The sequence below is a fragment of the Pteronotus mesoamericanus genome, unplaced genomic scaffold (assembly GCF_021234165.1).
Source record: "Pteronotus mesoamericanus isolate MK-2021 breed Mesoamerican mustached bat unplaced genomic scaffold, CSHL_Meso_final contig_657, whole genome shotgun sequence".
Lineage (NCBI taxonomy): Eukaryota > Metazoa > Chordata > Mammalia > Chiroptera > Mormoopidae > Pteronotus > Pteronotus mesoamericanus.
Genome location: NW_026555229.1, coordinates 16,509,085 through 16,653,263, shown reverse-complemented (window position 1 = coordinate 16,653,263; position 144,179 = coordinate 16,509,085). Strand labels below are relative to the sequence as shown.

The following is a 144,179-nucleotide window of genomic DNA, read 5'->3' as shown; positions in this document are numbered from 1 at the left end:
CCTGGTCTGCAAGCTGTCGGCGGGCAGCTTTTCTCTCAGCGACCTAAGCCAGCCGGTGCTGTTGCCGCCTTGTGATCAGCAGATCCTTGTGCCCTGGGTGCAGCCCGATGGGCCTAGAAAATACCTTCTTTGCCCCCTTCCCCCTTTTTTGACTTAGTTTGCCCCTAAAGGGAATAAGGTTTCACAGTTTTTAAATACTGAGCCTTCATTCGTATGTGTTGGTTTATTTATTTATCATTTAAGCCAATAGCTTCAAGTCAGTTCAACACACATTTCCTCAGCACCAGTTATTTGCAGGCTACTGAGTTGCATGTAGGGGACACAAGTGTGAATATGCGGAGTACTGTGCACTCTAGTGGTTACACGTACAGGCTTTGGTATCACTTCTAAGTTTTATCTTTGATCTGTTTCTTATGAGCTTAGAGAAGACATCTGCTCTAAGACTTTTTCTTCTTTGCAAAGAAGGGTTTGAGAATATCAGTGTCATAGGATTGTTCAGGATCAAACAAGATAACGTGTGGAAAGTAGTGATTGCTCAGTCAGTGGTAGTCATTGATAAGACACAGCCTCTTTCTTAGCTGGAGGAGACACGCACCAAAAAGAGAGGACATCCACAGAGTGTGCTAAGTGTGCTAGGCTCCTTCTAGCAGGACAGAAAGAAGGAGGCTTAGGGAGGGCTTCCTGAGAGGGTGGCCTTTGAATTGAGTCTTGATGGGCAAGGCAGAGTCGTCCAGGGAAAGGAGGGCAAGGGACCGTGCTTTCCCAGGGGAAGGGACAGCATGAGCACCCGCACAGTGAGGAAAACATAGGATAGGCCAGAAACTGCCAGAAAGTCAGTGTATTAGCAACGCCAAGTCCTTGGGGTGGACTTGCCTGTAGGAGAGGCTGCTTGGAAGCGGCCTGGCCCTGTTTAACCCTCCCTTTGTCTCACTCCCTCGGGCTAACTTAGCGGGTTCCACCTCCTTTAGGAAGTGATGTGCTCTCAAGAATTCCAGCTCTTAATTCGTTTAACTTCTGTTCTGAAAGAAAAGGCTACTTATGGGGAAAGGTCATGTCTCTCATTTAAGGAAAAGTCAAACATGGATTTCCAGAGCTTCCCTTACCAACCGTGTGACCCTGTACTGTTATGTAACCCGTGTCTCAGATCCTTCATCTATAAAATTAAAAATGTGGATAATAATAGTATTTACCTCATCTGGGATATTTCAGGGTTGAGTGATACAATACATGCAAAGTGCTTGAAACAGTCTCTGGCTCAAAGAAAAAAAAACCTCAACAAGTGTTAATATTGATGTGTGACCCACTCTCAGAGCATTTCCATTCAGAAGAAGGCAGTGTTTAACTGAGAGAAGAGGTAGAATTTTTTCGGCATGATGCCATTTGCTATTTGGAAGCAGAGGTCAGGGCAAGAGTTAGAAAAAGGTGATCCTGTTCGGTGATGCTCATCGTCTAGAGAAAAATTGAGTCCTTCTGCACATGCTGTTTGAGAACAAAATACAGGTCCTAAATAGTGATGTCGAGCCACTGTGTGCTGCCCTAGCTCAGAGTGGTGAAAATCACCAATCATCAGGGAAATGCAAATCAAGACGACAGTGAGATATCACCGCACGCTTGTTAGAATAAAAAAGACAAGAAATAACAAGTGTTGGAGAGGATGTGGAGAAAAGGGAACCCTCATACATTGTTGGTTGGAATGTGAATTGGCGCAGTTGCTATTGAAAATAGTATGGAGATTCCTTTAAAAAAATTAAAAATAGAACTACCATATGGTCCAACTGTTCCACTTCTGGGTATGTATCCAAAGAATAGGAAAACACTAATTTGGAAACATACGTGCATCCCTATGTTCCTTGTAGCATTGTTTACAATAGCCAAGATACACAAGCAACCTAAATATCTATTGATGGTCAAATGAATAAAGAAGATGTGGTACAGACGCCACACACACACACATTTGTATACAGCAAGAAGAAATATTGCTATTCATGACAAAACAGATGGACCTTGAGGGTATTATGAAATAAGACAAAGACAAATACCATGTAATTTCACTTATATGTGAAATCTCAAAAAAAAAAAAAAACCCCACGCAAAATGAACAAACAAACAAAAACCTCATAAGCGCAAAGAACAGACTGGTAGTTCTCAGGGGAGAAGGGGGTTAGATGAAATGGGTGAAGGGATCAAACTATATGGTGATGGATGGTAACTAGACTTGTGGTACTTATTTGCAGAATATACAAATATCAAATTATAATGTTGTACACCTGAAATTTATGTTATGTCCTGAGAACAAACTCATCCCACTGAGCAGAACCTTTTCCTCCTTCACCCTCCACCTCCCGTGGCTCTACTGGCTTCTCTTTCTTGATGACTTTCTCTCTTTCTCCCTCTCTCTCTTATTCTCCTCCTCCCCTTCACCCTTCCTTCTTTACAAATTAGGTCACTTTGCTTGCACAACAGTGTGAGCTGGATTTCAAAGCTACGGCTAGGTGTCCTTGTGCAAGTCAACTTGTACAACCATATCCCCTTCTGAATTCTTAATTCAGTGGGGATTGTTTTGTTTTGTTTTATTATTAACTGTGGTAAAATACACAGAACAAAATTTATAATCTTCACCATTTGGAGCGTACAATTCAGTAATGTTAAGTATGCTTATATTATCGTGCATCCAATTTCCAGAACATTTTCATCTTGCAAAAGTGAAACTATGCCCATTAAACAAGAACACCACATTCCCTCCTGTCAGCCACTGACAACTATTTTCTGTTTCAATTAATTTGACTACCCTGGGTCCTGCATATGAGTGGAATCATACAATATTTGGTTTTTTTGTGACTGATTTATTTTACTTAGCGTAATGCCCTCAAAGCTCATCCATATTGCAGTATGTGACAAAATGTCCTTCTTTTTTAAGACTGAATAATACTCCATTGTGTGTGTATACCACATCTTGTTTATCCATTCATTCTTTGATAAACATTTGGGTTGCTTCCACACTTTGGCTATTATGAATAATGCTACCATGAACACGGATGTACAAATACCTCTTCAAGCCCCTGCTTTCAAGACCTTTGGGTATATATCCAGAATTGGAATTTCTGGCTCACATAGTAATTTTATTCTTAATTTTTGAGGAACTGCTATACTGTTCCCATGGTAGCTGTGCCTTTTACATTCCCTTTTACGGTGCACGAGGATTCCAATTTCTCCAAATTCTTGCCAATACTCATTGTTTTCTTTTTTTTTTCCTTGCAACCATACTAATGGGTATAAGGTGGTATCTCACTGTTTTGATTTGCATTTCCTTAATGATTAGTGATGCTGAGCATCTTTTCATGTGATTATTGGCCACTGTATATCTTCTTTGGAGAAATGTCTGTTCAAGTCCTTTGGTCATTTTTGAATTGGGTTGTTTGTTTCTTTGTTGTTGTTGAGTTTTAGATGTTCTCTATGTATTCTGGATATTAATCCTTTATCAGATATATGATTTGTACATATCTTCTCCCATTGTTTGCATTGCCTATTTATGCTATCTTTTGAGGCACAAAATTTAAAATTTCCATGAAGTCCAGTTTGTCTAATTTTTCTTTTGTTACCTGTGTCTTTGGTGTCATATGCAAGAAGTCATTGCCAAATCCAATAAAATGAACTTTTGTCATATGTTTTTTTCTAGGAGTTTTATAGTTTCAGGTATTACGTTTATGTCTTTTGATCCCTTTTGCATTAATTTTTGTAGATGGTGTTAGGTAGGAGTCCAATTTCATTCTTTTGTATGTGGATATCCAATTTTCCCAGCACCATTTGTCGAAAAGACTGTCCTTTCCCCATTGAATGGTCTTGGCACCATTGTCAAACATCATTTGGTCGTATATGCAAGAGTTTATTTCTTGCTTTCTATTCTGTTCCATTGGTTTATATTTCTGACTTTATATCAGTACCATACTGTTTTGATTACTGTAGATTTGTAGTGAATTTTGAAGTTAGGAAGTGTGACTCCTCCAAGTTTTATTCTTGTTTTTCAAGGTTCTTTTCACTCTTTGAGGTACTTTGGTATTCATATGAAATTTATGATGAGTTTTTCTGTTTCTGCAAAAAAAACAAGTCATTGAGATTTTGATAGTATCGCATTGACTCTGTAGATCACTTTGGGTAATACTGATATTTTAACAATATTAAGTTGTCCAATCCATGAAAATGGGATGTGTTTCCATTTATATGTCTTATTTAACTTCTTTCAGCACTGTTTGTAGTTGTCATTGTGATCCCTTTGGTTAACTTATCTCCTAAGTCTTTTATTCTTTTGATACTATTAAAAATAAAATTGTTTTTATAATTTCCTTTTCAGGTTGTTTATACAGTATTGTAATACAACTGATTTTTGTGTTGACTTTGAATTTTGCTACTTTGCTGAATTCATTAGCTTTTAACTTAAATCTTTAGGGTTTTCAAAACATAAAATTATACCATCTGAGAGCAGTCATAATCTTACTTCTTTCTGATTTGGATGCCTTTTATTTCTTTTCATTTCATAATTGTTCTGGCTGGAATTTCTTGTATGGTAAAAGTGGTCATTCTTGCTTTGTTCCTGCTCCTACATGAAAAGTTTCAGTCTTTCACAATTGACTATAACGTTCATTGTGGGTTTTTCATATATAGTTTGCCTTATGCTGAGGTAATTTCCTTTTTTTCCTAGTTATTAAATGTTTGTATCATGACAGTGTGTTGAATTTTGTCAGATGCTTTTTTTATAGCAATTGAGATGATCCTGTGTTTTTTGCCCTTCATTCTGATAGGGTGGTATATTACATTGATCGATTTTTGTATGTTGAACCATCCCTGCATTGCAAGAATAAGTCTCTGTGCCAAGAGTTGGGCTGTGTGCACACGGCTGCTTTACATGTGGCTAGGGCCGGGAGATGGGTCTCTGTTACTGTGCCAAAAGATGAAATTGACTGAAATGAACTTGAATTTACCCTAGAGTCTCTCTGCTGGAAGTTCCATGCTGTCAATAAACGTTGGAGTTCCTAAACAGTTATATCAGATGGATTTGGCCACTGCGATTATTGTCTGGGTGGAGAGCAGATCCTCCGTGTTTCCTAATCCTCTATCCTTCCAGAATCATCCTCGTTTTCTCAATAGTGTCATTTGAAGAGGAACCTGTAAAATTTTTGATAAAGGCCAATTTATCAATTTTTTTCTTTTATGGCTTGTGCTTTTTGTATTCTATCTAACCTTTTTGCCCATCCTAAGATCACATAAATTTTGTTTCATTTTCTTTTAGAAGTTTTATAAGTTTAGCTCTTAAATTTATATCTGTTATCCACTTGGAGTTATTTTGTTATATGGTATGAAGGATTGAGAGGTTCTTTTATTTTATTTGTTTATTTCTTTTTCATACGACTATCCAATGTTCCTGCAACATTTCTTGAAAATATTATATCCATTTAATTATCTTTGTACTGTTGTTGAAAATCTATTGACATGTATATGGTCTTTTTCTGCACACTCATCTGTTTCATTAGTCTATGTATGTCTGTTCTTAAGCCAGTACTGCACTGATTTGATTGCTGTAGCTTTTTATGAAGTCTTGAAATCAGGTAACATAAGTCTTCTCATTTTGTTTTCATTTCAAAATTGTATTGGCTATTCTAGATCCTTTGCATTTCCATGTAGATTTGAAGAGTCTGAACTTTTTGGATACAGGAAGCATATCCAATCTTTAGTGTCACCCAACAGTGCCCACTAAAGTATTTTTCCATATTTGTTGATTGATTAATTAATGGGAACTGATGGAATAAGTACGATTCAATTCATTGAATCATAGGGTCTTAGAGCTGAAAGAAGACTTACACGGGCACTAAGAAGAAGATTAAGCCCAACCACCTCATTGAAAAGATGGTTAAACTGAGGCCCAGAGAGATTGCATGACTTGCTTAAGGTCACACATTGAGTCAGAGCCAGTAAAGACCAGAACGCAGGTCTTTGACCTGCCTAATCCTAATTCAGGCACGGGGCTTACCTGGGTTGGTGGGCCTGTGATACTCTATTTTGTGCCAGAGATAGGACTTCATTTTGCTTTTACCACCAGGGCTTACCAATAATATGCTAGGCCACAGGGATACAGAGAGGAGAGAGACATGGTGCTTGCATGTGAAACATTCATGGTCTTTTGGGAGCTACTTTTCTTTGTCTCACTGAAGGTGCCCCCAGACTAGGTCCTTGATGTGTGTGTGGTCTAGGAAATGTGCCTAAAAGTATACCTTAGGCATCTGTGTTTTAGTAGCAGAACTAAGGCATGTCACAACCTGACAGAATTTGATCAAAGACTCCTTCCAGAGGCCCAAGCAGCAATGCCAAGGACAAAATTCTTGTAAACAGCCTACATATTATAGGTGCTGCCATCTGCACACCTGTATTGGAGGACTTGCTGAGTGCAGACATTTTGACTTCTTAATGGATGACTGTGAAATTGACAAATTAGTGGGGAGGAAATTGCATCTCTGGAAGCTTCTGGTTCATCATTCTACTGGGAATGACTCAGCTCCTTCCTCCTTTCAAGCTATAATTTCAGTTTCTTTTTTTAATGTGCACATTGATATTTTTGTGCTTATTTCTAACATTGTGGCCTACTGAAAATTTCCTTAAAGGGACATAGAAAAGTTAGAAGGTGTAATTTGGAAAGTAGCTTTTATGTGAAGCAACTCCATCAATATTAAGATTTAGTCAATGCCAAATAAATGAACATTTCTAAACTTCAATCAGCTATGAATAAGTGCTATCATTTTGCTATGATAAAGGAAAATTCGTATTCTTAAGTGCTTTTATCCATAGTTGTTAAACAAAAAACAATGTTAATTATTTTGGGAACTATTAAAACATGCTGTGTTTCCTATTTCAAATAAAATGTTTTTCTAAAGTTTTGTATTTAGACCTTGAGTAAATAAAATTAGATTAATAATATAATGAATATCTATAAAATTAGCTCAAGAGCTAGAAATTACTAGTAACATATTTATCACTGCCTATGTATTATTCCTTATCCCATTTTTCTGTCCGTTATTTATAGGTAAGCACTATCCTAAATTTTGTTTTTATCATTACCTCACTTTTAAGTTGCATCACACACACATACAAAGGTCTGTCTGGAAAAATTACAACCATTGTCTATATAACAAGAATGGTTTGTGCGACATCCATGTAATGTGGCAGCCAGGGAGAGTGGACTGGAATGCACATGCATGAACAATGATGACTTCGCTGTACTAGTCAGTGGGGGCAGTAGATGCCATTGAGTGAGCACATGTACTGTGTGGCCATCACATTCAAAATGACTGAGTGAGTAGAGCAACGAATCTGCATCATATTTTGCAGTAAGCTTGAACATTTCTCACGGAAACCATATGGATGATTCAGAAGGCTGTAGGTATGGACAACTGGTGATTGCCAGCTTCATCACGACAATGCGCCTGTCATGCATCACGTCTCCTGCAGAGTTTTTCAATGAAACATCAAATCACCCAAGTGACTCAGCCCCTTTATAGGCCGCTTTGGCCCCCTGAGACCTCTGGCTTTTCCCAAAAGTAAAATTACCTTTGAAAGGGAAGAGATTTCAGGCTGTCAGTGAGATTCAGGAAAATACATTGGAACAGCTGGTGGCAACTTGGAGAACTGCATGAGGTCCCAAGGTGTCTACTTTGAAGGGGACTGTGGCATCACTGTCCTGTGCACAGTGTTTCTTGTATCTTGTATTTTGTTCAGTTAATGCCTCTATTTTTCATATTACATGCCTGGATACTTTCTGAATAGACCATATATATATATGTGTGTGTGTGTGTGTGACCTTTATCTCTTATCCTGTCTGTGGTCATTTGTGTTGTTTCCATATTTTTGTTATTACAATTTGCACTATGAATATTCTTGAACATGTTTACTGATATACAGGCTTAGTACTTTGTTTCAGCTGTACATGCAGGAATAGAATTGTTGAATTATAAGGTATGTCAATGTTCAGCTTTGCAAGCTACTGTAACATTATTTTCCAAAGTGGTTATGCCAATTTAGAATTATGTTACCCACATATAATGATTCCATTATCCATCTATTGCCAATTCTCCTATAACATAAAGATTGTGCCCTGAAAATCACCATGCTATACAAAATCACCCAATAAAAACCACAGGGCTTATGAGGAAAATGGGGTGAAGGGGAAAACGCTCAAAAACTTTTTTAGTGGCACATAAAAACAATAGCACAGTTTTACATATTAAATAGTTTAGAAATATATACTGTAGTTGTACATCTGGGTACTCTGGACATGGATATGTTAATCTCTGGGAATGGTTCTAATGTAGTTACTAAAACAGGTAAAAGTGCTTCCCTCTCTGACGGGTGTCCAGGATACTCTTCCGAGTGCCCCGTCCCATAGGGGAATAATCAACAACCATGGTATTATTTGGATAGCTTATGTCAATCATACCTCTCCCTTGTTCTGCCTCTAAACAGACTCAACTCACATATATTTACTGTGGAGGAATCCCTATTTCTCCCTTCACCCACCACTTGGGTGAGAACATTTGCTTTGGGTTTCCAAAGTTTCTTCGTAATCCTGAACTCAGACCATAGGATCCTTGTATTTTCTCTTTCCAAAAGTCATTATCTACCTTGCTATCTGCTCCCATTTTGTCAAGGAAGAACCTCAACTTTGCCTCAACTCTACAGGTGCCAAAAATACATCTATTTACAAGATTTAATGGATCCCAGAAAGGCAGTTTGTTATTCACAGCAGAACAAACAGCAAGGTAGCACTTGTTTCCCTTGCCCCTCTGGGACAACTCAGTGAATCCATGTGGTGGCTATACGTGCAGTGGGTTGTGCTGCAGTCAAAGAACTGAAGGCCAGAGGCTCCACATCTTTTGTATTAAACAGTAAACAAACCAATCCCAGGAAGCAATCAGTTGCATCGTAGTCATGCTGTGGTCATGTGACCTATTTAATTGCCTATGTGGCTCACTACAGAAATAGGACCAGAAGATGTTTAGACCTTGCAGGTTGGTACGCAGCAAAGATGTGCAGAGATGTCCAGGACCCATGGCAGACTGCTTTTACCAACATTTTGTTTGTCTGACAATATCTTTATTTCAACTTTGTTTTTGAAGAGTGATTTTACTGGGTATAGAATTGTAGGATGGCAGTTATTTTATTTCGGCACTTTAAACATATTATTCCATAATCTTCTGGCTTCCACTGCTTTGGTTGAGGACTCATCAGTTATTCAGCCGTTGCTCTCTGCTCAGGCAAAGCCTCTTGTGCTGTGGATTCACAGCTCCTTTCCATGCACCCAGATACCTCCTGGGGGGAAAGAAGATGCAGAACATCAGATGACTTCTACGCAGTTCTCTCCTCTCTGGAATCCTACTGCTTTGGTCCTTGTTTCTAACCTTTGCCTTTTCAGATCTAGGGATTGTAATGACTTCCCCCTGTTGCTAGTCCCAGGATGATTCTTTGTACCATATTGGCTGCCTGAACTCTGCCTAAACTTTGTAAATAGTCCTTCATTAAATTATCTTTAGTCAGTCATTTTGGGTGTGACATTTATTTCCTGATGGAATGCATATCAACAGGTTTATTTAATGTGAGACTTCTGATGTCTTAAAAAATACTAATGTGCGTTGTGAGTTTTTCAGAAGGATCTTAGAATATGCTTCTCTCTGAGCTTTTCAGGACTGTGTTTTCAGAGCCTTATCTTTAGAAATAGTGTTACATGAATGTGGACCTACCGTTAAAGGGGTGGGAGACTTCTTGGAGTCTATAAACAGAAGTCAACAAAAGGTTTCCATCCTTGCTAATGAGGGAACTGAGCCTAGGTCTTTTTATCCCTCTTGTCAGTTTTTCCTCAGAGACATTGCTTTAGTTAGGGTTTCAAAGTATAAACTAGTGGTTAAGAACATGGACCTTGGGTGCAGATGGACCAAAGTCTACATCTTTGCTCTGCCTGTTACTAACTATATCACTTTGGTAAATTACATAATCTTTCTGTGCTTGTTTCCTCACCCATAAAATACATATACTCACATACTTACCTATCTCATAGGTCTTTCAGAGAAATTAAAGGAAATAATGCATTTTTAATTCAGAGGACATAGTGGATACTCAATAAGTATTAGCTTTTCTCTGTCTTCCTACTTTGTTCCTTCCTAAGGATAATCAACTTAATCTATTTCAGGAAGATGTAGTTATAAATTCTTCTGCCTTCTTAAGTAGAACTTTAAATAAATGTACAGTTGACTGTAAAATTACTGACTCATATCTTTTAAAACTCAATTTTGTGTTTAAATATTCGTTCTTAAAATCCTGGTTTGGGGTTTATATTATGAACTATACTTCTTCCATGTATAATTTAATACATTAGCTTTTATTTAGTTTAAGATTAATTTCTAATCCTGGCTGGTGTGGCTCAGTGGGTTGAGCCCTGAACTATGAATAGAAAGGTCACTGGTTTGATTCCTAGTCAGGCACATGCCTGGGTCGTGGCCCAGGTCCCTAGCTGGGGATGTGCAAAAGGCAACTGATCACTTTCTTTCTCCCTCTGTTTCTCCCTCTATAAATAAATAAATAAATAAATAAATCTTTAAAAAATTAATCTCTACAGCACCAATGTTATTTTGATATAATATTTTTTAAAAGAGTTTTCAGTTTAGGTAGAAAATAATTTGAAACTTTATTCTTTTGCAATTTATTCTTTCTTCTTTTGGTCATGTGGAGGTAATGATCAAAATAAATACAGCTGGTAATTCCTCCAAAGTGGAGCTTTGTCCACTTAAATCATAATTTCAAAGATTTCCATGATTGCTCCACAGTGTCTGATTGCGCCTTTCTCCTAGTCCTCCTTTCTCCTGAGGGCACACTTTCTAGTGAAAAACCAGTTGTCCTTTTGTGTCCGGATAGAGTTCTTCTCCACACATGTACCTTTGACAAGGGCAGAAATTATATGCCATTCCAAATATTTTCATTTTAGTGCCTTTGTCTTCTATCAGAATACAAACTCTCCAGAATCCACATCCTTTACTACCTCTTTCTGACCAGCTATTTATTGGAAAGCTAATACACTGCCACACTTCCTGTTTGGGGAAAATCCTTATGAAACTCATGTATCTCTTTGCCAATTAAGGAAACCTGTTCTGAGAGACAAGACATTTTTGTCTTTGTAACCATACATTCCTTCTTAAATTGTAAGGGCTTTTGCATTGGAAGAGCCTTCAAATCTGTTATGAAAAAAAGTAAAATGAGAGGTTCCAAGGTGTGAGTGCACTAATGAGAGGCCTTGGAATGTTTCTTCCACTAAAATAAAGCAATAAAGTCAGCACACTAAACACAACACCAATGAAATTTTATACATCTGAAATGAGTAATAATAGATACTGTGCATTTGCTATTCTTTTCTCTAGAAACTTATAAATCAGTTTTCCTTTCATGCAGATACATGCAAACTCAAGTTTCTGTATGACCTTGGACAAATAAGCAAGAGACATTTTTTCCCTAGCCTTTTTCCAAAAGGTAAATGTTTTCAGATTTTTGTGACTCAGACTTAATGCTGACTTTTTCCTAGAAGCTCCAACTTTTGAGTCAGAGATTCAGAACAATTTCAGATGCTTGAAATGATGAAATCTCTTGGTGACTCTCATCTGTCCCATCCAATGCCACCGAGTAAGCTTATTAGTTTGTCACTTATTATGGAATTACGATATGATGTATTTGTTCTGCACATTTTTGGGGGGGAAGCTTGAGAATTTGTTTCAGTTAATTCATTTAGCTTGTGTTCATATTCTCAGTTTGTGGGTCTGGAAATGAAAGAGAGAGATAAGCACATAATGAAGGAGAGGTAGAGGTTTTTCCAATAAACTTCTAGGAAAGAGAGAAAGTTAAAGGAAAGAAAACCTGGACCATAGATCAGCACTCTGGTGGGTGGCTATGAGGATGTAACTGTATCACAGATTAAGTGCCTTCTTTCCATCCCTGCTGTTACCTTCCCAAATTTGCATCATTTCCCCTTGTAACTGGTTTCTCTTCCTTCGGTCTAGGCCGTCCACCACCAGGCTGAGTTTAGGTTCCTTTCAGTGTGCCTCCTGTAGAACGCCCCCATTACACCGTCTATCACAAGGTGGGGTGATTGCCTCTAATTATTAGCTTGCGTCCCCCCCTAGGCTGGACATTCCATGAGAGCTCAGGCCGCGCTTGTCTTGGTTACCGTTTGTATCCTCAAGGCCTAGCAGAATGCCTGTCATGGAGAAGGTGCCCAGATTTATCTGCTAAATGATTGAATGAAGGAAGGAGCTGTGATTTGTGTTACAGACTGACCCAGAGCCTTCACCATCTCAAATGCATGGGTTATTCTGTGGTTTGCCCTGGGATCATAGTAGGACCCAGGAGATGGAAGCCAGGACAGGAACGGACAGCTCTGGCCCGTTGGATCTGAAACCTAGGGAACTTCCACGTGCTCTGAGAAGTAGTGACTCAGGGTGCAGGGTAGGTACAGGGAGGCAAAGCAGAGTTTTAAATACTGTGTGGAAACTGTGTGGGAAGGAGATCCTGGAACATTTCTACCAACCAGAAAAAAGGTTAAGTGGAAAAAAATGGAGCAGTTCCCATGTCTACTAACTTAAAGTGTGTAAAATTCAGTTAATTTTATATCTGCATTGTTTTATTTTAGAAAATACAAAAGAGCTTTTTTTTCTTGTTAAGATCTCATTTTTTTTTTCAACCCGAATCTCCTGGAGGTGTTAAGGAACTGAACCCATGGAGGACATCTGTATATTTTTTAATTGTATTCACTTTATTGAAGTAACATTGGTTAATAGGGTAAGATAGGTTTCAGGTGTACATTTCTATGCTACATTGATTTGTATATTGCATTGTGTGTGCCCAGCTTCTGTGTTTCGTGATTCCTCCCTTGAGAGCCTTAGCTTTGGCCAGGATGACACCAGGCTGCGGTCAGGCCGTCTGCCCACCCTCCCTGCAGACTCCGCAGGGCCTGCAAAAGCAGGCGTATTTTCCCTGGACTGCTTTATCTCTCTCAAGGTGTCATCGAAACTTCTGTTCCTGTCCTGCCAGCTGCTGCGTTTCCTGTTCCTAGTCTCAGTTCCCTGTTCTTCTCATTATCCCCAAAAGAAATAGCACAAATTACTAAAACTGAAAAAACTTACAGTTCTCCAAAACAATACGGAGATAAATTTACATATCAACATTGTAACAAGAGACTAAGATTTGTGGTGGTATCACTGAAATACAGTAATTCTTAACTTTTTGAGAATCTGATGAAAGTTATGTATCCTTTCCCAGAAAGGTGCAAATGCACGTTCACAGTTTTTTGCCTACAGTTTCAGAGCATTCATGAACTAAACGTTAAAGGACCTCTGCTGGAATATATTTACTGAAGAACTCTCCTACGTTCTAAGACTTGGGTACTGGGGGATGAGAAGTTAGAGGTGCTTATACCTATGAATTTGTTGTTAAAAATGAAACACATTTCCAAAATGTGCATCCAGTCACAGAGTTTGTATATGCTTTAACATGTACTTTCTTAATTTATGGCTATTACAGGGTGCAAAACAGGATCATTAATTGGGTCCTGTCTTGGTTCTTAGGTCGTGTCTTGGTTGTTAGATAAAATCATCTGCGTATTTGAACTAAAGCTTTCTTCATTTATTGCCTGAAGGTAGGAAATACTGGCTTGATATTCACAGTAAGTATAAATTGTAAACTCCCTATCAGGAAAAAGGTCTCAGATGTTCATTTCACAGAACGACAGTTCTTAGAAAGGCTCTGCATCTTATTTCAACTAACAAATGATTGTCTTTCACAAGAAAACGCCAAGGGATTTGAATTTATGTATGATTCTATCAGATGCTCTCCGTCAGCTCAGATATGTTTGCAGCAGGACTTAGAACAGGATTATATGTCTCAGGGCAACTCCAATAGTTTTCTGCAGCACGGAGGGCCCTTCTCATGAACAAAGTGGGCAGCTGCTTATATATGTTATATTATTTGAGGCCCCAAAAGCCTACGTCCCATGGCTGGCCAGGAGCCCAATACCGCATGATTTAAATCACTTCAGGTCATCAACAAATGTGGAAGGATGATGGACTTTAGAGATGGACAAAGCAGGGATCAGCCCCACCCCTATCATTTATTAGCCATGTGATCTGGGGCCAATTTTTAATTTCCCTTTGCTCCAGGCTCCTCAACTCTATGAAGAGATAACAGCAACCGCGGAGGGGTGTTACTGCTAGAGGACCTAGCACGGCTCCGGGTGTGCAGTAAACGTCATTGCGTTCGCTAATCATCGCTGTGTAGTTCTACAGGAAGGAGAACTATATAAGCTAACATATCTGAATAATAAAGTATTTCACCAATGCGAAGTGTCAAGCATGAACAAACTTCATAACTGACAGCAGCAGAACATAGCAAATGACTTTTAAAAGATAACTCCAGCACTCATTTTGTGTATGTCTTTGTGAAATGCCATTTTATTACATTGCATTTTTAGTCATGTAAGATAATTGCTATTTTATTATTAAAGAAGGGTTTTTATAGAAATAAAATATTTAAAAAATAAATCAAAATTATATTTTAATTCGGATTCCTCCTACCTTTTCTTCTGGAGGAAAAAATATCTCCAGGTCTATTGTGAATCTTTAGTAAACCAACATCTACGAAAACGCTTCCCGGCCCTTTGCCCACGGGCCGGCGAAGACCACACATGCTTCTCTCCTGGGCTCAATGCCCACTGAGTGGCGTTCTCCCTCTGCTTCGTCCTCACGAGAGCCTGCTCTTACGGAAACGAAAAGACAAGACCTGACACTCAATCAGTAAACCTGGGATAGTGAGCTGAGAGCCGGGGGGCCGCTCTGCTTCCAGTCTGACCTCAGCATCCGCTCGGGGCACTGCCGCTGGATGGGATTCCAAGGATCCGAGCCGCCTGCTCCCAACCCAAGGAGAATCTGTCTCTCTTCTGCTTGCTGGAAGATGGAGACTCCCTTTGTACTATTAGAGGTAGCTTTGAAAATACAAATGCCTGTATTTTTGAGCTTGTGTTGGTTGGTTTGCACTTTTGTTGCTTTAAGTTTTATATCTTACATATGAGTGAAATCATGGTTCTTGACTTTTTCTGTTTGACTGACTTTGCTTTGCATGATATTCTCAGGGTCCCTCCATGTTGTTGTGAATGATAGTATTTCATCTTTTCTTATGGCTGCCTAGTATTCAGTTGTATATATGTACCAGATCTCTATCCAGTCATCTATCAAGGGACACTTTGGTTGTTTCCATGTCTTGGACATTGTGAATAATGCTGCCATGAACAGAGGGGTGCATATAACTTTGCTAATACACGTTTTCAAATTTTTAGGGGTTGATACCCAGAAGAGGGATTGCTGGTGATATGGTAACTCTATTTTTAATTTTTTGAGGAACCTGCATGCTGTTTTCCAGGTGGCTGTACCAGTTTACATTCCCACCAGCAGTGAAGGAGGCTTCCTTTTTCTCTATTATTTGTCTTGCTGATAATGGCCATTCTAACAGGTGTGAAATAGTACCTCCTTGTGTGTGGTTTTGATTTGCATTTCCCTAATAGCTAGCGAAGTTAAGCATATTTCATGTATTTGTTGGCCATTTGAATGTTTTCTTGGAGGAAGTGTCTGTTAGGTCCTCTGTTCATTTTTTAATCAGATTGTTTGTTTCCAGAGGGAAAGAAGAGTGAAGGAATAGTAAGCGGTAAAGGGGGTCAAGTATATGGGGACAGAAAATTTGACTTTGGGTGGTAAACAAATGCCATATGCAGATGATGTATCATAGAATTGTGCACTTGAAATCTATATGATTTTATTAAACCATGTCAGTTCAATAAATTTAATTAAAAAAGAAAATATAAATGCCTCTTGGAAAAGCAACTAAAACTCTTGAGAAAAAGTTAAATGACTGAAATGAGTTAAATTCTTGGCAGTGACATGCTGGGGGATACAGAAGATGAGCAAAAAGTATAGAAAACGAAGAGAAAGGTGTACGGAGGAGGAGAAACGCGTAACGCAGTCACAGGGAGCTCATAGGGGATTCTCCAACGGCTGTGGTTTTAAACCAGAATCTGAAGTTTAGAAATTCTTTAGATCAGACAATAGGCTTTGATTTAAACAAGAAATACAACACACACCCCAGAATAGATACAGAAAACATCCACTTAGTTATACTTGCAGCCATTTCGCTAGAATGCTTGATAGTGACCTCAGGCTCTGTTATGGGTGTTAACACAGCAGCCTAGGGTTTTTAGTGGGGTTTTTTTTTTTTTGACAGATTTTCAAGATTTTCCCATGATTTTTAGTACTATCTTTTTGGACTCATCTTCATTAAGGATTTTAAAAGCAGAGGTCTTCGTTTACATAGAAAGTGCTACTTTTTCTCATGTCATGGTTCCATGCTAATGGGTTTCTGAATACCATTTTCATTACTTAATTTTTGTAGGACTCTACTTCCTTTATTATTACATTTGCCTTTGTAATATGTACAATTTGTTGGCTACATATTGCTATGTTTTGAGTACTTTTTTTGTTTACCATTAATAAAAAGGTTGCAGATTCATTTGCTTTGCAGAACAAATCACTAATCTCGTCCGGAGATTATCCTCGCTTTAATCTCCGGATTATCCTCGCTAGCTATTTTGCTCTGTCTGATCTCTTTTCCTCTGCACTCGTGAAGTTATAATGCTCTTTCACTGTGCAGAGGAAACAAGCATAATGGTAAGGCTGCTTGGACTTTATACATTTAATAGTAATTATTTACCTATTATTATTAAATAGTAACACGTATAACACTTCACAGTTTTACTGAAGACCTTCCCTTGTATTATCGTCTTTGAATCCTGAAAGCCTGCCCAGTCCTGATTATTATCCCATTTTTGGATTGTGACCTACACGGGTTCGTGACTAGTAAGCCACTAAGGCCGCTCCTTCTTTTTTTTTTCCCAAGTTTAAAAAAATTTTTAAATATGTATTTATTTTTACAGAGAGGGAAGGAGAAAAGGAGGGAGGGAAACATTGATGTGTGAGAGAAACATCAATCGGTTGCCTCTTGCACTCCCCTAACCAGGGACCTGGCCCACAACCTAGGCATGTGCCCTGACCGGGAATTGAACCGGGGATTGAACAGACAACCTTTCCATCTGCAGTAAGATCCCCAACCCACTGAGGCATACCAGTCAGAGCACCCCTTCTTTCCTTTAATTGGGTCCTATCCTAAGATGGCAAATCTTTTTCTCAGTACACATTCTCTTTTAACTACAACTGTCTTCTCTTCCCCTTCAAGTCTGAGGCACATTTTCTGCCTCCTTGGGTCCCATTCATTCTTCAGTTCCCTGAAATCCAAGGTTGCTGCCCACCACTGTAGTGGTCTGATTAGTAAAGGTCATTGCAGCCTTCTGGTTACTAAGTGCAATGAACCCTTTCCAGCCCTCCTTTGACCTGAGTCCTTGGCTTCTGGGTCATCCTCCTCTCCGGGTTTTCTCCTCCCTCCCCAGCAGACTTCAGGCCTCCTCAGCAACCTCTTTTCCTGTGCTTTTTTCTTAAACAACGAGATTCCCCAGAATGCTGCCTCCGCTCACTTCATGCTCCATTTTCTTCCCTTTTATTCTCATCTCAGGGCAATTTTATCCATTTCTCACTCTTCCCTCTATAGGTTGATGACTGTTTTTTAAAAACTATTAGAGATGTTTTTAAACATAAGCAAACTAGAGGTAATAGTTTGATTAATGCCCATGGCTCCATCACTGAGCTGCAACAATTACTGACATTTTGCACATCTTGTCATTTCACTCGTAAATACTTCAATATACATTTCACAAGGGCTTTTGAAAATCATAACCAACATGCCATTTTTATACCTAAGCAGAATTAACCATAATTACTTAATGTCATCTAATACTTCCTAAATTTCTGTGACTGTCTCAGAGATATCTTTTTATAGTTCCTTTGTTTGAATCCAGATTCAAACGAATTATGACTTTTAAATGGGTCCCCATTTCTAGTCCTGCCAGGCAAGACCTTTCTTTTGGGCTCCAAACCCAAATATCCAGCTGACCTTTGGTAGCTTCATTTGAAAGCCTTAGAGATATTCCAGACTCTCTATGTCTCCAACTAAACTTCCTTTGTCCCTAAAAGCTGGTCCTCATGTCCAGCTTCCTCTCTCAGCAAACCTCACTGCTCAGCCACCCAGCTGCTTATGCCAGAACCTGGGGTTCACTTTTGATCTCTCCATCTCATTCACTTCCCCTGGACAGTGTATTATGGGATACTGTCAATTCTGTCTCCTAAATACCTGTTCAGTTCATTTTGTCATCCTCCCTGTCATTAGCTTACTTCACACCATCATTTTCTCCTGGATTCCTGCAGCAGCCTCCTAAGTGGTCCCCTGTTTCTATTCTGCCACCCCCAAGTGTTCTTTGCATTACAAACCACGGATCTTTCTAAAGTGCAAATCTTGACATATCACTCCCCTCCTGAAAGCAGCTCAATAGTTCTCTATTGTTTTCGGGATAAATTTTAACATCTTATAAGGCCTTCAAAACCAATGCATGCCCACCTCTCCAGCCGCATTCCCCCCTCCATGCTGTCTGCTCTGGCCACACCTTCCTCTACGGCTCTGTGTCCTTTCTAAACTTGGGCCTATAAATATTATGTTTCTTCCACCTAGAAAGCTCTTTCATTTCTCCTCCCAACTCTCCCATCCCGGGATGTCTGCCTTGTCGTTGCATGTTTGCTCAGCGCCTTGGCAAGCCTGCCCTCAGCCCCAGGCCTGGGTGAGGCGCGTGTTCTCTGGACGCATGGGGTTTTTGGAGGTACTCAGTTCTGACTCTTTTTGTTACATTTGACAGAGTTCTAGTTGGGTATTTGATGTCTTCTGCCTTATTTATGGTTGTAGTCTAAGTGTCAAGAACAGCCTCTGTTATGAGGCACGTGATCAGTAAATGTACTTCTAGTACATCGCTGTTCCTTAGTGTTGTAGGTGTTGTGTGTGATAGGCATCGCTCTGGCATCTAGCCCTTAGAAAATTCCATTGCATTTTCAGAAAATAATTGCAATATGGAAACGTAGTATAGAGACAAGTTTGTAAGCTTGTTCCTGTCTTGGGCCTTTGTACTAACTACATATTCTCCTTGGAATATTTTCCCCATTTTAACCTAGATGGTTCCTTTTCAGTGTAAATGTCACCCCCCCCCCCAGAAGGGCACTTCCTGTCACACAGTCTCACATAATGACATGGTTGTCATCACTTACCCAGTTTTAACTCTCTGCATGGCACTGGTTGCTGTTTCTTTGTTATATTTTTGTCCCTGCCTCTCTCCCCAAGGGGGACAAGGGATCTTGTCCATCCTGTCCCTTGCTGGGTAGTAGGTACTCTATACAAACTTGTTGAATTAATGAAAAAATGAATGAATGAATGATACAGAAGTTAAGGTGATAACATGCATAGGACTGATAAGGGAAGACAGGCTTTTTTGCAAAGGAGGATGTTTTTCAAAAGTAGCAAAACCTCTGTATGTCCTTCGATTAATTAGACATGTGATCTCATGTGTACCCTTTTTCTTTTTTCTTGTACCTTTTTTTCTTTCTAATTTTTCTTTCCTTAAGGGTGTGTGGAGAGCTGTTTGATGGGCACCCCCCACCCCCGCATTGGACCACCTTGCTTAAGTGAAGTGGTAAGCATGTGCTAGCATTAGCAGAATCAAAAGAGCAGCAAGCTCTGGGACAGGTGTAAACGAATAAGGAAAGCAATTAAGGTACTTTTGAAAGAAACCCTTGAACAAAAGAGAGGGACAACAGTTCATATATTTCTGCTTCAAAAAACCTGATTCAGAGGCTCACTATAAGGCTAACTGATTTAGCCTGAAGGGCAACCAGTAAGGTTCAGTTTAGATCCCTGGCTTTCTTAATACTGGGCCGTGGTGTGGGACTTTGGGCAATAATGAGGGGAGGGGGAGGGGGACGAGGGAGGTTTGGTGGGGAAGACAGAGATACCTGAAAGTACACTTTATTGCTAGCGAAGGGGCAGACGCTGTACCCCCAGGGCAAGATAGACCTGTAGCTCTTAGAGTGGGTGTGAAGAGTTGGATTCAATTCCTTGTATGGGTTCTGTATTTGAGAATAAAGTCCAAAGATGATCTCGCTATCACCATGCCCACTTGGTAGCCACAAGAAGCTCATGATTGGAGCACCTACTTGTGAGGCCAGCCTTGAATCAGAACATTTGTCTTCTGTAGTTCCCTGAAAATTGAATAAGTATATATGGCTCACCACTTCCTAGTTTCATGATTCCTTGATGCCAGTGCTCAATGAAGGAGGGCTGGGAGCGGGCCAGTGAGTGTAGCTTGGGACGTTTGAGGTTGAGGTATCAGTGAGACGGATAAAGAGCTCAGGGATCTGGGGTGGATATAAGAGATTTCTCAGGGTAGATCTCGGGATACCAGATCAGAGGGATCAGAGGAGGATATGGAACTCTTTGAGAAAGGCCTGATGTTCTTCAAGGAACTCGTCATCTTCTGAGGATCTCATACCATTGGTCATTCCTTTCTGAATTCTTGTAGCACTTCCTATTGTGCCATATCTAAATTCCTAAGCCTAGCCCTGGCTGGTGTGGCTCAGTGCATTGAGCACCGGACTGCAAGGCAAAGGGACACCGGTTCGATTCCCACTCAGGGCACATACCTCAGTTGCAGGCCAGGTCCCCGGTGGGGAGCGTGCGAGAGGCAACCACACATTGATGTTTCTGTCCCTCTCTTTCTCTCTCCCTTCCTCTCTCTCTGAAAATAAATAAATAAGATCTTAAAACAAAATTCCTAAACCTTTTTAGCGAAGCGCTGAACAATAGAAACACAGTGGAAGCCACAAACGTGGGCCACACGTAGAATTTAAAACTTTCTACTAGCAACATTTAAAAAGGGAGAATAGTCTATATCAACTGCACTTAATAAAAAAAATAGAACAAAATCCCAAGTGAACATAATTTCAAAAATATTTTTACTTAATCCGATCAATGAAAAGTAATCATTTCAGCATGCAATCAATATAAAAATTATTAGTGAGCTACTTTACAATCCTTTTTTGTGCCAAGTCTTCAAAATCAGTTTTGCGTGTCGCACTTAAAGCGCATCTAAATCCAGCCTGCCTCCATTCAGGGCCTCCACGGCTGCATGTGGCTCGTGGCCACTGCACCGAGTAATGAAGCCCTAGCACTTGTGTTATGATGTATTTGGCAGAGCCGCCCTGTTCTGTGTCCCCAGCGGACTTGTAAAGGCCACTTCCTTACACAGGGCTCTGAACCAAGCCCAGCTCCAGTGAGAACTATTTCAGGGAGACCTCCCTGGTTCTTCTCTTGCCGGCAACCACTTCTTCTGTTGAGCTCCTGTAACACTTGCCATGTGTCCCTTGGTGCCATTTATCAGTTTTTTACCTTGTTTTATAGTTGTTGATATAAAGGTCTTGAATTCCTCATTCTAGAAGTGAGCTCCTTATAGGCAGAATGGGTATCTTTTTCATCTTTGGAATCAGCAGGAGAGCTACTGTATTTTGCTATGTATAATGTGCACTTTTTGCCCAAATTTTTGAGGGAAAAATAAGGGTGTGCATTACACATGGGTAGTACTAATTCCGTATCTATATCAGTGTCTTTAATTCTTTTATTTATGCTTAATGTGTTAAAAGTGTAACTCTAGAAGGCAATAACCACATGTAAAATAATACCCTGGCATACAATAACCATATTTGTTTCTAAACGTAAATAAATAATTGAATTAAAATTTAAAACAAAAGATTTTTTTCCCTGAAAACGTGGACCAAAAATGTGGGTGAGCATTATATGTGGCAAAATACAGTAATAAATGTCTGTTGAATAAATGGGTGCACATTCTAATAATTTATTTCAGTTATTGAGCATTTTGGTAAATGATTGTTAAATCTGGGCATTGAAGGGAAAGTAGCAGGTCAGACACAGTACGATGGACTAATATATCTCTAAACCCTTGTGACTATTTCCTCTGTTAGTCACAAGAGACCCAACAATAAAAAGGAAACAAAATAAAAGGTGGGATGTTGGTCCTCACTCCTGGGGAGGACAAACCATTCTTATTTTTCGCTGCTCTACTTAATTGGCTCTGCTTGCTAATTTACACTGTTTTATCACTGTCTCTCTCTCTCTTTTTTTTTATCACTATCTACTTTTACCTGCAATAAAGGCCATTTCATATTTCTTTTTTTTTTTGTATATCTCATCTTGAGGATATCAAGAAAAAAGAAAGTAAATATCAGCCTGGATAAGTGGCATTTCTACAACACAGACATTCAAAGTGTGGTCCATAGACCAGGGCTATCTGTGAATAGGTAAGTTCAGAAACTGAGATTAATCATGTTGGAACTTTTATAACAATTTGACAGAGTAATTTTATGTCACTTGAATCCAATAATAAGATAATTAAGTTTTGTATTTATTTTTACTTTTATTTGATTTTCCTAGTACTTAATTAAAAAAACAATTTATTGAGGTTTAATTGACTTACAATAAACTGCATATAGGACAAGTATACAATTTGGTAAGTTTAGACATATGTATGCGCCCGTGAAACCATTTCCACCCTTAAGAGAGTGAACAGTCACCCCTCCCCACAATTTACTCACGTGTCTCTGTAATCCTTCCCTCTGCCCTCCCCTCTTCCCCAAGTAACTGCCAATGTGCTTTCTCTCGCTATGGATTAGTTTGCCTTTTCCACAGTTTTATATCATAGAATCATACAGTTTTATATAATAGAACCATACGGTGTGTACACTTTTTTGTCTGCTTCTATCACGCAATATAATTATTGTGAGATTCATCCGAGTAGTTGTGTGTATATGACCTTTTTTTTTTTATTTCTGTATGGTGTTCCATTATAAGGATATATGAATTTGTTTACCCTTCATCTGCTGAAGGTCATTTGGGCAGCTTTTATAGTTTTTAGCTATTACAAGCAAAACTGCTCAGAACGTCTGTGTGTAAGCCTTGGTGTGACTGTGCATTTCCGTGTGTACGGATCTATGAGGGGAATGGCTGGGTCAAATGATCAAACTGGATTTAGTCAGCTCTGACTGCTATAAAAAGCTGCCATAAACTCAGTGGGTGAAACTACAGGCACTTACTTTCTGACAGCTCTGGAGGCTGGGAAGTCCAAGATCAAGGTGCTGGAAGACTTGGTTCTTGCTGAGGGCTCTCTTCCTGGTTTGTAGGCGGCTGCCTTACCCCCGTGTGTTTATATGGCCTTTCTTGGCATGTGCATGTGAACTTTTAGATCAGTTTAGGGAGAACTGATATCTTAACAATATTTAGTCTTCTGATCCATGAGCAAGGTATACCTCTCTATTTATTTAGTTCTTTAATTTCTTCAGCAATATTTAGTAGTTTTCAGTTTACAGGTCTTCTTCATTGTCAGATTTATCCCTAAGTATTCCTGATTTCTGATGTTATTGCAAATGATATATATAAAATTTCAATCTTTGATGATTTATCGCTAGCAAACAGAAGTACAATTGATTTTTGTAGATTGATCTTGTAACTTGCACCCTTGCTAAATGCACTGATTATTTCTAATAGCTGTTTTATAGTGTCTATCAGATTTTCCATGCTGGGGTTTAAAATATATAATTAATCAGGAACAACTTTGTTGCCCTCAGTGAAAGTTGACCAGAAGCATGTTTTGCATCCTTAAATTTGTTCCTCTAAGTGAAATGAAGCAGTTGCAGCAATAATAATTAGATTCCTGGTGTTCTGACTTGACCTTAGGAGGAAATAAGACAATAGAAACGAAACCTCTGCTTTTGAACTAATGACCCTGGAGGAGAGCAGCCTGGGGAAGAACTCCGTTGTCAGGGCCCTCGCTGGTGCGAAAGGCCCAGTCTTGGGATTCACCCCAGCGTTGCTGTGGTGGCCTCTGCAGGCATCCTGGCCCAGCAGTTCCTCAGGGCCGGTGCCCGCCTTTCTGGCTCTTTGCAAAATGGGCTTCAGGAGGTACCCAGAAGCTAGCCTGTGGTCAATGGAGGACCACAGTCACTAACCGTGCACCATGCACAGCCAGCTGCGCGCAGTCCTAGGTTCATGTGAGGTTTTCACCTGGGGCCTGAGGCAGGGGAACAGAGAATTAGACAAAGGGCAGTTGTGACCACCTCATTTTAGATTCTCAGTATTCAGTGAACAGGCTTTCTTTTCCCTTCCTCCCTTTTTCTTTCCTTCTTTCCTTCCTTTCCCCCTTCCTTCCTTCTCCCTTTCCTCTTTCCTTCCTTCCTTCTTTCCTTCCTTCCTTCCTTCCTTCCTTCCTTCCTTCCTTCCTTCCTTCCTTCCTTCCTTCCTTCCTTCCTTCCTTCCTTCGTGCTAGTTACCTCTATGTTTATTTCATTCTGGAATATACTACAACTGTATCTGCCCCAATATGGTGAGATTTGATTTGGATCATTGCAGGCTGAGTGAGCTACACATTGGTTTCTACCTTCTGGAAACCAGAGCTCATCTTTTTCTCATACCTGCCTGATTTACTGCACGAAGCTATTACAAAAATCAAAGGAAATTATGCTGTGAAAGTGTTTTGTTTACCATTTTCTAGGGATGCTTATTATTATTTAACAAATACTTATTGAACGTTTATTTTATTTCATGCACACAAAGAATGGAGCAGAGAACTGACCTGGTTTCTGTTCTTGGGTCCCTTAAAGCTGAGTAAGGGAGGACAAATATTGAGCTAATAAGTACACAAAGACTGTATGGATGCAACTGCAGTAAGTGTTATGCAGGAAAAGTAAGAGTGCTTTGAGAATAGGAAATGTAACTTGATTTGTGGATTTCAAGAGCGGCCTCTCTGAGAAAGCGGTGTTTAAGCTGAGACCTGAAGGACAAATAAAAATTGCCTAAGTGGATGGTGTAAGGAATAATGTTTCTGGGAGAAGGGACCATATGTGTGAAGACAATGAGGCAAGGCGGAGATCAGAGTATTTGAGGAAGTAAAAAGTCCCCAGAGAGTCAGGGAAAGAGGGCCACTAGATGAGGCTTGGGAGGTGGGTAGGGATGAGATCTTGTAGGATCTTGAGGCTGCACTTAGAGTTTTGGACTTTCCCTGAAACCTCTCTACATATTGTACTTAAAAAGAAGGAGTTGAACACTAGAAGTTGGTTACACACGTACTGGAGGGTTCAGAGCACAATGGGTGTCCACTGAGATAACCTGATATTATTATTGCAGTGAGCAGTTCCCGCCCCCGCCCCCGCCCCCCGGACTAGTGGTAGTAGTAGTATCCAGGAGTGCCGAGAAGGACACTTATGGCAGGTTGTGGGACTGTGGAGTGGTTGGAGTAGGGGTCTTGGTGCCAGAGCTTGAGCACCAAAGGACAGGGCCTCCTGTAAAGTTGCTGTCAGAAGTAGAGAGAGGGGTTGGGGGAGGGAGAGAGCTCTTCTCCCCTCCTTCTGCCTTCTGCTCTCCTGCCAATTCCTCCTTTTATTAAAGCTAATGGGAAAATATAATTCACAGACTCTTAGCCACTGAAGCAGAGTAGAAAAGGGTGGGTGAGAGACAATAATAGAGTATGAGAGAAGAGAGAAGAATCCCTGAATTGCAGAACGATTGTTATCATGTTAGTGGCAACTCCCCCGCCTGGGGTTCAGTGAGCATCTCCCTTTAGGGGCAGTGTGATCTAGGGAGTTCCCCAGTTGCTTAGCTTAAAGCCTGTTGATCTTACATTCTCTTTTCAATAGGTGCTTGTGAGTTATACAAGAGGATCTGATAATATATTATATATCTATATATCTATATATATCTATCTATTTCATTGGTTGAGTACCTGCTATACTTATAGTACATTACAATGTCCCATTTAATCTGCACCAAAACCCTGTAAACTGGGAACTGTCACCTCCATTTTATTGTGAAGGTGTCTGAGGCTGAAGGAGGTAAGCTAACAAATGGCAGGGACGATATTTGAACTGGGCTTTTTGGCCCAACACTTGTGCCCCTACCAATATAGCACTGTTTCTAGCCTAGAATGTGGGAGGAGATCCCCACTCTTAACTTCCAGTTAATTCTTTGATGCCCAGTTTCTTCTTACTTGTGAGAAGATCCCAGTGGGAATCCTGTGTCAGCTGAGCAGGAGACATGGCAATCAGGGTCTTTACTATCTGGACCTTTTTACTAACAATGAGGGAGGTTTTTATTTTTCTTACTGTAGGGTAAATATCGTCCCTTTCACCAATTAATCACCTAGCTCTCTTCATAGCAGAGACAGGGTAAGCTTTATTGCTCCCCCTCTACTCTATAGGTTTGTTGTGAGGATTCAATAAGGGCTCATAATGTGCTATAATGTAGCAGGTATTCAATAAGTGACATCCAACAAGTGTTTCCATTTTAATTAGCTTATTTTTTGTAAGAGTACAAAGTTCAGTTGAGAGGTGGACCAGTGTGAAATGTTATGCATATAATTTGACAAGGCCCCAGTGACTGAAAGGGAAAAGAGTTCTTCTGGAGGGAGAGCTGAAATTCTTTATTGGTAGCTTGCTGACCCTTTTTGGAGGTTAGTAGCAATGCAAAAGCTAAATAGTGTTTGGAGATCATTTAAACTTGAAAAAAGCCCACGAAATACCATTATATATTACCTAGAGTTCAACTGAGAGAGAAAAGTACTATGCACACATTAATAGAGAGTGCGGTTTTAGAATATAGCATGGAATGCGTTTTGTAGAAGTAGGCCAATTGGTTGCTAGTGATGGTTAGGTTTTGCAGACACTTAAGTAGAGTGACTTGCCCTTTCTGTAAAAAGCCTATTGAAAAGGTAACAGTTACTTAGACATACACCAAAGTTTCAGGTGACTTAACAGTAGATTTCATCTCAAATATACATAATAATGGAGTATTAACATAATATGAACATTGCCAGCAGATTTCATCTTGACTATACATAATAATGGTGTATTAACATAATATGAACATTGCCAGCAGACCTTGACCGTTTTACTTAAAACTGCATTGTTTCTTTCAAACTGGATTCCTATGCTAGTTCAGCATTAGTTCTTTTTTAAAAAAATTTGAAGCCAAGGTCTTCCAATGTGAGATGTTCTGTCCTAGGCGCCGTAGCACATTAGGCTTTTGTTGGAGTTGCTACCACATCTAAGGTTCCTTTCCTCTTACTTCTCATACCATACATGGTTTAAAACACCACCACCTTTCCGTAACATTAATTCCTGAGAGACCTGTTAGGCTGTGCAACCAACTTCAGGGCAGGATAGTCGTCATGAAAATAGTATTGTCCGGTTGAAAAGTGTTACCTTTAGTATTTTATGTTATCTACTCAGTTCTCTTGTGTTGTATTTTATGTCATCTGCCCCGTTCTTGTGTATTGTACAAACTTCTGGCACGTCATCTTGGCTGACTTCCTATTGTAGGAAGCTGCTCTAGGAGCGATCAAGGATGGAAAGACCTTACAAACCAATTGCTCTCTGGCTCTCCAGGCTTTGAAGCCTCCTGTGCTCCAAGTCAATGTCACTATTCGTGCCTTGCCAGGAATGGGGAACAGGGCAGAGGAGCAGTTCTCAAACCGGTCAGGCCAAAGGTCCCATTTAAAAAAAATATTGAGAATGGCAACCTCAATGCCGTTTTCTTCAGGTGAGTTTTCTACCAATGTTTGCCGTATCAGAAACTAAAAATGAAATTCTAAAATATTTATTTTATTTTATTAAAAATACAATAATAAATCCACTAAATGTTAACATGAATAACATTTTAACATGAAAAATAGCTATATATTTTTAAATTACACTTTTTATTTTGAGATAATTATATTGGGCTGTCCATAAAGTCTATGTGTTTTTTTTCCATAAAATGAAAGACACATTTTTCTTTAAAAAACAAACATATTTTTATTGTTGTTCAAGTACAGTTGTCTCCATTTTCCCGCCACCACTTTTCCCCACCCCACCCACCCCCACCTCCCACCTTCAATCCTACCCCGCCTTCGGCTTTGCCCATGGGTCCTTCATACTTGTTCCTTGATGACCCTTCCCCTTTTTTCCCCGTTACCCCCTCCTCTGGTTATTGTCAGTTTGTCCTTTATTTCAATATATCTCATTATATTTTGCTGACTTGTTTGTTTTGTTGATTAGGTTCCACTTACAGGTGAGATCACATGGTATTTGTCTTTCACCCGCCCGGCTTATTTCACTTAGCATAATGCTCTCCAGTTCCACCCATGCTGCTGAGAAGGGTCGGAGCTCCTTTCTTTCTGCTGCACATTTTCATTTTCACTAATAACTTCATTGATTTGTATATTTTGAGTATGTCAGCTGTCTCCTGCTACTGGCTTCTAGTGGGAAGAGGCCAGGGGTGCTGCTCAACATCTTCCAGTGCATAAGACAGCCCCACAGCGAAGAATTATTTGGCCAAAATGTCAATAGTGCCAAGAAACGCCACAAACCACTTCTGACATGTTTGATCAGTCACAGCACTTTCTCCATACACTGCACAAATCTTTTTTTTTGCATGTCAGTTGTATTTTTACCTTTCTTGAAATAATAAAGCATAATACACCACAAATGCTATGTATTTTCTTCCATTTTCAATATTAAAATAGCTGCACAAAAATTCACCAATTTTGATAAGTTCTTTTTTAAATGCACTCTGATATGATGCCTGGCAAAATATAATATAACAAAATTGTTTTAAATGAAGTTAAAGACAACTAAGCAGTATGAGAGCCATAGAATGGAGGGAACTAAACAAACTTTTTAGCCAGCCCAATGGAGTCATATGCAGTTGCAACAAATAATACCAAGAAACCCCATATACTGTTTGCCCAGTTTCCCTCAATGGTACCATTTTGCTTGTAAATCATAGTATAATATCACAACCAGTATATTGACATGTATACAGTCAAGATATAGAACAGTTCTAGTACCTCAAGGGTTACTTCTGTTGCCCTATAATACCCATTTCCCTCCTTCCCCAAGCACTGGTCCATTGCCTCTCCTAATCTTTTCCATTTCTATAATTTTGTTTTTACAGAAAACAGTTCTATAAAATATTTTCCATTTCTGCAATTTTGTCATTTCAAGTGTGTTACATAAGTGGGATCATGTGTATGTAACCTTTTAGAATTGGCTTTTTTCACTTAGCATAATACCCTGCAGATTCATCCAAGCTGTTGTATGTGTCAAGAGTTGGTTTTCATTTCTGAGCAGCATTCTGTGGCATGAATGTATCACATTATATTTAACCATTCACTTATTGAAGGGCCTGTGGATTGTTTCGTTTTTAGCTATTACATACATGGCTGCTATGTACATTTGCATAAAGTATTTTCAGTTTTCTGACATAAAAATATTAAAGAGTATAGTTTCTAGGTTGCATGTTTAGTTTTATAAAAAACTGCCAAAATGTTTTCCAGAGTCACTGTACCATTTTACATTCCCACCATCAATGTATGAATAATCTAATTTCTCTGCATCCTTGCCAGCATTTAGTGTTGTCATTATTGTTATTATTTTTACTTTTGTGTGTAGGGGGAATTTTTCCCCAAATTTTATTATGTAAAAATACACATGACATAAAATTTACCATCTTAACAGTTTTTAAGTGCTCAGTTTAGTGGTACAAATATTGTTATACAACCATCACCATCATCTATCTCCAGTGTTTTGGATTTTGGTTATTCTAATAGATGTGTAGTGGTATCTCATTGCTGTTTTAATCTACATGTCCCTCATGACATATGACTTATATGATTTAGGATTTTTGTAGATGCTCTTTATCAAGGTTAAAAAGTTCCCAGTCTATTTCTAGTTTGCTGAGTTTTTATCATCTATGGGTATGGGCTTTTCTCAAGTGCTTTTTCACATCCGTTTCACATCCTTTAACCTGTTGATAGGACCATTATATTAATTGATTTTTGAATGTTAAACTAGTCTTACATATTTGGAATAAATCCCACTTGGTCATGGTGTGTAAATCTTTTTATATATTGTTTGATTTAATTTGCCAGTATATTGTTGTAGATTTTTACATCTATGTTCATTAGAGATATTGGCATGCAATTTTCTTTTTTGAGTTGTCTTTGTCTGGTTTTTGTATCAGGGTAATACTAGCTTTATAAAATGAGTTGGTGTTTCCTCTTCTTGTACTTCCTGGAAGATATTGTACATATTTGTGTTAATTTTTCTTTATATGTTTAGTAGAATTATCCAGTGAAACTACTTGAGCCTGGAGTTACTTTTTCAAAACTTTTCAACTACAAGTTTTATTTCTTTGATGGTGATAGGCCCATTCAGATTACCTATTTCATTGGCATTGAATTTTGGTAGCTTGTGGTACTTGAGGAATTGGTCTGTTTCTTCTAAGTCATCAAATTTATGAACATAAATTTGTTCACAATAAGGAGAGCACCATTGACAGCTATGGATAGATCACTGAAACAGAAAATCAGTAAGGAAACATTGGCCTTAAATGACACTTTACACAAAATGGACATAATTGACATTTACAATGCCTTTCGTCCCAGAACACCAGATTATACATTCTTCTCCAGTGCACTTGGAATATTCTCAAGAGTAGTCATATGTCAGGACACAAAACTAGTCTCAACAAATTTGAGAAGATTGAAATCACACCTAGCATATTTTCCAACCACAATACTTTGAAATTAGAAATCAACTGCAAAAAGGAAGCAAATTTGTTTTTTAAAAACCCCACAAATATGGGGACATTAAACAACATGCTACTAAAAAAATGACTGGGTCAAAAAAGAAATAAAAGGTGACATCAAAAGCTATATAGAAACAAGAAAATGACAGTATGACATACCAAAACTTTTGGGATACAGAAAAAGCAGTAATAAGGGGGAAGTTTCTATCATTACAGGCTTATCTCAGGAAAAAAAGAAAAATCACAAGTAAACAACCTAACATTACATCTTAAAAAACCAGAAAAAAAACCCAGTCCAAAGTCAGAAGAAAGGAAATAATAAAAATTAGAACAGAATTAAATTAAATAGAGAACAAAAAGGCAATACAAAAAATTTAATGCAACAAAGAACTGGTTTTCTGAAAAGATTAATAAAATTGACAAACCTCTGGCTAGACCCACTAAGAAAAACAGAGGAAAGACTCAAACAAAATCAGAAATGAAAGAGAAGTTACCACTAAAAACAAAGGTTCATACAAAAATGTTATGAAAGACCACATGCCACCAAATACAATAACCTAGAAGAAATGAACAAGTTCTTAGAACTAAATGACTCCCTAGACTGAAACATGAAGAACTTCAACAGTGAAGAAATTGAAATAACCATAAAAAAAAATCTCTCAAAAGTAAAAGTCCAGGACCACATTGCTTTGTGAGTGAATTTTACCAAACATTCAAAAGATTTAATACCTATCCTTCTCAAGCTCTTCTAAAAAATTGAAGAGGAGGCAATACTTCCTAACACATTTTATGAGGCCAACATAACCTTGATATCCAACCTGGCAAGGATAGCACAAAAAAAATCTCCAGACCAATATCTCTGATGAATACAGATGCAAAAATCCTAAATAAAATACTAGCAAATTGAATACAACAATACATTAAAAAGTTAATATGTTGCAATCAAGCAAGTTCATTCCAGGGCACAAGGATGATTCAACATACACAAATTGATCAATGTGATACAACACATTAATAAAATAAAGGATAAAAACCGTACATCATTTCAATAGATGCAGAAAAAGCACTTGACAAGATACAATATCCATTTATGATTAAAACACTCCATAAAATAGGTATATAAGGAAAGTGCCTCAACATAATAAGGGCCATATATGACAAACCCTCAGCTAATAACATACTCAATAATTAAAAATTGCGAGCTTTTCCTCTCAGATCAGGAACAAGACAAGGGTACCCACTCTTACCACCGCTATTCAATGTAGTTCTGGGAGTCCTGCTGCCAGAGCAATTGGGCAAGAGAAAGAGATAAAGGACATCCAAATTCGGAATGAAAAAGTAATATTGTCACTTTGTGCAGATGACATGATTCTTTATATATAGAAAACCCTAAAGAATCCACCAAAAAAATGTTAGAAACAGTAAACTGATACAGTAAAGATGTAGGATACAAAATCAATGTTCAAAAATCCATTGCATTCCCACATGCTATCAATAAAATTACAGAAAAAGAAATGAAAAAAATTCCTTTTGCAATTGAAACAAAAAGAATAAAATACCCAGGAATAAACGCAACAAAGGATGTGAAAACTACAAAACATTATTAAAAGAAATTGAAGGAAACACTAAAAAATGGGAAGATATTCCGTGTCTGTAGACTGAAGAATCAACATAGTTAGAATGGCCATACCACCCAAATAATATACAGATTTAATGCAATCCCCATCAAAATCCCAAGGGCATTTTTTATTGATTTTTTTTTTGGGAGAGAGAGGGAGGGTAGTATTTTTCCACTTGCTTATGCATTCAGTGGTTGATTCTTGTGTACACCCTGACTGGGGATCAAACCTTCACCCCTGGCATACTGGAATGACACTCTAACCAAGTGAGCTACTTGGCCAGGCCCCCCAGTGGCATTTTAAAAAAGAAACAGAACAAATATTATCAGATTTGTATGGAACCGCAAAAGACACCACACAACCAAACCAATCCTGAGGGGAAAAAAAAACCAAAAAAAAAGTACCTCTAACAAAGCCAGATTTCAAATTATACAGCTAAGAAACATAATGAAAACAGTTTGAAAAGAGGTAGAAAAACAGAAACATAGACCAGTAGAACAGAATTGAGAACCCAGAAATAAATGCACATGTCTGTGAGAAAATAATTTTCAAAAATGGAACCAAAAACATACAGTGGAGAAAAGAAAGCTTCTTCAATAAATGGTGCTGGATAAATTGGAAAGCCACATGTGAAATAATGAACTAAACTGCTTTTTGTCACCATGCACAAACAGTAACTCAGAATGGACCAAAAACTTAACTATAAGACCTGAAACAATAAATTATACAAAAGAAAAAATAGGTACTAAGCTTATGGACCTTGGTCTTAGGATTTTCAAATTTGACCTCAAGGGCAAGGGAAGTAAAAGCAAAAAAAAAAAAAAGAAAGAAAATGTATGAGACTTTATGAAACTAAAAAGCTTTTGCATGGCAACAGAAACCATTCAACAAAACACAATGGCAACCAATCAAATGGGATAAGATATTTGCAAACCACACCTCTGATGAGGGGTTAATGTTCAAAATATATTAAGAACTCTTACAGCTCAACAACAGAAACAAATAATACAACTGAAAAGTGGGCAGAGATCCTGAACAGACACCTCTCCCAAGAAGGTATGCAAATGGCCAACAGATATTTGAAAAGATGCTCAGCTTCACTAACTATTAGGGAAATGCAAATCAAAACTAGAATAAGCTAAAACCTCACACCTGTTAAAATGGCTGTTATCTACAAGACAAGTAATGATAAGTGTTGGAGAGGTTGTGGAGAAAAAGGAACCCCCATTCACTGTTGGTGGGAATGTAAACTGGTATAGTCATGGGAAACAGTATGGACATTCCTCAACAAATTAAGAATAAATTTACTGTATGACCAAGCAAGGGTAGATACCCTTAGTCTGGGTATCTACCTCAAAAGTTTGAAAACATTTATTCATAAAGGTCTATGTACCCCTGTGTTCACTGCAGTGTTATTCAGAGTAGCCAAGACATGGAGACAACTGAAGTGTCCCTCCATAGACGATTGGATAAAGAAGTGGGAAAGGTACACAGTGGAATACTACTTATCCATAAGAAAAAATGAAAGACTGCCATTTGTGGATCTTGAAAATACCATGCTAAGCAAAATAAATCAGCTGGAAAAAGTCAAGGACCATATGATTTCATTCATATATGGAATATAAAACTAAAAGCAACAAATAAAACAAACAAACAAACAAAAAGTCATAGACACAGACAACAATATGGTGGTTACCAGAAAGAAAGTGGGAGTAGGGAGAAGGTAGTAAAGGGTAAAGGGGCCAAATATTTGGTGATGGAAGATTTGACTCCAAGTGACAAACACAATGCAATATACAAATGATGTATCATAGAATTGTACACTTGAACCTATAAAATGTTGTTAACCAATGTCACCCCATTACATTTAACAAAATAAGATTTTATAACTATTTAGGCTAATGAATATTAACTAGACTTATTGTGATGGTCATTTTGCAATATATACAAATGACAAATTACTATGTTGGACCCCTGAAACTAATATAATGCATATATGTTATACATTATGACTAATATAATGACATATATGTCAATTTTAATTCAATAAAAAAATCTAGGATAATGAATGATACTGTATAATACTATAATGATGTACACTTATACATTTGTCTAAACCTATATAATGTGCAACATCAAGAGTGACACATAATGTAAATTATGAATTTTGGATGATTATATGTCAATATATGTTGATCAACTGTAACAAATATACCACTCTGGTGGGAGATGTTGTTATCAGCAGAGGCTATGCATATGTAGGGGCAGAGGATATATGGAAAATCTCTGTACCTTGCTCTCAATTTTGCTTAAACATAAAACTGTTCTAAAAAATAGTCTTTAAATGTGGGAAAAAATTTTTAAAGGGATCATCAGTGTCACTGAACAGTGAGACATTATTAAGCACCTACTATGCACCAGGCATGATTAGACTTGGTTGGTAACAGAGAAAAATACAATAGAGCCTTCACTCTCAAATAAAATAATCTGTTAATGAAAGCAAACATATCAAAATTTAATTGCAATACAGCATGATGTTGCTGTGATGGTATTAATGTTCAGATACAACAATGAAACAAAGGAAGCAATAATTAACTCTCTTTGGTAGAATTAAGATATGCTTCCTTGAGGAATGGAATTTTAAGCCAAGTCTTGAAGGATGAATTGTAGTTTGCAGGGGATGTACAGAGAGAGCAAACTCCAGACATTGAAAAAGCATATACAAATACATGAACACAAAAGAAAACTACTGAAAGTCAGCTCTATGGTGTAATCTTAACTAACTTTCTGAAATCAAACTTGAGTTTCCTTTCTTGAATTAGATGTCATTAAATTAGTGTGAACAAACTACCGCAGATCAGGTTTTTAAGAGTGGAGATGACTTTTGCAACTTTAAAAGGGGCATAGTCCAGTGAAAATGAGGGGAACCATACAGCCACCCATGTATAAACAAACCCTAATAGCAAGCACCAAAAAGAAGTGCATAACAGGAACTCTCGGAGTATATAATTAACATTATGAATAAGATTAAGTGGATCTATGTGTTGAAGTAATGTAAATATCCCCCTCAACTCAATCAGGCTCAAAAAATGATACTAGCATAACTTATCTGGGTAAATAAAAGCTTTTATTGTTTTCATATTCTGACAACTAACTAATCAACACTCATTCATAAAGATAACATAGCTATGATTAAATATAAATCCCAGATAGAAAAGATTCATTTTACAACTTTCCCAGTTGATTAGACACATCAGCACAATCTTGTTATCTACCCCCTTCTCTGAGGCAGACTTCATCAATCTGGAAAATGAAGGCAGTCCACTGATTGGAAGGCAAACCTGAAAAGGATTAAACACTTAGCATGGCATTCTAAAATACTGTAATTACAGTGCAATTAACCATACTGCATATTAAATGTGCAACTCTGAAATGTGTTCAGACTCCCCAATTATAACTAGTTATTCTTCAAAGAATTTTGCCGCCCACATTGAATTACTCTAGTGCTTCTTTGTTAAAATTCAGGTGTGACAGTCACTAATATACCTGGAAGGACAGTTAATAAGAAGTAGGCATTCTTTACTGTAAACCTAACATAGACATGCCAGGCAATACCCAACCATTACCATTAATAAACATGTTCCAGACAGGCAAACCTATTGTACAATTGGACTTCGTCCTCTTTAACACATATTTAATGGTCAGCTATGAAGAGTCAGTGAGATTGAGGTGAAAGTAAAATGGGGAGTCTAGTGAGGTCTGTCCAGAAGGTATCCAGCCCTGTAATATGAAAAATAGAGATATTTATTGAAGAAAATATAAGAAACATTGTACGTAGGGCAAAGATGCCTCAATCCCCTTCCAGGTAGGCACCTTGGGACCTCACGCAGTTCTCTCAATAGTCATCAGCTGCCCCGTTGTATTTTCCTGAATCTCATCGATGGTCTGAAACCTCTTCCCTTTCAAAGGTGATTTTAGTTTTTGGAAAAGCCAGAAGTCTCAGGGCACCAAAGTCCTCATTGTTCACGCATGCGCATTCCAGTCCATTCTCCTTGGCTGCCAGCTTACATCGATGTTGTTGTGCAAACCATTCTTGTTATATTAACAATGGCTGGACTTTTTCCAGACAGACCTTGATATTTTGATTTTCTCAGCTAGGCAAGTCTCCCTAGTTTTTCTGAGTCTTGATTTCCTAATCTGTCAGCTGGGACTTGTATCTGCCAAGGATTTTGATGAGGGTCAAAAGATTTATCTGTCAGGAGAACTCTTATAAAGTTGATCATTCCACCTAAATCAGGGTGCCAGTTTATTATAGGATCAGATTGTATTCTAAAAAAAAAAGTCAATGACAAGCAACAGAGAGAGATGTTTGCAGTCATAGTTCAGGCCAGGAATGATCTTTAAAACATTTAACCCCAGCCCTGACCCATCAGAAAGAAGTCAGCTTTAAACAATGGGTATTACCTATAGAATGCAGACCAGTTTCAGATCACCCTACTTGAAGACAAGCAGAGAGTTTAGTTTTGAAAATAGGATAGAAAATGGCAGAACTTATCAGAAAACAAAAAATCAAACAGCCCTGGCCAGTATGGTTCAGGTGGTTGGGTATTGTTCTGCAAAGTGAAAGGTCGCTGGTTTGATTCCTGGCCAGAGCACATGCCTAGGTTGGGGAGGGGGAGAGGGAGGGGAAGAGGATGAGGAAGAGGGAGAGGGAGGGTGGTTTGTCCCTGGTTGGGGTGCGTACAAGAGGCAACGAATTGAGGTTTCTCTCCCTCTCTTTCTCCCTCCCTTACCCTCTCTCTAAATAAGTAAATATTAAAAGCAAACACAAATAATGGCATTTGAGCCTAACTTTGTGTTAATGACAGTAGAGTTTCTACAGTATAGGAGATAGCCGTCACCCATGAAATTATTTGCTTAATGGTTTGTCTTCTCTGCCAGCCAGAACCATGAAAAGAGGGAGGGTGACTACTAATTATGTCTGTCTTAATCATCTTTGTATTCCTAACCAGCACAATACCCGTGTATGAATTCAGTAAATATTGAATAAACAAATTAATTAATAAACAAAGGAATGAACAGACATTCCTGCTCTATTTTTCAATGGCCAAACCAATCCAGAATTCAGTGTTCTAGGTACCACAATTTAAGAGAGGTATGGATAAAGGAGGGAGATCACAATTGAGGAAACTAGGAGCCATTAGCCTAGGTATTGATCCATGATGTAATAGTTACCTTATAAATTTTTATATAAAAATGCAACTTATCAAAATATGTGGGATACAGCTAAAGTAGTACTGAGAGGGACCTTTATAATATTAAATGATCACATTAGGAAAAAAGTCTCAAGTCTAAGTTACTATCTCAAGAAACTACAAAAATAAGAGCAAGATAAATCCATAGCAAGCAGAAGAAGAAGAATAATTTCATTAGGAGCAGAAAGAAATGAAACAGAAAACAAAAACTATAGAGAATATCAATAAAACAAAAAGCTGCTTCATTAGATTGGTAAACCTCTAGCAAGACTATGAAAGATAAAAGAGAAAAAACATAAATCACCAATATCAGGAATAAAACATAGGATATTACTGCAACCATTAAATATGTAATATGAAGTTAAAAACCAAAAAGTCAAAAAAGGAATCACAACTGGAATTACTTTGAGATGAATGAAAATACAATATTACAAAATGTATGGGACGTAGCAAAAGCAGCATTCAGAGGGAAATTTATAGCTATGAAGGCCTACATTAAAAAAGATTTGAAATCAGTAACCTAACGGTACATCTAAATGAACTAGAAAAAGAAGAGCAAATTAAATCCACAGCTAGTAAAAGAAAGGAAATAGTAAAGATTATGGCAGAGATAAAATAATTTAAAAAATAATAGAAAGACAGTTTGTTAGGGTGCATAACCTGCCATCTTTTCAGATCGCCAACCATCTGAACAAAGCAACCATAAAGATAAAAAAAATAGAAAGAAATAATAAAACCTAAGTTAATTCTTTGAAAAAGAGCAACACAATTGGTAAACATTGGTCAGAATGACTCAGAAGAGAGAAGACTCAATTACTAAAATCAGAAATTAACGTGGAGAGATTATTATTGAACTTATAGAATTATATAATGAACTCTATTATACACCAAAGAATTGGGTACTCAGAGTAAAATGAAAAAACTCCTAGAAACACACTAAGTCCCAAAACTAACCTAAGAAGAAATAGCAAATCTGAATAAACCTGTAGCAAGAGATCAAATCAGTCAGTAATCACAAATCACCAACCAGGTAAATGCCAAGGATCAGATGACTTCACTGGGAAACTCTATAGAACTTTTAAAGACAAATTAACACCAATTTCCCTCAAACTCTTAAAAGAAATTTAAGTATGGTGAACACCTCCTGACTCATTCCATGAAGCTAGTATTAGCTTGATACCAAACCAGACAAAGTCATTACAAGAAAAGAAAACTATAGATCAATATCCATTATGAATATGGAAGCAAAAATTCTCAACAAAATAGTAGGCTACCAAATACAGCAACATATTAAAAGGATTATATGCTGTGATGGAATGGGATTTATCTCAGAAATGCAAGAGCGATTCAGCATGAAAATCAATCAGTGTAAGAGCATATTAATAGAGGGGAGAATGGCACAGTAATCTCAATAGATACAGAAAAAAAAATCATTTCGAAAGTCCAATGCCTCTTCATGATAAGAATATTTAATGCACTAGGAATAGAAGGGAACTTCTTCAACATGTTAGAAGGCACTTATGAAAAACCCACAACTAACATCATACACAGTGGCAAAAGACTGAAACTTTCCTTTTAAGATCAGAACATGACAGATGACAGCTTTCACCACTTCCATTCAACAAAACACTGACAGCCAGAGTAATTAGGCAGAAAAAGAAATAAAAGACACCGTAACTGGAAAGAAAAAAGCAAAACTATCCCAAAGTGATATGATCATATATGTATCAGCATGAAAGCATTGTTGGGTTGAGAACTGAAGTTTTGTTCAACAACCAAGACATTTTTTCCCCCATGAACAACTTGGTTGAGAACCAAATTGTTTAAGATGGGAGACATTTGAGAACCGAGGTTTGACTTGAACTGTGTTCTTATCATTTTTCTCCCTTTAGTTCTGTTAGTGGTTGCTTTATGTGTTTGGATGCTCCCTGATTGGGTGTTTATATATTTATGTCTTCATGATATATTTTCCAATTTATCATTAAAAAATGTTCATCTTTGTCTCTTTTTACTTTTTGTTTTTTTTATATCTTGCAATCTGTTTTGTCAGATGTAAGTAGAGTTATACCTGCTTTTCTCTGGATGCCGTCTGCGAGAGAATGATTTTCTGCCTTTAAACTTTGAGTCTATATTTGTCCTTGTAGCTGAGATATGTCTTCTGAAGGCAGCATATAATTGGGTTTTGTTTTTCATCCAACTCCTACTGTTTATTTTTATTGGTGAGTTCAGTCTATTTATTTATATTTATGGTGATTATTGATGTATGAGATTTCCTATAGCTATTTTTTATTTTCTAGTAGTTCTGCGTCTCCACTGTCTCTTTTCCTTTGTGTTTCTGCCTGTTGTTTCAGTTTGGTGATACTCAACGATTTTTTTTTGTTTCTCCTTTTTTTTTTTCTAATGTTATGTCTCAGTTCTGGATTTTTTAAAATGTGGTTACCATTAAGTTTATGCAAAAGAAACTTTCATATATACAGTAGCTTGTTTCTTCCAAATGCATCTTATATCCATTCTCCTTTGCACATTCAGACCTTTATTGCTTCCATTTTACGTTTTTGTTGTCACAAATTATCCCTATTCTGTGAATTCACTTTCAAATGACTGTAGCTATTGTCTTCTTTCCTTTTTAAAAGAGTTTTATCTCCTTGAACCTTTATGTTACATTTAGGTGTATAATACCCTATTCTGCAATATCCTGCTTCTGTCTGCCATCTAACTCATAGTTTTACATCCTTTTGCCTTTTTGTTTCCTTCAGATTTCCTATAATAGAGGTCCTATAGTTGTAAATTCCCTCAGCTTCCATATGTCTGGAAAAGTCTTTATTTCTCTTTCATATCTAAAGGATAACTTTTCTGGATACATTACTCTTGGCTGGTAATTTCTCTTTTTCAGTAGTTTGAATATATGATTCCACTCTTTCCTAGCTTGTAGGGTTTCTGCTAAAAAAATCCAATGATAATCTAGTGGGATTTCCTCTTTACATTACTGTCTTCTTTTCCCTGGCTGCCTTGAGAATTATTCCTTTGTCATTAATTTTTGACAGTGTTAATATAACATGCCTTAGAGAAGGCCTTTTTGGATTGAGATAATTAGCTATTCTTTTTGCTTCTTGGATTTGAGGATCTAGCTCTTTCCATAGGTTTGGGAAGTTCTTGTCAACTGTTTACTTAAATAGCCTCTCTGTTTCCTCCTCCCTCCCTTGTCTTTCTGGTATGCCCATTATTCTTATATTGCCCTTTCTGATGGAGTCATATAGTTCTCTTAGAGTTCTTTCATATATATATTTTTATTCTCAAGTCTTTCTCTTCTTTCATCTGGGTAATTTCCAGATTTCTATGTTCAATATCACAGATTCTTTCCTCCATCTGGTCAGCTTATTTCCTAAGCTCACTAGTTCATTCTTCATCTCTTTTACTGAGTTTTTCACCTCCAGAATTTCTACTTTTTTAAAGTTTTGACATCTTTGGTGATATACTCCTTTCGTTTGTTGCTTTTATTTCAGAGTTCATTAAACTACCTGTGTTTTCTTATATCTCATTGAGTTTTTTAGAACTGCAATCTTGAATTCTCTGTCATTTAAGTCACATATTTCCATATGTTTATTTTCTGAAGATTTTTAACTTTCTTTTTGAGCTGCCTCATTACCTTGGGTATTTATGACATTTAATGGATTACTTCTCTGCCTAGGCATCTATGGGAATGAAACGTTCTTTTTTTGAGTAGTGGCACGTGTATATTTAGTAGATGAGGAAAAAGTCTTTCTTTTCTTCCAGTAGGTGGCACTGAAGTGCAAGTTTTTAAGTTTTTCTTGCTTCTAGGAACTGTGAGGGGTGGTACTCCCCTGTATTCCCTGAGGAGGTGGGCGTTTCCTCTGTGACCAAATCACCTGGGTCTTAGAGTATCACCTCCATGGGGAAATGTGGTAATGGGGTTCCTAGCCCATGGAATTCCAGTGCTACCCTCTGCAACCACACCCTGCCTGCAGTTCAGCTGCCATGGGTTGGAGCAGGGTGAGCGTGGAGAGGCTGGCTGGTACGTTGGTGGCTTTGTTCTCCTCCCAGTAATAATGACTGCTGGACCTCAGTTGCTCCACCTCTGTATCCTCACCCCTGTCACTGGGATTAGCTGTAGTGTTAGCTTGCCACTTAGGGAAAAATGCTTCTGTCTCCCCCGTTCTCAGGGCTACCGATAATGTACTCTACAGCCTGACACTCGCTGCTACAGGTCCTTCTGGGGCCTGCTGCTAACTCTGGGAGGATGAAGAGGGAGCAGTTAGCCAGGCTCTGTGGACTGTTTTTCTGCCTGGCAGCGGTAGCCCTCAGGCAACTCTGGCTGCACCTCTGCATTCTGTTTCTGCCCAGGTCACCGGGTTCCGTCACAGCCTGTACCAACCACTCAAGCAGGAACATTCACTGTATCTCTTTGCTCCTCCAGGCCACAAGGAGTGCAGGTGGCAACCTGATTGCTCCCCTCTCCCGAAACCCACAGTGAGCTTCGTGCCGCCTTGGTGGCTCCTGTCTCCACTCTTCTCCCTTTCCTCCTCCCCAACTTGCCTCAACAAGCCCGCCTTCAGAGGTCTTAATGTGTAGATCTCTCAGGCATGTTTGTATGTTGAGCAGGGAATCCTTTGTTGAATTATAGCTGTTCTAACTGTGGTAACTTCAAGGGAGATGCCAGGAGAACCTCTCATGCTGCCATTCCTCTGATAGTGCATACAATCTTAGTTTTAAAAATACTCTTTCAGATATAATTTACATAGCCTAAATCCACTCTTTTAAAGTGAACAATTAAGTGGTTTCTAATACTTTCAAAAAGTTGTGCAAATGTCATCACTATCTAATTTCTGAGTATTTTCATCACCACAAAAAGAAACCTTATACTCATTTCTCATTTCATCCTTCCTGCAGACCCTGGTAACTACTAATCTATCTCTCTATGATTTGCCATTTCTAGACATGACATATAAAGAGAATAGGTGTGGGGTATGGCTTCTTTGCATAATGCAGCATTTATGCCTACTTTAGTCTGAATAACCATTTCATTGTATGTATAGATCACATTTTGTTCACTTATTTACCAATTGCTGGACACTAGGTTGTTTTCGCTTTTTTAAAAAAAGATTTTATTTTTAGAGGGAGGGGAAGGAAGGGAGAGAGGGAGAGAAACATCAACGTGTAGTTGCCTCTCACGCACCCCCTACCAGGGACCTGGCTTGCAACCCAGGCATGTGCCCTGACTGGGAATCAATCCAGTAACCCCTTGGTTCACAGTCCAGCACTCTATCCACTTAGCCACACCATCCAGGGTTGTTTTCACTCTTTAACAACAAAAATAATGCTGCTATGAACATCATGTAAAAGTTTTATATGAACATGTTTTCAATTATCTTGGGCATATGCGAGGTCTGTCTGGAAAAAGTCCAGCCATTGTTTATATAGTGAGAATGGTTTACACAACATTGATGTAACCTGGCAGCCAAGAAGAGTGGACTGGAATGCACATGTGTAAACAATGACAACTTAACCGCACTAGTCAGTGGGGATGGTAGACATGGTTGAGTGAGCATGTGTATTGTGTGGCTGTCACATTTAAAATGAGTAGAGCAATGAATCTGCATCCAATTTTGTGTTAAGCTTGAACACTCCTCCATGGAAACTATTCAGATGATTCAGAAGGCCGCAGCTATGGCAACTGGTGATTGGCAGCTTCATCACTACGAAACACTGGCTCGTGCATCACGTCTCATGCAGGGGCTTCTTTTGGGGGGGAAACATCAAATCGCCCAGGTGACTCAGCCCCCCTACAGCCCAGATTTGGTGCCCTGTGACTTCTGGCTTTTCCTAAAACTAACATCACTTTTGAAAGGGAAGAGATTTCAGACCGTTGATGAGACTCAGGCAAATGTGATGGGGCAGCGGATGGTGATTGGGAGACCTGTGTGAGGTCCCAAGGTGCCTACTTTGAAGGGGACTGAGGTGTCATTATCCTATGTGCAATGTTTCTTGTTTCTTATGTCTTTTTCAATAAATGTCTCTATTTTTCATATTACATGGCTGGATACTTCTGGACAGACCTTGTACATATGAGTGGAACTTCTGGGTCAAATGGTAACTCTGTGTATAACTTTTTGAGGAGCCATTAGATTGCTTTCCCAAATGACTATACCATTTTACATTCCATTTTACTGGCAATGTGTGAGGGTTCCAATTTCCCCAAATTTTCCTCAGCACTTGTTATGTCTGTCTTATTGCTGATAGCCATCTTAATGGATGTCGAGTGATATCTCATTGTGGTTTTTCTTTGCATTTACCCAATGATTAATGACTACTTAGGAGAAACCATCAAGAGCAGGGATATATCATTAAAGACCAAGGCTAAGTTCATCTGCACCCTGCTAGTCCCAATTACTATGTACTAACTTTTATATTTGCTCTTTACCAGAGATGTTTATTTCTTCATATAGGTTTGAGATACTGTCTAATTACTTTTGATTTAAACCTGAAGGACTCCCTTTAGCATTCCTTGAAGGACAGGTATAGTGGTAACAATCTCCTTCAACTTTGGTTTATTTGGCAATGTCTTAATATTGCTATCATCGTTAAAGGACAGTTTCACTGGGTATAGAATTCTTGGTTGACAGTTTTTAACTTTTAGGACTTTAAATGTATCATCCCACTGCCTCAGGATTTCTTTGGTTTCTAATGAGAAACCTGCTGTTAATCTCATTGAAGATCTTCACTGAACTTGAATGTGTAAATTCCTCTTTAATCAAATTTGAGATCATTTTAGCCATTATTTTGTTACTTAATTTTTTAAATTTACCTTTTCTTTGTCTCTTTCTGGGCCATCAATTCCATGTGAGTTAAACTGGCTGGTATTGTATTTCATGTCTGTGATGGTAGGTTAATTTTTCAAGAAAATTTTTTCCCTTTGTGTTTCATTTTGGATTGTTTCTATTACTGTACTTCAAGATCACTGATTTTTTTTTCTTCTACATTGTCCAATTTGCTGTAAATCCTATAGGTATGGGTGGGGCTTTTTTCTTTTTTTTGTTTCTGATATTATTTCTTATAGTACCATTGGAGTATTTTTTAAATAATTCCTGTTCTCCCCTCACCTTGTTTATGTTGCTCTTTACATCTTTTACATATACCTTTGGTCATATTTATAAGCCTTATAATTTTGCTTATAAAGTCCTACTCTGCTAATTTCATTATCTCTGTCATTTCTCGTTTCTGTTGACTGATTTCCTCTTTATATGGCATCGTATTTTTCTACTTCGTTGCTTACTGTAGTTTCTGAACACTGGATATTGTGAATTTTACATTGTTGAATGTCGAATTATGTTGTAATCCTTTAATGATTACAACATTAAGTATTAAGAAGTCTGTCATCACTTTTATTGTTGTTCTTCAGTATGTAATGAGTATTTTCCTTGGGCTTATTTTAAGATCTGAATGTAATGTTTAGTTTTTAACAGTTTAACCATGATATGCCTATGCATGGTACTTGTATTCCTGCTGCATCACTTGCAAAGACACAAAAATAGTAACAACTCAAATATCTAAAGATTTGAGAATGGTTAACTATTCATCAATATAATAGAATGGCATTGAATAAATACGTAGATTATGTTGGTACAAAATAAATTATATATGAAATAATGTTTAGTAAAAGGACAAACTATTAACTATACAAATATTTGAAAAATGAACAAAAGTTTGTATTAGAAACATATATTTAAGAGTTATGTAAGTAGTGTATTAAAGTTTTCTTCTTCTGAAAATCTGTTTTTCAGTACAGCTTTATTGAGATATAATTAACATACCATAAAATTCTCCCATGCAAAGCATACATTTAAAGTATACAATTCTATGGTTTTGAATATCTTTACAGAGTTGTACAGTCATCACTGCAATTGATTTTAGAAAAATTTTATCACTCCAGCAAGAAATCCCATACCTATTAGCAGCCACTTCCCTTTCCCCACCATGCCCTCAGTCCTAGGTAATCAACCACTGACTTCCTCTCTTTATGGGTTTGCCTGTTTTGGGCATTCTTTACAAATGGAATCATACAATCTCTGGTGTTTTCTGACTGGCTTTTTTTTTCATTTAGCATGTTTTCAAAGTTCATTCATGTGGTAGCATATATCAATACTTTAGTTCTTTGTATTGTTAAATTATATTCCAATGTTATCATTTTATTTTTTTAAGTATATTTTATTGATTATGCTAATCAGTTGTCCCAATTTTTCCCCTTTTGCCCCCCTCTACCTGGCACCCCTCTTCCCTCCAGCAATCCCCTCCACTTAGTTCATGTCCATGGGTTGTGCATGTAAACTCTTTGGCTTCTCTGTTTCCTATACTATTCTTAACATCCCTCAGTCTATTTTGTTTCTGTCAATTATGCTTCTTAATCCCTGTAGCTTTTCCCCTATTCTCTCCCTTCCCCCACCACTGGTAACTTTCCAAATGACCTCCATATCTATGATTCTGTTCCTGTTCTAGCTGTTTGCTTAGTTTTTGTTTCTGTTTTGTAGATTCAGTTGTTGATAGTTATGAGTTTGTTGTCATTTTAATGTTCAGAGTTTTGGTCTTTTTCTTAAGTAAGTCCTTTTAACATTTAGTATAATAAGGGGTTGGTGATGATGAACTCCTTTACCTTTACCTTGCTTGGGAAGCACATTTTCCTGCCCTTCAATTCTAAATGATAGCTTTGCTGGATAGAGTAATCTTGGTTGCAGGTCCTTACTTTTCATCTCTTTGAATGCTTCTTGCCAGTCCCTTTTTGCCTGCAAAGTTCTTTTGAGAAATCAGCTGATAGTCTTTTGGGAAGTCCTTTGTAGGTAACTCTCTGCTTTTCTCTTGCTGCTTTTAAGAGTCTCTCTTTATCTTTAACCTTTGGCATTTTAATTATGATGTGTCTCGGTATGGTCCTCTTTGAGTCCAACTTGTTGGGGAGTTGCCCTGCTTCCTGGACTTGTATGTTTATTTCCTTCACTAAATTAGGGAAGTATTCTTTTATTATTTTTCAAATAAATTTTCAATTTCTCACTCTTCTCCTTCTGGCATCCCTATGATTTGGGATGTTGGCACTTGCGGAGATGTCCCAGAAACTTATTTTTTTTTTTAATTCTTGTTTCTTCATTTTCTTCTGGTTGACTGTTTTTTTCTTCCTTATGTTCCAAATCATTGATTTGAACCCTAGCTTCCTTCCCTTCACTGTTGTTTCTGTTTCCCTGTGGATTTTTCTTTTTTTCACTTAGTGTAGCCTTCATTTCTTTCTTTATGCTTTTGCTATATTCAGTGAGTTCTATGAGCATCCTTATCACCAGCGTTTTGAACTCTGCATCTGATGGGTTGGCTATCTCTGTTTCATTTAGTTCTTTTTCTGGAGTTTTGTTCTGTTCTTTCATTTGAGCTATATTCCTTTGTCTCCTCCATTTTGCAGCCTCCTGGAGTTTGTTTCTGTGTACTAGGTAGAGCTGCTTTGACTCACTGTCTTGGCACACTTGTTACATTATATGGGGCAGAGCTGTAGGTAATAGCCAGAGTGGAGCAACCTGCTTCAATGGCTTTTTGGCTCTGTATGTGGAGGGGAGCGGTCAGAGAGGGAACAACGCTTCTGCCTGGCTGCTGGAGGCTTGTTCAGCACTTGCCCTGTTTCTAGTCACTTCACCTGCTTCCCATATGTGACTGGCAGCCCTCTAGCTGTTGTCCTGGTGGGTAGGTTTTGCATATTTCTAGGACCCTTCGGACCCTTTAAACTGACTCCCCTGAGTGACTGGCAGTTTCTTCCACTGCCCCAACCCCCAATTGGTTTTTGCAGCCGGAAGTTATGAGGCTCTATTTTACTGGCACTGGAACCCTGGGCTGCACAGTCTGGCCTGGGGTTGGGATCCCTTGATCCCCAGGTGTCCCTCCTGACTTTTATCCACCATTTCACTGGTATTGCCGCTTTGCCATCACCACACCGTGCCCTCTTTGCCCAGCTTCCCATCTCTGCCCCTCTTATGTGTCTGGGAAGAATATGGCTTCTTTAAATCCTTGGTTGTCAGACCCCATACAGTTCGATTTTCTGGCAAATCTGGGCGTTTTTTTAAACAATTATTTATTTATTTATTTTTAGACAGAGGGGAAGGAAGGAGGAAGGAGAGGGAGAGAAATATCAATGTGTAGTTGCCTCTCGTGTGCCCCTACTGGGGACCTGGCCTGCAACCCAGGCATGTGCCCTGACTTGGAATCCAACCTGTGACCTTTGGTTTGCAGGCAGGCATTCAATCCACTGAGCCACACCAGCCAGGGCTGTTTTTTGTTTTGAGGTTAGTTGTGATCCTTCTTATGGTTTTGCAAGGAGATGAAATGTGTCTACCTGTGCCTCCATTTTGACCAGAAGTCTCACCAAATGTTATCATTTTATATATAATTAACATTATACTAAAGAGATCCTTATATAAAGCCTTTTAGGATAGATTACCTAATATGAAATTAATATTATGGAATCAAAGGAAATGAATTTTTCCTATTGTATTTTGATCATATTAATCTATACACCTCAAAAGATTACATAAATGATGTGATTTTACTTTAATTTCTTAAAAACACAAACAAATATGAAAGAGAAAATTTTTCTGATCATTGTTCTTTCCCACTCCACTCCCTACTGCTCAGGGTTACTTTCTACCCCTAGAGGCAGGCAGCCATTATCCTGAGTTTAGTACATATCCTTTCAATTCATTTTTAAAAAGTCTCTCTTTCTCTACTCTCTATCTGTATGTATACAGATATATGTGTACACAGACACACATACAGATGTAATCTCTGGACAAAGTCTGTTTGGTATATATATACATATATATACATACACACACATATATCTTTAATGGTTTTTAATTACATGTTATTTGGAGGTTTATAAATCCAATGTGATACCTGCAACATAAATCCCTATGTGCATTATTAAACAGAACAAAAACTAATTATATCACTACTATCCTTTCCATCAATATTAATATCACATAAATAAATCATAGTGTAATGGGAGATCTGAATCCCAATAATTGACTGTAATAGCCATCCTAATAATTCATTCCATGCCCTCAAGATAATACCATATTGTATTTCAGGAGGCTATTTTAATTTCAAGGAAGGTAAGCAGGATTAATTTCAAGGGGCTGCAGATTCAGTGTGGGACCAAAGCACTCAGTTTGATTATATATTTGATAATTAATTGACTCATTCTTAAACTCCAAAAGTGCTACCTAATTACTATAAAATTGAAGTAGACAATTAAATCAGCCATTTAAAAATGGAACTTTGTGAACTAATCCAAAGGGTACTCTGCTCCTATTTGGCTGCGTATGAGAAAATATTTCGGAGTATTTTGGTTTGGAGGAGGCCGCTGGTCATTGCCCAACAGTCGGGGTGACTGGTCAGGTTTAACAGGCTTCCTGGCTGCAGGGCAAAACCTAGGTAGCCATGACTTGTTACCCAAGTGTCTCCATTTTTTTCTAGAAAAAAAATTACTTTTCCTAGTACAAAATACCTGGTCGTTGCACATAGCACTCACATTTTCATGTAATTGAGCCTAAATCACCTCATGTTTTCTGGGCCTTTTTTAAACTCTGAGGATTAAAATGTAACCTCTGGACAAAGGCTGTTTGGTTGTTGCCTGGGGATCTTCCTACAAGCTGAGCTGCAGCTGTCTTAACTATCTCATGAAAAACTAGGAGAAGAACTGAATAATAAGACCCCCTACGACATTTATTTTTAAAGTTTCAAAATTTTAATTCACTATAATACTACGCTGCCCTTTTAAATCGCTCTACCACTGAATCGCCCATGCTAAACTATTAAATCACCTTTTTAAGAGAAAGCAGTGCTACATGTTTTCAAGTTTGAGTTAGAATTCAGAGGCATATCAGATAGATACTAGTTACAGCACTTACGTATAGGTCCCTACCCCATCAATCACTCAGTAAATGAAGTTGGGTATTTGCATAAAATAGCACGTGAGAAATGAGCAGAAGCACTGTGCTGGTGTAGTACCCACACTGAGTTTTGAGACCGGGATGTTCAGTAAGTGTAATTTAATTGGATTCATTTTAGATGCTTAATGATGAGTGTAAAATGGCTGTGCCTGTTTGAGCTCATGATCAGCATCTACAACCCCCTTTTCACAGACCTGTACCCTTAACAAAAAACCCCACCAATTGTACGTCAAATTCTGGACTTCATGTTTTGTATATCTTCCTCTTCCTGTTCAATCCTTTCAACTCTTTCTGTAGAGTGGTTATTAATATTATTCCCATTCTTTCAATAAAGTTCAAAGGGGTCGCAGACTGACCAAAGACTAACAATAGGCACTTGGGGATTGGGGAGAGCCATTTTGAAATCTGGCAGGACCGCCACCTCTCTGCGGTCGGGGTCTACCCCGGAGCTGGGTTTAGGCAGTGCAGGGGGCCGTGAAGTGGGACCTGTGCCGCGCTTCACACCGCCAGGCTATGCTGCCGGGCAGCGGTGTGGCCTTGGACATTCGGAGAGCAGTGGCAGCCTCGCGGAAGAGAAGGTCCTCCCATCGCGACCCAGGTGACCAGCGAGGCCCCGAGACCCACGTGCTGCAGGCCCGTGTCCGGAACACCTCTCGACCCCAAGGGGAAGCTGGAGAAAGCCAGCCCCGGCCCTGGGAACTTTAACAGACCACCACGCCTCCGTTGCTCACTGTGTGTTCACGGGCCGGCCTGTGTCAGTCCCTGTCTGCTTTTCAAGGTGCAACACGTACCCCAGTGAGCCCGCCCCGGCGGCACCTCGGTATTCCCACGCCGCCCCCAGAGTCCACTGGCTGAGGATCGGGAAGGAGCCCGTTACGTCCCACTCTACAGGGGCGGCTCGCGGGATCAGCCCTTGGGCAGCGTTCAAAGTGGGGTCCCCCCAGGCGCTGCAGATGCAAGACCGGTTTTGTCTTGAGTCCACTTCTTGGGTTCCAGGGGTGTTGCGGGGCGGGGTAGGCGGAGAAAGGTGTTCAAGAGCGAGGCAGGGCGAACATAGAGCCGCAGGTCGCACGCCCTCCCGCCAGCGTAACCTGCGGCGCTGGCCTCCACGGAGAAAGCCGAGCCGCGGCAGCCACCGCAGGCTCGGGCGAGGGCTGCGGCCCCGGTGCCCCCGCGGGTCCCTCCCTCCCTCACCCCCACCTCTGGCCCTCGGGCTGCCGGTGCGTCCCCGCCCCCTCCACCGCCCTGCCGCCCGCCTGCAGGTGAAGCCAGTCCGGCCGCAGAGTAGGTGCGTGGGGATGATCTCACTCGTGCGCTCCGCGCCAGGAGGAGGAGGAGCGGGAGCAAATCCAACTTCCGGGTAGTGAAGCCGCACGCCACCGGCATCTTGCTTTTTCTTCCTCCTCCCCCCGTTGTAGCCCTCGCCTCTCCCTCCTATCCTTTTATTCCCGGCCCCACCTGCCAAAATGAACAGCTCCGACGAGGAGAAGCAGTTGCAGCTCATCACCAACCTAAAGGAGCAAGGTAGGCGGGCACGCAGCCGCCAGGTGCGGGCAGCCGCGGCCCGTGGGCGGGGACGGCCCCTGGGCGCGGGGTTCAGGGCTACTGGAAGCAGGGCTGTAGATGTTGCGACCGCGTGGTCACCCCAGCCGCTCCGTTACCCGTGGAGAAGCATCCTTCGCGCCCCGCGCGCATCCGAGAGCCCAGGGCCGAGGGTGACGTGCGGGTGCCGGGGAGTGTCGGCCCGGCAGTGCGGGAATTGCTACCAGCTGGTGGTTTTAGCGGGCGATCTGGGGTGTTGGGGGAAGGGACGAGGATTCGGCGCAGACTTGGCCCCATGGCACTACCTTCCACGAGGGATTAGCGTGTGGGGCTGGATATCTTGGGAGGGGGTGGTGTGGGCAGCTCAGCTGGCCCTGCTCCCTCGCTTGGCCCCACCCTTGCCCTTGAGCGCTGGGAGGCCTGCAGCGCTCCGCTTCAGCCTTCCCAGCTTTTCATTTTGTCTGGTTTGCGGTAGTTCCTCTTTCTTTACCCAGCTAGGATTTTCAGGCCCCGATGTGCTTTACCACTTCTCATTTTTAGCAATTTTTTGAGTCTGTGAGTCAAAACCCTGCCTTGTGTCAGGCTTCCTGAATTAAGACTTGGCTCTCCTCCACTGGAAAGCCAGGTCATGTAGGTGCATTTCTACAGTGCCTGGCAACGCGAGATCATCCCTTAATAAAGAACTGTTTTAGTCAATCATTTTCATCACTTACCACACTTCTAAACAAAGCCAAATTAATGTGAACCTAACACTTTTTAAATTTAAAATTATTGCCCTGCCTAAACGTAGCCTGAGAATATAGGTCAAGAAAGAGAGGAACCGCACAAATTTAGGAAGTAAAAACATGTAGGAACATGTGCTTTTCTGACTAAATTGCTGACGGGGCCACTATGTAGAAGGGACACATAGGGTCCTGTTTCTGTGGCTCATCCTTGGTGTTTAGCCCCAGCTCTTTCACTTCTCTTTGCTCAATTCACCAACTCTGTGAATTTGGAAGAGTGGGTACCTGTCCCTTCCAGGGTCTTGTGGGTTAAGCCTTGCCTAACTAAAGGTGAAGGCTAAATCAGATGATTTCATGAGGTCCTGTCCAGTACTATGAACTGTTGCTCTTTAATACCACAGGTGTACCATTTGCAAGGGTATGTGGATCCCTCTGAAATGCATAGTCCTGGAAACAAATCTGTTTACTCTTTACTGTGTGTTTGTTTACTGTTTACTGTGTGACCTTGGGAAAATTCTTTAACCTCACTCAAATGGTCGAAACACATTCCTCTGTGGTATCTGGCATCTAGAAAGTGTTAGATAAATGTTAATGGACTTTGCCTTCCCAGTACCCTCAACTCCCTTTGTAAATTAGCCCAAGGTCATAACGTCACAAGCATCAGTGAATCTAGTGGGTGGGCAAAAATGCCTTTATCTGGAATTTCTCAAGTTTTTAGTGAAGGGCTAGATTTTATTAGTATTTGTTTTTAATTTCTAATAATACCCCGCATACCATGAAGTCTTTTTTATTCAAATGTAGTTGACTTATACTACTTTCAGTGTACAGCATAGTGATTATGTATATATATAATCATACATTTTTATGTAATTACAATAAGTCTAGTAACTATGTGTCATTCTACAAAGTTATTACATTATTGACTATATTTCCTGTGCTATACATTACATTTCTGTGACTGACTTATTTTATAATTGGAAGTTTGTACTTCTTGTTACCCCTCACCTTTTTCAGCCCTCTCTAAATACTCTTAATTCATATTCTAGATGTTGGAGATTTCATTATTGGTAATATATGTCAATGGATACCAGATCTTTTGATAGGTGGGCAGTTTTCAAATAATAAGAAGATACAAAATTCCATTTCTTTTCATTCTGTGTATAAGTTCAAGGGTAGATTAACAGTACAGATAATCCACAAGTTGTTTATATTTGATTTTGGAATACATTTTCTATCTCTGTGTTGGGTTTGAGAGCTCGGAAAAAGGGAGGATTCTTAAGTCTCTAGTTCTTTCTTATATTATTATATCAGAAAACAAATCCATGTCATTGGCATTTTTAGAGGATGTATTTTATGGATTATGAACATATCAAATGCAATAGGCCAGTTAGAATTTGAAATTTGTGTTTCTTAAAAGGTATTTTTTTTATGGTATTGAGCGTGGTTACAGAGATGTTGTAATTTCAGTCCACAGTATTTTTATACATTTCAGAACTAGGGCATATGTTAGTCATTGGATCATAGATTGTGGTAACAAATTCAAGAGTATTTAATTGCTGTTTGACCAATGTAACTAATTGGTAAAATGGGGATTTGAGGTGAAAAAATAGCAACTAGGTATTTGGGCCTTTACCAATATTATGATCAATTTTGTAAGATGATGGTGTGTATAATTTATTTTTCAAAATAAAGAATTCTTTTTACTATCTGTTAATGACATTAATAACTCCACTACTTCGTTTATTAATCAGAACTAATATTCACTTAATACTCCATTTCCCTTTTTAATGCTGGGTAAACATGTTCATTTACTCTTTTAACCAATACTTACTAGGTGCCTCCTACCATATCATGTACAAGGCCCAGGTGCTAGGCACTGGGGGTTGAGATGGTGAACCAGCCTTTGCTCTCATCAAGTTTATTTCTGGTACACAGTCAAAATAATCGTATAAATAAATTTGTACAATTGCAAATATTTTTCTAGGATAGATTCTTAGCAGTGGAATTGTTGGGTTAGAGGGCACATACATATAAAGTTGTGCTAGACATTGTAAAAATGCCCCCAAATGGCTGAACCAGCTCACGTCCCCGCAGCAGTACCCATGAAACCACGCACTGGTCAGTGTGGACCAGTAGTGGTCTTTATTAATTTTGACAGCCTGACAAGGCTGGTACCTTTAAAAGTGGTACCTTTAAAAATTCGTATTACCTGGTAATTAGGTTTGAAATCTGTCTACATGCTTATTGACCATTGAGGTTTCATCTTGTTGTTCCTTCCTTAGTTTTAAGTCTGAAATTTGAACCCGTTTTCCAGGAGGGTGCTCAGAAAGAAGGTTCCTGTCTTCTCTGAATGGCAGAGCTGACAGCAGCCTTCTGAACGTGAAGCCTTCAGTGGTGTGGCGAATAGGGTTGCTTTTGACACAAGTTGTGAAATGTAATGACGGAGTCTGTCATAATATGAACAATCTCTAATTTATACTTACCATTCCCTAAGCTCTATGTCTTATAAATCACACCCACTTCTGAATTACTTCAAAACATTGTATGTTCCCTTCTAGTGAATGGTATAATTAGCTATATTATGTCTTTCTAGAAAGTTATATTATGTCCCTTTAAAAAAAATTAGCCAGTGTGTGATTGCTTATGTTCCAGCAGATGTTGAGGTAATGAGGTAATTCTCCTTTTGTCTTTTCGCGGGCTTTATTTTATTGGACTGATTGACATCTCTAATGCGCTGAGAAATGGCAACTTGGGGTACTATTTCCAATGCATATTTCCTAGCTACTAAAGTGGACATTTCCCTTACAAAACATCATACAATTTGCTCCCCCTCCAGAATTCTGTTGGGAAATGATAGACTTAGCTTAGCATTTGTTTAAGGTACATGATTTTCATTGTAATTTATTCGGCCCACGTGCATTGAATATTCATAGCCAGGCACTGTGCTAGGCATCAGAGATATAGAGACGAATAAAACCTTGTCCCTGCTAGTGAGGAGTTCCTACTTTAGAGACGGTGGTAGGCATGTAAATTGCAGGGAGAGTGTTAATTGACCTAGATTGGGCCATGTGTTTAAATCCTTTGGCCAGGGAAGAGCAGGGCACCTTGATTGGCAGCCCCCACAAAGAACAATGGATTGGAGCAATTGTCCAAAAGAGAATGGCGTGCCACTACCAGAAGGGAGAATGCAGGCTGGGTGGACACAAACAGTGGCTGTCCACTTAGCTGGTCAACATAGTCATGTCGTGTCATTTGGAAATTGTTGAGAAAGTTTCGGAGAGAGTGATTGTCACTTAACCATAAGGATGTTCTAACCAAAACAGCAACAAACAACCCAGAAGTTATGCGCTGTTCTTGAGCTAACACTATTTAAAATGGATTTCCTATGGTAAGATAACTGGTTTTAAAGAGAGGTAACCTCCTTTTGCCTTTAATTACTATTATTTTCCTTAAGATCATTGAGATAGTGCTTATGGTTCAGATGGAAATTTAGTCAAGATGCTTCTTAGAGCTGAGTTAATAATTAAAAGAGGTTTCCAGCGTTCCCATGGCTTCTAGGTGAGTACTAGAGCATTATTTTGACAGAAGGGGCTGAAATTGTTGCCCACCACAGTGGCCATGGCAGTCTGGAAAAGCTGAAGCATTGTCAACATAGGATCCGTGTCAAGTCAGTCAGCAGACATGTTCTGTAAATGACTAGGTAAGTATTTTTGGCCTTTTGGCTTGTATGGTTTTTATTGCAAACCAGTGTATTTAATAAAAATGCAATTTCCTCCTAAAGTTGGTTAGCCACTGCTGAAGACACATGAGTTGGGCAGCGTGGCTTCTTAGATCATTCTCTAATGAAAGGAAGAAGATCCCTGAGAGAAATGGCTGATTCAAGCGCTGGGGTGGCTGGGGCAGGAAATATACAAGATGAGCCTGGAGCATCTTGTACCAGCAACTGAGGAAGTGCTCAAAGAAATAAGCCCACAATAATGTGGATATGTCAAAGAGATACAGGAACCAACTGAACTTTCAGTGGCCAGAGATGGAACAATTTGAACAACGATATGTTAGATTATAACCCAAAGTATACAATAGATATTCGTGCATCCATTCTGACAAAAATAAATCATGGAATAAACAGGGAGAAGAGACAAATCTTCTATACAAACAGTTGCAGATAATGTGTAGAGATACTCCTGCTCAGAGTGGTAGAACGGAACTCCTTGTTCCTTCTGTATGGGCTGCACACAGTGACGTCCTTCCAAAGAGGGCAGAATGGAAAGGGGGAGAAAGTACCTTTACAGAGGAGAAACTTGACAGATGCCACCTGAGCTAGGTGATCAAGGTCAGCTCCAGTGGTGACTGCATTCATGTTGATAGTATGTACATTCCCCCCTACCCCCAGATTTAATCTCTATTTTGGTTCCAGCCTCATTGAGGACAGTATGTACCTTTGCTAAGAGGTGATGAAAATGGGACTTACTTCTGTGTCTTCCCCTGAAAACCGATAGCCCCAGTCTAATCATGAGGAAAACATCGGACAGATCACAATTGAGTGACATTCTACAAAATACCTGACCAATATTCCTCAAAACTGTCAAAGTCATCGAAAACAAGGAAAATTTGCAGACCTGTCACAGCCAAGAGGTGTCTAAGGAGACATGACTAGTAAACCTGATGTATTTACATGAGGTCTTGGGACAAAATTGGAGCATTGTGTGAAAACTAAGGAAATATGAATAAAGTATGGACTTTCATTCATAATAATATGTCAGTATTGGTCAATTCATTGTAATAAATATACCATGCTAATGTAGGATGTTGATAATAGTAGAAACTGGGAATAGGGTGTATGGGAACTCTGTACTATCTTTGCAATTTTGCTGCAAGTCTAAGCTCATAAATTCAAAGTTTTTTGAAGATAATAGTGGTGCTTACATTCTTGTACACATATATCTGAAAGTGCAGCTCTGGGAAAAATTCTCAAAAGTGGGATTATTGGATCCAAAAAAGATGTGTGTTTTAAACTTTGTTGTGTTGTGGATGTTAATCTATGAGCTGTAGCACAGCCAGGCTTTGGTTTAAAATGTAGAAGGAATATGGCATTTACTTTTCTCTACTTACTCTCCATGCTGGCTAAGCATTTTAAACATTAAAACATGGGTTCTGAAATTTTTATATGGTCCAACGAACAGTAATGTATTAGCATCCTTTTAGTTAAAATTCTCTGTGGCACAAATCAGTGTATGATTATGATATATATGTTTGCTTTAAATAAGACTTTTTAGGAGCAGTTTTAGGTTTCTAGAAAAATTGAGCAGAAAATAGAAAATTATTACATAGCTCTTCCCTTGCCCATCCCCATTTCCCTATCATCATCATCATCATCATCATCATCATGTATTAGTGTGGTACATCCTATGTTTTTAATAAATGTATTAACTTACCCACTATTACATTATGTTGAGTAATTTCACTTCTCCAAACATTTCCTCTGCCGAACCTGCTTACCGCTTCCTCCTTACGCCTGAGCTCCTGCCAACCCGCTGGTCCTTTTACTAGCTCCATGGTTTTGCCTTTTCCAGAACGTCATATAGTTGGAATTACACAGTATATAGTTTTGATAGATGGTCTCCTTCCACTTAGTTATATGTATTTAATGTTCCTCCCTGTCTTCTTCCAGCTTGATTGTGCATTTATTTCTCTTTGTCCCTGAGTAATACCCCATCCTATGGAAGCACCATAGTTTGTTTATCCACTCGCCTCCCTATTGGTGAACATCGTGGTTGCTTCCAAGTTGTGGCAATTGTGAATGAAGCTGCTATAACCGTTCATGTGGTGGGGAGGTGGAGGAAGGGAAGTATTCTAACTAGCTCTATAATAAGGTCTTCGTCTTACAGTGAGCCTGTGCCGCTTGGCTGTGACTCTCGCAAGGGCTTCTCAGCTATGTTTTTCCTCCTCAGCTGAGACAGGAATGCTAGAGGGGATTGGAGTTGGGTTATTGCCTTCCCCCAAGTCTGCTAAGCTCTGGTAAAACAATTTCTCTTGAGGGCAGGCCTGTTAGAAGAACGGAACGCTCTTGAGCGTATTTCAGAATGGTTACTTCCCCCTCCCTGGCCCGAAGCAGGTGAGAAATTTTCTCTGATACTCAATATTCTAGCCCTCCTAGAGGTCAGACTCACTAAAGTGTGGGGGGTCCTCCTAGGATTGGTCCATCCCCTGAGGTTTTTCACTCTCCCACTTGCTAGAACGGAGCTTCCAGCAATTTGTCAACTACAGTTCAGGTTTTCCTGCCTTGGTACTGGTTAGCAAGCAGGTTGTGCACCTGCTGCTGGTACTGTTTAGAGCAACTTGGCTTCTGCTCTAATTAAAGTCGTGATCCTTCATATCCATTCCCATTGTCTCCAATTTTGGGGGGAGCGGTTTGCCCTGCGACCTCAACTCTGATAGACCTAAGAAGAGTTGTTGACTTTCAGTTTGTTCAGCTTGTTTGTTGTTATGAGGATGGGAGTGTCAATTTACAAGTGTCTTACATACCAGACCAGAAACCAGACTTACGTATGTATCTTTAAGTGACTCAATTTTTTTCCTTTCTGTTGGTTAATTTGAAATCATTAATATAGTGTGTTATGAGCTCTTCCTAAGCATCATTAATTCAGTAACATTGATCTGTGTCTTCTACCAAGGAATGAGTGGATTTCAGGCTTGGCATAATTGCTTTTTGGGTGTGAAATATGGCATCTTTGTTTTTTGATCAGTTTTTCGAGCACTGTTTACCCTGACTTATTTTTAATACTTTAATTAACAAGTGAGGTAGAAATGACTTCTCTTCCCACCCTGGCTTTAAGAGCAGGACCCACTGGGATGGGTGCAGAAAGGAATAATGTCCTACTCGCACATTACCTGTTAGGACTCAGGTCCTCACTCCTCACCAATAAGAGGTCTTTCAAGGCTTCATGAGCCTCAAAGATGTAGACTCAATGCATGAGAATCTACATTAGGAGAGCTCATGAGGCAGTGTTTTCTGATTATATTTGACAGCTATTTAAAGCTTCACTTTCATTAAGTATCCCATTGTAACATATGGTGTTAAGAGACCCTTTTAATATGGGGAGGAGAGTATGTGTTCTTTCACGATGTGTTCATGTGAAGACTTAGATCTATTCTTCTTCCCTCCTTAATTTAACACGCATTTATCAAGTTGCCTGCTGCATGTTGGGCATTGTGCTTGATGTGGGAATCTGGATACATGAAGACATAGACCTCGCCCTCAAGGACTGTTTCTGGTCTAGTGCTTTAGCACATGGTGCATAGTAAGGCTCACTAATGTTTTTTACATGAATGACGGGGAATCAATAGACTGGTTCTGCCCCCGCCATTTCTTACTGTGGGATTTGACTTATCAGTACATTTGTGCCTTCATCTTTAAAATGGGGATATTAATATTTGGCTTAATTGCTCTACATTGCAGATTGATATGAACCTGTCACTGATTCAACACAGGCAGTGACTCTGTGCTTGGTATCCTTCTGGATATAAGGAATGAATCAAGGAGAAGAAAAGACAAGAAAACAGACCTGTGCTCAGATAATTTATAATGTTATATGTAGGTGCTCTATCCAGTAGAGACGTATGAACAGTGTACTCTGGTAATATATTAGAAATGTAAGTGCTGATTTTGGCCTAACATATATGAAGAGGGCTCCTTGGAAGAAATGACTGTTGAATTACTTTGGAAGTGAGGAGATAGGGAAGATGGGGAGGGGGAGACGTTGCAGGCAGAGGGGAAAATATTTCATTTTACTTTTTTCACTGGGTACAGCGAACTCTACTGATGGTACATGAAAAGGTCGGCCTCCCTAAGCCCCTCTGCTCTTCAGGGGGTCTAGGATGGAAACCGGAGATCAGGGGATTCTCAGTGTGTTGGGGGATCGATTAGGGGCAAGGACTCCCCAGCAGCCGAGGGTGTCTCTTCCTCTCACTGGGGCTGGTTGTCCAGGGGGCTCCTATTCTTGCAGACCATGTGGACCATCAGGCCTACCCCCCTGTGGCTGTCACCAAATTCATTGTCATACTAGGAAATGAGCTTGACAAAGTGGTTGTTGAGGTCAATGCCAGCCCCAGCATTGAGGGTGGAGGAGTGGGTGTCATTGTTAAAGTTGCAGGAGACGGTGTGGTCCTCAGTATAGCCCGGGATGACATTGAGGGGGTCCTCTGACTCCTGCTTCCCCACCTTCTTGATGTCATCATATTTGGCAACTTTTTCCAGGCGGCAGGGCAGATCCACAACCAACACATTGGGGGAAGTATTTTAAAGGCACCTGGGTATTAAAGCTCCTAGAGGGTCCAGGGAAGCCTTGGGACTTTAGGAGTGATGGAGTGAATTGTGGTCTCCAAGGCTAAACAGTGTGAGGGCGGAGGGGGGAGAAAGGAAGGGAGAGTGGGGTCCTAACATCTTTGGGGGCTTTTAAATAAGAGAGTGAAATGAACTGGTTTCTTTGTTACTGTGCTGACTGCCTACCGTGTAAAGAATGAACTGGGGATACTGGGCGGCTGGGTAAGAAGGTTTTGCAGTTATTAAGGGTCAGAGTTAGGGCAGAGGTACTGGCTTTAAAGGAAGGGCAGATTGGAGAGTCATTTAAAGAGGTCTGAGCCATTCGCTGCTCCTTTGGAGGGGGGAGCAAGGGGGGGGTGAAGGGCGACCCTGAGGAACCAGCTCAAGGATTAGGTGGGTGGTGGCACCAAGGAGCAGCAGGTCCGAGGGCTGGGAGCTGATGAGCTCACTTCCCCCACGCTGAGTTTGAGGACAGAGGTGTCCAAAAGAGTGCTGTCCAGCAGAACTTTCTTCCGTGACAGGAATGTTCTGTGTCCATTATCCATTATGATAGCCACTAGCCGCTTGTATTGGGTTGACCAAAAAGTCCATGTGGGTTTTTTTTTCCCCCATAAAATAAAAGACACGTTTTTCATCTTCACCAATAATTTCATTGACTTGGATATTTTATGTCTCCTGTCTCCCACTATTGGCATCTAGTGGGTGGAGGCCCGGGGTGCTGCTAAATGTCTTCCAGGGCATAAGGCAACCCCACAGCAAAGAGTTGTTTCGCCAAGATGTCATTAGTATTAAGGATCTTTGCAAACCACTTTTGACACAGTCACAGCACCTTCTCTATACACTGCACAAAACTTTTGTTTTGCATTTCAGTTGCGTTTTTACCTTTCTTGAAATAATAAAGCATACTACGCCAAAAATGGTATTTTCTTCCATCTTCAATATTAAAATGGCTGCGCAAAAATTCACCAATTTTGATTTTTTTTTTTAAACGCATGCTGCTATGACAGCTCTCACAATACAGTCTTAACAGCATTATTTTGAATGAAGTTAAAGACTAACCCTGCTAGAGCCATTGTACAGAAAAACTAAACGAACTTTTTGGCCAACCCATTAGCTGTTGAGCACTTGAAATGTGGCTAATGCTGCTGAAGGACTGAATTTTACATTTTATTTAATTGTAAATAATTTAAATGTAAGTAGCCCCATGTGGCAGCTGGCTGCCACATTGGATGGTGCAGGCCGAGGAAGTACTGGTTGCAAATGCTGATCTGCAGTTAATGCTAGAGGTGGGGTGATTCGCCCACCTGGGACAAGGTCTCCAGGGACACTGAACTCTTGGGGGTAATGCAGGGAAGGTCGCAGGCCAGCCGATTGTTTTTCGCCCTAGCCGGAGGTGTTTGTGGCCTGTAGTTACCAGCTTTAGTTGTCATATTTCTGAAACAACTAAGTGCACTTGCTACTTCCTGGGCCAGCTTCCTCATGATTTGCCGCCTGGAGAGAAAACTCCCTTTCTTGGAATTTAGGGAATTAGAAAATGGAAAACCAGCAGGATTCTTGCAGCCTGTGCTCTGCCTGATATGCTCCTCCTTTTCTCCACATCTTCCTTTTTCTTCCATTCTGTACTCTTAGGTGGCGATTCCCTTCCTTGGCTGCACATTACAATCACCTTGGGTGCTTACTTCTGAAAAACACATAGATGCCCAAGGTCTACCCTAGACTAGGTAGACCAGAACCTTGGGTTAGGGGCGTGTGGAGAGAGCACTAGACATCTGCATGATTTGAAACCTTCGCAGGTGATTCAGATGTTCAGCCAGGAGTGAAAAGCAGAGCTTCTGGACATGCTTCCACTTGTTTGCCAAACTGCAGTTGATCTGTAGCTCCCCTTCTCCTCTGATGTAGTGGAGGATCGTAGTACCTAGGGTTTCAGAGATTTTCTGCTGTGTCATCTTTCAGACCGAAAGTGACAAAAGTAAGCCCCGGACTGAGGGCATTAGAGAGCCGCCTAATCTCGTCACACACACAAGGTTTGATGTGCTTTACTGTGTCAATAATGATAGCCGTGGTAGCGTGTATTGGACACTTCGTCTGCCTAAGCACTCTTATATTTACATGTTAACTCACTCTCAGTAACAACACTGTGAGACGTGTAATCATTATTCTTGTTTTCCAGATGAGAAATATGAGACTCAGATGAACCAGTTTGCCCAAGGTCCCCTGGCTACCGTATGGGCTCGGGCTGGGCCTCGGCTGTACTTTTTACTTACTGTGCTGTGTGACCTTTTGGTACAGTGACGTGAACTGTACCTGCAAAGTGAGAGCTGATCCTTTTCTACGGCAGCGATTTGGTCGAATTTATCTTTACTTTTGCATTGCTTAGTTCAAGGTCTGGAGGACCTCTCTCATCAGATCGCTTGAATTGTGCAACTGACTTAAACTTCTCAAACTGTGAGCCAGTTCTAGAACAATGAGAAGGCTTTTTCTCTGTGACTCTTTAGTTTTGCCAGAAAAAAAAGTAGCTGAATAATGTAGGTCGCTTCAGTCTTTGCCAGTTTTGCTGAGGATGGTTACATGTGTAATCACTATGTTGTGTGTGTGTGCACACACGCACGTGTGTAAATATTACTTAAAGCAGTGAGCTTGGTTTTCTAACTTCAAAGAAATAAAAACATTAGTAACTGTTTTTCTTTTATGCCCTATTTCCCAAGTGCCCCCTTCCTACTACCAAATGGTTGAATTTCTTCCCACCCTTTTCATCTCCTTTCCCTGTACCTGGCATTATTATTATTTTTTAACTCACGAATAATCACAATAAAGCATATTTTCTTTGATTTTCATGAAGATATGATAGGTTAAAGGTTCTTAATGAATGCTTTCCATGAAGACTCAGTAACTGGGAGCCTACAGTTGTTTCATGTGGATTCTATTGGCAATGGAATGGAAGAATAGTATTGGTATTTCAAAAAAGGCTTCAAAGCCATTATCTGATGTTTTAAATAGAAAAAATTTTCTTAATGTCAATATGAGGTCAGGTTTTATAAGCCTTTATTGTTTGTTTTGTACATCTATAAAGTAGGTCATCAAGAATAGAGTGGTAAATCAACTTTGATTTTCAACCTCATCCATAGATATTTTTAAATGTAAACTAATGCAAAGTCTCTCAATAAAGTATATATTTATTTTTCAAAGCACCGTTAGGGGTTTGTGTGGTGGAGGCTGATGAGGAGCCCGTGTGCAGAGAACTGCGTTCTGTGGTTAATCGTATCTTTTCTGTTGGAAATGTAATTAGTTTTTTAAAAAGCTATATCTTTACATGTATACATTCAGTTGTTTTTAGGGCTGATTTTCAAGGATTCTTTTCGGGTGTGGCTTCAGTAAAATTGCCCATTAATTCTTATTTAGGTGGTCATGGAGTGCTAGTGAAGCTTCCGGACATTGCTGATACAATCCCATAAATATTTGTTCATCTGAATTGGACCGTTAAAATTCTGGTGCTACCATCACAGCAGCTATTCTAAACTCTTTGGGTCATGGTTGGAGGACATAAGACACGTACTCTCCCATGGGAATTGTCTGTTTCTGCGGTGCTCTGTGATCGGTCATTAGAATCATATGCCTCTAGAATTAATGACCAGATATCTGGGATGTTCTTGAAGCCCCTAATTTCAGATTTTTTGTTTCTGTCTTTGGGTTATTCATAAAAATAGGAAGTTCTGCCCTTTTTTTTTTTTTTTGAAGGAAAACTTTTTGTAGATACATCCAGTTACGTTTGTAGAGAGTAAAAGTATAAAATTCCCATCTGGCGGTTTTCTGGTGTGGGGGGGCAGCCCCGGTGCTGGTCCAGAAGCGTGCGGCCGTTCTGCGGGCCTGCCTTTGGCACGGGCTCCATCGTCAATCCCAGATCCCTCGTCCCTCCATCCTGCGCTCTACGTGTAATGTCCTCAACTGTAAGGATATCTGAAAATGGTGCTTTGGCTAAAAGATGAATGTGGGGGTTCAAGTTACTTTATTTTTCTGGCAAGAAAGGGTTTAAAGTTAAAAACTGCTATTTTCCCCATAGAGTTGGAAATATTTCCAAATAATTCACATTATTTTCCCAACCTAGTGAAATGAATCTGGCTGATACCTGGGGAGGGCATGCTTGGTGAATGATGATCTTGCAGTGCCTGAAAATAGTTACTCTTAGCTGAATGCTCTTGGTGGGAACTTTTTGCTTTGTGGATAAAGCAGCTATATAACAGTGAGTTGAATGTGTAAGCATACTTTATTTCCTGGCAGCTGATTTTAAAAATAAACCTCTAATTATGGCACCACAGACTAATAGTGCTGGAAGGAACTTTAGGGAACACCCACCTGCCAGGACCAAGTCCTGAGTATCAAAGAGAAGTAACTTGTCACTTTTGGCTCTTACGTATTCCTAATGATCCAGGGAGAACTGAAATTCGGTTTGGTGGGCTCACATCTGCTATGGTCTCCTTTTCTTCCTTACTCTTAAAAGTAGAAGCTCTCCATCTGTGGCTTCTTCTGCACCCACACCCAACCTAGAAAATAGACAATAGGGGTTAGTTTGGGTTCCCAGGTTTTTCTACAGTAAACTTTGATAGTGTTATAATGTTGCTTTCCTTTTTTTTTTTCTTTTAGCAATAGGCGAATATGAAGACCTTAGAGCAGAGAACCAGAAAACAAAGGAGAAGGTTTGTATTTTACCCTTTCTTTCCTCTCTTAGATGTCTAAAAAGTCTAGAGGGCATGGTGCATTGTTCTGCCATGAATTTCAGTTAAATGTGAATGAGAGTTTTTTGTTTTTATTTTCCCTCCTGCTTGTGTGGTTCACGTTTATATCAACTCCAGGCTCCAGATGGTGAAGAATAGCAGGCAGGCCATAGCGGCGCTGCTCCGGGAGATCAGCTCCACAGCTAAGTGCAGCGAGGCACCTGGCCAAGGAGCTCAGGGCCCAAGGAGTGTGCTTTTCCCCAACGGTCCGATCTGAGATTGAAGTGATGGAATTGAAGGCCTGAGATGCTTATGTTTGGGGTTTAGACACACTAGATTCTGGAGAGAATTGTTTGGAGTTATCCTTGCTGGTGAGCCCAAATGCCTCCATAAGCCTTTTGTATTTTTACTTCCTCTAAGTATATAAATAATATGCTGGAAGTTGAAAAATAGCCAATGTGAAGATGGGGGAGCCTGGTGAATATTTTCAGGGACTCTGGCTGTTTTATTTTTGAACTGTTAAGTAATTGAAATCTACTTATATTTACAAACTCCTTACCTTTTTGTCTCTGAACATGTTCAAGATTTGTGAATATTTGTGTGTATGTATACCACATGTGTATACACACACACAAGTGGAAGGGAAGGCTAAGTTAAAAAAAAAGTAAAGGGAATGAATAGAAAATGAAAAGTAGGAGACAGAGAACTGTCTATTATTGTTTTTAGATATAAACAAAATTTACTTTTAGAAATTACTTTGTTTGATAAACCAAGTATTTCAAAACAGAACACCATGGTGGAAAATTAATAAAACAGGTCCTTTGTGATTGTTAAAGAAGGTCGTCATCGTTGCTGTAAATTGTGAAACCTCATTTGTACAATTTTGGAATAAGAACTATGATGAAAACTAATAGTGAGCTAAATATTTGTAAAACTTGTGGCATATTTGGGGGCATTTATTGGGTCATTAGGAATCATATTTAGCTTTTTCACTCATATTAATTTGCCACCTATATGGCTATAGTATGCTTGGTGATATTAATAATAAGTACTTTGGTTCAAAGCAGCTTATAATGGATTTTTAGATCTATTTTCCACCCAGTTTTGAGCTCCTTTGCTCATTTGTAAATAACTCTTTGGTGTCCCATGAAATCTTCAGTTTCTTCTCATCCTTTTGTCAGGCGATGGCAGGAAATGGTAGGTGGGGGTGATGAAAATACCCATGTAGAATATGGCTGGCGTGTGCATCTCTAATGTGGTAAGAAGGTCACAGAAAATACTTTGACAGCATTTCCAATCCTTTTACCATAAACGCCAAAAATCACGGGTGTCCTGAGGATGCCCACAGATGGGGAGTGTGTGCTTCGATCCCGGGTCCCCAGTGCCCTATGACCTCGACGTGAAGTGAATGGGCCATGAGCCAGGGAGCTTGAGCTTCTTTTTCTAAGATACTCAAGTGTCCTCCCGCTCTGGGAGAAAAAGCCCAGAGGATATCAGTCAATTGAGTCTCTTCCATGGGTGTCCTTGGCCCAAGAGGGGAAGAACAAAACCAGTTGGAAGGGTTAGTTCAGGAGAACTCTTTGGCTTAACCTCAGAGGTATGAGGAGGGAAAGCAAACAGGTATCTTCATATGATAGAGAAGGAAGGACATAAAAGAAAATGAATATCATGAGAAAGGAGAATAAACTTTTGTTTTTTTTCTTTTTCTTCTTTAATTCTTGCTTGCTAGTAAACCTAGTATTGCCCCCAAAGTAGTGGATGTTTTACAAACACCTGTTGGTGGTGGTGATGATGGTTGTTGAGCTGAGAGCCATTTTCTGCAGTGAGGTTTGAAGTGAACCATCTGTTATGTGGGTGGAATTATAGGTAAAATGTATTTGGTAAAGGAAGAGTTATAAATTATCTTAGTCCATGAACTGTTCGCATGTTTCTTTACACAGAGTATGGCCTAATACTTTCGTAACATCTGTATGCATTATTGACCTGCTTCTGTTCTAATTCTTTAAAAATAACTATTAACAGAAGTGGGGAGAGAGGGAAGGAAAGCAACGCAGAATCCTGTGTGGTTGGATAAAACAAACTAGAGTGGTTTGAAGTTTGCCTCACTCTGTTTATCTTCTGTTAAAAGACTAGCAGGCTTATTGCTGAAGATTTTTCCCCCCAAAGGAGGGCTTTATTACAAAGGAGGGCAACATATAATAAGAGCCTTTTTATACAGCAGAGAATGAGTAAAAGCAGCTTTCGTTCTGGAGGTGGTAAACATGAACACCATTTTCTCTGGCAAAGCCCTTCTTGTGCCTGGCTGGGTGAGCTTTGTCTACAAATACAGGCACATGGCCATTTCTGCCTCATGGCCCACACCAGAGTGCAGTTAAGTCAGTCAAGGGTAGGGGTCTCAAGTAAGGCTCCGTTTGCCATAGTTAATTTGATGTGAGGAAATGTTGCATGAGAGGAAGGGACCAGAGTCCCCATGAAGGCTGACTATCTTGGTTGCCAGGTCTTGAACCTTATCAGTGGGAAGAGACAGTGGGTGTGATTCCTTTGGGTGAGATCTTTGTAAGCTCTGTTTGGAGTCTCCTCTGCTGAGACACGTGGTAGGACAGGAATCTCTTCAGAGCAGGCAGTTGCTTAACAGGTGGCGGTCATTAAGAAGTTCTGTGAGTCACACACATCCACTTATCTCCCTTGTCTGATGCTCTGAACAGCCCCGGATCACCTCCATTTCACAGAGAACAGGACCTCAGGGTAAGAGACTCCAGATTCAGACCTGGGTCTTCTAACCACAGAGGGTCTCTTTGAAGCAGGTAAACCTGCGGGAGCTAATTAACTCTTTTTTCCATAAAGCTCTTGGCTTTATTCACTATTCTTTATTGTTAACTCATGAATTCTCCACATGAATTTAATTCCACAAATTATCAAGACCGTCTATCAGTTTGCAGTTAAAACCTGAAAGTTGGCTATGTAATCCGCCTTATGTCAGACAACTCACGTGCGTGCGTGCGCGGGTGCAGTTTCTGACCTACTGCATTCCTGACATACTGCTTTCTGAGGATGCGAGTAGGAGATTTGGGAGGGTGGGCCAAAGATTTCATGATCTTTTCCTTTGCAGTTTTCCCTTTTTGAGAAAAATGTCATGTCAATCATTGTGTGTGTGTTTTAAAAATCAATGATCAGAATCTTTTTGAGCTTATAAGGAAAGCTTTTTGAAGGGAAAACTTTTTGTTGAATGCCTTCTGAGTACTGGGGCATAAGAAATGCATATGAAGATCCCACTCTTGAGTCAAACTACTCTAATGAGGGACATAGGCAAGTTGACAAATAACCATAATAAATTGTGATGATATAAATGAATACCTAGACTTTGGGGTGGGGTGGGAAAAGCACAAAAAGACAAAGTTCCTACTCAGTTTCAAGTGAGAAACTCTTAGTAGCTCTAAATGCTCAGCTTCCATGTCACTTACTGTTCTCAAAGTCTTCTCTAGTCCTCTCATATGCAGAATTAATTGTGTCTTTGTAATAAAACACCTGTATATTTCTTAGTGACATCACATTTTATCAACGAGAGTTCATTATTATCAAAATATGTAGGGTACGAGTTGTATGGGTTGGATGAAAATATAAAAACTTCAGTTTTCTTTTTCACATCAAGATAAGTGGAGATTATGGAAAGGTGCTACTTTTTATTATTATTTTTTTCTAGTTTCTAAATAACATTATCAACAGTATATTAAAAAAAGTAAGAAAGTCTATCATATTGAAGTCAGCAACCTGTCCCAATCTGTTTTTTGGCGAGTATGGAACACTAGAGGACTATTTATTTTGGACTCAACAAAATAAAATGGTTTACTTTGCTGGTGAAGCAGTCACCACATTCAAATGTTAGTCCTGCTTCTACAGTTGAAGGGCATTCTCTTATGACTCATTCAGGATCTTTGTCATAATTGGTTTCTTTTTTTTTTTTTTTAATGGGGGGCAAAGCCTCACTGAGGTTTTAATGGAATAGCTTTCAACTTTCTGAGCGTGGAGGGGATGTGTGCGGAGCATACATAAAAAGAAGGAAATCTGTGTAACAGAAGAATGTCTGCCTTTAAACAGTATTTGTGTGTAATATTATGAACTGCGATCGAGTTCTGAAATGAATAAATGTTTAAGTGGCTGATGAGACACCCGTTGGGGTGAGCCTCTGTAACAGCGCGTCAGGCTGCCTGTCAGCTCGCCAGGAACAATGAATGAAAGGGAAGGAGGCGGTCTTACGTTTCAAGCAGCAAGGTATATGATACTGTTTGCATCTTGGCTCTGTTGTCTATTGTTAAAATTTCTTCCTCTTGTGTAAATCTCAGAGGTGAAGGTCCCCAAGTATTTTATTAAGAAAAAAAAAATCAATACAGAAGCCACTTTCAAGAGCAAGCTATGCACCCATTATGCTAACTGTTCATGCATAATACATCCACATACATGCAGTTTCTTTAGAGCAGAGTGGCAAGTGGTTGTGCCAGAGAAAAAGTAATTACTTAGCAGTTTGAAAGTGAAAATGAGTCTCTTATTAACAGCAATCTATCCAGAAACAAAGAGCAGGGATCTCTGTTCTGATGACATGTGTTTCCCTCTAATGCACAATACCTAGAATTTGGAGGAGGCTGCAAGACAGCTACTATTTTATTGCCTCTGAAAATTGGAGGGAAAGAACTGCATTGGGAGAAAAAAAAAAACAACAATGCCACCAAAATAGGGAGCGAAAGGAATTCCCTCCTAGTGGGAATGATTTCCCTTAGTTGTGTTCTTTAAGGATAAGCACAGTCAAGTTGTAGCCAAACTTACATAGGTGGAACAATGTAATTGTTACTATTATTAAAAATGATTTGATGGTCCTTAAGGCACATCGCCAGAGATTCTGAAACAGGTAAATAGGCACAATTTCGATGCTTTGCATGGTGAATATTTTAAATATTGGAACTGGACATAAAAAGAATGAACTTCAAGAAAAACACGTAAAAATGGTGAGGGGCGATGTCCCCTCCAGACTTAGGGCTGCAGCCTCTGCTGCTGTGTGTTCCTACAGTGCAGTATTTCTCTCATGATAGAACCTGCTTGTTTCGTTTGTTGATCTTTTTTGGTGAATCACATTGTTTATCATGTTTCCTAATGTATTTCCCCCAGTGTATCATACAGGGCCTTGGCATGTGTCAGTGTTATATAAATAATTTGTTCAAGGCTCAAGGAAGGAATTAGAGGCGGTCAGTGGTTATAGTAGCAATCTGCTTAGATGTCTTAATTCCGCCCATGGTAAGGTACTCACCTATGGACAGGTTGCCTGCTCTGTTGGCGTTGTGTGTATGCAGCATGCGTGTGCACTTCTTGGGCCTGAGCCTGGCCTTCCTATAGGCTAGCAAACCACCCACTGCCTTTGTGCACCACAGAGATGAAAATGAACGTTGACGTCAGTAGAAGTTAGATGCAATTCAGAATAGTGGGGTTTTTCTTGCATAAAATAGACGCACAGTGAAATATGAAGATGCCGCGATGTCTCCATCAGTTATCTGTATGTCTGCTGGGCCCTGTTGAGCACACATTTTGGGATAGGCAGTAAGTGGGATGATACATGTGGGAGAGAGAGCAGAGCTGTTCGTATTGGTGGGGGACAGGGTACTGCCAGTTCACAATGGAAAGACTTTCCTCTGAGGATCAGTCTGTCGCTGCTTTGAAATGCTGGTTTAGTTTCAGAAGCCAGGTATCTGCCTTGATGAGGCTCAAGGAAGAGATCTGGAGAATAGCCAGGGCTTCCAATATTAAGAGCTTTCAAAACCAGCAAGGCCAGCCTCTGACCAATTCACCACTTCGTAAAGAGCCAAAATAGAGACTCTAGACGTAATGTTACCCAGCTTGCTTAAACCAGGCCGCGCTTGTGCCGCTGCATTCTACCCCAGCTTGAGCTACAGAGAATCATGGGCCTTCATAATTAAGTGATGTGGGCCCACGAACATCTGTTGCTATTGCAAAGTCTTCGTGAGCAATTCTCAGACAAAAAGAAGCCATTTCTACAAATAGTGCAGCTGCGTGAGCAGGCCAGGGGAAGGGGTAGGATGGGCGAGGGGCTTCTGTGGGACACAAAGGTGAAACATTCTTCCAAAAAGGCCCAGAACCCGTGGTGACTTCCCTCTGCAGGAAGAATGAAAGAAAGATTACAAGACATTTTTGTGAGTTCACTTAAAATGATGAAATAAGTGGATGTTTGGATTTTTGCTTAGTAAATGCATCTACCCTTCATACTTTGTTCAGCTCTGGGTGAGAATAAGCTGCCTTTGCCGCATGTGTAGATCCCTCCCCTTTGCCCCCCCGGCACGCACCCCTTGCAGTAATCATAGCAGATGGTGAATTCTGTGGCTGCCAGTTCTACCATAATGTGGTTGCAGAAAATAGCAAGCCAGGCAACATGCAGACCCCCGATAGAACACAGCTGGGGTTGGGCGAGAGCTTCTGAATCTGCCGGTGGTGACTACGGGGTTAACGTAAAGGCACACAGCTAGACTACAGAAACCGGTGACTTGCATGTTTCGAGTAATAAAACCGTGATGCTGAGACCTGTTATTAACCAAAGCTTGTCTCTCAGCACCTTATGAGCAGAGAGCATGGGTGTAAAATCTTACTTGCGAGGATTGGTATAAACTTACCTAAAATCGTCACATGTGGTTAATGACCAGTAAATGGTAGCTGCGTTAGTGGCTTATGTGTGATGTCAGTTGGTGGCCTTTTTCAGGTCTGAGTAGAGTACCATCCTGTTTAAGAATGCTCATTTCATTTCTTTGTCAGCCAAAGGCTCAGTGAAAACTCTAGCTATTTAAGTGAGAATAAAATTAACCTCTAATTCTTTCCGGTGAAGCTTTGAGAGGTATATAGAAGAATCCAAGTGACATTAAGTCAGGAGCAACACTCCCAAGCACCAGCTCTTAGATAAAGACAGCTTTTCATAGGGCATCTTGTACCCTTCAGAAATGCCAGATAGTAGAAACATGACATTAATTTGAAAGAAAACACCAGAAGTATTTTATTTGGCAATCATAACTCAGGAGTCCAATTACAAATAATGTTTCTATTTGTGCTTTCCTCTACTGTGCATTGTTGGAGGTTGGGTGAGCAGGCTGGCAGGGAGGTGGGGAAATAGAGAACAAACAAAGCCACATTCTAGAAAACAAGAGGAACATTACTGAAACAACTGGCCAGCAGAGTCATAAAATAAAAGATCAAACTGTGTACTGTATTCTGAAGGATTTAATAAAACTTATCTGAGAATCCAGAACCACATATACACACACAAAAAATGCAGGTAATTTGTTAAGTTGGAACTAGAAACTATATTAAACAATTTTTTTTTTTTTTTACAGAGGATAGATTTTCACAAGAACACCTTATTTAAAAAAAAAATACAGCAGTCTCCCCTTATCTGCAGTTTTAGTTATCCACAGTCAACCAAGGTCTGAAAATATTAAATGGAAACTTTCAGAAATAAACAGGTCATAAGTTTTAAATTGCACGTCATGCCGAGTAGCACAATGAAATCTTTTGATGTCCCGCTCCATCCTGCCTGGGACGCTAGTCCACCCTTTGTCTAGCATATGCATGCTGGGTATGCTACCTAAATATTAGTTACTTAGGGCTTCTCTCATTTATCAGATGGACTATCAGAGATTTTGAGAGATTGAGAGGGAAGGAGAGGGAGAGAAAGAGGAAGAGAGGGGTTGGCGGGAGACATCACATTAATATAACTTTTACTACAGTATATTATAATTGTTCTATTTTATTATTAGTTATTGTTGTTAATGTCTTACTGTGCCTAATTTATAAATTAAATGTTATCCTAGGTATCTCTGTATAGGAAAAAGCAATATATGTAGGGTCCATCACTATCAGCAGTTTGAGCATCCACTGGGGGTCTTGGTATGTGTCCCCCATGGGTAAGAGGGGTACTGCTTACTGTTGCCTTCTGCTTTGAGATGTGGTCCAGCCTGACCACTCTGGGGGAGGGCCTCAGCCAGGATGTAGTAAACAGCTTTGCTAAGTCAGCACTGTGTACTTGTTTCACATACTGTAGTCAGAATGGACTTACCCAAGTGTTTTTTTAAAGTGTGAGTACTTGAGAGAAACCAAAGAGGAAAACTGAACTGTTTGCTTCTTAACTTTTCCTTTATTTAAAAAAAACATTTTAAAAGCACAGAAGAGGGCAGAGAATAATCTAACAAATATACAACATACAAAATTAATTGTCATTTTGTTTTGAAATTTAAATAAAAAAGAATGCTGTAAAACAAATCGTTGAGTTATCGCCTCTCTTACCCAATCATAGCTCTCTTTCCTTCCCTATCTTTGATCATAAATTTTGTAGGTATGTCCTTCTACTTCATGTTTTTATATTTTTATACATGCCATATGTATCATGAAATACACATATACAATATCAGTATATAAGATGTGTGTTAAGATATCACTTGGTATATAGTCTACGACTCCTTTTACTAAACACTGTGGGTTTTGAGGTTTATCTGTGTTGATGCACAGGGCTCTGGGCCCTTCATTTTCAGTGCCTATTTACAGTGTATTTTAAGACTATACCATGATTTGTTACTCTAGATGCTGAACATGTTTGTATAGATCATTTCGTACACATTGCTAGAGATTCTGGTAATGGAAGTAGAACTGCTTAGTCACACATAGGGTCTGCGCATTTTCAAATTCGATAGTGTATTTCCAAAGCACTATTGTGCCTGTTGACACCCACCAGCAGTAGGTGAGTTTCCAACTCCTGATACCAGGCTGTTTCAGTTTTTGCCCATCTATCAGAGGAGATTATCTTACTCTTTTAATTTGGGTTTTTCAAATTATCTGCGGTATCATTATTTTTCAGCCATAGAAATTTGAATATATCCAAAGGTGTGCAATATTTACCTGGCATAGTAGTATTAAAATATAATTTAAAGTTGTGTTTACTTCAAATGGCCCTCTTAGTATAGTATTCCACAAAATTAAAATTTTAATTATCACTCTAATAGCTAAAATCACTTTTTAAAGCTTCAGATATTTTACATGAAAATCTTTTTGAAAGTGTTATACTTTCCTGTTTTGTGAAATTCAGGGTAAATTGAATTCAGTTCTCATAATGCACATTAGGCTTTTAAAAACTTCATTAATACCTTCAGAGTCTGTTAAAGTACTAAATACTTGTTTCTGTGCCAGATATCCTAAGGAGTCCTCATGCTTTAATAGTTATTTTGCCTTTTATGGTCTTACCTCCTTACGGCCTTTTTGGTGAGTCCTCCCACCTTTTAAAACAAAAAAGTCCGTTTTTGTAAATGATGCATGCTTATTGCGGACTAGGTTATCTCCTTTCCTTTTAAATTGCTGCCTTCTTTTATTTAGAACTTCAGGGATACAAGAATGGTTTTTCTCATGAGTAAGAGAGTGCGTGGAGCGTGTGGCAGCAGTTTGTCTTCCTGTAGCGGCCCCTTCCCATAGTGCTCACTGCCCGTTGTGCACCAGGTGGTGTCCTGGATATTGGGAACCATCCAGTCTCGGGGAATTTGACCTGCAGATGAGTGGGGTGTCCACTGTATTTGCAAGAAACCTAATTAAAAAGGAGCACAAGTAGTCTCTTAAAGAATGAATATATTTTAACTTAAGGATGTAAAATTGGTCTGTTACTGAAGAGAATATGAGCAGTAAGGTGCCTCATTATCTTAGAAGGTCCAAGAAAATTGATCCGATACAATGGTACAAATACCAGGCTGGTTGAGCAGCACAAACAGCGTGTGATCATGAATGCTTTTTTTTAAAGGTTTTTAATTTTTTGTTTTCTTTTCATAATGTTGCTGTTGTTTGTAAGTTTGCTCTTTCTTGTCTTTCCAAACATGTGATACGAATTCAGTGTTTTCATTTTTTCTCATTTCAGTGTGACAAAATTAGGCAAGAGCGAGATGAAGCTGTTAGAAAATTGGAGGAATTTCAGAAAAGTACGTAAGCATTTCAGTGGATGTTACAATACACAAAGCTGCGTGGTGGGGTTCTGTGGGCAGACATGTCCCCTCTTTTTAGTTACTGATGCATTGGGCGTACAAGAAAGCAAGAATTGTCTGCTCATTTGTCCCCCAGATACCCTGGCATTACTGTCATTTTTAAAGAAATGGAATGGGCATTATTGTTTTATGAGTGTGTTATTATAAAAGACAGTTTGTACTTGCTATAAAAGATTTTATGATGCAGAATGGTTAAAAGAGAACAAAAATTACTTGTTATCTTGAATTTTTGAGCAGAGACTACAGAGTATTTTGTAGTCTTTCTTTCCTGGTCTTTTATCTCTGTAATACGTGAATCTACAAAAAAAAAAAAAAAAATACAATCATATGTTGCATTTAGTTTTGCAGCTTGCTTTTTTCGGTAAACAATATATTATTGTCATCTTTGAATGTCAGTACAGATGTGTGTTAGTTTTCATTCTGTTATATGATAGTACTATTACTTAAAGTGTTTCTTCACTGATGGGTTATTTCTGGGTTCTAGTTATTATAAATAATGCCATGGCATTTACTCTTATACATACATCTTTACAGTGGTCTGCGTAGTTCCTTAAGCTGTAAAAAAGGAACTCGAGGTTTGTGGAATATACATATTTTTAAAAGTATGAATATTTGAAATTGCCCTCTCACCAAGGAAAGTTACAGCCCCATGAAAGTTGTCATAGGTTTCTAAATTTTTACTGTGCTATTTTTTATGTGATAGGAGTTTGTTGATACTTTATTCCCTAAGACAGGACATATCCGATGACACTCGGAAGGAGCACAGGGAAATATGTCACGGGAAAAGGACCAGACCTTAGCAGGGACAGCGACCCGCCCCCCGGGAAGCGCTGTGTTAGTCAGGTTGTTAGGTTCTATCATGACGTGTTCACTTGGCATAAGAAAACATTTCATTCTTGTTTAAGGTAAAAAAAACCCAAAAAAACAAAAAAACAAAAAAACGCGACGCAAAATCTTTCAATTTCAATAGCCAGTGTATTTCACATGTCTGGCTGCAACAAAGGAAATCTGAGGGGAACATCGTTGAGGTCACCTCTCTTTGGAGGCCAGTGTGCTATGGAGGACATATCTCCCGTTTATGTACTTATGAGTTACAGACGCAGAGGAATGTTCTCCTCCCTGAAGCAGGAGCTACAGGATGCTCTTACGCCTGTGCTGTCCCCGAGCCACACGTGAAAGAGCCACACCACTGACATTGTGACCATTTAATGTGCTGAATTCATTCTGGACAGTGGATTGTCTACTGTGGGCAGCGGGAATAGTTCAAGTGGGGCTTTCTTAGTGTGACTAAAAAAGCTTTAAATATTTTTTTAAATAATGAATCTATGGTTCACAACCTTTGAACACGGGGTAGAACATCAGGTTGGGAAGCCGGTGAGGCAGTTATCACCAGTGAAATGCACCATTTGGTGTGAATCCACGTGGCCCTGAGCAATGTCTGCAATAGGAAAATTGGGGTAAGTGACCCTGACTCATAGGCTGTTCAGGGATTAAATGAGATACTCCACGTGAAAAGTGCTGATGAGCGCAGTGCCTGGCATTATCCTTAGGGCTCAAGGAATGTTCTTTGCTGCTCCCACCCTCTCCTTTACTGCACACCCAGTGCTTGACTGCCCTCCAGTATGGAGCTCGTATCCTTTGCCTTTGGTGAGTTAGTTTCCAGGCACCGGTCTCTGCGTTTGGATGGCCCCCGGGGGAAGGATCCTTCGGTGCTGGGTCGAAACTGGACTCCCTGTAATGTTTGCCTGCTGGGAAGAGCATGCCTTTCCCAGCTGGTGTTGCCCATACAAGGCTAGGCAAAAGCAGGTTTGCAGTTGTTCATATGGAAAAAGACGTGCAGGGTGTGATTATGACAATGGCTTCATTAACTCAAAGAGCGTTCCCACTGTCAACCTGCGTTTGCCCACCGTGTAGTCCGTGCCAGTTTTGGCTCTCTCCCAGTTCTCCCTGAGCCTTTCCCCTGTATTTCTGCACAGAAACCACTGCACAGCAGAGCTGCGTTCCTTAGAAAGACAGACCCCTATGAACGGAGAAGCGAATAAGCCCTCTCAGGTCGGCACGCCACAGCGTTAGACCCTTCGCCTGGTGTGGGGCGCAGTTTTCCTGTACCTGCCAGCTTTCATGGCTGTTTTCTCACTACAATGAGACCCTTTCTATGTAATCTGATGTTGCAAAAGAACCTACGCGTTCATCACGTACACTTTAAACACATCCGGGCATCCAAGTATCACCAAGAGTTGGCTGGAGGGAGAGGGGCTTTTACTCAGGAAGCAACATCATTGGTGGTGTCACCTTTAAATATGACCATTTAGAAGGGGACACAGAAATTAGAGTCACCTAGAAATAGGTTTGGCAGGGCTTTACCAATTAGAGCTCTCATTTGGGAAACGCTACTTAACTTCTCTGGACCTCAGTGTTCTCAAATATAAAATTACTGTGGAAATACCTGCCTCACGGGTTGGGAGGGTTGTGAGGATCTGATAGGACACGCGTAAAGGGTTTAGCACAAGGCCGGATGCCTAGCTGGCTCAGTAAGTAGTGATGGCGGTTGTTTCTTAAGCAATTCTACACGACAGAGAACATATTTGTAAAGAAGGTGTTCACAGGTGAACTTAGGACTGATATGTGTATTTTCCCAGTCACTCAAACAAACACAGACATGACAACCGTTTTGTATATGGCAGTGTGCCAAGTACAAGAGATTCAGACATGAGTTAAACAAAGTCTCTGCTCTAATGTTCATAGTGAGCAGAAGGCAAAAACAAGTGGGGGAAAAAAAAAGACCCAACCCAGTTACCCTAAAGTGTGATGTATTCTCTGGTGTCAGATGTGTGAGAGTGTTTTGGGGTCATTGAAAAGGAGAGACAAACTGCTGATTCAACTTGACTGATACAAGCCATAATTGGTATATTTTTAGGTCTTAACTCTGTGTTCTCAGAGTCATTAAAAATCTTTTATTATGGAAAATTTCAAGCTTATACAAAAATGAGAAAATAGTGTAATGATCTGTCTTGTACTCATCATTGACCAGTTGAAGACCAGTCTTCTTCCTTCTGTATGTCCACACACCCACCCACTGACTCCCCATTATTTTGAAACTAATTCCAGCCATCATATCATTTTATCTGTAAATATTTTGGTATGTATTTCTAAAATACTAGGATTTTAAAAAATATAACTACAGTAATAGGGTCATTTTATTTAAAGTTCATTCTTTTTCTTTTTTAAACCTTGATGTTATCCAAATCATAGGTGTTTTAGGTGCATTGGTCATAGATTGTGGATATTGTGAGACAAGCCCGAATTTAGGACCATCGGAAAATCCTTAAATGAACAATCAAAGGTTTTTAAAACATTTGTCCTTTGAAAGGTGCAAACATATTGGCGTATTTAAAAAATTCTGTTTTGTGTCATGTGACCTGACTTTTGGTTTTGGAAATAGGGTCGCGCTTCTTAAAGGTATAAATGCCCTTTGAAATGGGTTCTTCCCTTTTGAATTTAGGAAGTAGATAAGTAGGGTCCTAGGACACCAATTTAGCATTGGGGTAATTTTTTTAAACTAAAAACTAGAGCACAATTTTTAATTTCTACTGTTCCCACTTAGAGGAAGAAATAAAAATCCTACCTGGTGGGGTATTCTCTGTCAGAATTGGAGAAAATGTGGGCTAGTGCTACCACCTAGCTAAGTTTATCAAGTTAAATTACAGGGAAGCTTTTTACAAAATGTTTAGAAAATAAATGGGTTTTTGTTTTCCTTTTGCTAGGTCCAAACCTTACTTCTGTGGAATAATTTTTCTTACTCTCTCCCCTGAGCAAGAATGTTATTGAATAAAAAGTCAAATTCCTATGAAAAATGCAGAGTGTTTATGTTTTTGTTATGATAGTGGAAATACCAGATTGCGGCAGAAGATGTCAAGTAGTTAAGGCTAAAAATTCAAAGTAATATTTGATGTTGTAAAAATTGTATAGGTTTCTTTTCTCTTTCCTTCACATTTTTGAAGAACCTACCTTGTAAATATAGTGATAAAGTGCCAGGAATATTAGGATTTTAAGGAAATAATAGAGCCTATTATTTAAACTACAATATAAAAGGCAATTATATTGATGAAGAGCTACATGGGCTTTGTGTGTGTGAATAAACTTGGTCTGTGTTCAGCTTCTATTTGTTCTTCTGGCATAAACACATATTGTGTGTGATTCCAGTTTAATGGGGACCCGTTTGTATGCCAAGCAGCTGCATTTTAGGACCTATTGCGTGATTTCATAGCTCTCTGAAAATTGGTTCTATTCAGAACCAGAGATAGAAGAGGAGAAGGGGGGTGGCGTGGAGGGGGGAGGGGGAGAGCTTCAACACACAATCATTTCTTTTCAATTGGAGCCAGAAAGGTTGATGACAACATGACCATTGTGTTATAATGGTAAGACCACTAAGGCATCTGTACCTCTCATCAAGGCTTTCACACAACAGCAGATACAATTTAATTCACTGCTCTGTCAGCGGCGCTGATACCATTATGCCGTCTGTCTCCACAGTTATAATCACTGTCGTCTGAGAAATGCAGTTGAAATGATCTTGAGCAGTCAAAGAAACTCTCAATTAAGGCTGCCACTTCCAATGTGTCAGATTGTGTCTTATGCACTTGGTACAATTTTCACTTCCAATCCTGTTTATTTACAATGTCTACCAGTAATTACGCTTAACGTGTCATTTAGTGAGGGGGGCCCCTGCCAAGCCGATTGTTGGGTGCTGCTGCACCATTGAGGGGGAGTTTCTCGAAGTCAATGCCATCAGCAGCTTTTAGGCCCTGATGGGATGCAGTAGTAATGTTGATAATGCAAGTATCGTGCTCATCAAGTCATAATTAGATGCCACTCAAATGTGCCACTTGTAATAACAGTGTTGATTCATGTTTTTCTCGGTGACTGCAACTACTAATTAGTTAAGTGGTTTTTGGTTGGCCTGCATTTGCCGCGGATGATTATTACCCCTGAAAAAATGTCAAGGTTAGAGATGTTTCTGGCCATTTAGTGCTGCTTTATGAATTTGAATATTAACATAATAAGAACTTTGGACAGACTTAGGAAGTAATACATTTTTGTATTTAATTTGGAGAGAAATTTTTTCCCCTGAGTTTAATCATAATTGCAGGTTAATTAAGCTTAAATGAAGCAAAAGTAATCTCTCTTTGTGTTCCATGAGCCCAGTGCTTTTTGCCTAACTTTGTTGGATTTCACGTTTGGGTATCCTTAATTTTCCTTTATTTTAAGCCAAACAAATGTCAGTAAGTATGCATGTCTACAGTTAAGTAAGTTTGAGATTCTGAGCATTTTCTTTTAACTAGAAATATGGGTGAAAGGAATTGGCATTTTTCTTACTTGATTTACAAAGTTCTAAATTACCTTGTGCCTTTAAATCACGATTTATATAAACCAGCTCCCCCAAAATGCTTGAAAATTACTATTTTTCAAGCATTGATAAAGTATCAGGTAAAATTTATTTTTCCTAATCTTCCTGACAGTGTGGGATGCAACTTAGTAGCATCTATTTTCATCATAATACAGTACAAAAATCTTGTTGCTCTACATCTTTGTCCTCGAGTTTATTAAATAATAGTAAACTCCCCTTTGTCACTGATAAAGACTACTACTGCTAAACTTACTAGCTAAGCTGTCACGTTATTATTGTAATGAGATCTAGATTTAGTTTTATAATTTTTCCGTTAGCTACTTATCCTTATTAGACCCATCTGTTATATCCTGCTAAGAAAAGGAAATCATGTTTGTCACTTTTTATTTGTGAGAGGTTCTTTTGTTTAATTTAGTGGTTATCTGTACAGCTACTTAGAAAACAGACACTTAAAAATTATCCTAAATAGCTTAAAATGTGTGTAATAGCCATAAGTGTTCTTTGTTGCGTTCTTTTTTCTTTCTGTGTGTCAAATATTAGCTAAGATTTAATCAGGGCAGCATCTTAAGCACTTTTTCGTGATCACTAAAGGCCTGGCCAGCCAAAGAATTGAGCATTCGTAATCATGGGACAAGATGTGTGGGTTTCGGGAATAGCTGACTAATCTTTGAATGCTGAGACTTTTTTTCTTCTCATTCCTAGTTTCTCACATGGTTATAGAGGAAGTTAATTTTATGCAGAACCATCTTGAAATAGAGAAGACTTGTCGAGAAAGTGCTGAAGCTTTGGCAACAAAGGTGAGACTCTTCCAAGTAAAGAAATGCTACCTGAGCTTTTAGATTTTGACTTGCTTTTCTATACAGTGGATTCTATCCTTTTTGGCTGTTTTAGTTTTCTAATCTGTCTTTGACTCTGACGATGACAAAAGGGTTGAAAGTCTCAGAATCCTGGAATCTGATTATGTAAATATCAGTCTTAACGCAAAGATTATTTTTATTGTAAAAGGAGCTTGTGTGTGTATTTCAGCATTTGTACTTTTTGCCTCTGAAAAATAGGCCCAGAATAATCTGTTGAACTGGACTTTCCAAATGACTACACATTTGGTTAAAATGCTAACCAAATTTCAGACTAACCTGGTGTGACAGAAAAGAGCAGTGAGTGTTTCATGTCTGAACTAGATGAAAAAGTCAGCCTCAAGCCTTACAATTTCAGGTGATTATTTGTGAAAGCAAAGTGAGGGCATGCGAAAGGTGACCTCCAGTGCTCTGCTGATTGCTTCTAGCTGATGAATTTACCAAGTGTGTAATTTTCTATATTCTATCTCATCAGAAGTACATTATTATTAAAGAATGTTTTCATCCCTGTCTTATGTATTTTGGGTTGGGTAAAATGCATCTGAACCATTTCATCAGAAAATGGATTACAGCAATTTTCACCCAAATTTCATTAGTAATGCTGGTTGTGTTTCTTCCCCTACCTCTAAAGTATTTCTTTTCATGTGACTGAAATTCTACAAATAAATCTATCTATCTATCTATCTATCTATCTATCTATCTATCTATCTATCTATCTATCTAATTTGTATGCACTCAGTATACTTACTAGAGTTGCTTGCTTAATTGTTTCCATAATGACACTACATTAGAATTCATAAGATATGCAGTCAGAATCTAACTAAGACTATAACTACGCGTATGTAATTTCTGTTATTTGTTTAAAGAATACATAACAATATAGGCTGTGGCTTCAAAAACAGTGATAACATGGGTGCTCTCAGATCATCTCCACTCTTCTGCACATCACTAGAGTTCACTGGTCCACAATATTGGGTGGATTCTCTTTTCATTTTCTTCCTTTCTTCTTTTGGAACATACTAGATGCTCTGAATCTTTTAGTGTCTAAGAATAATCTCTCTTTTCTCCTGTTATTACCAGGCATTCCTGTTGCAATAGTACATCAAAAGGGAGAATACTGACTACCTCTCAGGGCTGCCGGGTTTGTGGAGATGGGTGGTTTGGGAGGCAGCAGATAGGAGTTTTATTCCTGGTTATGTCATTTTAGGCATATGTGACTTCGGGCAAGTTCGCTGTGTCCCCCGTACTGCTGCCTTGTCGTAAATGACAGGAGGAACTAGAGTTAGTCCTGGAATGAGAGTGGGGTGGACTTTGCTTTTTCCATTATGCACTTTAATCATTGATCCATCTAATAATTTAAAAAATTAGTTTATCCCCCTGCTTTTTAAATTTAACAGGTGACTGAATAAGAGAATTTACCTCTGTGAGCTAGAGTTGTCCTAAGTGTCAGGGTAGCCCGGGGTTAGTTTCTTAGGAGTACCCCGGACCCACTGCATCTCGGAGTGTGGCCCAGGCATGGTTGTGTGGCAGGGTGGCTGTTATATTCATCCCTGGATAGGAATCATTGCATTACTAATCTGCAAGGTCATTTTTACGGTTGTTTTGACAACAGGATCCTTATGCAGGTTATCATTTGTTCTTTAAGTAGCCATTTTGAAAATGGACAAATGGTTTGTTTTTGAGGATACACTATGAACTCATGGGGATTGGAATTAAAAAAACCAAACAAACCCAAAAACCTATTCAGTCAAACACCTTAGATGTTCTCTTTGGATGTGGTAGATACTATAGCGTTGAGTGCAAAATTTAGAAGTTTCAGTATGTGTGATCAGTAAATAATAGTAGCACATCCTGATTTTAAGTATCATTGTCATTTTGAAAGTAGGTTCCATTTTTTAAGCAGCAAAGTTCCTTATTTTTCTGAATTTTTACTCTCAAATTAATGACAAACAGAATGTGTAATTCTTGTGACACACTTTGACCGCATAATTTTCTTAGAAACAAATATGGACACTTTACTTTGCCAAAATCTGGAGGTTAAACTGATAAATGTAAGCCAGCTATTTAAATGAAATGGGCCAAATCCGTTTAACTTGTTATTTTGTATCTTTAAATAATGATTAAACTGTGTGCATTATAAACAACTCCGTTCAAATTTGAATGTAGAAGATTCTGTCCCTGTAGGGTTATGAAAGATCCCTTTTCACATTGTGATTCAGAACGGCCCCGGACACAAGCAGCGCGCCGCTAACCCATGTAACTTAGTGAGTAACAACCGCAGCAAAAAAGCCAAGATTTGGGAGTCCAGAGTTTTCAAAAGTGTTCAGTTAGTATAGTCATAAAATCTTATGTATATGTCTTATAGTCCCCTTTTCAATATACTAAAATAACATTTTAGAGAACACTGTGGAAATTTTTTGTCTGGGTTTTCCTTCGAATCAGTAACTTTGTTAAGTAGAGTCGTGGTATTATAGCCAGAGAGCAGCCGGCGGATTTTGGTGCTCGGTTTGATAGAAGCATCACACTCTTCTGAGGGCAGAACTTCTGTTAGGTTATTAAGTGTTATTGTGATGAGTGGCCTGGTGAGTAATGTATTCGGCACCAACTGGGAAGACTTGGTATTTTCATTTTTTTTCATGACAGTCCTGGATGAAGAAAAAAATGTATAGACGAATGCCTTGGTTGAAGAAAATTAGCTGATAAAAGATTTCCAAAGGAAAATTAGATGCACAAACTAAACCTCTTTTGTTACTATTAGTAGCTAATACTTACCTGAATTTTCACTATATGTCAGCCACTATATTAAATACTTTATATGTAATATCTCATACTTAATCTTCATATTATGGGATAGAGACTGTTTTTATCGTTAGTTTGCAGATGAGAAAACTAACACTAAAGTATCAGGTTATTCTAGAAGCAGAGACAATTTGATTGTAGAGCTGGTCCTTAACTCTGTTATACTGACTTTAGAGAAGTAAATACTAAGACGCTGTATCACTCTATCAAGGGCGTCCCACCTTTTGGTGTCTCTGGGCCTCCCTGGAAGAAGAATTGTCTCGGGCCACACATTAAATATGTAAACACTAACAAAGACTGATTAGCAAAAAAAAAAAAAAGGATTTTAAATAACTTTATGATTTTGTGTTGGCCCACATTCCTAGCCACCCTGGGTCGCAGGTTGTGCGCCCCTGCGCGATTCTTACTGTTGATGTACGTTGGAGTCACTCTGAAAAAGTGCTGGGCTAGGCCGCCTTGCCAGAGATTCTGGTCGGGGGAGGGCCTGCCTGTGCAGTGGGATTTTTTACAGAGCTCTGTAGGGATTCTGATGTGCGCAGTTGGGGACCATTGTTTCAATGTTAGGGTGCAGAATTACAAACTAAGTATTTCACTTTTTTCATAAATTGTTATTTTTTTCTAACATTCAGAAAAAAAGGCATTGCTTGAGAATTGACAAGGATCTTTTTTTAAAAAAAAAGATATTATTTAGTTATTTTTAGAGAGAGGGAAAGCAGGGGAGAGAGGGAGAGAAACATCAAAGTGAGAGAGAAACATCGGTTGTTTGCCGACCAGGGATGGAATCTACGACCGGAAACCCGCAACCCAGGCACTTGTCCTGATGGGGAAATCGAACCAGCCATCTTTCATGTTGCAGGATGGTGCCCTAACCCACTGAGCCATACCAGTCAGGGCAGAATTAACAAGGATCTTTGAGTGCTATGTATGCTGTAACATTCATGGTTCAAGCCACCTCCTTCCCCAACAGTGTTTACCTGAATTTTCCGTTTTAAGGGGGAAGAGTTGGGAAATCATGGGTCTCTGTATCTTATTCCTGATCCACGATGTCATCTGGGAGCTAGAAGCTGAAGCCATGGGCTAGGGAAAAAAGGGCTGCGTCTGAGTCCCTGAGACCTCACCATGCTTCCCAAGAGGAATCCATGGAAGGATTCATAGCCGTTTCTAGGAGATTCTTCCTGATTCTCCCGAGAGGAAGCCCTTCTTGTGCTCTAGAGCAGGTGACTGGAGATATATTTAGATTTAATATTATTGGGTAAGAATTAGCTCTCCCAGATTCAAGTGGGCTGGACTTTCTCTGAGAGAACCCCTGAGGGGTTCCGATTATGATGACAAAGCGGGGGCCGAAGCTAAGTAAGTACCAGACTAAACCTCTCACTCTGGTGTAAGGTTTACAGTAGGGAAGGGCAGTTGCCTTTTCAATGAGTTATGTTTCTGTTTTTATTTATTTTCAATGCCAGTTACTAAGTTCAGAACTTTTTTGATAGTCCGTGGCCCACACACGCTTAGTCCCTGTGTGTGCTTTGTACTATCACTTACATGCACATAAGCATATGAGCTAAAGAAGTTGGGCAACTAAAGCTAAAAACCAACTCATTTCTACATTAACGAATAACAAATACACTAGTGAATTTGGACTCCCTTTCTCTGCTATGAATTCAAACTCTTTATAGAGATAATGGAAACATATCTTGAACTTTCTTTTATTGTGCAGCAGTTAGGCCTCTCTGTGCAGATAGCAACACAGGTTGAACTAGCTCAAGCAAGAGAAGAGAAAAACAGTAGGGATTTGTTACAGGGGGATTGGAGAATCCCATAGTACCTGTGAGCTAGAAGCAGCAGTTCGGGAAAGGGCTGGAGCCCTGTGGGAAACCCTGTCTCCATTGCTTTTCTCTGCTTCCCTCTTCACATCAGCTGCATTGGAGCTCTGCCACGTACAGACTGCCTGCCCCCTCTTCCTTAGTTCCGTGGACTGTGGTTGCCAAGGGCTTCCGTATACTCCAACATATGGAAAGAAACTCACCTCACTGTTCCAGCCTCCAGATTCCTAGAGAAGGGATCCACTTGACCAAGCCTGGGCCACGTGCCAAATCCCTGTACTAATTAGCTGTGGCCAGAGGGCGAGGGCGTGTTTTGGGGAACATGGCTGTTCCCACAGGAATCAGCGTGGAACATGAAAGAGGAGTGGCAGCGTCCAGAAAAGAGAGAATGCTGGGCAAACTGGCCCTCCAAAGATGCACACAGCACAGCGACAAAGAAGACATTGGCGTGCAATGGTGCCTTAACGAAGACAATCAAACTGATCTTTGGTTTAATCTGTGCTGATGTTTTATCTTCATTCTTCTTATATTTCTTATCAGTAGTAACAAGCATTCTCACATGCTGCTGGCCGTCATGCAGACAACAGGTCTTAAGTAATAGCCTTAATATTACAAAGTGTAAATAAAACCTTATTTAATTAATCTTCTAATTGTTATATCATGCTGTGAATGTTGATGAATGTGGAAGGCAAAAATACACTTAATTTGTCTATTGTTTAAAAATCCAAGTTACTCATTTGACTGCTGTTAAAATCACTGTTTTTATATTTTGCCTTAGCTAAATAAAGAAAATAAGACACTGAAGAGAATCAGCATGTTATATATGGCCAAGCTGGGACCAGATGTAATAACTGAAGAGATAAGCCTCGACGAAGAAGACTCTGCGGTGGACCGGGAGCCCACTGCGGAGACGTGTGTCTCGGTGCAGTGTCAGAGGCAGATCAAAGGTGGGGCTTTGGCCTTCATTATTGAGCCTATTTTTGATCATGTTTATCAACCCTGGTTGCACCCTGGAATCACATGAGAACTTTCAAAGATACTGATGGGGGAGGAGGGGGGGCATTTATCTTGAAAAAATTCCGGTTTAAGTGTCCTGAGGTGTAGCCTGGGTGAGAGTCATGATAAGGCATCACGTTGTGTGCCTGACAAGTTGCTTCCTTGTTTGGGACAAGGCATTCTTGAAAGTGCTGTCTTGACAAACAGCCAGTTAAATTCATTAACTAGTTAAGATTATGGACTATATGTTAAGATATTTTTGGCAAAATTAAAAGAAGCGAAAGAAAGAATAAATAAAAATGTATTCAGTCAACAGCTCCTGGTTGTGGTTCTCTGTTGGAATCTCGGGGGAAGACTCCTCTCCGCTTGCCTGGTATCTGCCCTTCTTGTCTGGTTCAGGCAGTGAGTTATAAGCAATACGCATTAAGCAGCTGTGCTGATAGCAAGAAATGGTGTTAGGCAAGATCACATGATACAACTATTAAATACACATTCATTTTATTTGTAAATATATATAGACATTGTGAATGTTAAAGATGTCGTAAGAAAGCGGATTTTGTTTCAGTAACTATTGGGGTATTTTAACTTAGTACACATGTCAAAAGCAATACTTGTTTGCTTGGTAGACAAAATTTCAACTGGAAGTATTAAGAAAGTACAGTCAGCCCTTCGTATCAGTGGGTTCTGCATGCGTAGATTCAACCTATGGCAGATAGAAAATATTTGGAAAAGAGAAGTTATGCTGTTGCTGACATGTGCTATATGTTGGACCTAAGATGATTGCATCTGTACTGAGCATGTACAGAGTTTTTTCTTAATAAAGTATAAGAATTACTTATATAGCATCTACATTGTGTTAGGTATTATATCTGGAGATTGTTTAAAGTATACAGGAGGGCACGCCTAGGTTGTGTGCAGATACTATGCCATTTTATGTAAGGAACTTGAGCATTCGTGGATTTTGCTATCTGCGGGGGTCCTGGAACCAGTTCTTGCCGATACCGAGGGATGATTATATAAAGAAAGTCATCTTTAACTGGCTCTTCACTCTCTTAACCTAGGACAAAATAATATTTATGTTGGTGAGGAGAGAGCAGAAGTTTAAAGGGTTCTCTTTTGTTCATAATTCTCCCCTCTGTTAGGTCTTGAACAGCATGGTCTCTTGTTCTTCCTTCAGGAGCAGCCAGCCAATAGAGAAAGTGATTTTGAAATAAGTCTCTGAGAACTCTATCCACTCCATTAAGTGGGTTCGTGTAAAAAGTTTGATTTAATTTATAAATAACCACATAGCAGGTTTCTTAGTGTCCTTGAAGAAGGGTAAGAAATTAAGGGCAGTTAAAAACTAAGTGGCAAAACCATAAGACTGGGTATAAATTTGAGTACTCTGTGTTAATCCATGTATGTTTTTAAACATTTGAGTGGGGGAAGTAACTTGAATCTCACACCAGAAGCTTTTGCACTTACAGTGGCTAATATTTTCATTTTAATAACACAGTTTTCATTAAATCTCAGTAAGACGAAATATGAAATAAATTAAGAAACAAAACACCCACAACTCTGGAGAGAAAATTACTAGCATTAACCCTTTTTCAAATAGGTTATATTTTGAGTCAGTTAAAATAATGTTTAAGGGCTATAAATTGGCAGCAAATCAGGATATTTTTCTTCAAATGAAAATCTCCAAATTATTAACTGCCCAATTGTTTATATTGTAGTGTGACAAGGGTCCATGGCCATTATAAAATAAAAAAGAAATCACTACAATGCCCTAATTTGTTTTGCCCAAAGCTTAAACAGTTTTGCCTCTAAAATGCCAGATAGTTTTCTTGACTGTGGGTTTGACAGAATGCAAAGCAAACACGATCTGGTACATTTCACATAGTGAGTTTGCCTGACTTAAAATGACGAGTAGCCATGGCTGTGCTGGAGGGGACGCGAGTGACATTTCCATTGTCCTTTGCTGCTTCCTTTTTCTTTTAATTATTAAATAACCTGACCATGAGCTGCACATGGACTGGTGTTTTCAATTCTTTTGACAAGATTGATTTCTTCTTTTAAAAATAGGTTTATATTTTTTTCTTTTAAAATGCAGAACTTCGAGATCAAATTGTATCTGTCCAGGAGGAAAAGAAGATACTAGCCATTGAACTGGAAAATCTCAAGAGCAAACTTGTAGAAGTAATTGAAGAAGTATGTATCTTAGGCCTGAAGGGCAAGACCTTTAGTGTTTTCAAGAGGGTTGGGGACCAGCCGCATTAAAAACTTGCCTCTGGAAGCCGATCTCTGGCGTATGAACCTAGTGCCAGTTTTAATCTTCTCTTCTGCCCACTCTCTCAGGCAGAAAGGTATAGAAAATAAGATTCTGACCTCTCATATACCCACTATCTAGCTCGGTAAATAACACACTAAAGTAGCATCGGAGCATTCCCTGTTGCCCCTCCCATTTCACGAGGGGAGGCAGATTTGCAAGAATGGTACCTTGGATTTAAGTCATCCACCTTACTGCTGCTGGGGAAGAAGCGCTTGGCTGGCTCCATTGGGAAAGGCTACCCTGGTGTTCCTCCTACACAGGCGGATGTGATAGGCGGTAGACTGGGTTCAAGTAGGTATTTAGAGAATCTTTTTCTTCCTCCTTTTGAATTGTCTTTAAGAGCAGAGCACATAATTGCCTCTCTTTGCGCAAGGCTTCAAGGATCTGCCTTTGCAATCTCAATCTAACTGGTGTCGATGTTCTCAGAGTCTGTAGCCCAGAGCTTCCCAATCGACGCTCTGTAGCACCTTGATACCCATCAGACGGCCTGCAGGTGTGCCAAGGATGGATCCTTTCAGCGAGCAGCCTCGTCCCGTTAGTTCCCATATGAATGCTGTCACCTTCTTCAGGGCCACAGTGTGAAAGGGCTTGGGAAGCAGTGCCCACCATCCTCTCAGCCCCAGCTGCTTTTACCTACTGTGGCAAAACATCCCAGCGAATGGGAAGAAGGACAGTGATATTTTGGAAATGGCATTCCTGTTGGACATTTTATACTGGTTACTAATTGAATACCAAAACCAAATGTAAAGGTTATACTAAAAGAAGTCGGTTCAGAGGCTGCCCGAAGTGCTGATGGTTCAGAGACCCTTTCAGGGCTGTCCTCTTAGTTTGTTTCTTGAGTGTAACTATAGGAGAGAAACAGGAGACACATTTTGATGCACTCTATTCCTCAGTTGTTATTTATTGATGATTCTCTCCCTCCCACTTGGTGGTGTGGTTGGAAGCCATTTCAGAAGTTATTTGTATTATGACTGTTTGAAGCATCTGAAAAGTATAAAAGATAATGAACATCTTTATATGCCATCTACTATCTACCTTAATACATAAAACATTAAGGTAGTTTTGAAACCCTGGTGTCTTTTTCTCCTTAACATGTTTGGGGAAATGCCATTTCCCCAAACAGCTATTATTCTGAATTTAAGTTTTATTATTGCAATACATGTATTTACATTTGTACTACAGTACATAGCATTTTGAGTGTTTTTTAACTACATAAACTTACCTGTTTTTTGTATTTCACAGAATGCATTTGAGATTTATCCACTTTGATACATATAGCTTTACATTCTTTTTTTTTAACTATGACATTCTCTTCTATTGATAGATACAAAAAATTATTTTCAGACATTTGTTTGTAGAGAATATTATATATATTTTATTTAAACCGAAGTCATCCAAATTGAAATTATTTTTTAATGTTAATAATTCATGTAGGTTTTACTTAAGCCAAATATCATCAAAGTTTAAAATAAATACCAAAATTGAGTATTGGATCTCTAAATGATTTATGTGTTTTCTTAGTGCTCTCCAGTGGGGTTTTTGCATTAAAAATATCAATCATGTACACTGGCCAGTTAGAACACTATGATGTGTAGAAACCAGTGCCAATGCCATTTGGAATATGTAAATAAATTGTCTACCATTTGTACATCCTAACTTAAGTAGCGCCTTCAAGGCTATAAGAAGAGCTGTCATAAAAGGCTAATGCAGTGAAGCCAACTACTACTTTAAATTTTTAACTTCATGTTCAAAGTTGAACAGCAATTTGAGTATCACACATCACCATATGTCATGTCTTACAACTTTGGGTGTTTTCTCTCCTCAAAATCTCACATTTTTAGGTAAATAAAGTTAAGCAAGAAAAAGATGTTTTAAATTCAGAAGTTCTTGAACAGAGAAAAGTCTTAGAAAAATGCAATAGAGGTATGTGTTTCTGATCTTTTTTCTCAAGTACATATGTAATTTATTTTGTATATATGTTTTTTTGTGTTGTTTTATAAATGTGCCAAAAGATTCTTACAGCAAGAATCTTCTCCTATATTGTGTTTTCCTAACGTACAGCAATGAGTCGCTCATTTCTATTTTACCACTCACCCTAGAGTCTTAGGAAACTTACCAGTGTTTTTCCTTAAGAAACTCGCAACCCACTCATTTAGAAACTTTTAACCTAAATATTTATCTGTCCTATGTATATCCTGGGACCATGGCCATATTGGCTATCCCCTTGGTATTTATATATTTGACAGGTTTATTTAGTAAACCTCTTTTCAATCCAGAAGAGATAGGCTATCTACATAATACATGTAACATGATATGAAAATGTTTTAAATTAAGAAGCTATTGAAAATGGTACAAATGGGAAAGTATGTATAGATATACAGAGTGTTTCTTGCTCTGAGGCCTTACACATTCCCCACCTGCGTGCCCAGAATCGGACGCTGAGCTACCCTGGGGCCAGTGCAGTGCTCTCGCGATCATCTCACAAATTCATCATCATTTATGTGACTCACAAGAACGTGAACCTACTCATCAGGAGAAGCAGACCTAGTCCTTCCTCACCAGAAGGAAATTTCTCCCAAGGCCACTTCTGGAGAAAGCGGTAGTTTGATCTTATCCTTGTCATGAAACACAGTGTCAAGTCTCATGGGGCTGTTTTTTGTGTCCCCCAGTTTAGGACAAGGAATGGCGTTCAAGTGCAGCTCTGCAGACGTATTCTAAGATGGGGTTGACTCTGGTTGTGTTCTCTCTCTTCCCTTCTTTCTGAGTCCAGCAGCTACAGCACTAAAAGGGAATCTCTCTGACTCAGAGCCTTCCCTGTTGCTAATGGTAGTTCTGCATCTTTGCATCATTCAAGACTTGAGATTTTTTTAATAAACAAAGAACCTAGTAGTTAAGTGTGGGAGATGTAGTCAATTGTAATATTTCCTCAGCTCTTTCTACCCTGAAAAAGGTAGAAATGGTGTAGAAGACTTTTCCATCTTGGTGCGCAGTGCTAGAAACGGGGAGTTCTGTCAAGGTTTACCGTGTGGCTCTTGCCTTCAGAGAGCCCCTACCCCTGGAAGAGAGAGAAAGAGATTATATAAATAAACACATAACTAGGACCAAACTAATTTCTTTCAGAATCCAGGTAAAAGGGACCAGGATCTGCGAAAATTCCCTTTTTATTACAGTGTTCTCTGGACATAGAAAAGAGAGTCAATTATCTTGCCCAGGGCTTCAGGTAGTCATAGCATAGTCTTTGTTTTCTTCATGAAATTTCTTTTTAAAATAGCTTTGAAAATAATTGTGCTCTCAGGGACCTATAATTCACGTCACCAACCACCACTTTTATTGCTTTACTTGAGTAAGACTATTAGTCGTTCCTCTGAGTGGGCAGTAGATTTACAGAGTGTAGAGTTTGAAATTCTATGTCATTACACAGCAAACCAGTCCTTAGTCAGTTAGGACTGAAGTGCCCTGGCGGAACAGCGTTTGAAAGCAGCCATTAAGAGAGAGCCTTTTCAAAGGCTGCGTTGATATGACTCAGCTCCGAATTGAAACTGCCTCACCAGAAACAGATGGAGAGACTAGAGTGACACCTACCTACGTTGTGTCTAATTTCTAATGGCGTCATCGCTCCCTGTCTTGACAATATCATTATTTCACAAAATAGACCACCAAATGTCAGAAAGTAAGAGTAATACGTGTTGCTCTTACTTGACGGGACCTCCCCTCTGAGGTTTCTGCCCCACAGTGCCTCTTTAATTAACAGCTCTGACTCCAGGCCTGAATGGAGCCAAGGCCGTCTCTCTGCTTTGTAGACATGGCGAACACTTCAAAATAACTTAAGTCTATTTTTCTTTTTCTTTAGTTAATATCCTTGTTTTGGTGGAAAGTATAGATTCATACCAAAAAAGGAAAAAAGTAATCTCAATCTTTCCAGTCCAGAGATAAGCACTGTTAACATTTTAGTGTTATTTTTCCAGTTAAAAAGGCTATATATACATTCAATATGTTTATAACATACATGGAAGACAAAGGAAATACCAGCAAAAGGAATATCTCTTTACCCATCAATATCGTCCAAGTCCCTGAACATCCCTCTCTGTGTATACACCTCCCTTGGATTTTTATCATCTCTCTTATTTATAGTTTTGCCAAATATGTTTATATCCTTAGATAACATGTTGTTTTATTTTGCATGCTTTTGATCTTTATAAAGTGGTATAATTTTGCATATGTACCTCTTCACCTTTGTGAGGTCTCTCCATGTTGAAGGGCTTTGCTGTGGTCTGTTTATTTTCACTGCTATATCATATTTCTTCAATATCTATATCAGAATTCATTTAGCCAGTGTCCTATTGGTGGATGCTTGAATTTTTTCCATTTTTTTGCCATTCGAAGTCAAGCTGTTATGAAAATTCTTATTCATGTCTCCTGGTGCATATGTTCAAGAGTGTCTCTAACATATATGACAAATGTAAAATTTTATCTTTATTTCACTACCTCATGCCGAATTACTTTTTAAGTAGATCTATAAATTTACATTCCTGTTAGCTGTGTATTTGTTCCTGTTGTTCTCTATAATTTCCAGACTTGATGTGTACTTTTAATTTTTGCCAGTTGCCTCTTTGGTGCGGTATCTATGCGGTATAGATACCAAGAAAGGTATCTATGTTACGACTTTGCATTTCCCTGGATGCTAATGAAGATCAGTATTTTTCCACATGTTTATGGGCCTTCTACATGTTTCCTCTTCTATGAAATGCCTTGTTAAGTGTTTAGTATGTGGCTTTTAAAATGAACTCATTTAAAATATCATGAATGTCTTTTCATTCAATAAATATGTTTTATAGTATAATTTTGATGGCAGACTATTTCTCGTACATATTATACTTCACCGATCCTTCCATATTAGACCATTATTTTACAATTTTCAGCCACGATGCAGAGAGCATCCCTGCCATTAAATTTCTGTATATGTTCACGAATTATTCTCCTAGGAGAATAAATACATTCCTGAAAGAGGCATCGTTGAGTCAGAGTATGAACAGCTTTAGACTTTGACTCACATTGCCCTCCGAAAGGTTTTATCAGTTTCTATTCCAACCAGCAATGGTGGAGAGTGCATATATGCCTGTACAAAGAACCTTTTTAACACTATTTCCATCCATATTCCTGATAATCTGTGTGGCGTGTTGTCTGTTTTTCCCCTTGTCTTCTGAAGTGTCCATGCTGGCAGTCGAGGAGTATGAGGAAATGCAAGTAAACTTGGAGCTGGAGAAGGACCTTCGAAAGAAAGCAGAGTCATTTGCACAAGAGGTAAGTAAGTATCTTGTAGAGACCTAGTTTCACATTTTTATTTCTTAAAGAACGTTGCAGATGACACATCAGAGTATTTTTTTTAGGTTGAATAAGAATTTACTGCTATGAACGAAGGATCAGCTGATTTAGGGAGGCGGCTATGGAATAGGATCAAGTTCACCAAACTTGGTATCAGAAGATCTGGGTTCAAATTTTGGCATGTCGGTCAGTTACCAGTTGTTTCACCTTACAGCCGCCTCTTAGCCAATTGGGGCTTCATTTTCACCATCCGTAAAATGGGCAGTGATATTCACAGAGCCGAGTGGATTTGAAATTCAAATGGCACAAATTTTCAAAAGTATTTTGTAACCTCTAAAATGCTACACAGGGGAAAGAAGTTATATTTAAGGATACCTGTAGCTTTTGATGGAAAGTCCAGCTTGAGTATAGGACTTTCGTATGTTTCCAACAGCCTCACGAATCTAGGTTACCTCTCCATATACCATTTCCAGTAACAGTATCATGGTATTAGGATTTCTCTTGGGCTCCTATCCAGTACTCTCATTATGTGAGTTGATTCTTCTGCTTGCTGTGGAACATTGCCATGTTGTACATCCATTATCAGCCTTTCACCAGAGTAATGATGTTCCTCTCATGTTGGAGATAAGCTTGGAGTGTCTCGTGTTCCATCTTACCTTTGCTGATGTATTCCGTGGCTCCGGGACTGGCTTCCAGGGAAGTAATGAGCTACCAGTTGGCTGAGCTCTAACAGCTCATGATGGGGAGCTGATAAACATGAGGGTCCCGTCGTGTATAAATAATTTGAATCTGTGTACATACTGTAGGTTGAAGGAAAGTAGCCAAGGAGATGTAAGACATTCTTAGGTGGAAGTATTCACAGTGTAGAAAGAAGACAAAGCATGGGGTTATGCGAATGACATTTAAAAATCAGTTTATGGCTTTGTGTAGGAGCCTTTCTGTGCTTGAATGTAGCTGTGCCAGTAACGAACTCTTTATAAAAGGTTTAGCCCAAGAAGATCTGATTTGAAATACTATGATTCATTTTATTCAGAGAATTTAATGAAAGGTGAGTAAATATTATTCTCTTATTACTTGGAAGAAAGAAAAAAGAACTGGAGTGTGTCAGAGTTCTTTGGAAAAAGCTGCAGCGGTATAAATAATGGATCTAAATAAACAGCAGAGGGGGAGGGAGAGTAGAGATAATAATAATGCAGAGATGCCCCCATTGCAAAACTGAAAAGGTTCGCTGATTTTGACCTGAATGCCACGGTCTGTCTTTGAGAGACATTTTCAGTTTTCCGTCTGTTGTTTGCAGAGTGATGTTAGAATACAAAGCAGCTCAAAGGAAACTTGAAGGCCATGCAGTAGCAGGAAAGATAGATGGGAGAAGCGAGATTCCACTAAGACTATGAAAATGGTTTTCCGCCATTCCAGAATTAGGAGATAGATGTTTGAGGAGGGAGACCAAGAGCTGTGGCACGTGTGTCACTGGTGGCATAAATACTTGGCAATGGTGCTCGATAACTTCACAGGCTCTAGATTGACCTGTACCGTGGTGAGAAGAAAGATAAAGCTGGATTAGAACCAGTATATCTTCCCTTTTTCATGTTTCATAGGTTCTCACGTTTTTCAACAGATAACTACTGCTAAGAGGTACATGACTTAGTTTAACCAGAGAAGTACCACTTTTTTGCATTTTGTGCATTCAGCAAACATGTTATTAAACCAGATGCTGCTTGATAGTGGGAACAGAATGGGCAAGAATGCAAATATGACCTTTGCCCTTTGGAACCTTGGAACCTAGTGCCTTGAAACTTAGAAATGAATTTTTAAAGTTAATTTACTTCATATATTTAATTACAAAAGGAATATATGCCATGTAAAAGAATACAAACCATTCTCAAATGTGTAAAGTGTAAAAAAAAAGTTCCTTACGCCTACTCCTGCTTATCCATTTAAAAAACAAAAACATGATCACCCATTATGGATATGACAGTTCCTTGTCACGGTGATGATGCTTCAGGGATTCTGGTCTATCCGTACTTTGGAAGAATCCTCTAACAGCCTCTGTTCCAGTCTTAGACCCCATTCCCTCGCCTCCCTGAGATCAGGCAGGGAGAGCCTTCCATACCTACACAGGCAGGGACCATGGCCCTTGTACGGAAGACCTACTGTCCTTCCTCATCGTCCCTGAAAGATTTCAGAAATGGAAGTCTCTGAGGGGGAATGACTCAGGCCAGTGAGCCAGGACAAGTGGGATATGGGAACTGGGACAGTTAAATGGCCAAGCAGTGTACAGCCATCTACCAGATCCCATCTTTCCTTATCCAGAACACAGAGTAGATGGCTTATACTTCTCTTCCCCAGCCAGAGGGTAAATAGCTTACATTACCCTACTCAGGGAGATAGGAAAAAATTCTAATTAATGCCTTTTGTGCTGACCACACCCAAGGACAGACAAAGTGAAGGAACTAAATCTCCTTTTGGTGCATCCGCATAAAGCTGATGAATATTCTGTGATCCTCTCCCGAAATCCCCGCCTTTAAAACCCTCCAGACGGAGGACCCAGGGCACATGCTCTCTCTCAGGAGCACGCCCCTGCCTTTCTTCCCTCCCCAAAGCTCTGAGGGACCCCCCCAGAGACTTACAGCCCGGGGAGCAGTGGGCAGCGGCTCCTGGGCCCGGGCTCACCCCCTGAGCCTGCCCCCTTCTCTCTGCCTTCCCAGGAGCCAAAGCAGCCCACCCTGGCGGTCCTGTTGCTGCTTCTATCCCAAATCCTTCCCGGTTTCACTGTCCCCAGCTTTAATAAACATACTCTCAAAAAACCAAACCAAACCAAACCATGATCACCCATTGGATAACTTGTGTAGGGCGCGAAGGAAAAGAAAGAACAGATGAATAGAAAATAATGTTTTTAATCGTGTGAAGTTGTGAAGATTAAATGAATGATATATGTAAAGTGCTTAATAAAGTGCTTAATAAGTATTGCTATACCTCTCCCCTTCTTTTCTTTACACTCCTACTGTTACCTACTTCATCACTGGGGAAAAGCTCATTGCTTTAAAACAAAACATTAGGTCTAGTAAATAGAGGAGATTAGCCAGGTGATTAAGAGTTTGGGCTTATGAATTAGATCTGCGTTTAAATCCTGGTTTTACCACTTACATGTCTTTGGAAAGAAAGTTACTTAACCCCTCTGGGGCTTATTTACCTTATTAATAAAAATGGGATAAAAACAGTGTCTACTTGACAGTGGTGTTCTAAGGATTAGATGATATAATACATGTAAAATGATTACCTCTGTAAGTATCAGGTAGTGTGTAGTTAATTTTAGCTATTCACAGCAGAAGCATTTAACTCATAAGATTAATTAATGCAAGGATTAAAATAATGCTTAATTTAAAATAAGGTAAAATATTTAAATTAAAATGATTAAAATAAATATTTAGTAGAGTACCTGGCATAAGATAAGCTCTTCAGAGATATTAGCTACTACTATTAGTATCAATGGATTTTAAAGCCATAATACAATATTAAAGACTGAAGTTTAGGGCTCAAATTTTTGTACCTCATTGGGGCAAGGGTAAAGATACTGAAGAAATTGTATAAAAGTTATGATTGCAGTGATAGCAATCATTACTTCTAAAACCATTAAACTATAGAATTCAGAAGTTTGCTCTACCTTCTTGATAAAAACTCCGCATACTTTCCTTTTGCTCAAGTGTCAGTTGAAGAGATACGTGAGATTGACTGGCATATACATGTTCCTTATTAACTTTTGCAGATGTTCATTGAACAAAACAAGCTAAAGAGACAAAGCTGTCTTCTGCTCCAGAGCTCTGCTCCTGATCAACAGCTTTTGAAAGCTTTAGATGAGAATGCAAAACTCACCCAGCTCCTTGAAGAAGAAAGAATTCAGCATCAACAAAAGGTACCAGCTTTTCTTCTGGAGTCTTAACACGCACACTCCCACACATTGAGAGCAGTTAGTCTCGTCCCTTAGAGTTAGTTCCTCATTTCACCTGAGTTACCAAGTCTGTCTCTTCACCTTCTAGAAAAAATAAATGAGTGCCCTACTGAAATTTACAGTGCAATACTGTAGACTTTAAACTGTCCAAAAGGACAGAGGAAGGGAGGAAAAGAGATGACTTAGGAAGAGCTCGGATAATGCATCCATGCCCTATTTGTAAGCCTGAGGTGGTTGTGTTTCGGGAGACCCCGTGTACTAGGAGAGTATTGGTCTCAAAGGGCTTGTGGGAGGGCGTAGGCTTTATTCAAAGAGGGAGGGCAAGTCCATGTTGGTAGTAATTGTTTGCTCAGAGGGGATTTCTGATTTTGTAAACTTGCACAAATGAGTGTGTTTAAAGACTTTCTAAGTGGTTATTTCTGTTTGTTTGAGTGGAGCCATTCCTGCTGACACAGCCTACCTGGGTGTGCCAGGCCAAAAGGATAATCAGCGCGGCCGGTGAGAGAGGGGGTGGCGGGCAGCAGAGGCCAAGGACTAGAACAAAGGCTTTCAGGTTAAATAAACCACTTAAGAAAAATCACATCAATATTTATACTACTTACAGTGTACCTAGCTTGAGAAGGAAAGGCTGTTAGCTGCTAGTCATTATCATTTGTGAAAGCCTCTTTAAGGGACAATATTGACATTTAATCCTTGGGAGCTTCTGAAGTTTTTACAAAGTTGGTCCTGAGGTAGAGTTAGGGTTTTTTTTTTTTCCCCACAATAAGAAATTCTGAAATATACATAGAGGATGGGAGAGAAAGAATCCCCCCGGCCCCTACCCCATCTGCATCATTGCCATTCTAAATAAAGAGAGAATAAAAGAATGCTATTTTTATTTAGCTTATTCTAGAATTCTTTGGTTCTGGAAAGTCCTGCTACTTGCAATGAACTCATTCAGTAACTAATACATCCCGGGAATCTACTGAGTTGAACTGAGGTGTGGGGCTGAATTGTTGCACGCGTACCTGTTGCGTGAGGCGCTGAAGATGAGATCAAAGTTACAAAGGAAGTCATCGAAGTCATTACCTCTCAAACTGTTATGCTACACCATACAGTTATTCTGGATAATATTTCATGTATGTGGTTTATAAAATACATCTTACCCATCTGTAAGTCCACTTGTAGATTCAGCGATTTCTAAACACAGCTGTATTGTTTTTACAAGTGTGAAGATAACCTATTCCTTCAAGTAAACAGATTTTTAAAATACAGAAAGAGTTAAAGAAGAAAATTAAGACTATCCAAGAATCTCATCCATTGGTGCTTGTCTAAACCTTATGTAAATACATACTTCTATGATTATAGGTTAAATGGAATCGTACATATTGTCCTGTAACTGATTTTTAAAATTAGTAATATATCTTCCAGTGTCAGTGTATGGTGAGCTATTGGATTTTAAATGGTTGCATAGAATCTGATTTAATGAACACACCAGAATTTATTACATCAATGATATCGGCAGACATTTAGGTTCTTTCCAATTTTTCCCTGTCACAAAGAATACGTTAGTGAATATATTTGAACACTTGTCTTACTATTTCTTTAAAACAAATTCTAAAAGTAGCACTGTTGGGCCCTGGCCAGGTATCTCAGTTGGTTAGAGCATCGTCCTGATATGCCAAGTTTGCAGGTTCGATCCCTGATCAGAGTACACATAAGAAACAACCAATGAATGCATAAATGAGTGTAACAACAAATCAGTGTTTCTCTCTCTCTCACTCTCTTTCTCCCTCTGTTCTTTCCCTTTCACTCTCTAAAAATCAATTTTTTAAAAAAAGCAGTATTACTAAATCAAGGGGATTTTCCTTCTTCTCTCTTCTTCTTCCTTTTTTTTAAGCCTTTGATGCTATTACCAAATTGTACCTCCAAGGGTCTTTTTTAATATTACCTGAATTTTTCTCTTGAAAATAGGTATAAAAGTATTCATCTGTTTTAAATGAATTTTTAAGGTATGGTATTAGTTTTTTGGCTCATGTTAAAAATTAAATTACCTGGTATATAGGTCTCTAGTAAATTTATATTAAATCAAATAGCCAGTAATGATTTTGAGGTATTATCTGTATCCCAGAATTTTTATAGTTTTTAAGATGGATTGGAATCTCTTTGCTATGAAGTATAAAGTAAATGGGAAACATTTATTTTTTTCTTTATTGTCCTTGACACAGAAAAAACTTTGACTCCATAAAAGTCTGTTTATAACTTATAGGTCAAAGAATTAGAAGAAAAACTAGAAAATGAAACACTCCACAAAGAGATACACAACCTCAAACAGCAACTGGAGCTTCTAGAAGAAGATAAAAAAGAATTGGAATCGAAATATCAGAATTCTGAGGAGAAAGCCAGAAATTTAAAGCATTCTGGTAAAAGCATTGAGTAGGCTTTTTTGTCTTATTATTCATCTGTGACTCTCATGCCCAATACAAAACCTGGTGTATAGTCCAGAACATTTACCAAATGCTATAGAAAAATACTAAGATTCGTGTTCAAATTTCTTCCTTTCTCACTATTGCAGTTCATTAGTAGAATGGTCCTTGTAATTAAATGATTCACAAATATTTAGACATTTTTGGACTCAGAGCCTTTGTTAGTTTCACATAGAATTAAGGGACAAAGGTACTATTAATATAGGAAGACCGAAATTCCAGTATTTCTCAGGGCCTCAGCTATGAGTGTTCAATAAGTACTTATTTTGTTCATTTTAGGGTACATTTTTTAAAAGAATTAAACTTTATAGATTCATACCACCTTCATTTTGATGTCTAATTATACACTTGAAATAATACTTAAAATACTGTACCTAACACTAAAATAGGCAACAATATCTATATTAAATGGAACGCTTTTAAAACACCAGGAGTTTACTTAAGTCAAAGGATTTATTCATTCCGTTCTAGAAAGCTTACCAGGAATGCGTGAGTTGGATTACTGCACAGGGTTAAGTGATAAGTTTCTGTTGGAAGGTCGGTAATTTGAGGAGCAGGTCATTCCCTTTAAAACAGCTTCAAAATTCACTTCAGATATTTTCGGTTAATTTTATACTAGGATTTTGAAATCCGTACAGAAGAACCAAGTTGGCTTTCTTCCTTTAAAACGTATTCAGTGTTTCGTAATCCACAATGAAAATTATAGTTTGTTTTTTTTTTAAAAACTGATCTACAATGAAGAAATATTCCATTTTTTTTAGTGACTATCAGAGCAGCCTATAGTGAAAGCCATCTGTCTTTATGATAAAGGGGAGGCAGACACTACAGACATTAGACATTCCATTTTGAGCCCGTTTTAGTTTTGCCGTGTGTACCCAGCCATACGCTGAGGTACCGTAAGAAAGAAGAAAGGAAACCATGCCTTTTGTCCTTGAGGAACTCAGATTCCCCCTGGAGAAGTAGTCACATGGAACAAGTGGAGGAGTCTTGGTGTCATGAGCTTGCCCACACTGCTTATACAGGTGCTGAGAGTAGAAAACAGACGGACAGGTGGGTCATTGGGGCTGCAGTCAGCCTGGAAAGTGGAAGGGCTGTGGAGACAGAGAGCTCTTCCCGCGCAAACAGTAGTTGGCACCTAGAGCCCATCAGGGCCCGCGGTGGAGGTATTGGCATCAGTGATGGAAATTAAATTTGTTCCTTGACTTCAGGAGCTGTGTTGGGAACAGCACCAGTAGGCCCTTTCACATTGTCGGTGCTTATCAAATACCCGCCTCATTAATCACCAGAGTGAATCGAATGAATAATTATGTTTCCAGAATGCTCTTCAGGAGAGCAAAAGGTTTCTGAGTCACGGACATTTGAGAGTCTGAGTGTGGTTAATACCAAGAATACTAAGATTTGCAGCTTTTGAAGGAAATTAAGTGGAGGAGGAAGGCATGCTATTAAAATTCAGTACTAAATGTCATCTTTAAAATTAATTCTTGGTCTATACATTTTAAAAGTCAAGTATTAACAATTTCTTAGTGTTTGAGTAGTAAGTTGTTAACAAATATTTCCTCAGCCTACTCAGTCCTTACTTCCCACCCGCCCAGCTATTGTCTTGAACTTTTTTCTTTTCTGTAGTTGTATGTACAGCAAATAGATGGTAACATTTTCTTGTAACACATGTAAGGCCCCTTGCATTAATGATGGTAGACTGGATGATAAAAAGTTTGATTCTGCAGTCTCATATTAAATCTCTAACTTTGCCTTAATAGAAAAGAACTTGGTTTTGAGATAGGTGGTGCTTTTTTCCTTAACATGCACAAAAGGTGTTTAGTTGCCTATTCCAGCTCTTTTCTGAATGTGCGGTCTCTGTGCAGTGGATGAACTCCAGAAACGGGTGAACCAGTCTGAGAATTCCGTGCCTCCGCCACCTCCTCCGCCACCTCCACTCCCCCCTCCTCCCAACCCCATCCGGTGAGTGCGTCCAGAAGACTGTGCGGGCCAGGGTCGTTCCTTGTCAGGGAACCTTAACTGTATGTTCATGGATTTTTTTTTTTTTTTTTTAAATACTGGCTTAGATTGCATTGTTAGAGAATGGTAAGAAGTATGAAAGATATCAGCTTGTGCTTCTCTAAGAAAATTTTCTAAAGACCAGTGTATTGTTCCTTTTTTGTATTATATACACACACACATATATAAGTGTCTTAAAAACACCTGACGAGGTTGGCAGTGGTCTGTTGGAGATGTTCCAATTCCATGTGGACGTTCCAAACCGTGGGGAGCTGGACACACAGATTGTTTTGATATTTCAGTTTTAAATTGCAGTCGATGACGTTGGGATTTCTTTTAAACTGGAGCACCGACAGTTTTTGAGCTTCTCCAGAATGTTTTTGTCTTTTTCTCTTGCCAATTTGAATTTGAAAAGCTCTAGTTTATTCAGTTATTACAAAAATAAAAGCACTAAACAAAAACTTAACAGAACTAATTATTATAAACGAGTAAACTAAAAGTGCTTATTGTTTTTTTGTTCCTATCCTCCTATGTAAACCTTTAATGATGCAGAGAGAGGAACCATCCTTCAGAAGAAATTAAATTCTTGTGACAGGAAACCATACACGGTGCTTTAGTGGTACTGGGAGCCTGAATTAAGCACAGTACAGCCTGGGAGATCTAGAGTCAGATTTTGCCTTTGTTTTGGCTCTTCATTCCTCCCGGCAGAATTCTGTAAGACGAGCTACAAGCTGTGGTGGCAGCTTACTTCCTCATGTCATGATGTGAGCTCCTTCTGTATAAGTTCTTCTTAAACAAGTAGAATTTAAAAATTCACTACATTTTACCTTTCATTAACTCATGTGATTTGTTTAATCCTTTCACACAGAGAAGCCATTTATTCGAACTTGGTACTTTTGCTGATCCATTGGAATAGAATGCGTAGCATGTTCCCCCCATGTGGCTATAAAAATGGGACTTTGCCCTTAAAAAAATTCTCATTAGTTTTCCTTACTGAGTAGGATATGACAATCTACTTTAAGCCACTGAAGTAGTTAAAGCAAAATAATTTTTACACGTGATCGATCCAAGAGTCAATTGAAAGAATTTCAGGTATTTTAAAATCTTTCTCTCCTGGGTTGCTAAATCTGTAGGAGATGGAGATATTCCGAATTTGACATTTAAAATAGGAAATTCATCACTTTGATCTTTCTCTAAGGTCTGGAGTTTTGAGCTGATAAGAAAGGTCATTTCTGTCTATGAGGAGGGAGAATTATTAAAAAGTGATTATAGTCTTGCTGTTGGCCTTTAATTTTTAGTTTCAGAAATTTCAAGAGCCCTTCAAATTAAAGAATAACCTAAATAGACTATTTTCCCAAAGAGCCCTTTACAGTTGAGAAAAGAATGTAGGATTCAGACCATATGTCTAAAGCATGAATTCTTTCATAAGGCCCTTTAAAGAAAATTCATTGAATAACATGAATGATTTTATTTTAAGATGGATTTAAATAGTATAAGACATAATTTCTCAGTAGAAAGAGTTGTGGTTTGTTTGGATTTTTTTGGTAAGGAGAATGTGCTTGTCAAACAAATATATTTGCATGCGTATTGATTTTTCAGTGCACTTTGAATCCATTAATCAAGATTTCCCAACCTTCTTCCTGAGTCATTTGCTTTACCCTGATGTAGATCAGGGGTAGAAATGAAAGCAGGGAAAAACAAAGACTAGGGCCTGTGACCACGTTAAGTGGCTTTATTGCTTTCCCCTCGTATTCCTGCTCATTTGACTGAGGGGCCAGGTGAGAGAGAGGAAAGAGAGGAAAAGGCCTACTTTGGTCATTTTATACTGGTGGTAATGAAATTGGGACAGGTCCTGGGAAAGTGTGGCTCATGGGGAAAGGGTAGGTTGTATTAGGGTATTCGTTGGAGTTCTCTAGAGAAACGACCGATAGGGTATGTGTGCGCATATGTACATAAACGATATACATATACATAAAGAGAGACTTATTCGAAAGAATTGGCTCACATTATTATCATGGTCTCAGGCAAGACCCCGGATCTGCAGGGTGAGTCAGCAAACTGGAGACCAAGAAGGGCCTGTGGTATGGTTTTAGCCTGTAGGTCAGCGGGCTCACGACCCAGGAAGAGGCAGTGTTCAGCCTGGGTCTGAAAGCGGAGAAAACAGATGTCCTACTTTCAAGGCAGTCAGGAAGGTGGCGTTCTTTTGTACTTGGGGAAGGGCTACTCTTTCGTTCTCCTCAGGCCTTCCGCTGATTGGATGAGGCCCACGCACCTGACGGAGGGCAGTCTGCTTTACTGAGATGACCAGCTTAAATGTTAATCTTCAGAATCCTTACAGAAACACGCAGACATGCTTGACCATATACCTGAGTACCCTATGACCCAGTCAAGTTCACTCACTAAACATCACAGTGGGTGTGAGGAACACTTCTTACAGAATTCCAAGGTGAATATATTCCATTGAACTGTTTCATCTGTGGAGGACACCTGCTTGGAGGTTTTATGCATTCAATTAAAGTGACTGTGGATGGGGAGATTTTAGATGGCGGTTTGGGTTATTGGTCCCAGATACCCCGTTCTGGCCGCCCCCACCCCCGGTTCCCTCTGGCCACACCACACTCTTGTCTGCATTAGTGCGTACATGAACATTCTTGTACATGAGTCCTGGTGCACCGGTGCTTGTATTTCTGTAAGAATATAGAAGTGGAATCATTGACTCAGAGGATATGGGTATCTTCACCTCCACTAGATCATACCGGTTTTCTAAAGTGGTCTGTCAATTTACACGCCGCCTTTAGTTTGAGAATTGCTGTTATTCTACAAACCTACCAACACTTGCTATTATCAGACTTAAAATTTCTTACCTACTTTATGAGTTTGGAGTAATAGCTCAGTGAGGGTTTCATTTGTGTTTTCTAATAACTAATGAAGTTAAGTACCTTTTTGGTATGCGTATTGGAAATTTAGAATGTTTTTTATGGAGTTGCAAGAGTTTTGTCCATTTTTCTGTTAGGTTATCTGCTTTTTTTTCATTGATTTGTAGACTTCCTTTTTATTTTTTATGGTGTCTTTTAATATATGTTTTAAAATATAGGTTTTAAAATGTTAATGTCAAATTTATCATTATTTGCATTTTATGCAGATTTTAAAAACATGTACTAGAGAGACAGTGCTCTAAATACATTTTGTCTCTTACGTATCTTGTCTGGGTCACAGATTCAGGTTATTTTATGCCTGTATTTCACAAACAGATATTTACTGAGAATATCTTCTAATTCTTTCATCCTTCCCTCTCCCTCAAATATCTTACCTAGAGAGCTTTTCTGAATTTTAGGTATGGATATTGAAATTTTTTCTTTTTGTGTTTTACGGGGTAAATGTCTATGTATTGTATTGGTAATGATAGCGGTCCCGTCTTTCGGTGGGTTTGGTTGCACACAAAGTGGTGAGTCACCTTTCTCTACCTTAAAGAGATGAAAAGTTCGATAATTTATTAAAAGTGGAAAGTAGGCTACTTAAATTCTACTTGGGCATTCGTGCGCCTAAGAGTTGGGTATTTACTGATTCTTGAGCATATATTCATGTTATTTCTTGGATCGTAAGGCCTCCAGTAATCTCCTGTCAACTTTTTTCTTTCTCCCAAAGATCCCTCATGTCCATGATCCGGAAGCGGTCCCACCCCAGCGGCAGTGGTGCTAAGAAAGAAAAGGCAGCTCAACCAGAAACAAGTAATTCTCGCCCCGCCTTGCTTTACTCTCAGTGGTTGATGGTGTGCAATATTTTAACAGCACACAAATTTGTTTATGTCTTTGTGAACAGGTTGTGGGGGGAGAAATGTGAACTTGACAGCTATAAGAATGAACCAGATAACAGGCATTGCTTTCATGTGTCTTATTGTCTAGAGCGGCAGTTTTCAACCTTTTTCACCTCATGGCACACATGCACAGATTACTACAATTCTGCAGCACACCATTTGAAAATCACTGGTCTAGAGCAGATTAGCATGCACGCACATCACTGTACAGTGAAATATGCTAAGACGTGTGATTAAGGTACTTTGGGGTATAAAGTAAGGGAGGCAGTAATTCCAGGTGAAGGACTTGGAGAGAAGCTTTGCAGACCTGAGAGCAGGTGGACTGGGACTTTTATCAAGCACCTAGTATGTACCACTCAGTGCTGTGCGCTGGAGATGCAGGACATAGAATTTGCACTTGAGTGGGGGAGACAGGAAGAAAACTGACTATCCAATTAAACATATAATTATTTAAATGTAGTTTTTGATCAGGGCTGTGGAGGAGGAGAATACATTTCTAAGAGCGCATTCGGGAAGGCTGCTGGTGTCAGCCCTGTGCAAACTGAGTCATTGCGGATTTAGAAAGTCCAGGGGAGGGGATTTAGCATGAAAGTAGTTCACGCAGAGAGGCAGCAGATTGGAAGGTCCAGAGTGGGGGAGGAGATTGGCGTATGAGGAAACTGAAAGTTGATGTTACTAGAACATGAGGTGCAAGGGATGAGGTCTGGCAGAGAGGCGGGAGCTATACTCTGGAGGCTATGGTCAAATTTTGAAACTTAACCTAAGGGCAGTCGAAGTTTTAAGTAGGGGTGTAGCTAGATGAGATTTTTTTTTTTTTTTTTTAAATCACACCTGCTGCAGTGAGAGGAGAGAGAGCAGGCTGTGAAGGAGTGAGTGGCTAAGGGAAGACGGTCGCAGCATCAGATCAGTGTCCGTGGCAGCTCCCACCAGGGTGGCAGCAGTAGAGGCGGAAGGGAATGGAGGAATTCAGGAGCTCTTCAGGGAGGTAAAACTTACAGGAGCCTGTGATTTTCTGGAGAGGGAGATGCTAAAGACAGCGAGAAGAGAAGAGAACGGAGGGAGAAAGGCTTTGCTGTTGAGCAGGGCACTGGGCGAGTAGGTGCCGAGTCGGTCCACAGCACCGTGGGCAGCTCGGGGAGCAGCCGCAGGGAGAGCAGAACTCTGGTCTGCTGGGGCCGGAGCTGGGGCCTTGTGCCTGAGAACTGTAGCACCCGAATTAAACCCAGCAACGTGTGCTCAGCGCCTCTTAGTTACCAAGCGTGGTAGATTTGCCCGGTTCAGAACCAGACTCGTGTAAACTTCTTGGTTCCCTCTCCCTGCCTGCAGGTTTCCTCTGCAGTCCAGGCATTTTCCTGTCATTGGCGGTGTCGTAGGTGTCATCCCATTGTCCTTTGTTCTGCGCTTCTCACCGCCTCAGAATAGAATCCAAACTCTATCAGAGTCGGCTCGTAGATGGTTCTCTGCTTTTACATCAGCCGTGTCTCATTACACCTCTCCCATCTGTGGCTGGCCCGTTTCCACCAGCGCCCTCTGCACTCGCTCCTGTTATTCCTCATTCCGGAATTGCCCGCTTGCCCACCCTCTCGTCAAAACTTTCTTAGGCGGGGGTGTTGTTCTAATTGCCATCTCTCCAGTGTAGGCTCCAGACATATCATCTGTGTGTTCCAGACTCTTCCTGCCTCTTCTTTTTATTTATTAGTGTTCGTATCAATAATCCAAAATGAGTGGTGCACCACTCTTGTGCTGCTCAAGTGTTTTGCTGCAGATGTTGTTACTGTAAAGATTTTATCTTCTTCTCACCGCCCCCACCCCCCCATCCTCCTGGTTCCTGCTCTGATGATCCAGTTATTCCCACATCTCTGGAGGGCTTACTCCTCTCTGCAGCCTCCCACAGTTTTTGTGCAGATTGAATGGATCCAAGTTTAGACTTAGTCTTTTCTTCTGTAGCAAGAACCTCACAACCGTCACAGACGAAAGCTGTTTGATTTCACACATGTGAATCAACTTTCTGTGCCTGATTCCTGCAGCCCTTTGCGTGTATTGCTCTGCATAGTAATGCCACCGAAAGGCAGATTCTGCTTTGCACAGGGCATTGCAGGGCCCAGAAAAAGCCCTGCCTTTGGTGATTTGCAGGACTGCCTTGCTCCCTGGTTCCTGGCTATACACCTTTCCTGACCCTGGAATTAAAATTGTTCAGTCTTGTTTGGGGACAATTGCCAAGTCTGGGAGGGTCAGGAGGGCGGTCAGAACAGAATGATTTCCCCTTCGAAGTAAACTAAATTATTAGCTTGTCAACCTGGACAGCACCCTTAAATTGAAGAGCAGCATTCTAGAACTGATTCACCCCCGGTGTTAGAAACCATACTTTTCCCAGTGAAAAGGATGTTTCATTTGCAGTTCATGCAATGTGGCATTTTCGCCCTTACCCGTGAGCTGTTGCACTGCACTGTGGGGATCTGAGCAACTGACACAAAAGTTGCTCGTGAGACTTTAAACCGGAGCCCCTCTGAAGTCACAGTGCCTTAAAGGGTGTGTACCGTGGCCACACGCGGCTGCAGCCTGTCTGTCTGGCCTGGTAGTTATTTATCATGTCTTGTTAATAGTTCACACTACAAAATAGTTGTTGAATGAATACATCAACAGTGATTAAATGCATGGTAAATGAATGTATATACATGAAACATCGGGCTCCTCTGTGACACTTGGAGTTTGCATTTAAAATGAAGGGAGCAGCCTTGCTATCACAGCATTTTCTTATGTGAACACCTTTTGGTGGCTTTCCTATTCAGTTGGTAGGCCTTTCAGGGCTTATGAATGGAGAAACTTGTTGGTAGATTATGGTTCTTAAAAACACTTGATTGTAGGAAAAGTCTGTGGAATATTACAGTTGGTCTAAGGTTTAAATATAAGACATCATTACAGACTTTGAAGTTAAACTAATTTTGATAACTATGCAGTTATTGAACATGTTCTGAGATTTCATATATTTAGGTCATTAATTTATTGATATTTTCTTACTTCAGTTTACTAATCTGTAGTATGGGGATAATAGTAGTTTCTATTTTATAGGGTTGTTGTGAGAATTAATGGGTAACATGTAAAGCATTTAAGATAGTACTTAGCACATAGAAAATACCTAAAATGTTAGTTTAAAAAAATATATATACAAGGCCCTAACTACCCTTTGGAGGGCAGGCATCCTCATTCATCAGACTCTTGTGATCTCGTAAGGAAATTTCTTTAACTTGATGATCTGAGGTCAGATTCCGACTTACTCAACCATGATGTCTTTTTTAGAAAATGTGTGTATCATAGTGGCGTAAGACTTTTTAAATGCCCTTTAAAAATATAAGTGAAAGAGAAAAGTAATCCTGTGGCATTAAACGTTTATTTTAGTTTCTTCTAGGTAATAACAAAAGGCTTTATTGAGTAACAGGGTGATGGTTTTGTCTGTGAGTCTTTTTCTTTCTTTCCTTTTTTTAAAGGAATTAACTTATTTTTCAAGTGGGTCTTAAAATTTAAGCCTCAATTAATAACATGTAGCTTTCTGATCCAAGACTGACCTCGAAGCACTAACTCAAAGAACATTTGATTTTATTTTCCTGTGGCAGTTCAATAACATTAGACCTGTTGTCTTCATTTGTCCCTTTTCTTTAATCTCCAGTATCCTGCATATTTCTATTGTCCCCCTGATTACATGCCTTTGTGAGACAATTACCAGCTGCATGATGGCAGAAAGAATTACAAAACATACCATGAGCTCTCCCTAGGCGATTCTTGCAGATTTATTAGAACTACTTAATAGTTTAGAAGTCCGTATAGATTGCTTTTTGCTGGTTCAAAAACAGGGTCAGGGAGAAAGAAAGCTTGTGTAGCTAACCTGGTGTTGCCCTCGTATTGTGCCTGAGTAGGGAATCTGGTAAGAGTGATTTCTTTTCCTTTAGACCAATTAAGCCTTTACATTTGAAAAAGACCGAGAAATTAAAGCCTGGTTAAAATCTGTACAGAGTACTGATAGTGGCGCTTCTCTGAATTATCGCTGTGAATCTGGCAAGCAAAAATAAAAAACTACTTTAAATTCCTGCTATGTTAGATGCTGCAGCAGATTTGAATGTTGACCATAATTCTCCATCTGTCTGCCTTAAGTAGTTTTGTATGGTGCATTTAATTGGGTTTCAGTCACTCCTTGGAGCGCTAATCTGTCTGTAGGCTCTGTTCCTGTTGCTATGCAGCTCTTCCCAAGTCTCCCCAAGTCTCAAAATGGCAGCCTTCTTGAACATGAGATGATTTTTTTTTTTTTTTGAAGATTTTAAATTCCCAGGAAGAAATTCCACACTGAGAGCAGGTGCTTGAATGGCAGGTCTGGATTCTGTCTCTTTTGGTTTTGAATAGGGTCAGCAAGAGCACTGTGTAGCACATTCTTTAGGTATTCAGATATTGAGTGAGTGAGTGAGTGAGTGAATGAATTTCTATCCATAGTAATTTTCTTGTCTGGCCCCATGTTGATGTTTGTGGATCATCAACAGAAGCTGCCCGCGAAAATGCTACTTAGGGCACATAGTGGGTCAACCCACAGTTTTGTCCTTTTTCCTTTTCTGACTTTGGTGCCATTTTCCCCACATTGCCTGGCAAAAGGTTTTTTGGTTCTGTTTTGGTTTTTTTTGACTTCTGGGTATGAAAAGTGCTGTTTGGATGTTTCAAGTCCCAGCTTTTCAGTGGCTGGTGAGGATGACAGAACACACTTGAAGTCAGGACCGTATGAGCAAGCCGGGGTGTGCAGTGAATGTAGCGGTGGTCCCCTCACGGTGGTGCTCGCAGAGGGGAGGTGACGGCACCATCTGGGCTGAGCGGCCCCCCTGGGCACGGATTTTAGCAGAGTGACTGCCCAGGGTCAGTGGGTGCCGGCAACGTAGCAGACGAGGAAGCCATGATGTAGGCCTTCTCAGGGCAAAGCCTGCCTCTACGTGACGTGGCTTGGAGATGCAGTTGTGATTGCCTCCATTTGGAAGTCATCCTTTTGGAGCTGAGTTATTTCTGCTCAAATAAGAAAAATATTCAAGCCATGTAAAACTAGAACTTTACAGATCTGTCAGTAGGCAGGTAACTAGTTGAATAGTTGTGATGTGCCTCACCATGTGGAGTCTCATTAAAGATGCTGATTGGAAGGTCTTTATGAGATAGTTAAACTTAAGTATATTGGCTTCAGTGAGTTCCATGGAGGTAAACACAAGATCTAGAACTGCATTAATAGTCATAAGTATTCAAAATATGATTCAGTGCTTTTAGTCAAGATATTCTGCAAATGAGACAAATCTCTGTATTCTGCGCAACAGGCTGATACTCACCACAGTGGCATGCATCTAACTGATACATAGTTCAACAGCTTTATTGTTTTTGCAGCAAAATAGCGCAAAGGTTAGACAATAGACAGTTAAAATTTTTAAATCAAACTTAAATACTTAATTACAGTCATTTCTAGATGTATTTTTTTAACATTGACAATTTTAAGACTTGAAAAAGGTTTGCTTAAACGTTTCCTTCCCCTGTGCTTCCTAAACAAAAGATGGCAATTTCAAAATGGATTTTATCTATTTGCTGCTCATCTTTTGACTGAATTGCTTTCAATAAGTAAAAGAACCTTTTTTGATCTTTTATTTTCCAGTGGGCTTTTGATAGTTATTCCGTCTTTGGGCTGATTTCCTTGGCATATGATGTACTATAACTTACAAAATACTTGTGAGACAAAGATGAATGATTATTTGAGGCTAGTTATAAAGTTGGGTTTTTATTTTTATTTTTTTATTTTATTTGTTTTTAAATTGATTTTTAGAGAGAGAAAGAGAGAGAGAGAGCAATATCAACTTCTCCACCCATCCATGCATTCGTTGGTTGATTCTTGTATGTGCCCTTACCAGGGATTGAAACCACAGCCTTGGCATATTGGGACAGCGCTCTAATCAACTGAGCTACTCCGCCAGGGCCAAAGTTGGGTTTTTAAAAATCTATAGAAATTCATTCTGTGGACAGAAGGAACAAAATCTATTTTAATTGTTTAACATAGATGAGCTGGTATTGATTTCCAGGCTATAAATTAGACTTTAAAATTTATAACTCTCATTTTTCAAAGCAGGTTGTTTATTAAAAGATTTTTATGAAAACTATGTTGCTACCTGGTAGCTGTTAACCTTAAATTATTGGTGTTTTGTGACTTCGTTTGAAAAATGACTACGGTTAATTACATAGTGCAGTCTTTCTAAGATGTGTATGTTCTTTGAATAGCTGAAGAGGTCACAGATCTGAAGAGGCAAGCAGTCGAAGAGATGATGGACAGAATTAAAAAGGGAGTTCACCTTAGACCGGTTAATCAGACAGCTAGACCCAAGGCCCAGGTATGCAAAGACTAAATGCTTTTTTCTCTTCCGTGATGTTCCTTTTTTCAAATGTGAAATTTCGAAGTGTGATGCAAGCTGTATCCGGACCAACTGTCAAATCTTAGGATAAGGCTAATGTGTCGTAAAAGCCTTTATTTCCATAAGCACGTTTCAGGACAACTCTACTTGGCTCATAGGCGACCTAAATCACCATAGAAACTAAGTCCTGCTGTTGCAGGTGCTGTCATCAGCTTGACGGAGACACTGATGTGAACTGTTACACCAAACAAATCACAACTATTACATGGTTTCTTTTCTTTAATTGCTGGTTCTTTTATGTAATTTGACAAGTATTTACTGAGTATCTACTATGTGCCAAGTACTGTTTTAGGGACTGAGGATAAAGCAGGAAACAGGAGAGACACACATTCTTGCCTTCCTGAGGCTTCTACTTTTGTGTGTGTATTGCGGGCGTGGGGGGCGGTGCAGGAGGACTGGGGGTAAGGAGTCACATGATAATGCCACAGAAGACCTAAGACGACTTTTGAGAAAGAATGAGATTTATATGATCATTTTGACAAACCTGTTCCAGGTCACTTCAAGGGGAAAATTTTGTGCCTATGTGTATCATATATAAGTTGCATTGTCATCCCAACTTTAAGACCCCAGTGAGCGCCAGGATTTATTGAAGCACTTAGAGTCTAGCTCAGTGCTTCTCTTGTCCCTTTGTGTGCCTGGTCCATTGCAGGAGACCCCAAAATAGAGTTTTTTGACATATTTCTTAAAAAATATTTTTCTTTTTTCACTTTAGTAAGGGGTCAAGAGATCGGTTCTCTTTCTTCTACTTTGAAAACAAACTTTGTTTTCTTTTTTACTCTCAAGGATGCCCCTCTTCTGCTGCTCCCTGTGCCCAGGCATCAACACTGTTCAGTACAAATTCTGCGGGGCTTTGAAAGTTGCCGCTTTGTCACAGGCAGGCAAGGTAGCCAGGCCAGGCAGGAATGGCCGTGGGTTGGGCTGTCCACGGAAAGGGGGTTGGAAGGGTGGACAGAAAACTCAGCTGCAGGGCAGATTGACATCTAATAGATGGAAGCCTTGGGTGACCATGAGGAGTAGTTCAGTCTTGTGCTCGTGCTGTGGAAGCAGCTTTCTAGGTCAGGGGCAGAATGTCGAGCAGGACCAGAGGCTGAGGGTGGAGACGGGGTGGCACAGCCGTCTCGGTGCCGGTGTCTGGGCCCTGAGAGCGGAGCACTGTGGTCGGAGCTGGGGCCTTCATGTGCTCCCAGCTGCCCGGGCTGATTCTCCCAAAGTGGCAATAGCACCTGCCCTGCCCACTCAGAGGGTCGTTGTTGCGATCGGATGGAGTAAAGCGTGGAAACGCTTTAAGATGCAGGGCCTAAGTGGAACCTTTGAGAAGAATATGTTCTTAGGACTTTCATGCCACAACTGTATTGGAAAGACCATGCTATAAGCAAAACCATGCTATTACTAAAGAAAAAAAGGAGTGTTATTAAGAAGCAAAGTTCAGTTTAGAAAGAAAAAATGCTGAGAACTTGTTAAGTCATAAGTAATCAATGTTCCGTATGTACTCTCCCAACAGTTCCACATTATTTAATGTCAGTTCAAAATCTGGAAGACAGCTGAACAAGGATCAGTGGACGAGTGGGTTTTTCACTGGTAATCATTAATCTATGTAGAGGTAGCGCTGAATGACCCGGTCAGTCACGTTTAAAACAAGTGGCCATTGTCTGCCCGAGTACAATAACATTGGGGCTTTCCAGGAACGTCCCAAGAATGAGAGTGTGTGGCCTGGGCTGCAAGGGCTCCTGCAGCCAGAGGCGGCAGCTTCCGTGCGTGGCATGGCAGCACTTTGGACTGTGCCTTTGGCTGCATCGTTCGTTCAAAAGTCACAGCTTGTCACCTGCAGAAGTCAAGCCTGCTTTGAGAATACTAATTGCACTGTGAATTTTCTCGATTCCTTGATGTTGTTGGCAGTGCTGGTGTGGTTAAAATTAGTGTATTAGAGCTTTAGACTGGCACTGGTGGCATGTAATATTTCACAGAAAACCTGGGCTCAGGAAGCTGAATGCCTTAAGTCTGATTTGTATATGAGCAGCAAACCTCTCTCTCCTTCCTCCTCTGTCTGTGTCTCTTTCTAGCTTTTCTGTTATTGTCCATTTTTAAAATTTGGAAGGGGGTCTCATTCTTTATTACCTTTTGAGAAGAAAGAATTATAGAAGGGGGGGGTTACTATGAATCAACCCCCGTCCCCATTTCTTGATGAGAGAGAATGAGCCTCAGCTCTTTCCCCAGATGCAAGGCCTCGTGGGGGTCCTTTCACCATCTTGCAGATTTCCCTTCATCTCTATCCTTTGTGAAAGGAAGAAGTACAGGGGAGATGAGAGGTCTTTTTTTGATCTTTTTCATGAGGTCCTCTCCCAACAGTTCCACGTTATTTACGGGAGGGATCCAGAGCCTGTGGGGTGCTGTGGGGCCGGTAAACATTACCCAGAACTTCATTTCAGATTGTTTTGCTCATGGTGTAGCCAGAAGAGAACTGGGCCTGTAATCAAGGCAGTGACTCCAGTACACCCTTCCTCCAGGTGTAACTGTCCTCAGGGGCCACGCACCCTCTCAGGGCTTTTACTGCTTTGATAGCAGGGATGCTGACGTTGGCTTGTGAGCCGGGCTCTTTGCTGGTCCCTGCTCCCGACTCAGCCCTGCTGTGAAATTCCCGGCGCGGAGAGGGCCTGTCCTCTGTGCCTGGCTTGCGCCTGGAGCTAACGGAGCTGAGAGAGGTTTTCTGCCCTGTTGCTTGCTCCCTGCTCCGCAGCCTTCCTCATCCTCACTTGCCGGCAGGAGTCCCGCAGTGCGAGGGGAGAAGCGTAGTGTAAAAAATTAGAAATAATTTGAAATTAAGTCTTTGAAGTCTGGTGTTTACCAGTTCATTTTTCTATGTATAATAACAAGTAAGAAACAAAATGATATTTAGAATATAGTGGCTTGAGTCCTTTTGCTTTGCATATTACTTCTAATTTTCTACTTAACTGCCGCTTGGGAGCACTAACCTGTCTAATATTTTTTTCTAATGGTAAGACATTGGCCTAATTAAAAAAATAGTGAATATAAGCTATAAGCACTTTGTCATGTGAAATGTTTGTTCAGCATATTAAAAATGAATTACTCAGTAAATTGTGTTTTTTAATTGTAGCCAGAATCTTCCAAAGGCTCTGAGAGTGCAGTGAATGAATTAAAAGGAATACTGGTAAGAATAGAACTCAGTTTATTATTCATTTAATGGGAAAATGAAAGGAGAATGTTTTTGAAATTGATTTTTATGAATAATTGGTTTGATATGTTTTATTTCCATACAGTAGCCTCCTTTCTTTTGATAGTTTACTTGGTTGTGTTATGGACTCCCCCTCAGGTGTGTTGTTAATGTATCAATGCTCTGCTGTTTCTATTCTAAAAGAATGGTTACACTTGCACCAAAATCCTGGTTTCTTGTTCCTGCCCTCCACTCCTTGCATTACAGCGTGGAGACGAAATGTCTGGCCAAGTGTGAGAATTGGTATGTGCTTATTAATAACAAATACAGTAGAGTCCCTCACATGGCTAGTGCTTAACTTTGTGGCACGAAAGTGGCTTTCTTGGCCCCTAAATGTAAACCTGAGCCCATACCCACAAGTTAGCATCAGGGGCAGTCTGCTCTTCCTCACAGAGTCAAAGGTTATTGGATGATAAATTGGAGACTAAAATAAAAGTCCCTTTCTTTATGTTACTGATTTCATTTTCTAAGAGTGATTCCCACCCGTTGGTGAACACAGTGAATGCCCACGTCTAGCTACATTTCTCCTTTCCAAAGTAACGAGCTTTTGCCAGCGGAGCAAATGAGTGCTGCCCTGTTGGACAGTGGCTCTCAGAGACAGACGCCGCGCTTAGGAAGTGCTTCAGATGCTGAGCGCCTGTTCTCAGAGCCGGTTCCTGCCTCGGCGCCAGTCATTATGCACAGTAAGTCAACAAACACGGGGGCGGAGGTACAGCGCTAATATGCCCATGTTTGTTGTTACTGTGCTAATTACGCGTTGCGTGTAGACATCCCCATAATTGTGGTAAACAAAATTATTTTCATCAAGCATGAAACAGCACACTTAACTCAGAATGGCTCAATTAGTTAGCTTTAGTTTTGGGTGAGCGAAATTAGTACGAGAGAGGTAAAGCAGTGGCCAACAGTACTGGTCTGCCTACAGAGTAAAGTTTTGAAACCATTGGAAACAAGTAGGTGACTATTATCTAATGGACTCTTTGAGGAGAAAATTTTGTCACCCAGTGACAGTCCCTTTTGTTGTCCCTACATTATAGTGCTAATTGCTGTTCAAGACAACGTCCCCAGGGGTGTCATGAGATTCTAGAGCATAGTTCTGATCGTCAGTGCAATAGTCAACTGTACCGAGTGTGACTCTTTAAAATTGGGTTTATTTGAAAAGTCAGGCATCTCCGTAAGAGGCCTGTGGAATTGGCTGCCCAGGCTGTGCCACTCCCTGTAGGGCCGACGGCAGTGAGTTCCCTGGTTGCGGCACTGCTCTGGAACGTCGCCAGCACTGTGCAACCCTATTCACCATCATTTTGTGCCACTTCAGGGAAAGAAATTTTTGCAATAGATTTTTGTAAAATAATTTACAAATTATAAAAATTGTCAAAACATCTTTTTTCCCCTGTCGATTGTCCCCGTCCTCCTTGTCCTGGATTTATCATTCGATTTCTCTGCCTTATCTGGCATTGATATATCATTATAACTGTTATTCTGACGATATTCTTCCTTTGCATTAAGTGTCCCCCCTTTTTTTTAACAAGAGGAACTCACAGTGTCCTCCCCTACTCTTCTTTGCCAAATGGCAACTCTCCGCTTTCCCCACAGAAGTCCCTTTGCAGGGGTGTATCACTTGTCACCTGGGGCCAAGAGGCCATAGAACTTCTTGCAAGAGGGAGAAACAGGAGGCCCCCTATTGGATGGGCTCTGTTAGTTTTTTTTGCTGGAATTCAGACTATTAGGATTACCAGATTCAGTACCCAGCAGAGCACATGACACCAGCCTCACAATTGTGAGGCATGAGAGACAAACATGAAAAACATGAAAAGCCTGCAGGTTGTACCGAGATAGGAGGTGAGCGTCCGCACCGGAGGTGCCAGGAAACCAAGAAACAGCCTGGTCAGCTCCACTGTGGAGCGGAGCCAGGGGGAAACTCGGTGTGGGGTGTGCTTGCTGCAGGGAGTGAGGTGCGACCTGAGCTGCAAAGGACCCCCAGGACCTAGAGGTTTGGCCGAAGGCTGGAAGTTAGCACCCGGGTAGAAAACAAAGCCCTGGCTGGGAAAACTCCACTGTATTTTGGGTTGCACAGCTCTCAAATCAATTTTTGAAGTCTCCATGTTGATTGAACTCATTTTTCTAAGCCTATTTATACTTGATTTTAAAAACCTGCATATTATAAATTTTAAAATATATAGTTCATTTCTTGTTGTCACACAAGGATTTTGAACTGTTAGAAACGTCTTGAGTCTTCCAGTTCATTTAGAAGTCACTCGAAGTGGAAATGGCAATTTCTGAAGAATAAACCAATATAAATTAATCTAAAAGCCTCTTTTCAAGTTCAGTTGCCTCTAAATCAAAGAAGCAAAAATGACATTTGACAAAATTCTCTTACAGGTCTTCCTCAAACATCTTTAGTTTTTCAAAGTGCCCCGAAATTGTCGAACAGTTACTTTTGCCACCTGACAATTTGATTGCTCAGTTTTACGAACATTTAACTAACATGGGGACTAATATTGTTACATGGTCAAAGTGGTTTGATATAGGAATAGAATATTGATTTGGGGATTAGAAGAGCCAAGTTCAAGGTCAAGCCCCCAGGCGCTCTCCTCTTTTAGGTGAGGTAATTGTATATGCCACATGGTTCCTCAGCTAATTTCTGGTTCAAAAATCTGTGATTATAATACAAATAGATAATTAAGATAATTGTGGTACTTTATTAGCTGAGCCCTTTATCATTTCAGTCAAGAGTCATGCAGAACCTCTCTTTCATAATTGCCTCCATGTTTAAAGTTTACTTATATATATATTAGCTTAATCAACGGTATCAGTCAGTGAGTGGAGAACACGTGTGGGATTCAAGGATTCAAATCAGGTATAAAGAGCGGGTTATTCACCACAGTCAGGAACTTAGGAAAATAATGCTGTTGTCTAAATGAAAAATGGAGAATATTGTGAAAGATAAATCCTTCAATTAAAGATATTCATTGACTCCAGCCATTGGGAAAATCACACAGAATGTCCTTGATATTCAAACAATGTAGTGCTAGTTTTATGAATTGTTTGAATAAAAATAGCCATACCTTTTAAAAATATCTGTTTATATATGATACAGCTGGTAAGTTTTTAAAAACTATAAACACAAATGATGTGAAAATAGCTTTTCTAGTACATTTTTTAAAATTAGTCTAAATTGGCTTTAGTTCTGTTTTCTTCATCTTATCAGTGTTTATCCTATCTTAGGATATAACTCTTAGATGAATAGATACAGATCTGCTTGTTAACTGACAAATAAATCAAATAATTTTTCAATTATAAAACGAGCTGTTATAGTGTTACGTATAACGTGGTTTTCCTTTGAGTATATTTTATGAATATTTGCAATAAATGAAAAGCAGGAAGATGTACTTTGGGGTGGGAATTAGCAGCCGTGTATGCTTGACTGAATTCTGAGCCTTCCCTAAGCATGTTACACGTCGGGCTTGGTTAGGCTTGGTTAGGTTTGGTTAGGCTTGGTTAGGCTTGGTTAGGCGCCTGACAGGAGAAAAAAATAATCTCCTAATCTTGTTAGTCAAGTCCTCCCTGACAGCAGGCTGCTTTTCTGTAACTACGTTGCTAGGGGGGGAAACCCCTTTCTAAACAAAACATCATATCAGCCTGTGTCATATGAGATTTATAATCACTTGCTTTTACAAACGTTTTTGTTTTATAGGCTAAAGAAGAAACATGAGTTATCATACTTAGCCAGAATCCTCAGGAAGTTAGCAGGGAACAAGGCGCAGGATTGAGGCAGGCCTGTACTGAGCTCAGAAATGACGCAGGCTGGCCTGGTGGTTGGTCTTAGTGGACAAAGGCTGCCTCCTTACTCTTAATACGAAGTCAGGCAAGTTGTACCAGACTTGAGGTTCTGATTTGCTCTGATCAAAATACTGTGGTTCTCCTGGCTTTGTTTCTCCCCAAGTCTGTGGCACAGGTGAGGAGGACATTTCAAAGAAACAGTGTTCATTTCTTATGAAAGAAAGTGGACTGTGCATAGCAGTGGAGTACCAAGTCCGTGCACGTGAGAAGTGCCTCAGTGAGTGTTCTTTTCAAACACTTGTAACAGAGGTGGCAAGCCCTACCTCTCCCTCCAAAGCACATATTCTAGAGTAGCCAGGGCAGGCAACCTCAGCCCGGGTCTTCCTTCTCTGTCGTCTTGAAGGTCAGTACCAGTTTCAGCAGGAGCACAGCTTTGTGGCATCTCTTGTTTCCTTCGGTATCTTCTGGGCCCTGAATGACACACGTCTGCTACCCCCACTGCTAGGATTCTGGAGTTCCGGTGCTGGGCCCTCCCTGGCTTCCCTGCTAGGGTCTAACCTTTCCTCTTTCACGAAGAAGCCACGCTGTGCTCGGGGCAGCACGTGCCTGGGTAGGCCACTGGAGAGTGTTATGTGCCTCCTCTGGCAGCCATGGCACCATTGTCGCCTGTTGTGCAGGCCAGGTCATTCTCGCTGAAGAATCAGCCACACATTTTTTTAGTGCCACAAGGATTTTGGTTCTTTAGCTTGTGGCTGCCACATCAAGATAACCTTCTAAGGTGAGTTCGGTATGTCTGTTCTCTTCTCCACGCGACCGATCAACACATGTCAGAATCTTTAATCATCAATGTGCAGGAGGTGCAGGTACCTTCCCGCCCCTGAACTTCATACAGTTAGCTCATCAAGAGTGTTCTTGTACTGTTCCTTTGACATGATAGCTAACATCTTCCATCATCAGTAGCATCTTCTTCGATGATCTGCTATATGCTGTTGAAGATATGCACATTAAAAACATATGTGTACATGTAAAGTTCATTTTGTTTTGTAATTCCATTCAAATTCTGGTAATGTTTTGGTGGTTTGATTTTTTATATTTTGTATATTGTATTAAGCCATTAACCTTTTTGTTTTTGTTTTGTTTTCACTTTAGGGGACACTTAACAAATCCACTAGTTCAAGAAGCTTAAAATCCCTTCACTACACTGAAAGCAGTGAAACTGAGTTAGAAAGGATTTTGCGTCGCAGAAAGGTGACAGCAGAAGCAGATAGCAGTAGTAAGCTGGTTTGTCTTCTCCGCGGCTCTCCTCTTCCTCTCTGAAGCATCTTCCTTTAAGTCCCTTTTTAACATGAAACTATCTTTTTAAAATGATTGTTAAATTTTTTTAATGTGAATGAGAAGTATTGGATGGTCAAAGATACTTAGGGCTCTCTCATAAGAACGCTTACGTTATTTTTATTTATTGGTGTATCTGTTTATTTGTAGGTACTCAGGGTTCTATAGATCTGCTTTGCTTAATGCAAGATGCCCTTGTGTAAAGATGTTCAGGATGGGCTTTGACAACAGCGTAGCATTGAATACAGGCTAGAACCACACAGTGTGAGTTCGAATCCTCGCTCTGCCATTTACTAGCTGCTGCCTCTTACACAAATCACCCAACCTCTCAGTGCCTCAGTTTCTTCATCTATAAAGTTAGGATACTAAAAGCACTACCTCATAGGATTATTCTAAGGAGAATAATCCGATTGAGTCAGTCAGGATAGGCAAAGTGCCTAGCACTGTGCCTGACAGAAGGTCAGCATACAATGTGCAGTAGTAATTACACATCAGTTACAGATGCAGAGAAATCGTCATAGTTCTGCATACCCATTTAGTATAGTGTCTGCCTATGAGCCAAGTGAATGAGAAATTCCAGCTCTGTCACCAGCTGTGACCATCTGGGCAAGTCTTGAGCTCACAGTTTGTATTTGTGTCATGGTAGCCATGTATTGGACATCAAAATCTGTTCCCAAACTAATCTTGTGTGTCTTCATTTTTTTCCATCAACTTGATCATGGGAATTAGCAGAAACCTTTCTGAGGTTTTTTTCTTGAGGCCAGGAGGCTGGCTTTGAAAAACTAAAGTAAAATTTATCAGCAACCACAGCTAATAGGCTGCATCATTGAGCCTCAGTTCAGTCAAGTCCAGTTAATTTAGCCCATTTTAACAGTTTCATTTGCATTGCCATCATGTTTACATCAAGTTGAAGTTGCTAAAATATTAAGGGTTTGGGTTTTTGGTAGTCAAACGCGCTGGTTTTCACACACAGACTTAAACAATTGAGTAAATTGGTTTCTTAAACTGGAAACATCATCATAGCGGCCAAACCTTTATTATAAAAAGATGAACCTTTTGTTTCCTTCTTTAGAAAAATCACCAGTTTTTACTTTGGAAATGGTCCTGTCACTATCCTATAAGAATCCCCTCCCCTATCAGCTACCTCTCAGGAGAACTAAGGGGTGCCGTAAGAATGTTCTTTTTCCTTAGGATTGGGGGTGGGGTAGGAAGCTAAGGCAGCCAGCTGCATGGTGGGAATAAATGACAGAGATGAGTTTGGTAGGTTTGTGCCTCAGGGACACTTGAATCTTTGGGATTCTTTTTCTGCCACACACAAGGACTTATGTGAAGTCTAAAGGTGAAAATGTGAAAGCCAAATGTGAAGTCACAGAGCAGAGAAAGGGGGCATCTAAGAGAAGCAGAGGCAGCAGGAGGTTTGCAGAACTCAGGTCCCAGGTTAGTTGGTGTCTCCCCCTCACGGGCAAGTGAAGCACCTTTTTCTATAGAATTTTTCTTACGGACCTGATACTCCCTCGTTTTACCTAGACTTGTGGCCCACCAAACGGACACTTCAAAGAGCAGCAGAGGCCTCTTGGAAAACATTGGGCAACTTAAACAGGATGCAATAATAATAATAATAATAATAATAATAATAATAATCTTACACACTATGGATTTTTCTTTATTTCTTTTTGTATGCAGGAAAAATAAGAGCTCTGGCCCAGCTCACCCACTCTCCCTCCTTTGTAATTGGCTTCAGTTGCAGAACAAGCAGTAGGCGCGGGTACATTCAGAAACAGATCTTGCTTTCCTACAAGGACAGATTGCTTAAAGCTGTCTAGTGTTATAGTCAGCAGTTATCCAAGGGCAGAATAGAGCTGCTCTGAAGCTATTCTTGAATTCAACTTCATGTTTCTAGCTTCAGGAACTTACTTTCTTGATTTTTCTGCCCTCTTCTCTCTACTCCCACTTCTCCATGCAACATGAGGGTTAACGTAAGTGGGAGGGAGAGGCCCTTTGAACCAGAATATTCAATTTCATAAAGTTGTCTGCCCAGATGCTATAGATGAAATGAATGAGGAAGAACAGACGCTGATGCTTCATGAGCCAAAGTTTTCAGCCAGACTGGAGCGATCTGTGTCTCCCACATGCAGTAAGGCTAAAGGAGGTGCCCCGCTGAATGGCTGAACAATTTTCCAGATCCATATAGAAAGATTTTGGGTTTTCTTTAAAAATTAGAACTTCATTTTTGGAGTTGATAGATTATGCTGTTGTAATAATCAGACACAGTCATATACAAGTGAAAAAATAGAATTCCAGAGCTTTATGCTGATAAGGGATTAGCTAGCATTTTGGATTGCACCCACTTTGTACCAGTTTCTTTTTTAGAAGATGGTCTGACGTTTCTTAGGGTTTATGCCAAGTTTTGTCCTCTTTTAATTGGCACTTTTCAAAGTTGTCCTCTGGTTGCATCTTTAGAAGTTCTAATGTCATTTGTACATTTGTGCCTTATTTTATAAACCTCTTTGTTTTAAAAGGATTCCTTTTGAAGTGTCAAGAAAGACATAGTAGAATCTTGCTTTGAAAGTAAAAAAAAGACCTGCCTAGGAAAGTATTTTTCTAAAGATAGAAAGTCAGTCATGATGGAGCTTAGCTTCAACGCCTAGAGTTTTTAGGTTTATATGCCAATAATGTCAGTTATCAGCCCTGTTATAGTTTTTTAATCCTGTCCCAAAGAGCAGAAAAGTCTAAAAGGTAAACAGCAAACTCTTTGCCACTTAGTTTTTATAATCCCGTGTCTTTATATTAACAGGAAATAAATCCACTTACTTCTCAATCACATTAAAATGAAAATGTTCATAAAAGCTGTTTAATGCTCAAGAAGCCTTCATGAGCCTTTGAAAAAGAGCCTTTTGACGTTGTTCCATTTTGTGTTTAAAATGCAGAGCTGAGTTTGGGGAGGAATTAACTCTTAAGAGTCCACATGGTTCAAGTAGGGCTGTCAGAAAGCCACACTTAGGAGAAGAAAAGGGTTTTCACAATTGCAGTACTTTTAAGGACTCTGGTCAGTGCGGGAACCATGGCCTGGGGTTTTGTGGTTTCTTAAAAGTCTGTACACAATTTCTCAGCGTGGTCCCAGGGCCTTGAGTAGTACCACCACAGCAGAGCAAATTTCTAATAGGAACGTTTTCCAGCAGGCTCTTGAAATTTTAGCAAAACTTGGCCTTTTCACTTCTTTAGGGATTTTCAGCTAATCTGTTTTTCAGTACCATATTAATCAGCATCACGCAGAATTATTAAACTTGAGGTATGTGTTTGGTTTTAAGGTCCAACCGGGATATTAGCCACCTCAGAGTCCAAATCCATGCCAGTGTTGGGTTCTGTATCCAGTGTAACAAAAACAGCCTTGAACAAGAAAACTCTGGAGGCAGAATTCAACAGCCCGTCCCGCCCAGCACCTGAGCCAGGTGATGGGCCGTGTAAATTGGAAGGCGGCACACGTTCCAAGGTTACATTTCAGTAAGTAATGGCGTTCTTTACTAAATAGTGTGTAGACGAATCTGTGATGACTCACTTGTGTGTTACTCTGCTTCATTTCTCTTTAGAGAGATTTTGATTTGGTTAGCCAATAAATACTCTTCTTCCTTCATTTGATGAGCCAACTTTGGATTCTAGGCTCCTAGCTTGGAGGTCTTATTCCCATCCAAAGCAGATATGTGTAAAGAGAATTTCTGCCCTAAACTGGTTTGGTTCTTCTTCTGCATGAAGAGTTGACTTGGGTAATAATTATTCAGCATCAGAAGATGATCATTCTTTCAAGATTAAATGCTTACATCATCCCTCTTAATGGTTTATGAGGAGCTGAGGAAGATACTAGATCTTTCAGAAGAACTAGATCTTCAGATGTACTTTAAAGGGTACCTTTTTACAACCTTATTTTCTGGTCCTCACTTAAAGATGAGCCTTAATATTTCTCTATCCCGAGAATGAAAACATACCATGTAAAGAGTTATCTACACAGACTTGCTCGAAAGTGACACTTTGTCACAGAGGTAATCCTGCTATTGAACGTGTTTCCGACGGATCTGGTAGAGGATCAGTTTGTTTTATAACAATGTCGGCCTTTTTTGAAATTAGTCTAGTTTTGCTTTAGTTCTCTTGCCAGGATGTCAGGGGGTTTGTCACTTGAAGAAAAGGAAGAGGTGAGGCAAATCAGATCAGCCGATGGTAATTGTAATCACAGTTAATTAAACCCTGATTTCCTGTTCTATCGGGAGAGAAAGAATCCTTCTTTGTGCCTCTGCCTGTCTTAGTTTAAAAGGTGAAGCCTGGACAAATGAAGTTGAAATTCAATTTAGATCTATTTTTGCCAACTGGTATTTTCTTCCATTCTTCCATTTCTCACTGGTACTATTAACTTTTTTTCCCCCCCTCTTTTGGAATGAATGGCCTTCTTTGCTGATTTACAGTTTTGTCTAATTTCATTGTGTTTAAAAGCGCATTTTCTCCTGCAGTCATATGTTTCTTTTGACTACAGTCATTTGAACAGTTCTGACAGAAAGATGATCTATATTCATTCTTCATCTTTCCTGTTAGATTTGTTTAACATCTAATTTGACATCAGCAATCGGGCTACATTTGAACCAATATCCAGACACAAAAGCAATTTGGCTGAGACAAGTTAGTTTCTGAGAAATGCTTCAATGTGTGTGTATAGATTTTTTTTTTCCCTTTACCATTTTACACAGATAATCTTAATCAGAAAATACTGCAACTCCTTCTTCCTTTTGTCTGCCTTTTATTCTCTAAAAGTAAGTGGAAATTACATTCCCAAGAAAGGAAATGAAATAATTGCAGGCCCAAGGTCTACAAAATGTGTTGAATTGACAGTGAAAAGGATCCATGTGTTGACAGACACAGTTGTTAGAGGCCATAAAGGCCTATGTGAAGCTTAATTTATTTCTCATCTTGCTTGTTCAATGACTGCTCAAGAGACACATTTCAATTTAATTTATCTACTTAAAGCACTAATACAAATACTCTGTGCTGCTGTATTAACTTTCAAACTTTGTAACCTAATGCGTGATTATTCCGTTCTTGACATTCTTTAGCTGGAATAACCAATGCCATGTATTTCCATAGAAGAAAGCCTTTTAACAAAGAAGAGTGCCTTTCTGAAAAATCGGTTTAAGTACCATTAGACTCTCCAGATAAATCCGAGTATTTTGTATATATACATGGCAATTATTCACCTCATTCACGGTTAAACCTAGCTTTTTAATAAGGAAAAGAAGTTTAACATAATTTAGTTATATGTAAGCTTTCGAAGTAAAAACTCACGTCATTTATTGGGATTCCCTGTAACCAGTCTCTCTCTCAGGAATGAAAAGGGTTATTTTCGGGACTGTTTCTCTCTGCCTCTGACTAATAAATTTACTCTTTTTTACAAACCATAAGGCAGAGGCACACCGCAGTGTCTTATCTCATAGACCTGAATTGTCCAAGCACTTGGAAGTGGGATCAGCAGTTAAAAGTGAAATGTTTCCTTTGCTTTTTAAAATGGTCTTTGCGCTCTAGTAATTGCATCTTTATATTGATCTGTAGAGAGACTACCATAGAGTTTCAGGTGAGAGGCACTGTCGGCTCTTGACAGGGAATCAAGGTCAAAGGGTTAATTACAGTGGCCTCTAGTACTTATATAATTACACCCCGCCCCCCAGTCCCTTCTTCTCTTACCCCCCTTCCTCCCTCCACTCTGGCCTGTCTGTCCAGGTTTGGGTCTGCTCTTGCCCTTTGCTTTTGCTGTCCACTCTTCCCAGAATGTCTTTTCCCTAAGCTACAGGACCTACTAACTCAACCTCCCTCATTTCTTTGCTCAATGTCATCTTTTAAATGAGGCCTACCCCTGCCATTATATTTAAAATTGTAACTTGTTGCCCTGGCTGGTGTGGCTCAATGGATTGTGTGTCAGCCTGTGAACCAAACAGTTGCTGGTTGGATTCCCAGTCAAGGCACAGGCCTGGGTTGCGGGCCAGTTCCCCAGTAGGGGGTGCGCGAGAGACAACCACACAATGATACGTCTTTCCCTCTCTCCCTCCTTTCCTCTCTCTCTCTAAAAATAAATTTAAAAATCTTTTAAAAAATAAAATAAAATTGTAACTTGTCCTCCTCTAAACTTTGGTTCCTCCTTAACCTGCTCTGTTTTTCCCCACACTGGTTATCTTCCAATATGCTATATGCTTTATTTATTATACTTAATGCTCATTTTCTCTCTTCTTCTGCTAGGATGTAAGCTCCATGAGGGTAGGAATTTTTCTGTGTTTTGTTCCCAGCAGTATCTCAAACACCTGGAAAAATGCCTGCCTTATGGCCGGCTCTTGGTAAATATTTGTTGAGTAAATGAACAGCATGTGTATATTTTTAGTATCAACAAAACAGCAGAGTATCAATTAATTAAAATACTCAATTGCCCCATTATTCAACAGTTCCACATATACATACAGATAAGCTGTAATTGAGTTAGCCCCTGTCTGGTAAGTTATAGAGCCAGAGATGTGTACAGTATATGGATTTACTTCCTAGGGACTTGTGAGAAGGCAAGAGATACCGTTAATACTTAATTACAAGGATTAATTAAAATTAACATTTCTGTCACCAGCCTAAGCAAAGCAAGGTGCCTTTTGAAGATGAAAAAGTAAAAGAAAGGAAAAGATAATCAGGACTTGGAAAAGCCTAATTGTTTCTATTTTAAAAATAGCATTAGAAGTATTTGTGTGCTGTTAGCTATTTCTAATCAGTATATACTACCTAGTAACAATTTCTTAAATTGATCGGTGGGCCTGCCTTTCCTTAATTTTGGTGAAATAATGGTAATTCAGACCGGAGTTACGCTCACACTCTCCCCTGATGCGGTGAGAGGCGGAGAGCGGACCAAAGCCGGCGGGCAGCATAAACCTGGGTTTGCCTTCACGCTCCCTTCCGTTGATCTGGGGGAATCTGGCAGCTACGATATAGTAAGACTCTCTGATCTAGGCTGAGCTCAGTGGGTGGGATGTTGAATATAAAATAGGGAAAATTCCAAATCATAGAATTTTTTAAACAGTAACTGCTTTGTTACTTTCCGACAGCTACAGTACCTGGAAAGGGGCTGAATGTTGCACAGGGTCAGAAAAACCAGAATGATGGGTGTTTCCGCCAGTAAAACCTGTAGACTGGAGAGGGCAGTAGCAAGGAAGCACCGTGTGATCTGTGTTCTAAACCCACGCCCGTCCACAGATGCACGGGGTGGCAAGCAGATGGGGCTGTTTCCAGCACCTAATTCTACGGGCAGGTAGACAAGGTAGGGTTCTGACCCTGGGGCTGCCGTTCAGTATCTCTGTGACATTAGGAAAGTTATTTAATCCATGACTTTGTTTCCTAATCTGTAAAGTGAGGGGTAATTACGCCTACCTTGTAGGGTTGTCTTGTAAATGAGACAATATCTGAAATGTATTTCAGTGTATTTCCTTTTCTACCTTATGTTAAAATTATAGTGCTGAGCCATTACTAGATAAGCAAGGGCAAAAGTTAGAGCTGAAAGTTTTGATACTAGACCCCTGGGTTATTGATGGACCGGGTTTCCTTGGGGAAGTGACATAATCTCTGGGGTTTTTTTTGTAGTGGTTTGTTCTAATCTAAAATTGAGCCATAGAGATTAGGTACTCTCCAGAGTCCCTTTCAGCTCTAGAACCCTAATAATTCCTCACTAATGTGGTTGCTTAGTAAAGATGTTCACAGTTAAGCAACAAGAGTTAAGGATGTATGTTCTGCCTTCAGCATGTCTCTCAATGCATTAAAACACACACACACACAAACCTAGACATGTAAAATAATTCGTTTTTAAATGACATCATCAGAACTTACAAGTCTGAATCGAAAGGATTGTGACCCATCAATACTCTGAAGGGTCGGGACATGTTCCAACTCCGTCACTGTGGCACCAACTGCTTTTAGCCCCATTTGGATTAGAGATACCTGCTCATAGGTGATAGCAGTGGGATAATTCTTCCTGATTATCTTGAGGTGGAGAAAGTGGGTGAAACGTGGAGTGCCTCTCTGCCGGTCCTATAAGCATGAGAGCTACTCGCAGTATTTATTGTGGTCAGAAAACGACGTGGCTCATTTTAATCCCCACTGTGTGTTCAGCATGTGTGTATGTTTCCAAATGACTTTGGCTTTGGAAAGTGGGCTCAGTTTTTGGAAATGGCCATGAGTTTTGCCGCCATTGCTGATACATTCTTTTTAAATGTGACACAGACTCTTGACGTGCCTCCTCCCAGCCACAGGTACAGAAAAGTACCACGTAGTGCAGTCAGGTCAAAGCTCGTCGGTGCCTGACCTTTCTTCTTTTGCTCCAGTTAGGTTGGCTAGTTTCAAAGTTACCCCTTCTGAGGCCTTGATGAACGGGTAACTAGGAAATTAACATTCCAGAAACAAATGTAAGTTGAGCAATAAGTTAGAAATGCGGCGCACCTAGAGCTGAGTCAAATTGTCTACCATTTTAATCCCGTGAAACACGTGAGCTCTGCCATCAACAGAATGCCAAGGTGGTGTTTCTGACATAGGGAGGTAAACTGGGGACACATGGGGATTACAGCCTACGACATTTTATGATATGTTTTTCCTCTACTTTAGTTAATATTTTCTATTACTCTTCATCACTCTTTATTCATGTGCATCCATATATAATAGTGCCCACCAAGAGGAAATATGCCCGCGTTGCGGCTGGCGGGGTGCTCATGTTGATTATAGATGGAAGCCATGGGTAATGGAACCGGTGTCTGGTTTGGAAGTTCAGGATTTTGGAATTTGCGTCCGCGATGTTTTGTTACAGCTACTGTGCAGTTCAGTAACATTTATAAACGCCATGCGCTTTCATGGATAATTGTAATCATTCCACATGTATATAATGGACATATCTCCATTTTAAAGACAGAAAACAGGCTCAGTGAGGCAAACAATCTGCCCAACATTCTATTCCTAATCAATAGTTGGGTCAGATTTTATTTGAACCTTTTTCATTCTATCTCCAGAGCCCATGCTTTTGAACTGTAGCACACTGTGTTGAGTGTATTAACATGTGAGGAATGGAGGGAAGAAAGCGGCCATGAGGATTCCTCTGTGGAAAGTGCTGACTCCAGTCACTTCTCGCCATCGGCCCTGTGAGGCGCACATGCCGCCCCTCCGCCCCGGCTGACTCCCTGGCGCGGCCAGCTCGGCTCGCTCCCTCTTCCTGCGGCTGACCTAAGCCATTTCCCTTGCCAAGGGAAAGAAGTGTTTTCTAGTGAAACAAAGAATTCTGAAAGGAGAGCCAGTCTTGATTAACACAAAGACTTAAAGAGTACTCGGGAAGAAATTATTTTACTGTTTTTCATGTCACATATCAAACAAAGAGGTGATGCTTCACAAATAAACTTTGGAAATTACCATATCAGAATACCAGCCTAAGCTACTTTAGTCTTTGATGTGAATTTAATGTACACATTTTTTTAATTTAATGACATTTCAGAATTCTGAAGAACAGTTTATTCCCAGAAGTCAAACACCTTGATAAAAATATCTGACTCTATCATTGGATAATAGAACATGATAATACAAGGGTGAATCGCTGCGAATCCTGTTGTTTCATACATTCTACACTGGAATAAATTTACTGTTGTATTTACTTTATGCTGCACCTCTTTGAGACAGCTCCATTTTTGGTCGATTCCCAGCTATCTCCTTGACTTTGTGCTTAGTGTCCGTGGATCATCGTGTGTTAGGACCTCTCTGTTATAAACAGGCAGGACGAGTGGGCCCTCCATGTGGAGAAGGAGGTGAGCAGATCTTGAGAGCTCCGCATCACAACCAGGCAGAGGGCCAAGTGTATCTTACATTCTTGCCATCTGGCTTTTTTGACTCGTAACACCTAGGTGTGGCCCTCCTCGTCCCTGCCGAGCTTTATTCACCCATGTTCACTTTTGCTATTGGTCACTTTCAGGAAGGTGAATATCCATCCTCCTGACAGTTCCAACTAAATGAAGCAGTCAGCCTCCAAGATGATTTTTCATGTCATCTGGCTACAGTACTTCCATAAAACTTGGCTCCAATGGCGAGAATCCATTTGAAAGTGAACCCAGGCTCCATGGTAATTGGTGGGATTTGAGTGGCCTCATAGCTGTGTCCTCATCTCTTGGCCATTCTCAAAGAGGCTTTCAGGCCACGACGGCCGGAGTCGTCCGGCTGACACTTCCCTAAATGATCATGCTGCTCTTCCATCCCAGGTCTCCCCCAAACTCGAAGCTTTATCAAGCTCTTTTAAAGTTCCTTTTTAACTACCAGATAGGCAGCTAGCATGCCTTTTTTGTTTGGGAGGTCAAAACAGGTCACATTGTGCCCTGGAAGAATTTTAAACACACACACACACACACACACACACACACACACACACACACCCCATATGTAGCAATTATAGGACTTCAATTTTAATAGAAAAAAATGTCCATTTCCAATGAAACCATTGTGGTTTTAATTTGCATTTAATTTCTAGTTGTAGTATCTCTAAATACATGTGACTTTTGGCCCCACACAGATTTATTTTTTGTAGAGTTCATCTTGTTTGAGCCATTAACTGAATACCAAGGGTAGCTGATAAAAGAGAAATTTTAAATGTCTCTGGGTTAGTGCGATTAGTCAAACATCTCTGTGAAGGAAAATAATGGAATTGCCTTTCAGAGGGTTTTGAATTAAAAGTAAGATTGATTTCATCATTGTTTGACCTCTAACTGGTCTCTTCAGTTTTGTTTCATTATTTCCAGTGTGAAACTAATGTAGAAGAATGAAATGGAAAAGCACTGCTCTTTTGGATTGGAGCTAGAGAATCTGAGCCTTTGATACATGTTACCAAATAGCAGTTGAGATTCTTAACTAACTTTCAGGGAAACTTGGCTTTAATTATTCCCTCAAATACTGATCTCAGCCAGAAATTCTCTTGGCTGGTCACGTAACTGTTTCTTACGAGACGTTTGGTTCAACAAATGGAAAGCAGAAGAGTTCTTTTAGCCCCCACGGTGGAAAAGGGTACATTTTCTTTCTGAATTCCCACCTCCACCATTTCCCCATCCCCGCCTCTCCTCTCTCCCCTTTTCTGTGTGAGGGTGCATACGTGCGTGCGTTCGTGTGGGCGTGTGTGCACCGCGTGGAGGGGGGAATGGAGGGCACCTTCCCTCTGCTTAGCAGACATTTGTTTCTGACAGGAGACTACTAGCTAGCAGAATGAACTGCATGGAAGTTACTGCTTAATCTGGTGCTCTTATACAATTAAAGGATTTTGTCCGCTCTCAACTGTAATCTTAGCACTGCTGAATTGTGTACTGACACTGCAGGAAACGGCTCTGCTCGGCAAAGCGCGGCCACAAAGCTTCTCCCTGTGCGCCTGCACACGGACCATTAAGTTTTAACAACAAAATTAGCAGACAACTGGATGTTCTGGAAGTTGAGATCCCCTCACTTAGTCTTTTCTTCCTACCCCCCAAGGAGTTACCCCGTGGACTGCCCGGAAGATCCGCCGGGCACTTTTGTCTCCCACGTGTTCTGAGCTGCTGTACAGACAGCAGCTTCTTCCAGGTTAATTGTGGAGGCCACGTTACACCTGGTGTGAAAATGCTGCTGAGTAAATCTCAGAATGGCAGTTAAAGTGCTGCTGAGAAAGTCTCAGTTCTCTCCAGCAATTAATTGCCTTCTAATATGTCCCTCTGGTTGCAAATACCTGAGATGTTAAGGGACTTAGCATAAAGTATATCACCTCTGCCGAGAGAAGCAAATTGCTCTTGGTGCTGTGTAAATTTTTTAAGAACATCATTCGGGAGTCTCTGCAGTGTTTGTGCCTCCTTTTGTTTGTGTATGGTGGAGAATTTAATGTATTCAAATAGAAGTAGCTGACTAGAACTTAAAGGCAACTTCAGATTCAAGGACAAATTGGCTCAACTGAAACCTGATAAGCACATTTCACTTGAAATACACTTTGTTGTATAACTGCATGAAGTAGCACACTGAATTCTTGGTGACTTCCCATCTTAAAGGAGAGTTTAAAATATGGAATATAGTAAATTTAGAGGAAAATCTTTACCAGTTTAAAAATGCTGTTCTGAAAACTTAGACAGAAAACGGCAAGCGTTTGGTGCACGGCCCCCTTTCTGAGGAGCCAGTGTTACATGTGGCCGTTTTGTGGAAGACTTTATGTCTCTTAAAACATTTCTCTTAAATAGCATTCCCTTTTAATAGTTGGGATCTGAACAGATTTTTCATGGGGACTTAAAGTTGTGTAAACTTACAAAAAGCCTTGACACTGGCCTCCAAACATGTAACACGTTTCAGAATCTTTGCCTGACCTAAAATTCACGAGTTCATGCGTTATCAGTGTTGATTTTGCTGGCGAGAACGGTCCCGCTTCCTGCGCCTCCCTGGGCCGGGGTCGTGTGGCATCTGTAAACACCCACACTCCAGCCTCCACTGCGGGAATCAGGACCCGGGACCAGGCCTCGCCACATGCAGCGCTGTCTGCGGTGTCACCCTGCGCAGAGACCCCTGCGCCGCCGCTGCCGCTCCGTGAGGACACGGGGCTGTGCCCGCCGTTGTCACCTGTTAGGGAGGGATGCGTGTTCATCGTGAGGGCAAATCCACGTCCAGAAGCTGCTGACGGGTTTTCAGCCTCGCCAGCCTTCCGTTGTTCCCCAGTTCCTTTCAGAACGTGAAATTACATCTCTTTTTCCCCTTGCATAGAAGCTGACCCAGATTGACAAACTAATTTATTCTTTGAGCTAAAATGGAGTTTTAAAAAGTACACAAAGCCAAAATAAATTAGCTTTGTTCTACCTGCATTAAATGTGCAAGTATTAGAATTGGTAATATTATAGAAAATGTCCTTTTATGCTTTCAAAGTCTATTTGGGGACATTTTGAACAAGTGTTATTAAAATCTCCTGAAAAACAGGGTGTCGGAGAGAAACAACAAAAACGACCTCTGTGGCGAAGCCACCGCCAGTCGCTGCTGTTGTGACTGTATAAAGAGCTTGGGGGGCGGGGGGGAAGAGTACGACTTATTTTTTACACAAGGGAAAATAGAACACGGACTTCCTTTTTGGAGTTTTCCCAGGAAACTACTTTATAAAGACAAATTTAAATCTTTCCGTTTTCTGTCATTGAAGGTGGTAAATATGATTGCAGCTTTATCCATTTTTATTGTAAATGAAACAGAGTTCAGACCGTCCGGCTGCGCGTCATTGTTGGACGGCTGCCACAGACTAATGCAGGCGTCCCACTGGGAGACCAGAGAAGGACTATACTTTGATTCACCAGATTGTGTTAAATAGTCCAGCTGTTGCGATTTGAAAGATAGTTACCTCAGAAGTGAAATAGAAATGAACTTGGCATTTATGCCTCAGACCATTTTTATACTGTTTGGCAATCAGCTTTTCAGAGGTAGCATTTTATAAAATAACTCTCACCGCTTAAAAGTTTCATTCACTGTAATGTTCGAAATGTCCCACCTTTATATTATCAGTAAAATTAAGCTTGAGTGATATGTAGAATTTGCATGAAATAAGCATTTCCCCTTCATTTCATGAGCTTTGATTGCATTCAATTGAGCTCAGAACCGCGTCGATTAGGGCTCTTTTGGGCATTAGTTAATTTGAATTGCAGCCGAAACGTTAGCCACAATGTTGTTGAACATAATTGGAACGTGGAAAGTTGATTTTGAAAGGAATTTCATTGAATGCAAACAATGATGTGCTTTTTAAAAAATTAGAATGCTGCATTTTCATCTTATAATACAGTCTGAGAAATCTCGTGAGTCCTTCAGAAAGTTCACCCGTGGCAGTGCTGTTGGCAGTGGTTCTGATTCTTCTGATACCAGTGCAGTTCGGAGTCTGGTCTTTCCTTCTCTCGGCAGACAGCCCTGCCTGCCCGGGGCCCGCACTCCGGGCCTTGGGTGGGGCACCGGCCGCTCTCCCTGCCCAGCTTCTGCTCCTACGTCAGGCGTCTTCGTGGGGCAGCATAGATTGGTGCATTGTCTCCTAGCTTTTATGTTGCTTTTGCCTTTTCTTTTTGCCTTGAAATAGCCCTTGAACAAATGATCTAAAGTGACATCTGAAAATATCTATTTGAATGGATTATAAATGGCTATACTGGTACGTTGTGGTAAGGACAAAAAAAATAACAGACAGGAAATCAAGATTCCACAATTGTGGTCCTGCTATCGGCTATTAACAAGTTGTACGCCCTTGGGCAGATCATTCCACTCACATCTTTGTTGTCTTCATTTGACAAATGAAAAGGGATCGGTGATCCCTGTCATCTTGAACATCCCATGATTGTAGTCTTACTTTATCTCACCTGTAAAATCCAAGGTTACTTGGAGATGTTGCAGGATACAGGAAGTCTGCCATACTTTTCGTGAGTATTGATATTTAATCCCTTATTTGTGGTCGTTGCCCTTAGTGGAAGAATTAAAGTGGAAAGATTGAACAGAATAATAGTGTACTGCAGTTCCTGTTGGACCGTTGCATTTGAGTACCTGGGATTTTTACCTTGGGGGAGAAGCTTCAGATTTAACCTCCTAAAAGCTGCCACTGCAGTTGCCTACAGCAAGAACCTGGGTGTCTGGCACCATCGCCGATGGGGCTCTCTTCCTCTTCCCATAGAAGGGAATGGAGCTGGAATGAAGCCTGGCAGGAAGGCCTCTCATTCCAGAGGGCGCCCTGGGCCCCTGCCCATGGGAACCAGGAATGGACCCGATGCCAAACCAGGAGGAACTATTGATGCAAGTCACAGAGGGAAAACGACAAGGTTAGCTTGAAGGGATGGACTTTATATATCTAAAGATGCCACTGCAAACAGGCATTCAGAAAGAGATCATTATATATGTGTTTTTAAAGGTTTTATTTATTTTTAGAGAAGGGAAGGGAGGGAGAGAAACATCTGTGTGTGGTTGCCTCTCGGGTGCCCCCCTACTGGGCCTGGCTGGCAACCCAGGCATGTGCCCCGACTGGGAATCAAACCAGTGACCCTTTGGTTCACAGGCCAGCACTCAATGCACTGAGCCACACCAGCCAGGGCCAGAAAGGTGTCATTAAACATGGCAAAGTCAGTCTGTGGCATCGTCATCTTTCTAGGAAAAGATGCCTTTGGTAAGCAGCGTGGTGCTGGGGAAGGGCGGGAACATGGCGATAGAGCCCCTGACGGTGGCTGTGGCTCCGCCACTGCTGAGCCGTGAGTGTAGGCCAGGCTCCTCCCCTGTCCGAACATCATTTTCCTCATCTGTAAAAGGATAGATTGGACCAGATGGTCACCGTAGTCCCTTCTGGTCTCACTCAACCTGTCGGGATTCCAAGTCAGTGCTCATTAATCTTGAGAAACTCGTTACCCTGACTCTCAGTGTACAGATTCAGAGAAGTCGTCCACTGTGCCAAGTTCAGTGCTAACGAACAAAGGAGTTCTCAGACTGTAGCCTCAGGTGATTTAATAGTAGATTAATCTGCAGTTGAGAAGCTTACTTCAAGAAAGGAAGAATTCCTTGGACTGGGGCAGTTCCAGGACAATTTCAGCCCGACAATGCAGAGTTCCCGAGGTTTCAGTTCAATCAACATTCATTTGTTGCTGTTGAGAACCCCCGAGAGCACTTCCTGGAAGTGTTCGGCCTCCAACTGATGAAGAAAGCTTTCTTAGGATGTGTTCACCACCCTTACCTGCAGACACCCATGGGCACGGAAACATCCACACTAGTTCTGCAGGAGGGGTCAAGGTCAGTATGGGTTGATGGAATTTGCTCACCCAGAATGAAATGCATACCCCTTTGCATGCTTAGAGCAGGTTGGCTGGCTTATGCACAGTGAGCTCAAACCCAGGATGGTGGAGCCGGACTGGTGACTTGAGTCGCAGGCTTTGTGGCTTTGACCGCAACAACCCAGCTAGGCTGGAGCTTCACTTCCTAAAATTCCCTTGTCCATTTGCTTCTACGTTAGGGAAGCTGCGAGAGAAATTTGCATGAGATTGAGAAGGCAGAAATCACATAGCAGCCTTTTTTTAAATGCTCTGAAGGTCCACGCTGTTCCAGTTTGTGCATGTTGTCACCTCGTTGGCATGTGGCAGCAGCTGGCCCTCGGTTTCTCCAGCTGCTCCAGTCCCGGGCCAGGTGTGTGTGCATTTCCACGAGGAAGGGCCCCAGCTTACCCTGCAGGTGGTCTGCCTATCAGGAGTGGGGACTCGGACACAGGCAGCCCTGGTTCACCTTCAGTCTCTGGCCACTTCATCCACCTTCCCTTTTAGCTGCCAGAACTGCTGACTTCATGCCCAGTGTCAGAGGCGGGGGCAACAGACTGAAGCAGACTGCCTAAGAGCCCCCTCCCACTGCCTGAGTCCGACTCCCGTAATTAATTAATCCTCCCATCGGTCACAGCGGCGGGCTTCTCTGACCGCACCCCAGTAGGTACGGCCTTTCAGGTGTTGCCTGGCTCAGAGAAAGTCAAGCCAGGGAAACCTCTAGCCCATCCTGATTCCCACAGTAGAGGAACAGACATCTGGAGAAGTGGGTCCTCGGGCAAGGTAGATGAGCAGTGTCTTGGTGCTTTCTAATGACAAGGGCATTGCCAAATTGAGGCAAAAATAAAGGAATCTGTCCTCATAATAGCCTAGCCTGGTCACCTCTTTGCTTGACCACCTCCAAGGAGGACAGAGGTCGGAGTTTATCACTTAATGATATGAGCACGTCACAGAGTATAACCAGATAGCCAGATGGAGTGCTTTTCAAGATTTGGATAACTCCCATAGCACCAGTCAGAAAGTAATAAAACTGTGGTCATCGGGCTTGAGGGTTTTTGTACCTGTGGCAGGACCATGCAGGCCATTTTCTCTCAGTAGCGGATCATTTGTTCTGTTATTTATTGTTGTGTAAGAGACTTCCAGACCTACTCACGCCAAAGCCTTGGTTTCTGCCCATTCATCACGAGCCTTTCACAAACAGTTAATCAGCACTCGTTCGCGGACTCCATAAATGGGTTTGTGCCAGGTGCTAACTAGGGCACGCCTGTGAGCAAAGCCGAACAGCCCCCCGTTTCAGAGTCGCTTCCATTGTATTTGCAGTGTTTACTTAACAACTGTAGGAAGTGCAGCGAGGGTCAGGGGGAGTATGGAGAGGCAAGAGCATGTCTTAACGGGCGGCCCTGACTGGCTCCAACAGTCAGGGAGTAGCGGAAATCAGCTCCAGGCAAGGGGCTGGCAGGACCGTGCGCAGAGCCTGGCCTCCAGCGGTGGGCAGGGGTGCGCTGGCTCGTGGGGAGCATCCCAGCGTTTGCCAGAAGACCGGATGGGTCTGAATGGCCCCTGCCCTGCCTCCTGCCCACCCCTCAACTGTCAGGCACCAGGTCGGCAGCCCAGCACCTTCAGGTGGTGGCTCCTGACCGTGACTTCAGAGCGGAGGAGGTGCCGACCGCCTCATTTCCTGAGGCCTGGCAAGTGCGTTTCAGGACATGCCCTTCTGCAAGGAGACGGCCACCCCCTCAGCTGGAGGAGCGGTAGCTTTTTGCATCAGAAGAGAGAAAAGGAAAGCCTCTGTAGGCAAAGAAAGGGCGCCTGCAATTCAGTCAAAGATTTCTCCGGAAACACGATTCTCCTTTTTAGAAATAGTTTTTGGGAAGCTAGCATTGTAGCTGGTTCGCTGGGTTCTCCCATCGGCCCGTGCTCCGCCCTGCACCCCCACGTCTGACCAGATTTCCCCTGGTGTCTCAGCTGTCCGTCGGTGACGGTGACGGTGACGAGGGCGACGGGCTTCCCTCGTCCAGGCAGTCCCCTGAGCTAAGCGGCAGCCACGCGCACCCAGGGCTGGGGGCAGCAGTTAGAGGGCAGGCAGGAGTCCGGGCTGGGCAGTGGGGAGGGCCGCACGTGTCTGTGAGCTTTGCACTTCCTGAGAAGAGCATGTAATTAAGCAGGTAGGTGCATTTGGCTTTTTAACATTTCTGTAGTTAATTGCTCTGACTTTTTCCGCCTTCCTTTTTCTGGCCTTGTGCTCCTAATATGTAATCTAATAGCTTCACTTTTCTTTTTAAATGGCTGGCATCTCAAAGATCACTTTGCGCATGTTGATTAGACTAAGAACATTTTGGGTTTTTTGTTCATCTGAATTCAGGAATCTGAAATACAAATATTTTCTCTCTCTGCTTTTAATTTTTTTTTGTTTGTTTAACTGTTTATCCCCTAGGCCTCCCAGTAACACTGGATGGAGGAGACAGTACATTGGCAGTGAAAAACAAGCTAAACCAGTTGTAGTTTTAGATCCTGTTTCCACACATGAACCCCAAACCAAAGACCAGGTTGCCGAAAAAGATCCAATTCAACGCAAGGATGACGAAGGCGAAATTAAACCAGAATACAAAGAAGACAGCGCTGAAAAAATAAGAGACACAGACAGCTCCAACTGCTGATCCGTAACCCAGAAGGCTGACATTTTCGGGAGCCCTTTCCAAAATGCACATGATTAGCTTTGGTGTATTGGCAAGCGCTCCAGACATTCTGTTCTTATCACTGTATTCAAATAGAGGTTCATTTCTGATGTCACTTTTGTAAGTAGACTACCTATAAACATAAGTAAGCTGTTTAGCAAATTACACATGCTGTGTAGTTTTTCTTTTTTAATATTTATAGGGATAAGGTTTTTTTCTAATTACTGGATCAAGTGTGACTTTTTTTTAGAGGGTTACAAACAATTCAGATGTTGCTATTTTTTTAGTTAATGTGCATACCACTCTTCAAATGTAATGCTGAAAGTTTGCAGTGCTGTGCATAATTGGATAAACAGAACTGAATAACTTAAGATGATTTTAAAAGCCCCCAAATAAGATGCTTTTTGCATCTCATCCTGTCTTGATGGAGAAACTGCAGTAGCACAGGAATTGTGAAGCGCTGTGGCACACAAATTACTTTCTAGGATATACCGAGATAAACTTAAAATTCAGGAGCCGGCATCAAACCAGTAGTCCCACAGGCAGTGCTAATTACACACATAGTCACCTGTGGGATGAAAACTACCTGCTATTGATCGTGTCCAAAGCCTCGCAAGGACTTTTGGGGCAGTGCTCTGGTGGCCTGAATGCAGAACTGAGGTGACGGTCTAATCCTTGAATTGAAGAGGGCATTATCTCGGTAAACCGTGTGCTCTGTGCTATGAGTTCATTGTGTTTTCTCATGTACCAAGCACCGTATTTTATCCCAGCTCTTATTTTCTTGCTTCTCTGCCATTCTACATTATGTAGGTTTGTTGTTGGGTTTTGTTTTGTTTTGTAAGAAATGAAGTGGTAGTCAGTCTAAAAATACATTGTTTCCGTCTACCACAGTGAATAAATAGAAATGTAATCAGGGATTTAAAAAAACAAACTTATGCAGTTTCAAAGTTGATTGTTTCAAAATTGATGTTTATTTCAAATAAGTGGTAATGTACTTGAATGCATTTTTTTATGACAGTGATTCAGTAATGGTAATTTTACTATTAAAGAAAGTGAGCGGTTTAGTTTCGTTAGCGTAGCTCAGCATGTAGCTGTCAGGTGTTTCTCACCGAAGGGCAAAAGAAAACGGTAGTAATAATTGCAGTAGTTGTATTGTACTTTATTTTTGCACGTGTGCTAAGCATAGGCTTGAAGAGGTGGGTAGGCAGGTAAATGTACTTCCTGAATTTGGAGATAATTATCTCTCTGTAGGTTCGTTATGCTTGACTGTTTCCATGTTCTTCCAGTGACAAGTTGACAGTTTCTTACCAGTTTACTCCTGGGAAATGAAAATGTAATGTTTTCCACTGTAACTTTCCCTAACTGAATAATACTGCTATATGATACACTGATTACAAACTGCATTAATTCACTTGAACAAGTTTTGTTATGCTGTGATTTGAACTCTCTTCCCCACACTTATTAAAAAAAAACACCAACAGTATCCCTTTAAAGGTCGTTTGTGGTTATTGACACCTTTGGATTAGGTCCCCAAATTTGACATTCTTTTAAAAAAAATGATGTAAGTGTTGATCTTTAGTAATTTTTAATAATCCACGAAGTGATTTATTTTGAAGAATTTTATTCCCTGTTTCTTCATGCCCCCTCCTTCCTGTGTCGGTCCTCAGTCCACTGAGATGTGTCATACACATTTAGGAATATAAGGTGTGCACTCTTATTCCCTTTTGCATTGTGCGCTTAACAGAACAGTGCTGTTGTAAAAGCACCCTCTTTTCCAGGCTAAGAAGCAAGCTGTGGAGCGGGGGAGGGGGCGGGGGGAGGGTGGGGGGCAGGTAGCGGGGCTAGCGAGGCCAGGCTGCAGTTATTCACTGGCATTAGAGTGTTTTTTTGCCTATTCCGAGCTGCTAACTTTCTTTCACCGTGATCCCATCATTTAAAATTAATTGATATCAAGGTATTTGATGTAGGATTTCACTCACCTTTTTCTGCCTACAGTTTTCCCCTTTTCACATCAGTTTTTGGAAGGTTTTGCCCCTGCTTTTTGGGGTGCCAGAGCCAACAAGCAGGCTGGGACAGGGAGACCTGTGAAGGCTAGTGCTTGTATCTTCAAGGTACGTTCTAAGCTCTTGGCATTAAAGGTGTAGACTCCCTACTTAATGCTATTTTAAAGTTGGAAGGGACTGCCATCTTTATATTCTTGTTCTCTCTAAAAAAAATTATTTATTATTCCTTCTTTTTTAGAAATATGAACTAGGTTGCATCTGCTACAGAGTTTTGTAATTCAGCGTTGATGCATTTTATAGCCCAGCGTTGATGCACTGAGGCAAAGGAAGATTGGTGTTCTTGCTGTTAAAGAAAAAGACAATGTCTCCCTTCTTCTGCAAGAACACGGATTTAATGAAAATTCTAGCCCTTCCTTGTCTGAGCTGGTCTCCTGCCCTGGCCCACAGCAGCAGCAGCAGCCGCAGCTGTCCTGCGCGCACTGGGCTTGGGGAGGGAGTCGGGGGTGCTCTAACCGCCCCGCCCCGTTTGCTCTGGGTAAAAGGACGGGCGGGCGTTTCGTTTCTGGCTGCTCACCATCGGTCCTCCTCCCATCCCTGCTTTGTTACCAGGGAGACTGTGAAAATGGAGTGGTACAGGTACGAATCATTGCTAATTATCTTTCCAGACCCTTTTTAGGTGGATAACCCATATAGCAGAACCCTAAAAAGCAAAATTTGGGTGGTTTTTCTAACTGCACTCTGCGTGTCTAGTCACTTTCATCATGGAGCAACTTTGGCTTATGCAGAAATAGGCGGTGAGAGAGTGGACAGCTGCCCATCGTCGTCACTGACCTTAGAGGATCGCCAAGCCCTCCTCTCTTAAGGACTGTCCCCTCTTAAAATGGGATGTGACTCGTTCCTTTCATCTCATTTACAGCTAATATCTTACATATGATCTACGTTTTATGTCTGTCATATATTATGTAACAAATGGAGAGAGAGAGAGAGAGAGAACAGAAACAGTAGTTTTTATCACTCGAAACATTTTAAATTAAAATGCTGCGTACCCACTGGTGACCTCAGTCCTCGAGTGAGGTGGAGGTGAATAGGCCGAGCTCTGTGTTGAACTTAAAGTAGTGATCTGGTTCAGGTCATACATTACCTCCTTGGTTAATTTAATGTAGCTCTTTGCTTAGCTGCTCATTTTCCCCCTCTGGTTTCATTCATTTAATTACAATGGTCAGAGTTCCAGGGCTACTCTCACAGGGTCTCCCGTGCTCCGTGTGTGCGTGCATACATGTACATGGGCAAAGGCTGTGGGAACACCCAGCCCGCCCCTACCGCCTTTAAAATGAATTTTCCTTCAAGACGCTTTAAGCCTCAGGAGAGACAGTAGCAGCCACACACTGGACACCGTTCTGCCCCTGAGCCAGTTTCAAGTCATTGCTTCAAGGGTAAGACCTCGGCTCTACTCAAAGACCAGCGCACTTCCCTGTGAAGACTCTTCAAAAGGAGAGGCCCTCGGTGTGGTTAGTAAACACGTGGCAAATATATCAAAAATATAAACTTATTACCCAGCTCTCCCACACGTCAGTACATAGCCGTTTATATAATTTGGGGGGAAAGCAAATGACAGCTTTGTTTTAACAGAGAATCTGAACCGTACAAAGCAGCCAGGCATTATGTTACGTGTAGGTGTGTGACTAAGTTTATTTGTGTGACTCCCCTGCCACAGCCTCAGCTGGGCTCACGGAAGAGGCCGTTCAGTCAGCCTGTCACATTGTCTTCAATCACCTGTTAAGTTCTGTCATAGAAATAATCGAGTATTTAATTCCTTTAAGAATATCCATCCACATGCGTTTAGTCACTTACACTTATTCTTGTTCCAAAAAGGATTGAAGGAGACTCACAAGGACACAAAAAATATAAGAAAAACTAAAAGTCAGAAAGAGGAGGGACTAAGGGCAGAGGGAATTCAGGTAGGACAGTACAAGGGAGCTGCTTTGCTGGGCTGTGACGAAGGACAGTGAAGCTCTTGTACTTCCGCATGAGGTTGGCTATGAAACTCCCTGGGCTTTATAACTCAGGTGTAAGACAAACACAGGTGTACCCCTGTTCCTGGCACAGAGAGCTCCTAGTGTCAAAGATTTTTGTCTTCCGAGATGTTTTCTTTGGTTCAACTGAGTGTGGAGTTAGCAACAAAAGCAC

General features: G+C 40.2%; 1 protein-coding gene across 2 annotated transcripts; it reads left to right on the top strand.

Moving 5' to 3' along the window:
* The first annotated feature begins 50,970 nt into the window (after positions 1 to 50,970).
* SHTN1 (shootin 1) lies at positions 50,971 to 141,464 on the top strand. Of its 2 annotated transcripts, XM_054581579.1 has the most exons (17): positions 50,971 to 51,126; positions 64,828 to 64,880; positions 74,836 to 74,896; positions 81,069 to 81,163; positions 86,615 to 86,783; positions 88,925 to 89,022; positions 90,985 to 91,066; positions 94,350 to 94,444; positions 98,232 to 98,378; positions 100,663 to 100,816; positions 102,742 to 102,838; positions 106,520 to 106,602; positions 112,968 to 113,077; positions 116,271 to 116,324; positions 121,314 to 121,437; positions 124,805 to 124,997; positions 139,749 to 141,464. In XM_054581579.1, exons 1-17 carry the CDS (start codon positions 51,069 to 51,071, stop codon positions 139,969 to 139,971), a joined length of 1,896 nt encoding a protein of 631 aa, XP_054437554.1. In that variant the 5' UTR covers positions 50,971 to 51,068; the 3' UTR covers positions 139,972 to 141,464. The 2 variants fall into 2 exon arrangements, with proteins under 2 accessions (XP_054437554.1, XP_054437555.1); XM_054581580.1 differs by lacking the exons at positions 121,314 to 121,437; positions 124,805 to 124,997 and having other exon boundaries at positions 139,749 to 139,890.
* The last annotated feature ends 2,715 nt before the right edge of the window (positions 141,465 to 144,179 follow it).

Coding starts and splice junctions, on each gene's coding strand:
- SHTN1 (XM_054581579.1), top strand. CDS start 51,069: ATGAACAGCTCCGACGAGGAGAAGCAGTTGCAGCTCATCACCAACCTA. Junction 86,784..88,924: donor GTGTCAGAGGCAGATCAAAG/GTGGGGCTTTGG, acceptor TTTAAAATGCAG/AACTTCGAGATCAAATTGTA. Junction 98,379..100,662: donor GAATTCAGCATCAACAAAAG/GTACCAGCTTTT, acceptor TATAACTTATAG/GTCAAAGAATTAGAAGAAAA.